Source organism: Capricornis sumatraensis, chromosome 9 (assembly GCF_032405125.1).
Source record: "Capricornis sumatraensis isolate serow.1 chromosome 9, serow.2, whole genome shotgun sequence".
In the NCBI taxonomy this organism is placed as follows: Eukaryota; Metazoa; Chordata; class Mammalia; order Artiodactyla; family Bovidae; genus Capricornis; species Capricornis sumatraensis.
Genome location: NC_091077.1, coordinates 9,217,680 through 9,361,858, shown reverse-complemented (window position 1 = coordinate 9,361,858; position 144,179 = coordinate 9,217,680). Strand labels below are relative to the sequence as shown.

Sequence of the window (144,179 nt, the reverse complement as noted above, 5' to 3'; positions counted from 1 at the left end):
AGAATGCACCGCCCAGTGGATCTACCTGGCCCTCTCTTGATCCTGTCCAGAATTGCTCTGAGGTGTGGTCTCAGGCAGACAGAAAACTTGAAGGATGGGACTCCTAGAGGAGCTGCTGAGCAGGAGAGTATGGGAAAAGCAGTCCTTAATTCCTCAATGAATGCCTTAATGCTTGTAGAACCAATGACATGCAATAGTCCTTGTTTGTAGAGCTCATACTTTGTAAATGGCCCCTACTTAAATCAACTCTTATGTAGCTCATTTGAGGTCTCTGCCAGAACCTGACTATTACATCGACCAAAGGGATAGGACACCTCAGCAAACCAGTCATGTGAGTGTCCATCTTTGTGTAGACATGGAAAATGTTGAAAAATTATACCTGACACCTGGAATGGGAGGGCAGAACAGGAGGAGTAATGATTCTGTTAAATGTCTACATTTAACCAGCTGTTCCCTTTTTTCAGATGAAGCCTGCAAACCATTTTTCATTATGATCAGTAATCTATGTAATTACAAATCATATTTTTAAAAGGAAAAATTCATAGCATTGTGCATAATACCATGTTGACTGCTTGCTTAGTGCTATGCCAACCAGGTGGAAGCAACTATACATGGGATCTGTAAAAACCAGAGAGAATTGAGATTGAGAACTAGAACTTCAGGTGCCAAATCAGGCCCCACTAAGTGAATCTGGACAGGTCTCTTTACCTTTCTGTGCCTCAACTTCTAACCCCAAAATTGAAGGTAATGACAAATAAAATCAAATGTGAAACTCAAATAAATTGGAATAAGTTAACTGTTAATAACAATACTTCCAGGCTCACAGTCATCACTAAGCCTGAATAATTGCCTTTATTACACTTATTTTATGACAGAAGGAGGACACGGACACCAGCCATGGGCCTTGATCTCCACTGGCATGGACATCAGCTCTCTTGGTGAATGTACACTGTACTTTACTCCCTTGAAAGGTACAAGCACTTGCTTTAGAACAGATGACTCATGGTCAATGCTAGGGTCAATCGTCCCTTTCTAGCTGGGTGACCTTGGGGAAGTGACTTGCCTTCTCTGTGCCTCATATTCCTCCTCAGCAAAATGGAAATAATAATAGGCTGTTGTGTTTGGAGGAGTAAGCTTATGTGTGTGTGTTAGTTTGCATTCTCTGGAAGTAGATCCTGATGAAAGGATTCAAGTGTAAATACTTTATTTTGAGGTAATGCTGAGGCAAGGCTTCTAATGCATGTTGATTCTTTGGGAAGTGATCCCAGGAAATGCCAGTAGGGCACTGTGGAAGAGAGACTGTGAAGGGAAGGCAGCAGGTAAAGAGTGCTTCAGCGAGAAAGCTCACATTGTGGGCTCCTGGGTCTCAGTCCATGGGGGACAGAAGAGAACATGCACCCACCAGTCCTTATTCAAGGTTGCTTTTAAGGGCATTATTTCTCCATAATGTCCTTCCAGTACTGTATGGCGGAGATCTGGGGACAGAAGTAGGGGCCTCCCACAGCTGTTGATGTGAGGAACATAATGTGGCGTGGACTGTTAGAGTGGTTCAGTGACTTCAAGGCACATACACTCACATCCTTACACACATATACATATGTACACAGTTATGTAAACAATCACATATGCATACATACTGTCTGCACATAGATACATACAGAGTGACATGTACCCACATGTGCTTGAATTTGCATACACACTCATACACGTGTGCACACATGTGCAATATTTGAAACTTATGTACAGATAACTCTTTGAAGGGGTTCGCTCCATGGTGGGGAAAAGAAACTCTGCATTAACTGGTAGGAAAGTGGGATGAAGCAAAGTTTTTTTTTTTTTTTTTAAAGATTGATGTAATAACAGCATTATTTGTATTCCACTGGGAATGATGCAATAGACTTCAGGATACATGGTTAATATAAAAAATTAATTTTATTTTTATATTCCTGAGGTTAGCAAACTATGATCTATGGACCACATCTGACCTGTGGCCTGTTTTTGTAAGATATATAAGCAAAAAATCATTTTATATTTTAAAAGAATTGTATACTCTTTTGCTGGATACAATTCTGTACACCTGTGGTGGACTCATGTTGATGTATGGCAAAACCAATACAGTATTGTAAAGTAAAATAAAGTAAAAAAAATGAAAAAAATATAAATATATATAAAAGAATTGTAAAATAAGGGGAGGAGGGGGAGGAGGAGTAACTGAATATGGCCTGCAAGCACTAAAATATTTACTATATGGGTCCCTACAGAAAAAATATGTCAACTGCGCTGTACACTAGCAAGAAACAATTGGAAAACATTTTCAAATGCCATTTTTTCAAGTATCATTAGCTGGAAAAAGTGGAATACTCAGGTATAAATCTGACAAAATATGTGCATGAATTCCAAGATGAAAACTTTAAGACACTGATAAAAGAAATCCAACAAGACCCAAATTAGTGAAGAGATATACAATGTTCATGGACTGGAAGACTCAATCTTGGTAAGATCTTAAGTCTCCTAAAAGTGATCTACAAATTCTGAGAAATCACAGTCTCAGGAGGAATTTTTGTAGAAATAAGATGATTATAAAATTTTCATGAAAATGCAAAGGACCTAGAATATCCAAAATTATTCGGAAAAAGAAAAATAAAGTTGAAGGATTTACAAGAGCCTGTTCAAGACATATTATAAAACAGCAGTAATCATGACTGGGTGATGATACTGGCCAAAGACTAGACACATAAATCAATTGAATGGAACAGAGAGTCCATAACTTAAAAAAAAAAAAAAGCAAGGCAAATCAAAGCACAAAACACAGTCTTTGCAATAAGTTGTACTGGAGAAACTGAACATTTATATGAAAAAAAGTCAACTTGTGTCATACCTTATGTAAAATTCAATTTAATATGAATCATGGAATTAAATAATGTAAAAATATAAAACTTTTAGAAGAAAAAACTAGAAGAGAATCTTTGTGGCCATAAGTTAAACAAAAAATTCTTATATATAACATCATCAGCATAAATTATAAAAATAAAGAAATGGTAAATTGCACTTTATAAACATTTAAAAATTTTGCTTTGTGAAAGAAATATAAGATAAAGACCAGGTACACACTTGGAAAAAAAGACATGCAAATTATATATCCGATTAAGGACTTACGTAAAATCCAATAATCAGAAGATAAACAATTCAAGGAAAATTAATGGGCAAAAGATTTGAAAAGATGCTTTACCACAGAAGGTATATGGACGGCAAATAGGCACATGAAAAAATGTTCAACCTCATTAGTTATTTTGTGTGTGTGTGTGTGTGTGTGTGTGCGCGCACTCAGTTGTGTCTGACTCTTTGTGACCCCATGGTCTATAGCTCGCCAGGTTCCTCTGTCCATGGAATTTTCCAGGCGAGAATACTGGAGTGAGTTGCTATTTTCTACTCCAGGGGATCCTCCAGACCCAGGGATCGATCCCATGTGTCTTGCATCTCCTGCATTGGCAGCCAGCTTCACTGTGATATATTGTTGCATACCCATAAGAATGACTGGGGAAAAACTGACACCTTGAGGTGAAGGTGCGAATGGGGAACAACCAGAACTCTCATATATTAATGATAAGAATTTTCAATGACATGGACACCTATGGAAAACAGTATGGAGGTTCCTCAAAAAATTAAAAATAAAGATACTGTGTGGTCCAGCAAAATTGAAATCAGGATTTCCTAGAGATATCTGCATTCTGATCTTCATTGCAGCATTACTCACAGTATCAGTGGAGGAATGGATAATAAACAATGGAATATAATTCAGCTAGGAGAAAGAAGGAAAATCTGTTTGTGATGACGTGGTTGGAACTTGGCAGCCTTATTGCTAAGTGAAATAAGTTAGAGAAAGACAAATATAGCTAGGCTTCCATATCTGGGGATTCTGCATCTGCAGATTCAGCCAATCCCAATCCAAAAAGATTCAGGGGGAGGAGGGGAAGTTCAAAAAGTTCTAAAAAGCAGAACTTGAATTTGCTGTGCACCAGCGAATATTTACATATTGTTTACATTGTGTTAGGCATCAAAAGGGCTTCCCTGGTGGCTCAGTGGTAAAGAACCAGCTTACTAATGCTGGAGACATGGATTCAATCCCTGGGTTGGGAAGGTCCCCTGGAGTAGGAAATGACAATCCACTCCAGTATTCTCACCTGGAGGATCCCATGGACAGAGGAGGCTGGTGGGCTACAGTCCATGGAGTTACAAAAGAGTTGGACATGGCTCAGCAACTTAACAACAACAACAAGGCATTATAAGTAATCTAGAGATAATTTCAAGTATACAGGAGGTTATGGGTAAGTTATATGCAAATACTACACCATTTTACATGAAGGGCTTGAGCATCGCCAGATTTGGGTATCCACAAGGAGTCTTGGAACCAATCCCTCCATTCCCCGCCCACCCCCACCCCCCTTCGCAAAGTACTGAGGGATAACTGTAGTATGATAATACCTATATGTATTATGAATCTAAAAAAAATCTAAAAAAGACAAGCTCAAAGAAACTACAAATGGAGTAGTGGTTACCAGGAGTTTGAGAAATGAAGAGATACTGATCAAAGGATACAACCTTTCAGTTATAAGTTAGCTTGTTTGAGTATATAATGTATAGTGTGGTGACTGCATGGTACTGTGGCACAAGCTTGATTGTCCCTGAGAGAGGGGATCTTAAATATTCTGGTCAGAAAAAAATAATATAAGTATGTGATGGCATGAGAGGTGGTAACTAACATCATGTGGTCATCACTTTAAAGTTATATATCTATTAAATCAATGTGTACACCTTAATGTGACAAAATGTTACATGTCAATTATATCATAATAAAGCTGGGAATGTTAATTAAAAATTTTATTTATTTACTTTAAAATATAAATTTATTTATTTTAATTGGAGGCTAATTACTTTACAATATAGTATTGGTTTTGCCACACATTGACATGAATCCACCATGGGTGTAATGTGTTCCCCATCCTGAAACCCCCCTCCCACCTCCCTCCCTATCCCATCCCTCTGAGTCATCCCAGTGCACCAGCCCTGAGCACCCTGTATCATGCATCAAACCTGGACTGGTGATTCATTTCACATATGATAATATATATGTTTCAATGCCATTCTCCCAAATCATCCTACCCTCTCCCTCTCCCACAGAGTCCAAAAGACTATTCTATACATCTGTCTCTTTTGCTGTCTCGCATATAGGGTTATCATTACCATCTTTCTAAATTCCATGTATATGTGTTAGTATACTGTATTGGAGTTTTTCTTTCTGGCTTACTTCACTCTGTATAATAGGCTCCAGTTTCATCCACCTCATTAGAACTGATTCAAATGTATTCTTTTTAATGGCCGAGTAATACTCCATTGTGTATATGTACCACAGCTTTCTTATCCATTCATCTGTTGATGGACATCTAGGTTGCTTCCATGTTCTGGCTGTTATAAACAGTGCTGCAATGAACACTGGGGTGCACGTGTTTCTTTCAATAGCTTCCTTGATGTGTATGCCCAGAAGTGGGATTGCTGGAGCATATGGCAGTTTTATTTCCAGTTTTTTAGGGAATATCCACACTGTTCTCCATAGTGGCTATACTAGTTTGCATTCCCACCAACAGAGTAAGAGGGTTCCGTTCTCTCCACACCCTCTCCAGCATTTATTGCTTGTAGACTTTTGGATAACAGCCATTCTGACTGCTGTGAAATGGCACCTCATTGTGGTTTTGATTTGCATTTCTCTAATAATGAGTGATGTTGAGCATCTTTTCATGTGTCTGTTAGCCATCTGTATGTCTTCTTGGGAGAAAAGTCTGTTTAGTTCTTTGGCCCATTTTTTGATTGGGTCCTTTATTTGTCTAGAGTTGAGCTGCAGGATTAGAGATACCAAGGGACCATTTCATGCAAAGATGGGCTCGATAAAGGATAGAAATGGTATGGACCTAACAGAAGCAGAAGATATTAACAAGAGGTGGCAGGAATACACAGAAGAACTGTACAAAGAAGAGCTTCATGACCAAGATAATCACGATGGTGTGATCACTCACCTAGAGCCAGACATCCTGCAATGTGAAGTCAAGTGGGCCTTAGGAAACATCACTACGAACAAAGCTAGTGGAGGTGTGAAATTTCAATTGAGCTATTTCAAATCCTGAAAGATGATGCTGTGAAAGTGCTGCACTCAATATGCCAGCAAATTTGGAAAACTCAGCAGTGGCCACAGGACTGGAAAAGGTCAGTTTTCATTCCAATCCCAAAGAAAGGCAATGCCAAAGAATGCTCAAACTACCACACAATTGCACTCATCTCACATGCTAGTAAGGGGAGCCTGGTAGGCTGCCATCTATGGGGTCGCACAGAGTCAGACACGACTGAAGCGACTTAGCAGCAGCAGCAGCAGCAGCAGCACATGCTAGTAAAGTAATGTTCAAAATTCTCCAAGCCAGGCTTCAGCAATATGTGAACCGTGAACTTCCAGATGTTCAAGCTGGTTTTAGAAAGGGCAGAGGAACCAGAGATCAAATTGCCAACATCTGCTGGATCATCAAAAAAGCAAGAGAGTTCCAGAAAAACATCTATTTCTGCTTTATTGACTATGCCAAAGTCTTTGACTGTGTGGATCACAATAAACTGTGGAAAATTCTGAAGGAGATGGGAATACCAGACCACCTGACCTGCCTCTTGAGAAACCTATATGCAGGTCAGGAAGCAACAGTGAGAACTGGACATGGAACAACAGACTGGTTCCAAATAGGAAAAGGAGTACGTCAAGGCTGTATATTGTCACCCTGCTTATTTAACTTATATGCAGAGTACATCATGAGAAACGCTGGGCTGGAAGAAGCACAAGCTGGAATCAAGACTGCTGGGAGAAATATCAATAACCTCAGATATGCAGATGACACCACCCTTATGGCAGAAAGTGAAGAGGAACTAAAAAGCCTCTTGATGAAAGTGAAAGAAGAGAGTGAAAAAGTTGGCTTAAAGCTCAACATTCAGAAAATGAAGGAAGGTCATGGCATCCAGTCCCATCACTTCATGGCATAGATGGGGAAACAGTGGAAACAGTGTCAGACTTTATTTTTGGGGCCTCCAAAATCACTGCAGATGGTGACTGCAGCCATGAAATTAAAAGACGCTTACTTCTTGGAAGGAAAATTATGACCAACCTAGATAGCATATTGAAAAGCAGAGACATTACTTTGCCAACAAAGGTCCATCTAGTCAAGGCTATGGTTTTTCCAGTGGTCATGTATCGGTGTGAGAGTTGGACTGTGAGGAAAGCTGAGCGCTGAAGAATTGATGGTTTTGAACTGTGGTGTTGGAGAAGACTCTTGAGAGTCCCTTGGACTGCAAGGAGATCCAACCAGTCCATTCTGAAGGAGATCAGTCCTGGGTGTTCTTTGGAAGGAATGATGCTAAAGCTGAAACTCCAGTACTTTGGCCACCTCATGCGAAGAGCTGACTCATTTGAAATGACTCTGATGCTGGGAGGGATTGGGGGCAGGAGGAGAAGGGGACGACTGAGGATGAGATGGCTGGATGGCATCACTGACTCGATGGACGTGAGTCTGAGTGAACTCCGGGAGATGGTGATGGACAGGGAGGCCTGGCGTGCTGCAGTTCATGGGGTCACAAAGAGTCGGACACGACTGAGTGACTGAACTGAAGTAAGCTGCAGGAGTTGCTTGTATATTTTTGAGATTAATTCTTTGTCAGTTGTTTCGTTTGCTATTATTTTCTCCCATTCTGAAGACTGTCTTTTCAGCTTACTTATAGTTTCCTTCGTTTTGCAGAAGCTTTTAATTTTAATGAGGTCCTATTTGTTTATTTTTGCTTTTATTTCCAATATTCTGGGAGGTGGGTCATAGAGGATCCTGCTGTGATTTATGTCAGAGAGTGTTTTGCCTACGTTCTCCTCTAGGAGTTTTATAGTTTCTGGTCTTATGTTTAGATCTTTAATCCATTTTGAGTTTATTTTTGTGTGCAGTGTTAGAAAGTGATCTAGTTTCATTCTTTTACAAGTGGTTGACCAGTTTTCCCAGCTCCACTTGCTAAAGAGATTGTCTTTTCGCCATTGTACATTCTTGCCTCCTTTGTCAAAGATAACGTCTCCATAGGTGCATGGATTTATTTCTGGGGTTTCTATTTTGTTCCAGTGATCTATATTTCTGTCTTTGTGCCAGCACCATACTGTCTTGATGACTGTGGCTTTGTAGTAGAGCCTGAAGTCAGGCAGGTCGATTTCTCCAGTTCCATTCTTCTCTCTCAAGATTGCTTTGGCTATTCGAGGTTTTTTGTATTTCCATACAAATGCTGAAAGTATTTGTTCTAGTTCTGTGAAAAATACCGTTGGTAGCTTGATAGGGATTGCATTGAATCTATAGATTGCTTTGGGTAGTATACTCATTTTCACTATATTTATTCTTCCAATCCATGAACACGGTATATTTCTCCATCTATTTGTGTCCTCTTTTATTTCTTTCATCAGTGTTTTATAGTTTTCTATATATAGGTTTTTTGTTTCTTTAGGTAGGTATATTCATAAGTATGTTATTCTTTTCGTTGCAATGGTGAATGGAATTGTTTCCTTAATTTCTCTTTCTGTTTTCTCATTGTTAGTGTATAGGAATGCAAGGGATTTTTCTGTGTTAATTTTATATCCTGCAAATTTACTATATTCATTGATTAGCTCTAGTAATTTTCTAGTGAAGTCTTTCGGGTTTTCTGTGTAGACAATCATGTCATCTGCAAACAGTGAGAGTTTTACTTCTTCTTTTCCAATTTGGATTCCTTTTATTTCTTTTTCTTCTCTGATTGCTGTGGCCAAAACTTCCAAAACTATGTTGAATAGTAGTGGTGAGAGTGGGCAACCCTGTCTTGTTCCTGACTTTAAGGGAAATGCTTTCAATTTTTCACCATTGAGGATAATGTTTGCTGAGTGTCCCTGGTGGCTCAGAGGTTTAAGCATCTGCCCGCAATGCAGGAGACCTGGGTTCAATCCCCAGGTCGGGAAGATCCCCTGGAGAAGGAAATGGCAACCCACTCCAGTATTCTTGCCTGGAGAATCCCATGGATGGAGGAGCCTGGAGGGCTACAGTCCACGGGGTCGCAAAGAGTTGGACATGACTGAGCGACTTCACTTTGTCATGTATAGTTTTTATTATGTTGAGGTATGTTCCTTCTATTCCTGCTTTCTGGAGTCTTTTTTTTTTTTTAAATCATAAGTGGATGTTGAATTTTGTCAAAGGCTTTCTCTGCATCTATTGAGATAATCATATGGTTTTCATCTTTCAATTTGTTAATGTGGTGTATTACATTGATTGATTTGCAGATATTAAACAGTCCTTGCATCCCTGGGATGAAGCTAACTTGGTCATGATATGATCTTTTAAATATGTTGTTGGATTCTGTTTGCTAAGATTTTGTTAAGGATTTTTGCATCTATGTTCATCAGTGATATTGGTCTGTAGTTTTCTTTCTTTGTGGCATCTTTGTCTGATTTTGGTGTTAGGGTGATGGTGGCCTCATAGAATGAGTTTGGAAGTTTACCTTCCTCTGCAATTTTCTGGAAGAGTTTGAAGATGATAGGTATTAGCTCTTCTCTAAATTTTTTTGGTAGAATTCAGCTGTGAAGCCATCTGGTCCTGGGCTTTTGTTTGCTGGAAGATTTTTGATTACAGTTTTGATTTCCGTGCTTGTGATGGATCTGTTGAGATTTTCTATTTCTTCCTGGTTCACTTTTGGAAAATTATTTTAAAAGGTGCACTTTGAAATATTGTTTGGCTGTTTCCTCTAATGTTAAACATACACATATAATATGACCCAGCCATCCCACTCCAAGACCAATGAACACTTATACACAAATATCCGCAGTAGCTTTATTTATAATAGGACAAAATTTAAAACTATCCATATGTTTTCCAACTGTGGAAGAAAGTGTGGCTCATCATACTATGCAATATTACTTAGCAATAAAATGCCAAAGTACGGAATAATGCAACATGAATGAATCATAAATGCATTGTTAGGTGAAAGATACTAGATGATAAGGGTGGAGAATAGGTCACTGTTTGGCAGGAGTTGGGATGAAAATGTTTTGATTATCAAGGGTGATTGTGGTAGTGGTGGTTACACCACTCTAGACACTTCAAAACTTAGAACTGTTCACCAAATAGAGCAATCTTTACTTTTTATAAATTTGATAAACTCGCATACTTGTTTAAGATGAGGCTGAGGGTATTAAGCACATATATTATCAGCATAAATATACTATGAAATGATATGCAAAAAGTTAGAGAGTGAAAGTTGCTCAGATGTGTCCAACTATTTGTGACGCCATGGACTATGCAATCCATGGAATTCTCCAGGCCACAATACTGGAGTGGGTAGCCTTTCCCTTCTCCATCGGATCTTCCCAATCCAGGGATTGAACTCAGGTCTCCTACATTGCAGGCAGATTCTTTACCAGCTGAGCCACAAGGGAAGCCTCGTACAAAAAGTAAAGCATTTACCTAAAGATGAAAGCTGAGCACTGAAGAATTGATGCTTTTGAACTGTGGTGTTGAAGAAGACTCTTGAGAGTCCCTTGGACTGCAAGGAGATCAGTCCTGGGTGTTCTTTGGAAGGAATGATGCTAAAGCTAAAACTCCAGTACTTTGGCCACCTCATGCAAAGAGGTGACTCATTGGAAAAGACTCTGATGCTGGGAGGGATTGGGGGCAGGAGGAGAAGGGGACGACCGAGGATGAGATGGCTGGATGGCATCACTAACTCGATGGACGTGAGTTTGAGTGAACTCTGGGAGTTGGTGATGGACAGGGAAGCCTGGTGTGCTGCAATTTATGGGGTGGCAAAGAGTTGGACACGACTGAGAGACTGAACTGAACTGAACTGAAAGATGGAAAAAAAAGGGGAAATGAAGTACATATGGAGAAGCAATGCTTTTCACTGAGCATCTTATTTTCTACATGAGTGAATGTATTCTCTGTAAAGAATATTACATTTAAAAAGTTAAGAATCAGTCTTCAAAGAGTCTCATCTACTAAAGCTTCAGGGGCTCTCCACTGATCTAATGCACTTGGGAATGAGCTACATCTTGAAAATTATTTCCCTGGGAGATGAGGCATGACCTTTGAAGCCAAGCTAACCAACCTTACTTCCACTCCACCACTCATCAACTCATCACTCCAATATGAAAGACTGAGGTGAGGATGAAATCAGGGTTTATCTGGAGGATCTGAAGTGTTCTCACCTTCTCCCTCCCAGTGATCTACTTCTGTTAATAGGACCAAAAGCATCAAGGTCTGTGGAGTCATCGTCTTATGTGTTGTATGAAAAGTGTTTAATACACCCACTTCTTATATGAATGCATGTAAGATGCTACTGCTATAGAAATAAAATTTCTACACCAAAGTTTATGTGATTAAGAGTAACTCAATAAGTAATTGATAATGATATCTCCAGTTGTCAAGGTACATAAAGAGATTATTTTTTGTAAAGTGAAGACAAACTAAATTGTTTTCTATCATAATATCATTTATGAAAACAAACAGTGTATTGAATACTTAACACTTAAAGATTTTAAAGATCTTCAAGATGATCATTGCACATTGTGGAGGGATGTCACGATTTTTCATTTAATGCAAAAATCTAGATTAATGATATATTTATTATTTAATGAAAAATATAGATTAACAAGAAAAATATAAAATATCATTTTTTTGTTGAGGTTAAAACCCCCATAAAATAAAATTTATTCAATTATAAGGCTTCCCTGATAGCTCAGTTGGCAAAGAATCTGCCTGCAATGCAGGAGATGCTGGTTTAATTCCTGGGTTGGGAAGATCCACTGGAGAAGCAATAGGCTACCCACTCCAGTATTATTGGGCTTCCTGTTGATAGTGCAGTTGGTAAAGAATCTGTACAGTCCATGGAATTGTATATTGTGGAGGGATGTTCATGATATATTGTTTAATGAAAAATCCAGATTAACAAGAAAAATGTAAGATAAAATAGCATTCTTTTTGTTGAGGTAAAAGTCACATAAAAGAAATTTATTCAATTATGGAATTTATAACATTAAAAAGTGTTCAATTTCATGCATCTAGTACATTCACAGTGTTGTGAAACCACCGCCTCTCCTTTATTGGCTCCAAGATATTTCCATCACCTGAAAAGGAGATCTGTACCCATTAGCAGTCACCCTCTGTTTTGTCCCCCAGCTCTTAGATCTATCTATATGGATTTGCCTATTCTGCACATTTCATATCTATTGAATCATACAATATGTGACCTTTTGTGTCCAGTTCCTTTCTTTTATCATAATGCTTTCAAAGTTCATTCATACTGAAGCATGTGTCAGTGTTTCATTCCTTTAAAAAAAATTTGGCCATGCAACATGGTATGTGGGATCTTAGTTCCCTAATGAGAGATTGAACCTGCACCTCTTGTATTGGAAGTGCAGAGTCTTAACCCCTGGCCTGCAGAGAACTCCCTATTTATTTTCTTTTCATGACCCAATAAAACGTTTTGTTCTGCTTCATTGACTATGCTAAAACCTTTGACTGTGTGGATCACAACAAACTGTGGAAACTTCTTAAAGAGATGGGAGTATCAGGTCACCTCACCTGACTCCTGAAAATTCTGTATGTGGGCTAAGAAGCAACAATTAGAACCGGACATGGAATAATGGACTGGTTCAAAATTGGGAAAGGATGTCACCCTGCTTATTTAACTCATATGCAAAGTACATCATGTGACATGCAAGGCTGAATGAATCACAAGCTGGAATCAAGATTGTCAGGAGAAATGTCAACAACCTGAGATATGTAGATGATATCACTAAAATAGCGGAAAGCAAAAAGCTTCTTGATGAGAGTGAAAGAGCAGAGTGAAAAAGCTGGCTTAAAACTCACCATTAGAAAACTTAAGATCATGACATCTGGTTTCATCACTTCTTGGCAAATAGAAGGGGGAAAAGTGGAAGCAGTGGCAGATTTTATTTTCTTGGGCTTAAAAATCACTGCGGTTGGTAACTACAGCCAGGAAATTAAAAGACACTTGCTCCTTGGGAAGAAAAGCTATGACAAACCTAGACAACACGTTAAAAAGCAGGGACATTGCTTTGCTGACAAGGGTCTGTACTGTCAAAGCTATGGTCTATTCAGTAGTCATGTGTGGCTGTGAGAGTTGGACTATAAAGAAGGCTGAGTGCTGAAGAATTGATGCTTTGTAATTGTGGTGCTGGAGAAGACCCTTGAGAATCTCCTGGACAGTAAGGAGATCAAACCAGTCAATCCTAAAGGAAATCAACCCTTAACATTCATTGAAAGGACTGATGCTGAAACTGAATTTCAAATACTCTGGCCATCCGGTGAGAAGAGCTGACTTATTGAAAAAGACCCTAATGCTGGGAAAGACTGAGGACAGGAGGAGAAGGGGGCAGCAGAGGATGAGATGTTTGGACGGCATCATTGATACAATGGACATGAATTTGAGCTAACTCCAGGAGACAGTGGAAGACAGAGGAGTCTGGCGTGCTGCAGTTCATGGGGTTACAAAGAGTCGGATATGAATTAGTAATTCAACAACAACATTTCTTGTTATGCATATAACTTATTTTCTTTATTCACTTATCTGTTAATGAATATTTGAATTGTTTCCCAAGTATTCAACTTTAGACAAATGTGGATGTGCCAATACTGAAGGGATGTATACAACTCTTTTTAAAAATTTAAATTATTTATTTTAATTGGAGGCTGATTACTTTACAATATTGTATTGGTTTTGCCATCTATCAACATGAATCCACCACAGGTGTACACATGTTCCCCATCCTGAACCCCCCTCAAACTTCTGTTTTCAATTCTTTTGAATACATGCCCAGGTATAGGATGGTATGGTCACAAAGCAATTTTAGGCTTAATTTATTGAGAAAACACCAAGCTGTTTCCATAGTGGCTGCACTCTTATATTCACAACAGCAATATATTGGGGTTCCAATTACCCCTGCATCCTCACCTACACTTGTGCTCTTCCATTTTTATGATTTTGTCATCCTAGTGGGTGTGAAGTGATATCACCTTGTGGCATTGACTTGCATTTCCCTAATGACTCATGATGTTCAGATATTTCCATGTGCTTTTAGCCAGTAAAATAAAAATTTTAAAGGGAGATTATATGTAAATGTAATATATTCAGAAGTAAAGTCAAATTTTTACTGTTAAGGATTATATAGAAATTTGAAGTTAAGAAGGCAGAGCAGAGTGGCGCAGCGGAAGCGTGCTGGGCCCATAACCCAGAGGTCGATGGATCGAAACCATCCTCTGCTAAAGATTTTGTAGACTCTTGAGTACATGTGGCCTCTGAGAAAGTGTATTTCATAGGCTTCTCTGGTGGCTCAGCCAGTAAAGAATCTGCCTGCAATGTGTGAGAGTCAGGTTTGATCCTTGGGTCAGGAAGATCCCCTGGAGAAGGGAATAGCTACCCACTCCAGTACTCTTGCTAGGAAAATTTCATGGGCAGAGGAGCCTGGCAGGCTGCAGTTCACAGAGCCGCAAAGAGCTGGGTGTGACTGATACTTTCACTTTAAAATTTGGCAGTATAATTGAGAGAATATGAAGTGATTACTTTGGCGTGTTTGGATTATAGATATGATTTTTATTTCTTACTTTTTCTTTGCTGTGGTTTTTTCTAAGACAAGGTATAATTTGGGGGAAAGGAAAAACAGTAATAAGTATTTACTTATTTATCTGCCTGTTCTGGGTCTTGGTCGCAGCATGGAGGATCTTTATTTACAGAATGCAAACTCTTAGTTGTGGCATGTGGAATATCACTCGTGGACCAGACATTGAACCTGGGCTCCCTGCATTGCGAACTCTGAGTCTAAGCTACTGGACCACTAGGGCAGTTCCTCCCACTTTTCTCTTTTGTTTTTAAAGAAAAACATTTAAATAAGAACTCTGAAGGCAAACAGAAACATATGCAATTTTCAGCTTAGAATACATGAAATATTTACTAATTTCATGTTATAGGATTTATTTCTTATTATTCAATCATTAAGTCTTCTGACCCCAGCTTGTAGAACCCCAAAAGGGTCTGATACTAAGACTATCCCAGGACCCCCTGCCACCTCAGTGGGGCTAGTCCTGGAGCAGCCGCTGTCCCAGGTGCTGAAGGAAGTGGCCCCACTCCTGCCTCCTCCACCTTCTCTCACTATTGGGAACTCTCTTCACCTCCACTTCCTAGAACATCCTGATGAAAATGAAGTCCTGGGTCATGCCTCTCTGAGGGAAAATAATTATTTTTGGTCCTTAGCTTCAGGTCTGTTTCACAGCAGAGCAGCTTGTAACTGTGTAACAGATCTAACTATGTAGATTTTGAATTTGCTGAATCTTCTAATGGCAATTTTCTTCAACAGCAGGTTTCCGCATGTCCCCAAACTTCAGTAAAACTTTTATGACTTTAAAGCATTTTAAATGTGAGAAAGTGATGCAAAAACATCACAAAGTGTGGAAATGAATGCACATTCTGTAGGGCTGCTTACCAGATACCGAGTCAGTCATTTTGCACAAGCTTTTTATAAATCTCCACAACAGCGCAATAAGGTGGCTATTATTATGTAATAAAGGCACTGAGGCTTAGAGAGAGATTTCCCCCAACCCAGCCAAATAGGTAAAAATGGCAAACGTTTGGAAGGAGGGAGTGGTGGATCCAGGGTCATTTGACCCTGACTGCATCTAGCTCTCTGCTTCACCTTCCTTAAAAAGTCATCTTGTCCTAATGATCCAAGATGGAGCTCCAGCTATTATAAAAAAATTTGCCTCTATTTCCCCACCCTCTCCCTCCCCCACTTCCCCCGCCAGGTTCACAGCCACACCCATCTGCCTGGATCTGTCCAGGCCCCAGGGGCCCTCTGCTGGCTCTCAATGAGGCTTGGGACAGACGTGAGCTCCCGGATCAGGATCCCGTCCCCTTGCAGTGGAAGCACAAAGTCTTAACCACTGCACCGCTAGCGAAGTCCCAGATTTATTCCTTGGAATCTGCAGTGAGGTGTCTATGGTCATGGCGGATCTCAGGCCAGAAGGTGGGTGTGTCATTGCTGCCCTGTGCTCAGCAGCTCCATCCGCAGCCAAAGTCCGCCCTCCGTGCGCAGGATCAGCTCTGGCTTCCGGCGAGGCTCCTCCTCATCTGGCAGGATGCGGAACCGCAGTAGCGTGAGCGCCAGGACCACCTTCATCTCGGTCATGGCGAATGTCTGCCCGATGCAGTTCCTGTGGGCAAGATCAGGGGCTCTGACTGCACCTGGAACCCTCATCTGGGCCCCAGAGCACCCGGCCCACAACTTACACGCACAGTGGTAGAGAAGGAAGCTAACCGTGCCAGGAACTCCCGCGTGGGCTTGCATATTCCCAGACCCTTGCCCACACTCCAGTCCTGAACTCAGACCAGAACACAGGGAAACCGGCCCCTCAGCACACTGTGGACCCCTTCTTGTGCCCCCCCCCCCACCATTCCCTAGGCCCTTGCCATTATGTCTGGGGGAGGGGAGGGAAACACAGTCTTAAATGTTCCCCCTTCCTGGCCCCTACAGTTAAGCCTGGAATCTTAGTCCCAGATCCCTGCCTCCCGCTACTCCATCGTCACCTCAAATGCCCAATGTCCTCACCTGGGACCCGCTGAGAAGGGGATAAAAGCCAGAGGTGACCTCCCCTTGATGTTTTCTGGCTCGAAGCGGAAGGGGTCATAGACCTGGGGGCAAGACAAGACAGGGTTACTGAGTGGTATCTCCCAGGACGTCCATCCTTAGAGAGGCAGATGTGTGTATAATGGGATGGAGGTGATGTCTGATTGGCCAATCAGAATTCTGTAGTTGCCCTTGGGTCCCCCAAAGGGATTGGACAGGGATGATAGAGGTATGGCGTGGCGGAGGCATCACCTCAGGGTCTGGCCATACAGATGGATTGTGGTGGGTCCCGAAAATGCTGATGAGGCAGATAACACCTGTGGAAGAGGAGGGACCAGTCAGAATTAGGTTCAACCTGCCTGATGGGCCCCGTTTCTAACCAGGAGCCTCATTCCACAGTCATTGTGAGCACCTTTGGGGATGACCCGGCCATCTGGAAGCATGATGTCCTGGGTACAGAGGCGGGAGATGGCCGTGACTGGGGGGTGCAACCGCAGACTCTCCTTGATGCACATGGTCAGGAAGGGCAACTGAGCCAGATCGTCCCTAAGGAAACCCCATGACAATCATCCAGGGAGCAAAAATAGACATGCCACCCTCCAGCACTCCTACTGCCCTATAAGATCCCTTCAGTTTATAACATAATCACAGATGGATCAAATAGTGCCAAACCCATGATGCTGTATACATCAAATATGTACAACTTTTTCTTTGTCCATCAAAGCTCGATAAGATGGTTCCTAAAAAGAAAGAAAAATCACAGAAGTACCAGACAAAATTTAGCCACATATTTTAAGAAGCTTTTCTAAGCAAAACATCAAAGAACCAACCAAAAAGAAACTTTACTAATTTGTTTAAAAGTGAAATATTTTTTATGGTAAGAGAAAAATCAAAAGGCAAATGAGAAAGAAATAAAAAGTCAGATTCAATGTTTACTCTTATTTATAACAGCACTAGGGATACTAGCTAATGAGCTTAGAAGGGGGAAAAAGAGAGAAATGCCATTTGAAACATGGGGGTAAATGTGTTATTTTTGGCAGATAGTGGTTTTATACTTAGAAAACAAGAGAGTTCACTGGAAAAAGTGAAAGTGAGAGTCGCATCCGACTCTTTGTGATACAGTCCACGGAATTCTCCAGGCCAGAATACTGGAGTGGGTAGCCTTTCCCTTCTCCAGCGGATCTTCCCAACCCAGGGATCAAACCCAGGTCTCCCACATTGTAGGGAGATTCTTTACCAGCTGAACCACAAGGGAAGCCCAAGAATACTGGAGTGGGTAGACTTTCCCTTCTCCAGCAAATCTTCCCAACACAGGAATCAAACTGGGGTCACCTGCATTGCAGGCAGATTCTTTACCAACTGAGCTATCAGGGAAGCAACTCACTGGAAATCTTGTACAAATATTGAAGATAAGACCCAGTAAGGGGACTGAATTCTTTTTCTTTATCCCCTTAATTTTGTGTGATTTAAATTCTCAATAGCTGATATAGTTAGCTAGTTCCAAATCGGAAAACCACAAAACACCACCCCATGCCTCAGTATCACTCATTTTCCTTCCTCACAGTTCGACTAGTGGTTATTTTTTTATGTATCCTTCCAGGAGTACTTTTTTGCATTAATAATTATGCAGTATCGTGCTGTATACCATACACATTGCTCTGCATCTTTTTCATGTAACAGTGTGTCAAACTTTTCTTGTACATCTCTTGGGACTTGTGTCCAAAATAAGGCCTTTCCTACTCTGGAGCTATAAAATAATTTCCCCTGGTTTCCTCTAGAGCCTTTAAGACTCCTTTATTTTATTATTTTCTGAAAAAATTATTTATTTGTTTGGTTTCAGCAGATCTTAGTTGCATCAGATCTTTGTTGTGTCAGGTGGGATCTTTCACTGGGCCCATGGACTCTGTTTAGCTGCATGTGGGCTTAGTTGCTACTGTGCACATGGGATCTTAGTTCCCTGACCAGGGATCAAACCTAAGTCTCCTGCATTTCAAGGTGAATTCTTAACCACTGGACCACTAGGGATGTCCCAAGGCTCTTTTATTTTTTATTTTAACTCTTTGATTACTGTATATATTATTTTCTGATAAGACATAAGATCATATTGAATTAACCTTTTTCCATGTAGCTCTCCAGTTGTTACAAGAGTTTTTATTATAAATGATCTTTCTTTGTCCTGTTGGTATAAGACCATATCTAGCACTTACTATGTTCACTAGGCAAGAAATTTATACCCATAAATTATTAGTTTTTCTTTAGAAATAATATAATAGATGAGAGAAAAATGGTGATGATATAAAATATCTGGAAGACATGTGAATGTCTATATTCCAAATGAACTTATAAATGTTTCTCAATCCAGATAGACTATATGATTCACCATAGGAACAAGAGGTACCTAAGGGTTTGTTTAGCAAAAGCTGCCTAAGATCTCCATGCTAAAATTTTAGACTCTATTAAAAGCCTAAAGATTATATGGATATCTAAAAATGGATATCCATTCCACACTCTGGAATAGCATGTTAATATTATTAAGTAATCTGTTTTCCACAAGCCTATTATATCAAACTCCAGCCTGGTCCATGCACACTGGGAGTGTCCTGACCTGGGACTATCTCTCATCAAGCTGGAAGATCCTGGAAGGCAAAAACTGGGACTGGTCCTTCCTGAGTTTCCAGAACACACAATGTGGTGGGGAGAATTGGAGATGGCATAGAACTGGGGAGAGGGAGGGAGTTTTGCAGTGTTTCCTAAATGGGGAATGGATGGAAGAAGATGCAGATATTCCTGGAAAGGAGTTGAATGACTTTAGTCCTCAGGTGTTCCTTTTAAATCCTGGACTAAATATGAGGAATTAAGATATGAGGAAATAGAATGAAGATTTTTGAAAACATGTGACTTCAGAGAGAAAAGTAAAGAAGTGGAGGGAAAGTTCATTTACTGAATAGGTGCTCACTGGTATCATCTGCCCTCACACATTGTTGCTAGTTAGTGCAGGACTTTCTGTCCTCCAAACCTGCAAACTTTTCCCAGACCCTGTTTCTGGGATCTTCTCACATTCCCACTACGAAATAAAGACAAAATCCACAAGAATATTTTCACTCTTCCAAAGCCAGGAAGCAGGGGATCAGAAAAAGGCCACAAAGACTTGCACTCACCATTCAATCTCGTTAGACTCACGGTCCTTCAGGAGCTCTTGCACCTCCTGCCGGCAGCGTTCCTGGTATTCTGGGTGTTTTGCAAGGTTGTACAGGACCCAGGAGAGGCCACTGGCTGTGGTGTCATGGCCTGAGGGGCATCCAGAGAGGCTTGGATCTCTGGCCTACTTCAGCACTAGAGTGTGGACAAAACCCTCACCTTAAGGCCCATGGGGGGATGGGGAGGGATGGCGTGATCCAGTGTCCACTTGCCAAGTTCCTGGGCTGGGGGAGAGACCTATCCCTCTGTGTAGTTACACACTGGGACCCTCACCTTCAAACATGAAGGTGTCAGCTTCAGCTCGGATGTCTTCATCTGATAATCCCTTCCCATCTTCATCCTGGAGAGAAAGCAAGATTCCCAGATTCACACAAGTTCTGAGGGTCCCCGAGCCTAAACTGAGACAATCTCTGAAGCTCCATTATCCATCTGGAAACCCAAGCTCAACCTGAAGTCCTAGACCTCCTTTGCTCCGTACCACCAGATGCCCCACCCACAGACCTCCTCCTTGAACTCTTTGCCTCCTGTGGCATCCATGGTAAAGGGAATCAATGATCCATAAATATTTTCATGTTTCTACATGATGTAACCTGGGTTACAGGATGACTGATGACAAGTTTACCTTAGAAGTAGAGATTAAAACCCATTCCTAATGCCTCCTGGAGATAAGGAATGGGTTGTACACCTGTAGAACATGCAGTCTTTGCCTTCTCAGTGAAGAGGTTCTTATTAAGCTCCAAAACAACTTCTTCTCATCTCTGCTCTGCTCTTGTCTATTCTTCTCTCCTCTCCACTATTTTCCCTTCCCCTCTACTCTCCTCCCTTCCCTTCCCTCCTCTCTCTTTTTCCTTCTCCCTTCCCTCCTCGAACACAGGAAAGAAGGAGAAGTCCTGTGTATGTTCCAAATTTCAAAAACTGGAAGTAAAACCACTACAATATTGTAAAGTAATTAGCCTCCAATTAAAATAAATAAGTTAGGGGGGGCAGTCCTAAGATGGTGGATGAATAGGACAGGGAGACCACTTTCTCCTCCACAAATTCATCAAAAGATCATTTGAATGCTGAGAAAATTCTAAAAAACAACTTCTGAATGCTGGTGGAGGACACCAGACACCCAGAAAAGCAGCCCATTCTCTTTGAAAGGAGGTAGGACACACACACAAAAAGACAAAAAGAGAGACAAAAGAGTTAGGGATGGAGACCCATCCTGAGGTGGGAGTCATGAAGGAGGAGAAGTTTCCAAACACCAGGAAACCCTCTCACTGGCAGGTCTGTGGGGAGTTTTGGAATCTCAGAGGGCAACATAACCAGGAGGAAAAAAGGAAAAACAACCTACAGAATACACACCTAACCACAACTCCCAGTGGAGAAGTAGCCCAGATGCTTGTGCCTGCCAGCAGCAAGGGGGGCTGAACAGGGAGGTGCGGGTTGCATGCTTAGGGTAAGGACTGGGCCTGAATGCCCTGGGGATAATCTGAGGGACCTAACTTGAGATAGAAAACCAAACTATGGGTTAACCAGAGAGAGAGACAAAAAATAAAACAGAGAGAGAGAGAGAAATTTCTCGTGAAAAGCTCTAACCTAAGGCACAGCCTGGTCCACTCACAGAACAAAGGATTGAGCGAATACCAGAGGAGAGCTAGCTGGTTGCAGAGCGGCCCCTCCCCTAGTTGCTAACAAAGTCTTCCTGGGATCCTGGACAGTTGACGTCTGCCAGGAGGGTCACAGCCTGAGATCAGCTCTGCAGAGGAGACACATGGCACACCTGAGGTGGTGCTCTCGCTGTGCACCCAGGAAATTGAGCGGCTAAGACTAGGGAGGTGATGAGACGCACCACACACCTGAGACAGTGCACTCGCCAAGCATCTGGTCACCTGAGCTGCTTGGACCTCGGAAGGACACAAAATGTAGGCCCAACCAAGTCTGTGCCTTGAGTACCTGAGAACCTGAACATGAGCAGCTTAGACCTGGGAAGTGCACGCAGCCCAGGGCCTTCTTTGGACAGTTCTGCTGCAGAACAACCTGGAGCCTGAGCAGTGTAGACCAGGAAAGCACACGTGCCGTGAGCGGGGGCAAACCCAGTGTGGCTCAGACACTGCGAGCACTCCCCACACATGCCAGTGATATTTGCTTGCAGTGTTCCTCTCTTCCCGCAGCACAACTGAACAAGTGAGTGTACATAAGTGAACACCTTAGCCCCCTTGTATTAGGGCGGAAATTAGACACTGAAGAGACTTGCAAACAGAGGAAGCCAAAAGAAACAAAGAAGAGGGAATCGCTTTGGAAGTGACAGGTGCAACAGATTAAAACCCTGTATTTAGCATTGACTATATTGGAAGGGGCCTATGGACCTTGAGAAGAAGTATAAGCTGGAACAAGGAACTATCTGAAACTGAACTGACCCCATACTGCCCTCAACAGCTCCAGAGAAATTCCTAGATATTTTTTATTATCATTTAAAAGTGTTTTTATTTTTAAGTTCTTTATTAGTCCTTTAATTTTCATTTTTATAACCTACTATTACCTTGCAAAAGACCCTATTTTTAAAGCAAATTTCATATATATATATATTTTATAATTTTTGTGATTTTTTAAAATATTATATTTTTGAGAGTCTAACTTCTACTTTAGATTTTTAATCTTTGCTTTTTGGTATTTGTTATCAATTTTGTACCTTTAAGAATCTAATCTTCAGTACCCATTTTTACTTAGAAGTGTGATTACTGGCTTGATTGCTCTCTCCCCTTTTGACTCTCCTTTCTCTCCCCCAGGTCACCTCTATCTCCTTCCTCCCCCTTCTCTTCTCTACCTGAATCTGTGAATCTCTTTGGGTGTTCTGGGCTGTGGAAAACACTTAGGGCACGATTACTGGCTACATTTATCTCTCTCCTTTTGACTCCCCCTCTTCTTTTGGTCACCTCCATCTCCTTCTTCCCTCTTCTCTTCTCTATGTAACTGTGAACCTCTCTGAGTGTTCTAGAATGTGGAGAACACATAGGGAATTGATTACTGGCTATAATGCTCTCGCCCCTTTTGATTCCCCCTCTTCTCCTCCTGGTCACCTCTATCTCCCTTCTTCCCCTTCTATTCTCCATGTAACTTTGTGAACCTCTCTGGATGTCCCTCACTGTGGAGAATCTTTTACCATTAATCTAGATGTTTCATCATTGGTGCTGTATGGATGGAGAAGTCTTGAGGCTACTGTAAGAATAAGACTGAAAGCCAGAGGCAGGAGGCTTAAGTCCAAAACTTGAGAACACCAGAAAACTCCTGATTCCAGGGAACATTAACCAACAAGAGCTCATCCCAAAGCCTCTATACCTACACTGAAACCAAACTCCACCCAAGAGCCAACAAGTTTCAGAGCAAGACATACCAAGCTAATTCTACAACAATGCAGGAACATAACTCTGAGCATTAAAATACAGGTGGCCAAAAGTCACACCAAACTCATATACATCTCAAAACTCACTACTGAACACTTCATTGCACTCCAGAGAGAAGAGATCCAGCTCCACCTACCAGAACCCGATGCAAGCTCCCCTAACCAGGAAACCTTGACAAGCCACTCGTCCAACCCCATCCACAGGGAGGAACCTCTACAACAAGGAGGAACCACAAACTTCCAGCATACAGAAAGGCCACCCCAAACACAGCAATCTAAACAAGATGAAAAGGCAGAGAAATATTCAGCAGGTTAAGGAACAGGATAAAAGCCCACCAAACCAAACAAAAGAGGAGGAGATAGGGAGTCTACCTGATAAAGAATTCAGAATAATGATAGTGAAAATGATCCAAAATCTTGAAAACAAAATGGAGTTACAGATAAATAGACTAGAGACAAGGACTGAGAAGATGCAAGAAAGGTCTAACAAGGACCAAGAAGAAACAAAAAAGAGTCAATCAATAATGAATAAGGCAATAAGTGAGATCAAAAGCACTCTGGAGGGAATCAACAGTAGAACAACTGAGGCAGAAGATAGGATAAGTGAGGTGGAAGATAGAATGGTGGAAATAAATGAAGCAGAGAAAAAAAAAAGAATTTAAAGAAATGAGGATAATCTCAGAGACCTCTGGGACAATGTTAAATGTCCCAACATTCGAATCATAGGAGCCCCAGAAGAAGACAAAAAGAAAGACCATGAGAAAATACTTGAGGAGATAATAGTTGGAAACTTCCCTAAAATGGGGAAGGAAATAGCCACCTAAATCCAAGAAACCCAGAGGGTCCCAAACAGGATAAACCCAAGGCAAAACACCCCAAGAAACATATTAATCAAATTAACAAAGCTCAAACACAAAGAACAAATATTAAAAGCAGCAAGGGAAAAGCAACAAAAAACACACAAGGGGAGTCCCATAAGGATAACAGCTGATCTTTCAATAGAAACTGTTCAGGACAGAAGGGAATGGCAGGGCATACTTAAAGTGATGAAAGAGGAAAAATCCACAACGCAGATTACTGTACCCAGCAAGGATCTCATTCAACTATGAAGGAGAAATCAAAAGCTTTACAGACAAGCAAAAGCTGAGAGAATTCAGCACACCAAACCAGCTCTCCAACAAATGCTAAAGGATCTTCTCTAGACAGGAAACACAGAAAGGGTGTATAAACTCTAATCCAAAACAATAAAGTATATGGCAGTGGAATGATACTTATCAATAATTACCTTAAATGTAAATGGGTTGAATGCCCCAACCAAAAGACAAAGACTGGCTGAATGGATAAAAAAACAAGACCCCATATATGCTGTCTGCAAGAGACCCACCTCAAAACAAGGGACACATACAGACTGAAAGTGAAAGGCTGGAAAAAGGTATTTCATGCAAATGGAGGCCAAAAGAAAGCAGGAGTAGCAATATGCATATCAAATAAAATAGACTTTGAAATCAAGGCTGTGAAAAGAGACAAAGAAGGCACTACATAGTGATCAAAGAATCAATCCAAGAAGAAGATATAACAATTCTAAATATATATGCACCCAACATAGGAGCACCACAATATGTAAGGCAAATGCTAACAAGTATGAAAGGGGAAATTAACAGTAACACAATAAAAGTGGGAGACTTTAATACCCCACTCACACCTATGGATAGATCAACTACACAGAAAATTAGCAAGGAAACACAAACTTTAATGATACAATGGACCAGTTAGACCTAAATGATATCTATAAGACATTTCACCCCCAAACAATGAGTTTCACCTTTTTCTCAAGTTCACACGGAACCTTCTCCAGGATAGATCACATCCTGGGCCATAAATGTAGCCTTGGTAAATTCAAAAAAATTGAAATCATTTCAAGCATCTTTTCTGATCACAATGTGGTAAGATTAGATGTCAACTACAGGGGAAAAAAGTATTAAAATGCAAACATATGGAGGCTAAACAACACACTTCTGAATAAACAACAAATCACAGAAGAAATAAAAAAGGAAATTAAAAAAAAAAAGCATAGAAACGAATGAAAATGAAAACACAACATCCCCAAACCTATGGGATTCAGTAAAAGCAGTGCTAAGGGGAAGGTTCATAGCAATACAAGCTTACCTCAAGAAACAACAGAAAAATCAAATAAATAACCTAACTACACCTAATGCAACTAGAAAAAGAAGAAATGAAGAACCCCAAGGTTAGCAGAAGGAAAGAAATCATAAAAATTAGGGCAGAAATAAATGAAAAAGAAACAAAGGAAACTATAGCAAAAATCAACAAAACGAAAAGCTGGTTCTTTGAGAAGATAAATAGAATAAACAAACCATTAGCTGGACTCATCAAGTAAAAAAGCGAGAAGAATCAAATAAAAAAAAATAGAAATGAAAACGGAGAAATCACAACAGATGACAGAAATACAAAGGATCATAACAGACTACTATCAGCAACTATATGCCAGTAATATGGACATTTTGGAAGAAATGGACAAATTCTTAGAAGAGTATAACTTTCCAAAACTGAACCAGGAAGAATAGAAAATCTTAACAGACCTATCTGGGGAAGGAAATGGCAACCCACTTCAGTATTTTGCCTAGAGAATCCTGTGGACAGAGGAGCCTGGTTGTCTGCTGTCCATAGGGTCGCATAGAGTCGGACATGACTGAAGTGACGTAGCATGCATGCATGTATTGGAGAAGGAAATGGCAACCCACTCCAGTATTCTTGCCTGGAGAATCCCATGGATAGAGGAGCCTGGTGGGCTGTCGTCTATGGGGTCACACAGAGTCAGACACAACTGAAGTGACTTAGCAGCAACAGAAGAAACAGACCTATCACAAGCACAGAAGTCAAAACTATAATCAGAAACCTTCCAACAAACAAAAGCCCAGGATGAGATGGCTTTACAGGTGAATTCTACCAAAAATTTAGAGAAAAGCTAACACCTATCCTACTCAAACTCTTGCAGAAAATTGCAGAGGAAGGTAAGCTTCCAAACTCATTCTATGAGGCCACCATCACCCTAATACCAAAATCAGAGAAAGATGCCACAAAAAAAGAAAACTACAGGCCAGTATCACTGATGAACATAGATGCAAAAATCCTCAACAAAATTCTAGCAAACAGAATCCAACAACATATTAAAAAGATCATACACTTGGGTCCTAAGAAGGTGGAGGAATAGGACGGGGAGACCACTTTCTCCCTGACAAATTCACAAAAAGAACATTTGAAAGCTGAGTAGATTCCACAAAACAACTTCTGAATGCTGGCAGAGGACATCAGGCACCCAGAAAAGCAGCTCATTGTCTTCAAAATATTATGTTTCCAACGGTAACTCTAAGAGGAGAAGCAGTGCAGATGCCCTCATCCACCACTAGCAAGAGGGGGCTGGGCAGGGAGGCATGGGCTGCATTGCTTAGAGTAAGGACCGGGCCTTAATGCCCTGAGGGCAATCTAAGGGAACTAACTTGAGATAGCAAACCAGACTGTGGGATAGCTATCCTGTGAAAAGCCCTAACCTAAGACACCACCCGGAGAAGGCAATGGCACCCCACTCCAGTACTCTTGCCTGGAAAATCCCATGGGCAGAGGAGCCTGGTAGGCTGTAGTCCATGGGGTCGCTAAGAGTCGGACATGACTGAGTGACTTCACTTTCACTCTTCACTTTCATGCATTGGAGAAGGAAATGGCAACCCACTCCAGTGTTCTTGCCTGGAGAATCCCAGGAACGGGGGAGCCTGATGGGCTGCCGTCTATGGGGTCGCACAGAGTCAGACACGACTGAAGTGACTTAGCAGCAGCAGCAGCAAGACACCACCAGGCCCGCTCACAGAACAAAGGACTGAGCAGAGCTAGCCGGCAGCGGACTGGCCCATCCCCCACTGGAGACAGGCAGGTGAGGGCAGCCAGAGCCAGAAGGGGGCAATCGTGGCCCCAGAGAGGGATTATCTACCAAACTGCAAGCAGGCTTCGTTGCTAACCAAGACTTCTTGGTATTCTGGATGGTCAACATCCACTGGGAAGGTCGCAGCCAGAAATCAGCTTCCCAGAAGAGACACACGGCGCACCTGAAAAGGTGCGCCAGTTGTACACCCAGAAAACCAAGCGGCAGGGGTGGGGGAGGCGATAAGTTGCAGCGACTGTGCTTGCCAAGCACCTGGTCACCTGAGCTGCTCGGATCTGGGAAGGGCACAAAACTCAGGCCCAAACGAGTCTGCACCTTTCTGGAGTACCTGAGTACCTGAACCTGAGAGGCTTAGACCTGGGAAGTGCATACACCCCAGGGCCAGCCTCAGACAGTTTCCAGCAGAGCAACCCAGAGCCTAAGCAGTGTAGACAGGGAAAGCACACATGCCGTGAGTGGGAGCAAACCCAGTGTGGCTGAGACATTGTGAGCACACGACACTGTTATTTGTTTGCAGTGTTCCTCCTTCCCCACAGCACGACTGAACAAGTGAGCCTAAAAAAGTGTCCACCACCGCCCCCTTGTGTCAGGGTGGAAATTAGACACTGAAGAGACCAGCAAACAGAAGCAGCTAAATCAAAGAGGGAACTGCCTTGGAAGTGACAGGTGCAATAGATTAAAACCCTGTAGTTAGCACCAACCACATAGGAAGGGGCCTATAGATCTTGAGAAGGATAAGCAGGATCAAGGAATTATCTGAAAATGAGTCAACCCCACACTGTCCACAACACCAGAGAAAGTCCTAGATATATTTTTACTATTATCATTCTTTAAATTAAAAATTTTTAAGTCCTCTATTACTCCTTTAATTTTTATTTTTATAACCTACTACTACTTTTCAAAAAAAAGAGACCCTATCTTTTAAAGCAAACTTCATATATAAATATTTTATAACTTTTTTGACTTTTTTTCTTTAATATTGTATTTTTGAGAATCTAACCTCTACTCTAGATTTTTAATCTTTGCTTATTGATATTTGTTATCAATTGTGTACCTTTAAGAACCCAATCTTCAGTACCCATTTTTCCTTGGGAGTGAGATTACTGGTTTGATTGTTCACTCCCTCTCTGGACTCTCCTTTTCTCCACCAGGTCTCCTCTATCTCCTCCCTCCCCCTTCTCTTCTGTACTCAACTTTGAATCTCTTTGTGTGTTCTGGGCTGTGGAAAACACTTAGGGAACTGATTACTGGCTGGATCTCTCTCTACTTTGATTCCAGCCTTTATCCTGCTGGCCACCTCTGTCTCCTTCCTCCCTCTACTCTTCTCTGTGTACCTCCGTGAACATCTCTGAGCGGTCCAGACTGTGGAGAGCACATAGGGAATTGATTACTGGCTAGCTTGCCCTCGCCCTATTTGATTTCCCCTCTTCTCCTCCTGGTCACTGCTATCTCCCTTCTCCCTCTACTCTTCTCCATGTAACTCTGTAAACCTCTCTGGGAGTCCCTCACTGTGGAGAAACTTTTCATCTTTAACTTAGATGTTTTATCATTGGTGCTGTGCAGATGGAGACGTCTTGAGGCTACTGTAAGAATAAGACTGAAAACAAGAGGCTTATGTCCAAATCCTGAGAACACCAGAGAACTCCTGACTCCAGGGAACATTAATTGGTAGGAGCTCATGAAAGGCCTTTATACGTACACTGAAACCAAGCACCACCCAAGGGCCAACAAGTTCCAGAGCAAGACATACCACACAAATTCTCCAGCAACACAGGAACATAGCCCTGAGCTTCAATATACAGGCTGCCCAAAGTCACACCAAACCCATTGACATCTCATAACTCATTACTGGACACTTCATTGCACTCCAGAGAGAATAAATCCAGCTCCACCCACCAGAACACCGACACAAGCTTCCCTAACCAGGAAACCATGACAAGCCACCTGTCCAACCCTACCCACAGCGAGGAACCTCCACAATAAAGAGGAACCACAAACTGCCAGAATACAGAAAGGCCACCCCAAACACAGAAATATAAACAAGATGAAGAGACAGAGGAATACCCAGCAGGTAAAGGAACAGGATAAATGCCCACCAAACCAAACCAAAGAGGAATCTACCTGATAAAGAATTCCAAATAATGATAGTGAAAATGATCCAATATCTTGAAAACAAAATGGAGTTACACATAAATAGCCTGGAGAAAAGGATTGAGAAGATGCAAGAACGGTTTAACAAGGACCTAGAAGAAAAAAAAAGAGTCGATATATGATGAAAATGCAATAAACGAGATAAAAAACACTCTGGAGGGAGCCAAAGTTGAATAACGGAGGCAGAAGGTAGGATAAGTGAGGTAGAAGATAGAATGGTGGAAATAAATGAAACAGAGAGGAAAAAATAAAAACGAATTTAAAGAAATGAGGACAACCCCAGAGACCTCTGCGACAATGTTAAATGCCCAAACATTCAAATCATAGGAGTCCTAGAAGAAGAAGACAAAAAGAAAGACCATGAGAAAATACTTGAGGAAATAATAGTTGAAAAATTCCTTAAAATGGGGAAGGAAATCACCCAAGTTCAAGAAACCCAGAGAGTCCCAAACAGGATAAACCCAAGGCAAAACACCCCAAGACACATATTAATCAAATTAACAAAGATCAAACACAAAGAACAATTATTAAAAGCAGCAAGGGAAAAGCAACAAATAACACACAAGGGGATTCCCATAAGGATAACAGCTGACCTTTCAATAGAAACTCTTCAGGCCAGGAGTGAATGGTAGGAAATACTTAAAGTGATGAAAGAAAATAACCTACAGCCCAGACTACTGTACCCAGGAAGGATCTCATTCAAGTATGAAGGAGAAATCAAAAGCTTTATAGACAAGCAAAAGCTGAGAGAATTCAGCACCACCAAACCAGCTCTCCAACAAATGCTAAAGGATCTTCTCTAGACAGGAAACACAGAAAGGGTGTGTAGACTACAACCCAAACAATAAAGTAAATGGCAACAGGATCATACTTATCAATAATTACCTTAAATGTAAATGGGTTGAATGCCCCAACCAAGAGACAAAGACTGACTGAATGGATACAAAAACAAGACCCTTATATATGTTGTCTAAAAGAGACCCACCTCGAAACAAGGGACACATACAGACTGAAAGGGAAGGGCTGGAAAAAGATATTCCATGCAAACAGAGACCAAAAGAAAGCAGGAGTGGCAATACTCATATTTGATAAAATAGACTTTAAAACAAAGGCTGTGAAAAGACAAAGAAGGACACTACCTAATGATCAAAGGATCAATTCAAGAAGATATAACAGTTATAAATATATATGCACCCAACATAGGAGCACCGCAATATGTAAGACAAATGCTCACAAGTATGAGAGGGGAAATTAACAATAACACAATTATAGTGGGAGACTTTAATACTGCACTCACACCTATGGATAGATCAACTAAACAGAAAATTAACAAGGAAACACAAACTTTAAATGATACAACAGCCCAATTAGACCTAACTGATCTCTATAGGACATTTCACCCCCAAACAATGAATTTCACCTTTTTCTCAAGTTCACACGGAACCTTCTCCAGGATAGATCACATCCTGGGCCATAAATCTAGCCTTGGTGAATTCCAAAAATCTGAAATCATTTCAAGCATCTTTTCTGACCACAATGCATTAAGATTAGATGTTAATTACAGGAGAAAAACTGTTAAAAGTCCCAACACATGGAGGCTGAACAACACGCTGGTGAATAAATAACAAATCCAGAACAAATCAAAAAGGAAATCAGAATATGCTAGAAATGAATGAAAATGAAAACACCACAACCCCAAACCTGTGAGACACTGTAAAAAGAGTGCTAAGGAGAAGGTTCATAGCAATACAGGCATACCTCAAGAAACAAGAAAAAAGTCAAATAAAAACCTAACTCTACACCTGAAGCAACTAGAAAAGGAAACAATGAAGAACTCTAGGGTTAGTAGAAGGAAAGAAATCTTAACAACCAGGGCAGAAATAAATGCAAAAGAAACCATAGCAAAAATCAACAAAGCAAAAGCTGGTTCTTTGAGAAGATAAATAAAATTGACAAACCATTAGCCAGACTCATTAAGACACAAAGGGAGAAAAATCAAATCAATAAATTAGAAATGAAAATGGAGAGATCACAACAGACAACACAGAAATACAAAGGATCATAAGAGACTACTATCAGCAACTATATGCCAATAAAATGGACAACTTGGAAGAAATGGACAAATTGTTAGAAAAGTACAACTTTCCAAAACTAAACCAGGAAGGAATAGAGACTCTTAACAGACCCATCATAAGGATGGAAATTGAAACTGTAATCAGAAATCTTCCAACAAACAAAAGCCCAGGACCAGATGGCTTCACAGCTGAATTCTACCAAAAATTTAGAGAAGAGCTAACACCTATCCTACTCAAACTCTTCCAGAAAATTGCAGAGGAAGGTAAACTTCCAAACTCATTCTATGAGGTCACCATCACCCTAATACCAAAACCTGACAAAGATGCCACAAAAAAAGAAAACTGCAGGCCAATATCACTGATGAACATAGATGCAAAAATCTTTAACCAAAGTCTAGCAAACAAAATCCAACAACACATTAAAAAGATCATACATCATGACCAAGTGGGATTTATCCCAGGTGTGCAAGGATTCTTCAATATCCACAAATCAATCAATGTAATACACCACATTAACAAATTGAAAAATAAAAGCCATATGATTATCTCAATAGATGCAGAGAAAGCCTTTGACAAAATTCAACATCCATTTATGCTAAAAACTCTCCAGAAAGCAGGAATAGAAGGAACATACCTCAACACAATAAAAGTTATAACAAACCCACAACAAACATTATCCTCAATGGTGAATAATTGAAAGCATTTCCCCTAAAGTCAGGAACAAGACAAGGGTGCCCACTCTCACCACTACTGTTCAACATAGTTTTGGAAGTTTTGGCCACAGCAATCAGAGCAGAAAAAGAAATAAAAGGAATCCAAATTGGAAAAGAAGAAGTAAAACTCTCACTGTTTGCAGATGACATGATCTTCTAATAGAAAACCCTAAAGACCCTAAAGACTCCACCAGAAAATTACTAGAGCTAATCAATGAATACAGTAAAGTTGCAGGATATAAAATTAACACAGAAATCCCTTGCATTCCTATACACTAACAATGAGAAAACAGAAAGAAATTAAGGAAACAATTCCATTCACCATTGCAACGAAAAGAATAACATACTTATGAATATACCTACCTAAAGAAACAAAAAACCTATATATAGAAAACTATAAAACACTGGTGAAAGAAATCAAAGAGAACACTAATAGATGGAGAAATATACCGTGTTCATGGATTGGAAGAATAAATATAGTGAAACTGAGTATACTACCCAAAGCAATCTATAGATTCAATGCAATCCCTATGAAGCTACCAACGGTATTTTTCACAGAGCTAGAATAAATAATTTCACCATTTGTATGGAAATACAAAAAACCTCTAGTAGCCAAAGCAATCTTGAGAAAGAAGAATGGAACTGGAGGAATCAACCTGCCTGACTTCAGGCTCTACTACAAAGCCACAGTCATCAAGACAGTATGGTGCTGGCACAAAGACAGAAATATAGATCAATGGAACAAAATAGAAACCCCAGAGATAAATCTACACACCTATGGACACCTTATCTTTAACAAAGTAGGCAAGAATATACAATGGAGAAAAGACAATCTCTTTAGCAAGTGGTGCTGGGAAAACTGATCAACCACTTGTAAAAGAATGAAACTAGAACACTTTCTAACACCGCACACAAAAATAAACTCAAAATGGATTAAAGATCTAAACATAAGACCAGAAACTATAAAACTCCTAGAGGAGAACGTAGGGAAAACACTCTCTGACATAAATCACAGCAGGATCCTCTATGACCCACCTCCCAGAATATCGGAAATAAAAGCAAAAATAAACAAACGGGACCTCATTAAAATTAAAAGTTTCTGCACAACGAAGGAAACTATAAGCAAGGTGAAAGTACAGCCTTCAGAATGGGAGAAAATAATAGCAAACAAAACAACTGACAAAGAATTAATCTCAATAATATACAAGCAACTCCTATAGCTCAATTCCAGAAAAATAAAAGACCCAATCAGAAAATGGGCCAAATATCTAAACAGACATTTCTCCAAAGGAGACATATAGATGGCTAACAAACACATGAAAAGATGTTCAACATCACTCATTATCAGAGAAATGCAAATCAAAACCACAATGAGGTACCATTTCACACCGGTCAGAATGGTTGCTATCCAAAAGTCTACAAACAGTAAATCCTGGAGAGGGTGCAGAGAAAAGGGGACCCTCTTACTCTGTTGGTGGGAATGCAAACTAATACAGCATCTATAGAGAACAGTGAAGAGATTCCTTAAAAAAAACAGAACTGCCATTCAGTTCAATTCAGTTCAGTCGCTCAGTAGTGTCCGACTCTTTGTGACCCCATGAATCACAGCACGACAGGCCTCCCTGTCCATCACCAACTCCTAGAGTTTACTCAACTCATGTCCATCGAGTTGGTGATGCCATCCAGCCATCTCATCCTCTGTCGTCCCCTTCTCCTCCTGCCCCCAATATCTCCCAGCATCAGGGTCTTTTCCAACGAGTCAACTTTTCACATGAGGTGGCCAAAGTATTGGAGTTTCTTTAGCATCAGTCCTTCTAATGAACACCTAGGACTGATCTCATTTAGAATGGACTGGTTGGATCTCCTTGCAATCCAAGGGACTCTCAAGAGTCTTCTCCAACACCACAGTTCAAAAGCATCAATTCTTCGGCGCTCAGCTTTCTTCACAGTCCAACTCTAACATCCATACATGCCCACTGGAAATACCATAGCCTTGACTAGACGGACCTTTGCTGGCAAAGTAGTGTCTCTGCTTGTTGATATGCTATCTAGGTTGGTCATAATTTTCCTTCCAAGGAGTAAGCATCTTTTAATTGCCATATGATCCAGCAATCCCACTGCCAGGCATACACGCTGAGGAATCCAGAAGTGAAAGTGACATGTGTACCCCATGTTCATCGCAGCACTGTTTACAATAGCTAGGAAATGGAAACAACCTAGATGTCCACTGGCAGACTAATGGATAAGAAAGCTGTGGTACATATACACAATGGAATATTATTCAGCTATTAAAAAGAATACATTTGAATCAGTTCTAATGAGGTGGATGAAACTGGAGCCTGTTATACAGAGTAAAGTAAGTCAGAAAGAAAAACACCAATACAGTATATTAACGCATATTTATGGAATTTAGAAAGATGGTAATGATGACCTTATATACGAGACAGCAAAAGAGACACAGATGTGAAGAACAGACTTTTGGACTCTATGGGAGAAGGTGAGGGTGGGATGATTTGAGAGAATAGCATTGAAACATATACATCACCATATGTGAAATAGATTGCCAGTCCAGGTTCGATGCATGAGACAGGGTGCTCAAGGCTGATGCACTGGGATGACCCAGAGGGATGGGATGGGGTGGGAGGTGGGAAGGGGATTCAGGATGGGGAACACATGTACACCCATGGCTGATTCATGTGAATGTATTGCAAAAACCACTACAATATTGTAAAGTAATTAGCCTCCAATTAAAATAAATAAATTAATAAAAAAAACTGAAGGTATTTGTTCTGTAATGTCAAGCATGGCTACATGGGCAGATAAAGGAATCATGGAGATCTCAGAGGCATTTGGGAATGGGGAGCAGAGATACCATTCTACTCTGGTTACTGTTACTGCTATAAGTAATAAATGGATTTTTATGATCCAGTATTCTGTATGTAACATGGATATATACAGTTTATTTCTGTAGTAGACTAACTTACTAATTGGGAAGGAGAGTAAAATCTCAAGCCTTCACAGTTTCAGACTTAGCAGTCCCCTGCCGGCTGCACCCCACATGTGCATGTGTGTTAGTTGCTCAGTCCTGTCTGACTCTTTGCAACCCCATGGACTGAAGCCCACCAGGCTCTTCTGTCCGTGGAATTCTCTAGGCAAAAATACTGGAGTGGGTTGCCATTTCCTACTCCAGGGGATATTCCTGACCTAGGGATTGAACTTGGGCCTCCTGCACTGGAGGTGGATTCTTGACTGTGTGAGCCACCAGGGAAGGCCTGTGTATTCCACATGGTCATCTCTAAAACGTACCCCTAACCCAGCCCTTCCTTCAACAAGAATCTCACATGGCTCCCCAGCACCCTTTGCATCCAGTTCAAGTTCTTTGATTAAATCAAGTTCCTAAGGCCTATACTGCTTCTTGAATTCAGATCCCAGAGGAGCCCACCTTGGTCAGCAGGAGTACATCAATAAAGTCCAAAGTCTTGGTCTTCTCCTTGGCCTTGAGGAAGTCACCAATATCTTCCTTGGGGAGGGTGCAGCGCCGCTCCTGGATGACAGCACCTGTGAAGTCGTGCACGAGGCGGCAGGCTCTGCGGAAGCGCCACCCATCAGGGGTGAGGTAGTACAGGAAGTCCATGTGCAGGAAGATCTGCTGATATCGTTTTGCCACAAGGGCACTGAGCTCCAAGATGGCAGTGATATAGTCACTGGGCTTCCTACAGGATGAGAGCATGAAAATCCAACAATTTAAAATATCTGATGTCTGAAATAAACTTTGAACAGAACCCTCTTCTCAAACACCTTCCATGGCTCTCTGGAAAGCTCAGGAGATAGTTCTTATCCTCTTTGGTTTCAAAATGTTCTTAAGATATAAAGATACCCATGCCTCCATCCTTATCTCCAAGATGTCTCCTCACTATTGCACATACCATGCTCCTCCTAGCCTCCTGGCCTTTATCAAACAGTTCTACTCACCTAAAAGGATGGCTTCTTCTCTTTCCCCTTCTTGTTCTTTGATGTCCAGATCTGACCCACCTCCTCCAAGAAGACCTTTCTGATTGTCCTGGTCAACCCTCCCTCACCCATCTACTCCTGTGGATCTGTGGCTCATGTTCCCCAGGCCCTTAGGTGAGACTCACTCCTGGCAATTGCTGTCGTAACTGAAGACACATTTCTGCAGACTGTCCAGGGTCATGAGGCTGATATGTTCAAACATGTCCAGATGGGTGTGGCCCTCTGTGATCAGACGCTGCCACTTAGCCTGGACAGAGAAGGGGACACAGCTGATGCTGAGAACTGCCTCTCTGGTGCCCCTTCCTAACCCCAGATACCAAGATGCACTCCCTGGAGTCTGTCTCCCGGTCCGAGGCACCCACCCCCAGGGAGGACCAGGCTCATGTAGGAGTGAAAACTGTTACTATTAGGACATGAAGTCTCCATTACTGGGAGTCAGAAGATCTGGGTTTTGTAATCCTGATTCTACCTACTATACTGTATGTGCATGAGTGTGTGCTCAGTTACTCAGTTGTGTCTGACGCTGTGTCTGATACTTTGGACTGTGGCCCCCCAGTCTCCTCTGTCCTTAGGATTTTTCAGGCAGGAATAGTATAGTGGGTTGCCATTTTCTCTGCTAGGGGATGTTCCCAACTCAGGGATCAAACCCTCATCTCCTGAGTCTCCAGCGTTGCAGGCGGATTCTTTACCTGTTGAGCCCATACTTTGTCCATCATTGGTCAACTTTTCATAAAGTTAAGTGCTAACAAATGTTGGTTTTCATCATTTTCATTGTTATAAGTTGATTAGGAAAATGATCCCTATGTTAATAGAGATAGTCCTCCATGAGCCCTGAGTACTCCTGCACTTTTTTATTTTTTTGGTTTTGCCAAAAAATTCTAAGACCCCTATGTTCTTTACCTGGGCCATTTCTCAGAGTTGTGTTTGTAGCAAACAACCTGCTTCTAACTGCTATAAATGCCACAGAGTTCCTAAATTTCCCTCCCCTGTGATATGAGTAGACATCCACAGAAGCTCACCTGTGTTATTTGTATGAGATTTGGTGACTTGGAAGAAGAATGCAAACCAACAAGAAGCACATGCTGTTTGCTGTGCCAAGAGTAATAAACTGTCCTTTGTCTGTGACTTAGGAGTCTCATGTATTCTGGCAGAATCCAAGAAACAGTGACAAGCTCCCTTATCAGCTTGCAAGTATGAAAAAAATCACAGGCACTTCACAAAAGTCTGTGCTCCAGTTCTTTACTTTCCTATGTATATATCAAAACCCTTTCAATGTAATTTTTCAGTAACTCTACTTGGAGGTGGAGACTCTTTCACCATCCTTTGATTCTGAGCTGGCCTTGGACTTTCTTTGGTCAACAGACTGCAGTGAAAATGATGAGGTGATCGTTCCAAACCTAGACCCCAAGGGGCACTGCAGCTTCCTCTCAGTCTTTTCATACCCTGCCTCTACCATGTGGACCAGCCTGAGATGCCTTTTGAAGGGAGAGAATCACATGAAAGCAAGTCTATTTACCCTACCCGAGGTCATGCTAGATCAGCTTACAGCCAACCAAGCTTCAAACCTGTGAGAGGACTGACCCCAGACCAGCAATACTTCCTATCTGTATTGTTCTCTGTACATCCCATGCTTGACCAGTTCCTGCTTCACCTACACCTTATTCACATTTCCTCTTACTCATGGAGCCTAATCAGTAAATGCTGACATACTTGCTCTCAGCCACAGATACACATGATGGGATATCACTCCTGGACTTTGCTTCAGACACATAAGATCCCTTTATCCATTAAACCACTGATGTATGTCTGTGTTATTGACTCCAGCTCTTTCTTCAGTCTTGAGTCTTGCAGTGCTGCAGGGGACAGTCCAACACGACCAGACCCTCAGCTGATCACTGGTACATGAGTGGCCCCATCCACAACCAGAGAAACCACCCAACTGATTCACAGTCTTGCTGTAAGTACTAAACCCTTATTGTTTTCAAGTGATTCATTACTCAGAAATAACTACTCCCTGATACTCATATTCATTATTATCATCAAATATGTCTCAAGATTCTAAGGCCTTCTGTGAAGGTAAAACAGAAGCTAACACCTTCTGAGCATCTACTATGTGCCAGGGACGTGGCTCCATTATATCTTGAAAGTGAAAGTCATTCAGTTATGTACGACTCTTTGTGACCCCATGGACTGTAGCCTGCCAGACTCCCCTGCCCATGGAATTCTCCAGGCAAGAACATTGGAGAATGGCAACACTTGGTTGCCATTTCCTTCTCCAAGGGATCTTCCTGACCCAGGGGTTGAACCCAGGTCTCCTGCATTGCAGGCTGATTCTTTACCATCTGAGCCACCAGGCAAGCTCAGCTTGCAGGATATCTTGACCACCCTGCAAAGCAGGGATCATATTACACTCTTTATATAGCCAAGGACACTGAGGCCAAAAAAGGAAAAACAATGGACTCGAGGCAATCAGAAGGAGAAATCCAGACAAGACGTCTGAGTCCCCATTGTCCCCAAGACTCCAGCTGGGACCCTGGGTTCAAGAGACTCACATGCATGATGTCTGCACTCTTGGTGAAAATCTTCATATAGGGCTTCAGGATGTTGAAGTGGAAGGCAGGTGTCAGCATGCGACGGTGCCTGCTCCACTTGTCACCAGCACTCAGCAGGAGCCCATCCCCTAGAAGAGATAATCACGGGGAATGAGCAAAGAAAGAACCTTCTCCTGGGTCTCCAAGGTCATCCCCAACCCCCTTCACTCACAGTTACTCACCCAGCCAAGGCTTCAGAAAGTTGTAGAAGATCACATTCTTGGGTGCGATGGCAGCTGATATGAATGAGGACCATCAGGGACCAAGGAGAGGGGGAGAGGAGGGTCTTTTGGTGGGGAGTGGAGGCTCCCAGCCAGGAATCTGCATTCCCCCTCCACGCCCAACATAGCAGAACACCGAGAGCACAGGAAGCTGGGAGGGGAGAGGAGACCAGACCAGGCCGCAGTACAGAACAAAGCAAAGGCAGAGCCCATAGACACAATGTGCTTAGACACACCCCAACCTGACACATGACTGGACATTGCATCTTCTAACTCCCAACCATAGTCCATCACTTTACAAAACACCTTTATGGGGACCTAGGACACCACATCTGCCCTAGCACTGACCCCTTCTGAGACATCTGACATGGTCCCATGTCTTAACAAGTCCTAATAAGGCCACACCATGAATGACACAATATGACATGACAGAATGCTTTGCCATGGGCCTGAAGACAATCTAACATGACCTCAGTGTGCCCCAGGTGGACTCCAGACAGGACTTGAATACACTGATGACACAGACCTGAACCAGGCAAAACTCAAACATATCCTAAACATCAGACAAGATTCACATAAAGTCTCAGGCATTTCTCAGAGTGATCCTGGAGTTCCAGACCTCAGACAAACATCCAGAAGTGACCAACTGGAGAACCAGGCAATCTCTAACAGTATCTCAGACAAGAACCAGAGAGGCTCCAAGATGCCTCAAATGTCCTTGGCCACAGATGAGCTCTAGACATGACTGAGAACATCTCTGAACTCAGATTTAAACATATACCAGGTATCACTAGGTATAACATACACTAACTGTAACCAGAATCCATGTAGAAACATACATCTGATCAGACGTGGCCATTCAGCAGACATTGCACAGACATGACTGGAGAGCATGCAGCTGGGATTCTGCAGTGGGAGACAGTGGCATCTTTGCCATGCCCCCTTCTGCCTGCATCCTGGTCACTTGTATAACTAGAGGCAACACAGAGACCATGGCGATGGGCAAGCTATGGCCAGGGGGGCATCTACCTGGAGCAAAGAGCACAGGCTTGATGCAGGTGGGGTGGAAGATGCGGATGCTCGCGTGCCAGGGCCCCACCCACCAGCAGCACGCATCTCCATAGGTGCTGGCCAGGCCCTGTGTGTACAGGAGACCTTCCTCTGAGCTCTGAATCTGGAGAGGAACAAGTAGGACCTAATTTGCACTCTTCTAGGCTGCCAGAGGGAAGGAACTGCAGGGCAGTGATCCAGAGCTGGGATGATGAATCACCTCCAGCAGCTGCTCCTCTGTCCTCAGCCTCCTGCCACCCTCTGTCCCCTTATCCTCCATATGCGATAATTGGGGTCCCTTGAGTTTAGGGATAAGAAGGGTCTTTCCCTGTTTGGATCCCAAACACCGTGTTCCCCTGACTTCTCTTCCATCACGATATTCCGGATAAGGACACTGAGGCTCTGAACGATGGAGTCTGTTGCCCACATTCTCTCAGACAAGAAACCTGAGACATGTGCCAACATCTGTCTGAACCCAGGGTCTGTGTTCTTAACCATCAAATCACTCTGAGCCTCAAAACAACAGCTTAGAGGACCCTTAAACCACTTCCAAAACTGGGTACTCAGAGTTTCAGGGACACAGGAATGGGTCCTATGACACAGGCTAGGGAAATTAAAGGAAATCCTGTGTCTTCCTGAAAATGTTGTCAGTGAGCTCACTTTTCCATGGGGGTTGAGCTTGTTGGATTCAGTTTTACCAAGATGATAGGAAAGCCACCACAGAGGAACAGAGAACTAAACAATGAAAACAGATTTCTTACATTATATAGACATGGATAGATCTGGGTCTGAAGATACCCCTCCTTGGATTTCATATAGTCACTTGATTCCTTTTCTTTCCATCCATCATACACCATGGCATTTCTGCCACTAACAGCTGGAGGAGACTTCAGCAGCCAGAGAGAGCCAGGGCCCTTCTCGTGTTCACTCTGCATTCTTGGGTCTGAACCCAGGTTTGTGTTACACGCTGCCTGTTCCCCTGCTTGCCTGGTCATCTGTCTGTGGATGGGAAGGTCAGGGGACAAGGGAAGAGAACCAGGTTGGGGTGGAGTCTCCTCAGGGAGATTCCTGGCAACTGAGAAGGAGGGCACTGATCTAGAAGTGGACCAGCTCCAAGATAGGGTAGAAGAAAGTGACCCACCCACCAGAGAGGTGGATGTCATGGGAATAGCAACTTATACGTACACCAGCCATAAGCCGTCATTGCTTAGCACCTGGGGATAGGTGAGGGCTGAGAGCAGGTCTGGCGGGGGACCTGGGATGTTATGGATGCCCATACATCACTCCATACTCTGTTTTAAAAACTTTCTGCTCATTGTTCCGGACCGAGTTTTAACTCCTCCTCCAGGAAGCCTTCCAGCATCCCCCAGAAGAGAACCTTGCTTCTTCTCTGGGTTTGCAGAGCTCATTTCCCTCTGGCAAATTCCTGACCACACCAGGTCACAGATCTCCCTGCCTGAATCTGAATCTTCATGTCCTGTCTTTTACCCAGGACACCAGGGTGGGGTGTAAATGGCAGTGAGAGGAAGGAGGAGGCTATGAGATGGCGGTGATCAATACATGAAGGAAAGAGGAAGATGGCAGAGAGAGGAGGGGGAGGGGGTTGGGGTCCTGTAGGGGCCACGCGGAAGCTTGGCAGGGGTGGGGCTGGAAGCCCTGAGGTGTGTCATGGCACCCACCACCACCAGCTCTGCCTGGGTACCTGAGGCACTGGCAAAAGTCCGGATCAAGTCAGGGTGGCAGAAAATGACCAGGGGGATGATGGGGCCCATCCACATCAAGTAACCCTGAGGGTAGTTGGTCACCAGCTGAGTTACTTTGCTCAAGCCCTGCTCCGTCGGGGGGACCTGTAAGCAAGGTAAGGGCCATCACTTCACAGGAGAGTCCATTGAGGTGGACAGAGTGTGGGATCCTATACAGATGGAGGGAATCTCTGCTTCCTCCTTCCCTCTGGGGGAAGGAGGGACCTGGAGGCTGTCCAAGTCCCAAGGGTCTATCCCAAGGCACAGGGAGAAGACAGGCTCTCTGCCCACAGGGAGGCAGATCTTGGCTTGAGAAGACACATTTTTCCTGTCCTGGGAGACAAAAAAGGAGATCCTCAGTGGGTAGCAGGGTGGGTAGCAGGGTGACTGGGCTTTGGTCCAACACTCTCCCATGTTTTTCCTGCTCCACTCGGCTTCTGATTTCTTGCATGGCAAGGGCTCTGCAGACCTCTGACCTTATAGCCCTGGCCATCCCCCAGGGACAACATGAACTCTGCCTGTTAACCAAAGGAGGAACATGGTCTTCACTGCTCAGGCTCCGTGCAGAGTGCATCCTGTCTGTTTCTCTGTGAGTTATGGGCATGCCTTTCAATTGTGCCATTTTCAAAAGCAGAAACTGATGCCATATCCCCTCAAAGGGGAAGAAGTGCACGTTGCCTCCTAGTAAAGCACCCTCTCCCTCATGATGCTCCATTCAAACCTGACAAATACCCTCAGGTACTCTAGGCAGGTGGCATAAAACGCTTTCACCTTTGTGACTTTCTCCCCTCTCCCAAGGCCCTAAGGTGAGGATTCAAAGCACTAGATGAGACTGGCCCAGAGAAGGAGCGTGGCTCAGCTGAAGTCACACAGAAGAGTGACTGAAACAGTTCCCACGGCCACGCCCTTGGAGGCAGAGAAGGCAGAACTGGAGAAGTTTGTAACATTCCTGCTGCTTCCAGGGCTCGCTGAGACCATTTGAAGATCTGGAACCTCAGCAAATCTTCGCAGTGAGCTTTGGACACCCTCCGCTGTGAACTTTGCCTTAATGAATAGCAATTGCAAAAAGTCCTCCCCCAAGTTGTAGTTCTCATCCCAGGCATGAAAGGAAAAGTTGTCTGGGAGATTGGAGGAGCTGAATATAATCCCTTTGACCTTGACTGAGGGAGATGATGGCAAGTTGATCACCTCAGTCATCAAGCATTTATTTTGAGCACTTACATGGCTCCAGTCCTGGACTGGGCACTGTAGTGTCTGCGCCCCCAAACTATCATCAAATTGGGAAGTGGTTACTAAGTAATTGGACGATTACCCATTTCATTAATCATGAGTGGGGTCAAGTCATAAGTATCAGTCTGGGGTACAAGCTAGGAAGGTGTGGAGGTCGGGTAGGTCTAAGAAGGGTTCTGAAAGAGGAAGTGAGTAGCTGGCTTTATCTACATTGGGCAACAGGCCCATTGGGACATCTTCGGGGGAGGGATGAGAGTTAAATTAGAGGAAGGGGTCCTGGAAAGGGGAGGAGGTGGGCAGCTGTGCTCCTGTAGGTGGGAATGGGGCGGTGGTAGTTATTTCCCTTAGGAAAGCTGTGGCTGAGAACAAGACACAAGGGTATGGGCCCCGTGCAGAGCAGACGCTGGATGGTGAATCTTATCAGGTGCATAATGTATGGAAGTCAGGCAGGGAATGGACTCCAAAGCAGGCTAGGACTGGAAGGACAGGATGTGGAGAACGTCTCGATGGCAGAGTAAAGGAATGAATGAGTGAGGGAAGAGGGGGTTCCTTGGCTTCCCTGTCTTCTCTGCTGTCCTAGACCCCAGCCCAAACCTGAGCCCCATTCCTGACCTCCCAGGAAGTCCATCTACCTTGACTTCCCCGACTCAATCTGCTGCCCACACTCACCAGGCCCAGGTGACCCAAGAACCAGTTGCGTTTTGGGGGCTGCGGGAAACATCGGAGGCGGCGAGAGTTGTTGTAGAAGGTGTAGGTCCAGGCCAGGACACGGGCCAGGAGCCAGGAGGCCCCAACCAGCAGCAGCAGCAGCCACGGGGAGGCTGCCACAGGCCCGAGCCCCAGCCAGGACAGGCTCAGCTCTAGCATCCTGTGGTCAGATGGGGTGCAGGGTGGTGAGTCCTGAGGATGAAGGAAGAGACAGTGATGGTGAGCTGTGAGGCAGAGACGGAAAGAGGGAAAGGGGCAAGGGAGTGAGGGGCAGGGATAGGGAGGGCTGGGGACGGGCAAGAAGGACTCAGAGACAGACAGACAGGGACTGGGAGAGGGGAGGGAGAAACAGAAATTTAGAGGAAGAGGGAGAGACAGAGACAGAGACAGACAGACAGACAGACAGACAGACAGACAGACAGACACACACACACACACACACACACTGGTATCCACTCATCTCCCAGGTCATCTCATTCCCTGGAGCCACCCTGCCTTGGGCATCTGCCTTCCCCACCTTGGGCCAGAACCCTCAGCTTCTTACCTTCTGTGTGGGCTGGCTTGTGGCACACAACTTCTTCTACCCTCCACCTGGGATGGCTGGGTCTGACCCCAGATCTAGAGGAAGCTGCCAGGGGCCGGGCTAAATCAGCCAATCCCCACAGCTTCCTTACTTCCTCCCCACCTGGCAGCTGTCTGGATACAGGGTGGGGGGAGGGGGAGCTGCCTGTGAATCAGCTCAGGATCTGCCCTCCTGTGTGGACACTGGCTCCTCTGGACTCAGTACCTCCCATGTGAGCAAGTTGTGGTGCAGACAAAGGTGACTCTGGGCCTCCAGGTTCACAGCCACCCCTGCACTTCCAAGGCCAGTGTGTGGCAGGCAAAAGCATGCACAGGAAGGCAGGGCAAAGCTCTCTGCAGCTCCTCTCCGCACATGGGCCAGGAAGCCTTCACACACCATTTCCAGGCCTGGAATCAGGAAGCTCAGAACTGTTAAAATTCTGGCTTTTGGGGTCACACACAGCCTGGCAGGAGTTCAGGTTGTGTCTCCAAGCAGCCCAGGGTCTGGGGTGAGACGTGACTGCTGCAGAACAGGAATAGAGAAACCTACTTGACTGGGGATTACCTGCATCAGACTCAGAAGATAAAGGGCCCATTTGGAAGAGGGTTCCTGGAGGCTGTGAGGAGCTTAGAGAGAGCAGGGTCCACACGGGGGAGGGCAGAGCTGGGAGTGTTCTGCCCTGCCCTTGCTCTGATTGTGGGCTCTGTGTACCCTCTATGGGCTCAGTCTTCCCATCTGGGAAATGGGATGTTGGATAAGACCCTGAGAGGGGGACCAAGAAGGGTTCTACAGGAAGATGGTAAGGATCAAGAGTGCCCAAAAAGATGGAATGAAGGAAAAGGGCTAGCTACTACTACTTGTGCCAGTGTATGTTGTGGAGCCCTATGCCAAGGTCACAGGACAAAAAGCTCTGCAAATGACCAAGTCCCATAGCAACTGCTGCCATGAACCTCTGGACCTAAACTGGCCTGTTTCCTGACACCATGTTAGGTGAAATACCCGCCCTATAACAACCCACTCCAGCATTCTTGCCCAAGAAATCCATGGACAAGAGAAACCTGGCGGGCTACATTCCATGGGGTTACAAAGAGTCAGATGCAACTGAATACACACATAGCATCCTAACTGATCACCTAATACCACCCTTGCAGTAGGAATTTTCTCTGTCTTCAGTTCAGTTCAGTTCAGTTCAGTCGCTCAATCGTGTCCGACTCTTTGTGACCCCATGAATCACAGCACGCCAGGCCTCCCTGTTCATCACCATCTCCCAGAGTTCACTCAGACCCACATCCATCGAGTCCATGATGCCATCAGCCATCTCATCCTCGGTCATCCCCTTCTCCTTCTGCCCCCAATCCCTCCCAGCATCAGAGTTTTTGCCAATGAGTCAACTCTTTGCATGAGGTGGCCAAAGTACTGGAGTTTCAGCTTTAGCATCATTCCTTCCAAAGAAATCCCAGGGTTGATCTTCAGAGTGGACTGGTTGGATCTCCTTGCAGTCCAAGGGACTCTCAAGAGTCTTCTCCAACACTACAGTTCAAAAGCATCAATTCTTTGGCACTCAGCCTTCTTCACAGTCCAACTCTCACATCCATACACGACCACAGGAAAAACCATAGCCTTGACTAGACGGACCTTAGTCGGCAAAGCAATGTCTCTGCTTTTGAATATGCTATCTAGGTTGGTCATAACTTTTCTTCCAAGGAGTAAGCGTCTTTTAATTTCATGGCTGCAATCACCATCTGCAGTCTTGAGGCTATAAAAATTGGCTACTAGCCTGTGAAAGGGTTCAGCTCTCCCTTGAGCCTGCCCACTGTTCTAAAAACATCTCCTACTCTAATAAAATAGTCTCCTCTCATTCTGCCTCATGTCTGGAAATTCTTTTCCAACCCATACACAGACCACGACATGTGCCAGTAGCCCACATATAGTAAGCCTACTCTGTGCAGACAACTGTATGTAAAGATTGCCTACTCTGTGCTGGGTACCTCAAAAACCATGCCTACAGGGGTCAGAAATTCTACATAAAGCATGCCTACTGTGTGTCAGATGCTCTACGTAAAGCGCATCTACTGTGCCATGTACTCTGTATAAATCTTGTCTAGTGTATGCCAGGTGTTGTACACAAAGCATGCCCGCTGTGAGTTTGGTCATCTTCATAAGGCACATCCACTGTGTGCAGGTTGCTCTATGTAAATATGCCTACTGTGCGCCACATGCCTGACATAAAGCATACCTGCTGTGTGTCAACTGCTCTAAATAAAATAAACCTCTTCTGTGCAAAGTACTTACATAAAGCATATTGACTATGTGGCCTTCCCAGGTGGGCCTGGTGGTAAAGAACTCACCTGCCAATGCAGGAGACTTACGATACATGAGTTCAGCCCCCGGATCAGGAAGATTCCCTGGAGGAGGGCATGGCAACCCACTCCAGTATTCTTGCCCGGAGAATCCTAAGGACCCGTGAGCCTGGTGGGCTATGGTCCAAAGGGTCGCAAAGAGTCAGACACGACTGAAGCGACTTAGCACAGACACATGCATATTGACTATATGCTAGATAATCTACAAAAAGTGTACTTACTATATTCTGGGTTATTGTTTAGTTGCTAAGTCATGTTCGACTCTTTTGCAACCCCATGGACTGTAGCCCACCAGGGATTTCAGTCCATGGGATTTCTCAGGCAAGAATACTGGAATGGGTTACCATTTCCTTCTCCAGGGAATCTTCCTGACCCAAGGATTGAACCAGCATCTCCTGTGTTGGTAGGTAGATTCTTTACCACTGAGTCACCTGGGAAGCACACTACACACTGGGTACTCTAAACAAATCCTATCTATCATATCCAGTGTATTCTACATAAAGTATGCCTGTTGAATGCTTGACATAATACACAAAGAACATCTACTGTGTGCTAGGTCCTCTAAAAGAATCATACCTACTATGTGCCAGGTACTGTATATAAAATATTCGTGCTATGAGTCAGGTGCTCTACACAAAGTACATCCGCTATGTGCCAGAAGTTCTGTCAGCAAGATAATACATCATCCTTCCCTCAGTGCTCTGGGCCAGCACCCTGGGATCAGGCAGAGACCCAAGTGATGACAAGTGGGGAGATACTTATGAACAGAAGAGCAAACTGAGGCTCAAAGAGGGCAAGCCTCTAGCCTAAGTTGCAGAACTGGAAGGAACCCATGTCTGTCATATCACCAGGCCTGTCTTTCCCATCTGCCATGCTGCTCCACCCTCATTCACAAGGGACAATGCCCTGTTAATCCAGGGATACTTATAAAGATGTACTCTCAGGCAAACTGGTGACCCCAAGGGGGAGATACCTTGAGGTCTTTGTATCATCACATGGATCACACAGCCATATTCAGGGTGCACCACCCAAAGGTTCTTCAGTGAATGCACCATCTCTTCCTGGCCCTGTGGGGTGGGCTCTGATGAGAGAAAACTTGAAGGATGGGGCTCCTGGCAGAGCTACTGATCAGGAAAGTAGTGTGGGGAGGAAGGAGTCCTGACACTGGTAGGATGCTGGGGAGACCCTAAACCTCCTCCCCCAACACTGGCCAGGGGAATTAAGTGGAAGATCCTAAAAATGTCAGTGGGGTGGGGTGCATCCTGCCCCCAGAATTTCCTTCCTCTCTGTAGATTTCACCTCCTGACAGTTCCATTTACATCAGGGTTAGGCAGGCAAAGCCAGAATATGATAAACCAAGCAGCGTCCTGGGACATGCAGGAGAAAGAGTCCCCAGTGCTCAGAGGAGTCAGCTCACTGTGGACCTACTGTGTACTGGGAATAGGCAGGCAGCCTAGAGTAGTAACTGTAACCACCACACCAACATTTACCAACATAAGCCACTGAAGCTGTTTTAAGCCCCTTCCCTGGGTAGGGAAGACCCCTGGAGAAGGGATTGGCTGCCCACTCCAGTATTTTTGCCTTGAGACTTCCATGGACAGAGGATCCTGGCGGCCTACAGTCCATAGTGTTGTAAAGAGTTGGACACAACTGAGAGACTAACACACACACAAGTATATTAACTTTTTTCATTTTATACAGTTGAGGAAACTGAGAGTTGAAAATCATGTGAGTGGCTCACATAAAGCCATACAGCTGGGGGAACCACGCTCTGCCCCAGGCTTCACAGTGGGTACTCTGAACCACTAAGCTCTGCCTCTTCCATATCTGTAAATGGGCATTTCATTAGCACCACTTTCCAAGATGGTGGAAATCACTGAAAGAGATAACACATGTAAAACACATAGGATGGAGGAAGGGCTCAATAAAGGAAGTCATTATTGCTGTTGTCATTGCTTTTGTTGTAATCATCCGACAGCCCTGCAAGATCAAATTCACTACCTGTTTTTACAGAAGAGGAGCTGGAGATTTCAGAGAGGTGAAGCAACTTGCTCCAACTCACCAGCAATTTAGGTAAATGTGACAGGACGGGTGACAGCAAAGCCTGGCACATAGTACCTACTCACTGAATATCTGGGGAAGAAATATTTTTGAACTATGGTTGGTTGAATCAGTGAATGCACAATCCACAGATACAGAAGGCTTCCTGTATTTGTCTTTCTCTAACATTTAATTTAGCAAATGCCCTCACGTTGTTCCATCCATGTTGTCACAAAGGAACAAGCTTTCATCTTTCTCACGACTGAATAGTATTCTAATGTATACCATATTTTCTTCATCCATTGATGGAGAGTTAGGCTGTTTCCATATCTTGTCTGTTGTGAATAATGCTGCCGTGAGGATGGAAGTACAGATATATCTAATAGATACTAATTTCAATTTTACTGTCTCATATGGTAATTTTATTTTTAAGTCTTTAAAGAATCTCCATACTGTTTTTCATAGGTGTACAATGTAACTGACAATATCTGTCATTTAAGTATAAGATTTCCAGTTTCTCCCCACACTCTGTTATGCCCAAGTCACGAAATCTCCCAATGACCACCAGGGAGCCGATATCCAATGCAAAAGCAAGAGAGTTTTTATTACCAAGCTTGAGCTGGGGCTCCCACCGATACCAACGCAGCAGCTATAGGGAGGAGCCCTGAGCTCTGGGTTACATTGCTTATATAGGGTATTATCGGGCGAAAAATTCAAAAAACGGGAGTCTCCGGGTCTGATTGGTCACCTTCTGGTGAAGGGTTAGGTGTTGAGTTCTGATTGGTTCTCCTCTCCCAGGCTTGACTTGAATTTCCCGGGTTGGCCAAGGGTTCTGATTGGTTCGCAGGTGGTGGGGTGAGGTCAGGGGATTTCCAAAGGCTCTTTTCCCGGAACCTTACAAAATGGAGTAGCTTTGATTCTTCAACTCATTGGCACCTGGTACTGTCACTCAGTTCTTCCCCCAGCCATTATTACAAGTATGCATTGCTACATTCCTGTGATCTTTGCATTTCCTAATGACTAATGATGTTGAACAGCTTTTCATGTGCCTATTGGTCATCCATATATCTTCTGTGGTAAAGTGCCTATTCAAATCTTTTGCCCATTTTTAGTTTTAAAAATTCTTAATTAAATTTTTTATTGGAGTATAATTGATTTACAATGTCGTATTTAGTTACAAATGCACACCAAAATGAATCAGTTGTACATATAGCCACTCTTTTGTAGATTCTTTGCCCAGATAAGCCATTACAGGGTATTGAGTAGAATTCCCTAGGCTTGCTCATTAATTTTGGGTCTTCTGATTATTGTATTTTGCATAAAGATCCTTCATGAGATATGTAATTTGTAGATGTTTTTTCCTAGTGTATAGCTTGTCTTGACATTATCTTAAGTTTCTTTCACAGAGAAACATTCAGAAATTTTATAATGTCCATTTTTTTCTTTGTATGATTATACTTGTGCTGTGCTGTGCTTAGTCACTCAGTCATGTCCAACTGTTTGCAACCCAATAGACTGTAGCCTGCCATCCATGGGATTGTCCAGGCAAGAATACTGGAGTGGGTTATATGCCCGCCTCCAGATATGATTATTCTTATGGTACTAAATATAAGAACTCTTTGTCTAACCTGAGGCCACAAAGATACCCTTACATATTTTCTTCTAAAAGTTAGTTATACAATTTTATGTTCTTACGTTTTTAGTTCTGTTACGTTTTATATAAGGTGTGAGGTATGTGTTGATGTTTCTATTTTACATGTGGATGTCCAATTTTTCTAGCACTATTTATTGAAAAGACTATCATTTGCACATTGACTTGCCCTGCATGGTTTTTTTTAAATTTCTGGACTCAGTTTTTTTAAATTTCTGGATTCAGTTGCTTTCATTTATGTATCTAGTCTTTGATCAATATTACACTGTTATGATTGCTGTTGTTTTATTGTACATCTTGAAAGGGGTCTTATAAATCCTTCAACTATTATACATTGCTCTTTTCCAGAAATATATTGGCTATTCTAAGTCCCTTGCATTTTATGTAGATTTTGTGATCAGTTTATCTATTTCTACAAAAAGTCCTTCTAGGATTGGGATTACTTAGAATTTGTAGATCAACTTGAGGAGACTTAACATCTTAATGGGGCTTCCTTGATGGTTCAGTAGGTAAAGAATCTGCCTGCAGGAGATGTGGGTTCCATCCCGGGGTCGGGAAGATCCCCTGGAGAAGGAAATGGCAACCCACGCCAGTATTCTTGTCTGGCAAATCCCATGGACAAAGGAGCCCGGTGGGCTACAGTCCATGGGGTCACAAAGAGTCGGATACCACTTAGCCACTGCGAGGGTAACAGGGAGGAAGGCCAGGGGTCTCCAAACGGAGGAAATAGGCTGCAAGTGTCAGACATTTTTATCTCTCTTAAGCAGCAGGAGGAAACAAACTAGCAATATTTTTTTTCCTTCTCTATACAAATTTAAAAGGAGGTTAAAATACTGTGTTGCCATAATGACACCTGATTTTACCTGAAGGTAACTACTCTCAAACCTTGAGTTAACCAATGCATTTTTCTTATGGAAATGTTTGTCTTAAGCTATGTTAATGTATTATGCATTTACCCCAAACTCTGTCTTCAAGTCAGTTCCACCGAATGGCTCAGAACTGACTTGACAAACCAGTATGTTATACGCAGATATTGTTCCCCTAATCTATGTAAATGAAACTATTTGTATGGTAATCTGCCCTTCTACAAGATTCAAGTCAATTGTGTTATGGCCCATCTGGTGCCAAGATTATCCCAAAATAAATCTTACGGGTGAGGGGCCTGGTGCCATTCTGAGTTTTAAGACATTCCTTTCTTTCATTAACAGACTGCTAGTAACTATATAACATCCAGCTGAAGACTAGCAGGGGGATACTCTTTCTGCCCCCTTCTGATGCCTATGTCAGAAGCTTTCCCTATCCCCTTTATACTTTAATAAAACTTTATTACACAAAAGCTCTGAGTGATCAAGCCTTGTCTCTGGCCCCGGATTGAATTCTTCTCCTCTGGAGGCCAAGAATCCTGGCGTCTTTTCGTTCAGCAACAACCTTTCGCCACTAAACCACCACCACTCAACATCTTAATGATATGGAGTCTTCTGCTCTATGAAGGTTTTTAATCTTTTTTACTCACTTGGGTATTTATAGATTTCTTTCGTCTGTGGCTTGAAGTTTTCATCCTGGAATTCATGAACACATTTTGTTAGATTTACACCTGAATATCTCACTTCTTCCAGTGAATGATTCTTGAAAAATGGAGTGTGAAAACTTTTCCCAGTTGTTTGCTGCTAGTGCATATAAAGTGAAAGTGAACGTGAAAGTGAAGTCGCGCAGTCGTGTCTGACTCTTTGCGACCCCCGTGGACTGTAGCCCACCAGGCTCCTCCACCCATGGAATTCCTCAGGCAAGGATACTGGACTGGGTTGCCATTTCCTTCTCCAACGATCTTCCGGACCCAGGGATTGAACCCGGCTCTCCCACTTTGCAGGCAGATGTTTTACCTTCTGAGCCACCAGGGAAGCCCCTAGTGTATAGAAGGATGATTCTTTTATATTTTTCAAGGATTATAAAAGAGGGGGAGGAAGAGAAGGAGGCCTTCCTGAACATGACTTGTCATGTTCAGGAACGCCTCCTTCTCAGTGGGTTGGCTAATCTTTTTTATAAACATCCATATAGTAAATATTTTAGTGCTCGCAAGTCATGTTCAGGAACTCCTCCTTCTCTTCCTCCCCCTCTTTTATAATCCTTGAAAAATATAGAAGAATTACTTTCTTGCATATCTTTCTAAGATAGGCCATAAGCCAGGATTAGTCCATAGACCACAGTTTGATAACTCCTGGAATACAGAAATTGAATTAATTTTTGTATATTGAACATGTATCCTGAAGTCTATTGGATCGTTCCTAATGGAATACAAATGATGTTTTTACCTCAGTCTTAAAAAAAAAAAAAAAAGCAAAACACTTTCAATTGACCCTGTAAGAAATAAAAAGTTTCAAGTGGTCCATTTTTAAGAATAGCTAGCTTTGAGTGACAGCTTGCTGATGTAACAGCTGATAGCCACAAGGCTTACAAAACTGGAAAGTCTGGGCAAACAAAGGGAAGGCGGGATGCCTAGAATTTTCAAAGGGTTCATTCTGTTGGTGAATTCAAAACACAAGAACGGGAATACGTGCGTAGGAAAGGAGGAAACAAGATGTTAGGGAGGGGCCAGCCCATAAAGAGGAAGGGAACAAACCTAGGAGACATCTGGGAAGATTGTTCACCCCATAATACTCAGCCAGTGAGGAACTGGGGGAGGGATTTGCGTGCTAGGATTACTTGCTCTGTGCAATGACTCTGGGTGTACCTGCCCACCAGACACCCGATCTTGCAAGACCATCATCCAAGCCTTGCTTCCCGCTGCATCTTATGTCTCCAAGTCCATTCTTTTGAGTTTGGGCTGGTGAGCGTCTTCCTCACAACCCCATTTTCCCATTGTTAATACACTATGTTTTCCCCCACTGTGGAGCTAACCCCTTCAAAGAGTTATGTATACTTGGGTGTCAAATGTCTCCCCTTTCGCTAGACAAAGGCTTTGACTTGCCACTAAAGACTGTGATGGTGAATGAATGAGACAGAGGGAGGAGGAGAGGTGTGGTCCCTGTGGGGCCCCAGATGGTGCTGCACCTGTGGGTTTAATTCTCAGTACACACCCAGCCCTGGTCCTGTCACTGGCTGCTATGAGGGTGTCCATTCCTCTCCTGAGTGTTTTGGAGGCTCCTTCTGCTGGAAGATTTGGAAACAACAAGCTCTAAGACATTTGGTCTCCAAGTCACATTTTCTTAAAATTAAACCTTTAAAATTTTGTATTAACAATGTTGTGATAGTTTCCGGTGAACAGCAAAGGGACTCAGCCATACATATTTGTTGTTGTTCAGTTGTCAAGTCATGTCCTACTCTTTGTGATCCCGTGGGCTGCACCACCCCAGGCTCCTCTCTCCTCCACTACATGTATCCACTCTCCCCCAAACCTCCCTCCCATCCAGCTTGCCACATAATATTGAGCAGGGTTTCTTGTTGGTTATCTATTTAAAATATAGCAATGTGTTCATGTCCATTCCCAAATTCCGTAACTATCCCTTCCCCCAATCCTTCCCCATGCAACCGTAAGTTCTATTATTTTGTTCTCTAAATCTGTGAGTCTATTTCTGCTTTGTAAGTAAGTTAATTTGTATCATTTCTTTTTAGATTCCACTTATAAGGGATGTCATATGCTATTTCTCCTTCTCTGTCTAAAGTCACGTTTTCTGGTCCTAACAGTTCTTCTCTTAATTATCCGCCTGCTGTATAGCGAGGAGTATGAGCTTGGAATCAGTAACATTGTTGTAGCCCGTTTTATCATCCTGGGTCAGTGTCAGGTCCACATGCCCTTGCAGACAGGAGTTTACTCACCCGCTGTATACCTGGCCAGTGCCTTTGCCCATTAACTAAGCAGACACCTGAATTACGATAAAAATTCTGTCTCTCTCCCTGCAGGCTCCCTCCTCTCCTTTTGAGTGATGGAGAAGGGAATGGCAACCCACTCCAGTATTCTTGCCTGGAGAATTCTATGGACAAAAGAGCTTCATGGGCTACAGTCCATGGGGTTACAAAGAGTCGGATATGACTGAGCAACTAACACTACTCTTGCAGCTTACCCACGTTCATTTTTTTTGGGGGGGGCGGTGAGAAACACCATTCCTCCTCCACAGGGATATACTCTATTAATCCTCTCTCTTATCCTACTTTTGGGTGGTGGGAGTGGTCAGGCTACTTTTCAGAACTGGTATCAGCAAAAAATCCCATCCATGGCAAACTGAAGCTGACTCTCATGTCTTCAGGACTTTCCTGAAATGTTCCTTGTGTATTTTTTTTTTTTAAACCAGCTTATTTGTTCTCCTGGTACCTCTGCCAAGAATTTGGCAATATCAGCTAACAGATCTGCCCTGACTCAGTGTGCCTTCAGAGTCTGGTTAAATTTCCTAATCTTTATTATGGTAAGTGAAATATTGCTTCCTGCTTGAGTGTCTGGCCAGACTCACCATCAGTGTGAGTCTCCAGTATGATTAGTTCTTAGTTCTCCCTTGGTTAGACATGGAGGGAAATTGCCTCACTTTCTCCATTTATCTCAGCACATCTGAGGAAGGAAGCAAGAATGACACTTTTTAAGTCCATCTGAATGCTCCATCTTGTGCTGGGTCCTTTCAGGGCTGGCCAGACTTGGGGGAATGTGTGTGGAGTTGATCTTTATTCACTACCCACTTCTCCATGTCATTCAGGTTTTGCTCAAAGGTCCTAACAGAAAAGAACAAACCTGATTCTATTTTGTATCTATTCCTTTACCTTTAATCTCTGTGCTCCGTTGTCTGTGCTTAGTCTGAAATACACGGTGGTAGCCCATTCTCAAGGCTCTGTCTTCCAGGCTTGACATTTAAAGGTATAAAACTTTTTATTCATATAGAGATAAAAAGTTGTGGCATGAAGAATAACATTTGTGTTACTGGAGGCTTACAGGAACATTGTAACCGGACCTTTGTGGATAACTGCAGGAACAAAGTGTTCTAGCATCAAGAAGCTTGCAACAACCAGTTACACCCCCAACCCTCCTTTGAGAATAAAAGAAGCTTGAATTCTAACTTCAGTAAGATGGTTCTCAGCTTAATTAATGACTCAGTGGGTAAAGAATATGCCTGCAATGCAGGAAACACAGGAGACTTGAATTCAGTCCCTGGGTAGGGAAGATACCCTGGAGGAGGAAATGGCAACCCACTCCAGTATTTTTGCCTGCAAAATCCCATGGACAGAGGAGCCTCCTGAGCTACAGTCTAGTCACAAAGAGTCAGACGTGACTGAGCGCAAGCACAAGATGGTCCTCTGTGACATCAGTCTACCATCTCCTTGGTCTTCTAGCTTTCCGAATAAAGTCATCATACCTTGCTTCAAACCTCTGCTCTCGATTTAATAGCCTGCCTGGCAGTGAGGCCGGCTATTAAAGCTTGGACTCTGTAACAGGGCTACCTCCTCAGGGAGGCTCTCTTTGATTGCTCCATTCAGAAAAGCCCCCTCGGACACTTTCTAGCAGGCCACACTATTACTTTTCATCATCATTACCACCTTCTTACTTGGTCTTATTTCCTATTTGCTTCCCCCATGAGACATGAGCACACAATCCAGAGACCTTGTCTGTCTTGTTCATTCTGTGTTTGGGCCCCAGCACTGTGCATGGTACAGAGTGAGTGGTCAGGTACAGTTGTTGAGGAGTGAACTACCTGGGAGGTATAAACCCACCTCTCTATTTACAGAAGAGGACATGAAGATTAGAGAGGGCAATAGGCGGGCCCAAGGTCACACAGCCAGCAAGTGGTAGAGCTTGGATTTGAACTCAATTCTGCTGAATCTAGTGCTTATTTCTTCCCTGCAGCCAAGGAAAGGAGAGATGAAATGCCAGCCAGTAGGCATTCTGCATGCTTGCTCTAGAGAGACCCCTGACTGATTCCTGGGAAGTGTGTCTTTATGGTGACACAAAATAAGAACTGCTCAGCTGTTTGGGCTCCAAAATCACTGCAGACAGTGACTGCAACCATGGAAATTAAAAATACACTTGCTTCTTGGAAGAAAATCTATGACAAAACCTAGACAGTGTATTAATAAGCAGAGATATCACTTTGTGGACAAAGGTCCATATAGTCAAGGCTATGGTTTTTCCAGTAGTCATGTACAGATGTGAGAGTTGGACCATAAGGAAGTCTTGAGCTAAGAAAAACTGATGCTATTGAATGGTGCTGGAGAAGACTCTTGCGAGTCCCTTGGGCAGCAAGATCAAACCAGTCAACCCTAAAGGAAATCAACTCTGAATATTAATTGGAAAAACTGATGCCAAAGCTCCAACACTTTGGCTACTTGATGCAAAGAGCCAACTCATTGGAAAATATCCTGATGCTGGGAAAGATTGAGGGCAGGAGAAGAAGGGGACGACAGAGGATGAGATGGTTGGATAACATCACTGACTCAATGGACATGAATTTGAGCAAACTCCAGGAGACAGTGAAGGGACAGGGAAGCCTGGTGTGTTGCAGTCCATGGGATTGCAAAGAGTTGGACAAGACTTGGCAGTTGAATAACAACAACAACTGTACCCCTCACTGTGCCAAATACTTATTTGTTTTTAGGATTGTGTTTTAGTGGTAGAAGTTCTAGCAGCTCAATGTGGCTGAAAAATGCACTAGAGACTCCAATTCTACTTCCTCCAATTCCACCATGATGTGCAGATTCTTCTGGATCTTTTCAATGCATATACAAACATGTCCCCCCACCCCCCAACACACACATTCACAAGTTTTATTTATAGATAGAACCTTTATTCATATACCATTTTGAAACATACTTTCCCCTGCTGTTTCTGCCTGTGTCTAATGGGATGCTTGCAACTCTCTGTGAGGTATTATCAGGTTCATTTTAGATGTGAAGAGTGAGGTTCAAATGGCTGATGTGCTGTGCCCAAGCTGGTGACTCACAGTGACTGCCCCCACATGTTTGATACAGGTTTGCCCTCTGCCTGACTCTGGGTTGGGGTGGAAGGACCATGAAGATGGGACAGGAGGCAAGTGGGTCCTCTCTTTCCAGCACTGGCTGAGGAATATTCCATAAGCCAAGCTTGTGTGATTTGGCAGCTGAGATGCTCCTTGTTTGATGAAAGTCCTTTGACAATGACCCAGAACTTTCCTATCGATGAACAGAATGTCCCCACTTGTGGCTTCCTGCCTCCTGTTCTGGTTCCTTTCCCCTTGTACTGAAATCACACACTTCATCTCAGGACTTATTGAAGCTCAGTTTCTTTGATCTTGGTGCAGAAGAATTCTGTGAGAGGCAAAGTAACAGACAAAGAGTGAATTTATTAGCTTTGGGTGCTTGTGACAGATACAAGTGGGCAGGCAGAAGAGCTTTTCCCTTAGAAGTGAGTAGGCTTTAGTTTCATAAATGAAAGAAAAGTGGCGAAGATCCCCTTCTTACTCATTTTTGAGTAAATGTCAAGTTTTCATCATTAATTCCTCCTACAAGTCTTGTGGGGGAGTTTTTGACCTTATATGGCCCAACTGGGAGTGTCATGGTGCTATGTAAAAGAGCAGAAGGCTGGCAACATACACACATTCACGGTGAATCATCTTAGGTTTCAGCATGATGTCACCTTCCCCTAGTTTCTCTCACCTTTCCCCCATATTCCTATGGGAGCTGTGTACAAGAAAGCAGTTTTTCAGAGTCCATTATCTCATAGACATCACCAGGCCAAATGCAGATCTTATATCCATTGTTCTGTGGTATGCCTTATTCCTGATCATATAGACTAGTGGTCTAAGTAAGTCTGTTTAGTTTTAAATTATCCTGATTGTTGTTTAGCTGTCAGATGTTCTGGGCATCTCCTGTTTGGTGTCTAGCTTTTGGTGATCTCCATGAGTCCCTCTCTATCTTCCCCAAGTGTGTTTTCTAAACTAGCTGTGCAACTATCCTCTTCTGTCCCTTTCATTACCACCTGATCTAGGAAATCAGAGGAGCCAGGTGATAGATGGGGAAGTTGGACACTCATTTATTGCTTCCATAAGGGGCCAGAATTTGCTGCCCATGTTGGCCTTCCCAAGTGTCAATTACATGATGTCAAATGTTAGACCCAGTGTCAAAAGAATAAAACCCACCTGCTTTTTTGTGCAGTCTGAGATTTCCACCTTGTTCTGTTCTTGGAGGCTCTCTTTCTTCATTCAGGTCTCTGCTCACCCTGGCTCCTGGACTATGGTAGGACCCCTCCTCAGGCACATCACTTATCACTGTCTGACACATCTTTGGTTATTTGTTCCATCAAAGCCCATCTCCCCACAAGATGTGAGCCTTTTGACAGCAGGAATGACATCTGCAGTGCTCACTGCTTCAAGTGACCAAAATAGTGTCTAGCTCATAATGTTGTTGCTGTTGTTGTTTAGTCACTCGGTAATGACCGACTCTTTTGTGATCCCATGGACTGTAGCCCCACCAGCCTCCTCTGTCCATGGGATTTCCCAGGCAAGAATATTGGAGTGTGCCGGGAGCCAGCATGAGGAACTCTGCCCATGGCAAAGGTCATGAGGAAGGAGGCTTCGGCATACGCAAAGGTGGGATCGAGCCTCAGGAGACCTCCTGTTCCAGAGCATCTACCCCCAAAACCAGAGTGCCTACTTCACTGTTTTATGCTTTCACCTATACCTCTGACTTTACAGGGAGCTGACCCCCCACCACCTCTCTCAGAGAAGGAGTTAACCTGCAGCTCCAGTTAATAAAAATTCCTGGGCATGACAAGAGTGTTTCAACTTACAAACTCCTCTGAAGGTTCTCTAGCCTGCCTGAGCAGGTTTGTCCAGCCACATGTGATTGTTTACAGCCTCCCAACCATGAGAGGCATGAGATGCTTTAAACTTTCTATATACAGATTCTTTTGAGAAGTTACAAAATTATTAGTATAGTATTAGTGGGTTGATTAGAAATTATATTGGTGAAGGGTTTTTCATTTGTTGAGCCAATATTTGCTGCTAAATCTCCACATTCCCTGCCCTTATAATGAATATAACTAGCATATAGGAGAAATAAGTATTAACCTTTAAGATTAATCATGTTAAACCTTAGGCTAAGAAAATTCCTTTTCTTGATTGTAACCCGCTACACCCTCACCCTATAGGAGTGCAAGTTTATTTGGAGGGTGGCGCCTGGTTTAAGAAAAAAATCACCCCTGGAAAAAATAAGTTTTCTGGTTGACTGACCGTTATCTGAGACGGCCATAAAATGTCAGCAAGCCTCATAGCCAGAAGATGATGTAAAACCCCTAAGACCTTTGTATAATTTTATATGAAGCACCTGATTTTGACAAGGGTCAGGTCTGCTGACCCCGCGTGACTCTGTATTCATCCCTATGTATAACAAAAACTATATAAGCAAACCTGAAAGTAAAGAAAACGGATCAGTTTATGAAAAGACTAATTCCCTTGTGTCGCTTCTTTCTTGTTCTCCATTTTTCTGGCTGAATTCCCTTCTGGAGCGTGGGTACTCACCAAGCCTGCTAATTTTGCCTTGGCTTCTAAGATCGGACCGGGGAGGCCTCAGTGCCTCCTCTCCTTCGGGAAAACGGAAAGACGCCTGTGGCCTACGTAGGTGGTGCAAGCTTCTTGTCTCTAAGCTTTATTGGTATTCCACGTAAACCAAGTTATTCAGCCTCTTTTTCTCCACTAATATTTCTTACTACACTATTCTTTTCTAATTTCTCTTTATATCTGTAATTAAATAAGTTTTTTCCTAGGATGCCGATTCCGTCTCCCCTTCGAATAACCCTGGATCCACTGGGGCTGGACCCGGCAGGAGTGGGTAGCCATTTCCTCCTCCAGGGAATCTTCCTGACTCATGGATTGAACCTGTGTCTCCTGCATTGCAGGCGGACTCTTTATCTCTGAGCCACCGGGGAAGCCCAGCTCATAATACGTGGTGCATAATCATATGGTTATAGCCCCAGGAGATATAGATTTTTCTCTTTATTTTATAACTGAAAACAACTCTGAGAACCAGAAGAGTGGAGATATTGGCTTCCTGCATCCCTTGCAGAATCCAGACTCCAGGGAGTCTTAAAGCAACACTTTCTAATACTTGAAGAAGTGTACACAGTTCCCCAGCAGATCTAGTTAGATGCAGTTCTGTGTTTCCACGTGGGGGTGTAAGATTCTGAATTTACTGCAAACTCTCAGGTGATACTGATGATAGGAGGGGGGTGGTTCAAGGGTCAGAGTTTCAGCAGCTGAACTTTCGAATTCACTCTTTGAAACTTTTCTATTTTCCCCAGATATTTAATGAACATGTACTGCATGCCAGGCCTTTCAGTCATTTCTAACGTCATATTTACCTAATTTTCTGGGAGGCTGGAGAAAGTTGTTTCACCTGTTTGGATCCCCTCTTCTGTAAAAACAAGCTCATGGATTTTATCTTGCAGGTCAATTGGATGATTGCATGAAGAACAACCGCAATGACAACAACAGCAAGACAATGACTTGCATTTATTGGGCCCTTCCTCTGCTCTTTGTGTTTTACACTCATGGTCTCCCTTAATGATTTCCACCATCTGTGGAGGTGGTGCTAATGAAATGTCGATTTATAGATATGGAAGGAGCAGAGCTTAGTGGTTCAGGGTACCCAGGGTGAAGCCTGAGCACAGCCTGGTCTGACAGCTGTGTGGCTTTGGGCAAGCCACTCACATAGTTTTTGTCTCAGTTTCCTCATTTATAAAATGAAAAAAAAAAAAAAAGGTTAATATACTTAGAGAACTTAAAACAGCTTCCGTGGCTTATGTGGAAAAATGCTGGTGTGATGGCTGTGGTCCTGCCGTAGGATGCCTGCCTATTCCCGGCACACAGTAGGTCTGCGGTGAGCTGAGCCCCTCTGGGCACTGGTCTCTTGTGTGTCCCAGGACTCTGCGTGGTTTATCATATTCTGGCTTTGCCTGCCTGGCCCTGGTGTGAATGGGACTGTCAGGTGGTGAAATCTCCTGCAGAGGGGAAGGAGATTATGCAGGGCTTGGGGTGGGGGTGGGGGGTGGGGGGAGCGGGTGCACACCACACCACTGAGAGTTTTAGGATCCTGCTCTTGAATCCCCTCACCAGGGTTGGGGGAAGGAGGTTTGGGGCTCCTGATCCTTCCCGTTTTTCCATGAAATCCTCTTTGGTGCCCCTCTCAAGGCACTCATCCAACAATCCCATTTGCCAGATGGGAAGACTGAGCCCAGGGAAGGTCGGCACAGCCCATAGTCATGGTGAGGCTGCCTACTCAGGGTATTCCAGCTCTTCCCTCCCCTGTGTGGACCCTATTCCCTATGAGCCCCTTGCAGCCTTACCCTCATGCCTCTAGATGTCCTCTTCCAACTGGGCCCTTTACCCTCTGAATCTGATGCAGGTAATCCACAGTCAGGCTGGATTCTATTCTGTTCCCAAAAGTCATGTCTCACCCCAGGCCCTGGGTTGCTTGGAAATAGGACTTGAACTCCTGCCAGGCTGTGTGCCCTGGAGACCAGAGGCTTCATAGTTCTGAGCTTCCTGATTTTGTGCCTAGTGTGTCAGTTGCTCAGTCATGTCTGACTCTTTGTGACCCTGTGAACTGTAGCCCACCAGGCTCTTCTGTCCATGGAATTCTCCAAGCAGGAATACTGGAGTGGGTTGCCATTCCCTTTTCCAGGAGATTGTCCCGACCCAGGGATTGAACCCAGGTCTCCCTCATTATGGGCAGATTCTTTACCATCTCAGCCACCAGGGAAGCCCATCTGTGCATCATGTCCTTCTGGCCCACAAAGAGTCCAGGAGATGTTTCCCCTGCTCACCTGGCACCTGAACCTTTATGCTTTTGCCTGCTTCACCCTGAGCTTGGAAGGGCAGGGGCGGCTGTAAACTTGAGATTCAGAGTCACCCTTTCCCGCCCCCCAACTTGTTATCATGGGAGGTACTGAGTCCTGCAGATCCAATTTTCACACTATGGCACTCTGAGCTGATTTGCAGACCTCTCTCAGTATAGTCCTTCTTCCTCCAAAGTCTATCTGGGCAGCTGCCAGGAGTGGGGTGGGGGTGGTAAAGAGGCTGTGGGGATTGGCTGACTGGGCCACCAAGCCCAGCCTCCGCTAGATCAGAGGTCAAGCCAGGGAGAGAGGCCTTCTGGGGCGGGGGGGTGGGGGGGGTTGGACAGGAATCCGTGTGGCAGCAAGCCACTCCTGACACAAAGTGCTAGGTTGGGAGAAAAGAGGCAGGTGGTGAGGAGGTGGGGGGGTGCGGGGAGCATAACCAGGGATGGGGAAGACTGCCCTAGGCAGTGGCTCCAGGCAATAAACTGGCCTGGGAAGTGAATACACACACACTGTGTGCATGTCTTTCTGTCTCTCTCTCTTTGCCTCTCTGTCTTTCCTCTGAATTTCTGGTTCTCCCTCCCCTCTCCCAGCCCGTCTGCCTGTCTCTGACCCCTTCTTGCCCGTCCCCATCACTCTCCATCCCTGCCCCTCACTCCCTCGCTCCTCTCCCTCTTTCCATCTCTGCCTCACAGCTCACCACCACTGTCTCTTCCTTCATCCTCAGGACTCACCCTGCACCCCATCTGACCACAGGATGCTGGAGCTGAGCCTGTCCTGGCTGGGGCTTGGGCCAGTGGCAGCCTCCCCGTGGCTGCTGCTGCTGCTGCTCGGGGCCTCCTGGCTCCTGGCCCGCGTCCTGGCCTGGATCTATGCCTTCTATGACAACTCTCGCCGCCTCCGATGTTTCCCGCAGCCCCCAAAACGCAACTGGTTCTTGGGTCACATGGGCCAGGTGAGTGTGAGCAGCAGGACAGATCCGGGGGATCAGGTTGGATGGACTTCATGAATAGGCCTCAGGGTTTGGGCTAGGGTCTAGGACATCAGAGAAGCCAGGGAGGCCAGGGAGCCCCCTCTTCCCTCCCTCCCTCATTCCTCTGCTCTGCCGTCGAGACCTTCCCCACATCCTGCCTTTCCAGCCCTAGCCTGCTTTGGGATCCATTTCCTGCCTGCCTTGCACACATTAGTGCACCTCTGAGTCCAGGCTGCATAGAACCTGGTCCCTTGGCCTCTCTAGTCTGCATGGTGGCCTTGAGACCTCCTCAAGGGTGTTGTCCAGGGTCTGCTCTGCATGTGGCCACTTTCCTGTGTCTTTTCATTCTGGGTTACAGCTTCCTTCCAGGAAACAGCTATCACCTCCCCATCCCCACCTATGGCGTAGAGCTACTCACCCCCTCCCCTTTCAGGTATCCCTCCCTCTTCTCTTACTCCCCGCCAACTAAGAGGTCCCACTGGTCTCCTTGCCCCATCTGGATAAAGTTGGTCAACCATTTCCTCTTTCAGAAGCCTTTTTAGACCTTCCTCTCCTCCACACCTGCCCACCTTGTACCCCAGACCTTGAACTTTCATTGGCCTTTCTCATGATAATTGAACAGTGAATTGTCCAGTTACTTATTAACCACCTCCCAATTTGATGATAGTTCTGGTGAGCAGACACTACATTGCCAAGTGCAGGGCTGGCATGCAAAATAAATGCTTGAGGACCTAGGTAATGAACTTTCCATCACCTCGCTCGGTCAAAGTCAAATGAATGGGTATCCAGCACCTTCTGCCTAGCAGCCCAGCTAAGAGATGAATGCAATTTTTCTTTCCTTCCTGGGATGAGAACTACAATTTGGGGGAGGACTTACTGCAAATTTGCTGTTTATTATGGCAACATTCAGAAGGGACATAGATTCTAAAGCCTGCAGGGAAGATTTCCCGAGATTCTGGGTCTTGAAATGGTCTCGGCCAAGTCTGGGGGAAGTAGGAATGTTACAGTTCTGCCGTCCCCTCTAACAGCTTGGCAGTGGGGTCTGGTCTTGGTCAGTCTTCCTTTCTCTAGCCTCTCTTTCTGTGTGACCTCAGATAAGTGACTCTTCCTCTCTAGACCAGTCTCAAGTGCTTTGAGTGCTCAGCTGGCCTTTGGTCAGAGGAAAGCAAGTCACAGAGGTGAAAGTGACTTATGTTCACTTGCCAGGAGCATCTGGGGGTGTTTGTCAGACTTGAATGGGGCATCCAGACGGGGAGGATTCTGAGGGTTTCACCAGAAGACAACCCTCTCTTCTACCCCCTTTGGGGAATATGGCCTCTGTTTCTTCTGTGTAAATGGTATGCCCATAAGTTAGACAGGATGCAGAGCCCAGCCAGCAGAGATTAGAGCTGCTCTCCTGATGGATAAACAGAGTTCACATCTGTCCCTTGCAGTATATCAGGACTGGAAGGTCCTAGATCTGCAGACCCTTCAGCATGCCAGGAACTGGAGGCTATGTAGATGGAACAGAATATGAAATAAAGTGAGAACAAACCCAGGGAGGAGTCCTGAGGCCACCCTGCTATCCACAAACCTCCCCAGTGGGCATCCCTTCTCCCCAATGAGCATCTCCTTCTATGGCCACCCCTTGGGGCTGAAATCACTCCCAGGTCAAGAAAAACTTGCCTTCTCAAGCCAAGGTCAGCCTCCCTGTGGGCAGAGAGCCTGTCTTTTCCTGTGCTCTGGGGTATATCCTTGGGACTTGGAAATGCTCCAGGACCCTCTCTCTCCCAGAGGGAAGGAGGAAGCAGAAGTTCCCTCCATCTGTGCAGAATCCCACACACTGTCCGCTGCAGTGGCTTCTTTAAAAGAGTGATGGCTGTTACCTTGCTTGCAGTACCCACCCACGGAGAAGGGCATGCGGGACTTCACCCAGCTGGTAGCCAAGTACCCCCAGGGATTTAGGATCTGCCTTGGCCCTGCCATTCCCATCATCATTTTCTGCCACCCTGACATGATCCGGACTGTCGCCAACGCCTCAGGTACCCATGCAGAGCTTGTGGTGGTGGGCTTCCAGCTCCTTCCTGCCAAGCTTCTATGGGGCCCCTACCAACCCCACTCCACTTCCCCTCGTCTCTCTCAGCCATCTTTCTCTTTCCTTCAAATATTCACCAATACCGTTCTCACTGCCTCTTCCCTCCTTCCAAAGCTGTCTCTACCCTACCCTGGTGTTCTGGGTGAAGGACACCCTTAGTCTTGAGGTCACATATCTGGTGTGGTAGGTCAGGACCTGGCCAGAGGAAGATGTTGGTCTGTGACAATGCAGAGAAGAAGCAAGGCTCTCTGCTGGGGCATGCTGGAAGGCTTCCTGGAGGTGGAGTTTCTGGAACTGGGTCTGGAGTGATGAGCAGAAATTTTTTCAAGCAGAGAGTAGAGGGATGTCATAGGCAACCATGGCCTCCCAGACCCCTTTCCAGGTCTGTCCTCATCCCACCCATCCCCTGTCCGAGAGCAACAAAGGCTTCTAGCTGGTGCAGGATCCGGGTTGCTATTTCCATGACATCTACCTCTCTGAAGGGTCAGTTTCTTTGACCCAATCCTGGGGCTTGACCACTTCCAGTTCAGTGCCCTCCTTCTCCAGTCCCCAGGAATCTTCCTGAGGAGACTCTACCACACCCTGGCTCCCTTCCTTTGTCCTCTGCCCCTCCCACCCTTCGACAGTCCAAGCAAGCTTGGCTCTGACACCAGAATGATGGGTGAGCCTTGGAAGCACCCTGGCTGCCTCTGGCTGCTGAAGTTATTTTTCATTGTTAGTAGTGGGGAAAAAAACCACCCTACTATGAACTTTGCCACAAAATCAATTGACTTTGAAGTCACTCTCCTTGAGGGTATATTCAGGCCTAGCTGGGCTCCAGATACTAAATAATGTCATCAGACATCTGTCTTCATCATTTAGTCCCGAGTTCATCTGTGATGGCTTCCTTCTCATCCTGGTTAAGATGAAGCCCAGAAGCTCAGTCCCCACAGAAAAGTCAGCTCATTCACAACATTTCTAGGAAAATGATAAGATTTCCTTTTATTTCCCTTGCCAGATTCATAGGACCAGTTCCTGCATCCGCAAGCCTCTGAGTGCCTGGTCTTGGAGGCACAGGGTCCTCTGAGCTATTGTTTTGGGATTCAGAGCAGTTTAATGGCTAAGAACTCAAGCTCTGTGTTTGGACAGACTTGGACTTCCACCTCAGGATTACTGTCTATGAGAATGTCGGCAAATTATTATGTAGAGCCAGAGTTTCTCCACCTGGAATATGGGGATGGAAGAGAAGTTGGATGAAAATGGTGTTTGGGGTCCAAACAGGGAAGTCCCCTTTCTAGCATGTATCCTTGCATGCATGCTGAGTCGCTTCAGTCATGTCCAACTCTGTGTGACCCCATGGACTGTAGCCCACCGGGCTTCTCTGTCTGTGGGATTCTCCAGGCAAGAATACTGGTGTGGGGGTGCCATGCCCTCCTCCAGGGGATCTTCCTGACCCAGGGATTGAACCCCTATCTCTTACATCTCCTGCATTGGCAGGTAGGTTCTTTACCACTAGCACCACTTGGAAGCCCATTCTGTACCCAACAGACCCCAGTTCATACAAAGTGCGGGAGGGACCCTGGGAAGAGACTGAGAACAGAGGAGCAGCTGCTAGAGGTGACCCACAGGTGCAGGTGTCAATCACTGCCTTGCCAGTCCTTGCCTCTGGCAGCCTAGAAGATTGTGAATTGGGTCCTTTTTGTTCCTCTCCAGATTTGGAACTAAGAGGAAGGTCTCCTGTACACACAGGGCCTGACCAGCACCTATGGGGATGTGTACTGCTAGTAGGTCGGCTCCTGGAATGTGATCATCCGCATCTTCCACGCCACCTGCATCAAGCCTGTGCTCTTTGCTCCAGGTAGATGCCTCCCTGGCCACAGCTTGCTTGTTGCCGTAGACAAAGTGTTACTTTCAGGTGTGTGAGTGACCAGGGTGCAAGCAGAGGGGGCCGCGGCAGAGATACCAACGTGTCTCTCTCACCTGGACCCCTCATCTGCCTGACCTCCAGACATGTCTACTCATGCCTAGGGCATGTCTGTGTGATGTGGGATGCATGGCCATGTCTGGTCAGGTTTATGTTTCTCCCTGAACTCTGGTTACAGCTATGAAACCTGATATGTGTTCACACCTGAGCTCAGAGATTCATATCTGAGGCTCAGCTGTGGCCAAAGATATCTGAGGCATGTTAGGGCCTGACTGGTTCTTCTCTGAGATTGTCTGATTCTCCTGCTGGTCATGTTTGGTCCACATTTGGGGTCTGTCTGAGGTCTGGGATTCAGGGTCACTCTGAGAAATGCCTGAGACCTTATGTGAGCCTCATCTGATGCAGGTTTTACGGTATGCTTGGGGCACCTGGTTCAGGTATGGTTCAGGTCATCAGTATATTCAAGTCCTGTCTGGAGCCTGCCTGGGGCACAATGAGGTCAGGTCAGATGGTCTTCAGGTCCATGGCAGAGTTGTTGGGTCATATCAGGTTGTGTCATTCATGTTGGGGCCATGTCAGGACACGTTAACACATATGGCCATGTCAGATGTCTCAGGAGAGGTCAGTACTGGGGCAGATGAGGTGTCCTTGGTCCCCATAATGATGTTTTGTAGAGTGCTGGGTTATGCCTGTGTCTTCATAACCTGTTGGACCATGTAGGAGCCATGTCAGGGAATGTTGGGGCATGTTGTGTCATGTTGGGGTGTGTCTAAGCACACAGAGTTGTGTCTATGGACTCTGCTTTGCTCTTTTCTGGTTTTCAGCCTGGTCTGGTCCCTGCCTTCTGTCATCTCTCTACCTGGCTTCTGGCTTCCTATGCTCTTGATCCCATTCCTGCTATGGAGGGCTCAGAAAGGGCAGATTCCTGGCTGGGATCCTCTATTCCACACAAAAAATCCTCCCCTCCCCCTCTCCCTGGCCCCTGATGGTCCTCTTTCATGTCAGCTGCTGCTGCACCCAAGGATGTGATCTTCTATGACTTTCTGAAGCCATGGCTGGGTGAGTAACTGTTTGTAAAGGGGGTTGGGGATGACCCTGGGGACCCAGGAGAAGGTCTTCCTTTGCCCACTCCCCATGGCTATCTCTGCTAGGGGATGGGCTCCTGCTGAGTGCTGGTGACAAGTGGAGCAGGCACCGTCGCATGCTGACACCTGCCTTCCACTTCAACATCCTGAAGCCCTATATGAAGATTTTCACCAAGAGCGCAGACATCATGCATGTGAGTCTCTTGAACCCAGGGTTCCAGCTGGAGTCTTGGGGACGATGGGGACTCAGAGATATTGTTTTGGAATTCTGCCTCTTCTGGGAAGCTTGAGTCCATTGTTCTTTCTTTCTGAGCCTCAGTTTCTTCAGCTCTACACTGTGATCCCTGCTTTGCAGGGGGTCGAGACATATGAAGCCATGTCTCTGGCACATAGTAGGTTTTAGTTTCTCTATTTCCACTAGGGAAGCCTTGAAATCTGGGAACACATTTGGTGATAATGATGCACACTGTGTAGTGGTTATTCCTGAGTAACAGCTTTGAAACAATAAGAGTTTAGTATTGACAGCAGGACTGTGAGTCAGTTGGCCAGTCCTTGTGGAGGTGGATGGGGCTGCCCGTGTATCTGTGATCAGCTGTGGGTCAGATAGGAAGCTTTGCTGAGCTGAAGTTCTGTGCTCTGTCACATTAAGAGCTCGGCTGACTGCAATTTGATCTAGGACGATCTCCCCTGGGGCAAATGGACTTCCTTTCATGACTGTCTTCCTTTAGAAGGTATCTGAGGCTTGTTCACATCACAGAAGCAGGGTTCCATCAGATTGAGAGGAACTGCAATGTCCCTTGGGATCTAGGTTTGGGATGAGCATCTCATCATTTTCAGCATGGTCTACTGGCCAAAACAAGTCCAGAAGCAGGTCATAAATGAAAGATGGTGAAATAGGCTCCATCTCATAATAGAAGCTTCTGAAAAATTACATTGAAAAGGCTTGGGATATATACATAGGGAAATGAAGGACTAGAAGGCAGGTTTCTGTGAAGTGTTTGGGATTTTTTCCTACATACAAGCTTCAAGTGAGCTTGCCACTGTTTCATGGATTCTGCCAGAATACATGAGATCCTGGGTCAGAGACAAAGGACAGTTTCTTACTTTTGGCACAGCAAACAGCATGTGCTTCTAGTTGATTGCATTCTTCCTCCATGTCACCAAATCCCATGTAGATGCCACAAGTGGACTTTGATTGCTGCCTGTTCATGTAGCATGCTGTATTACTGGGGGTAGGAGTATAGGTTTAGGGACTCTGAATTTTATAGAATTAGGAGGAAGCTTGATATTTGTCCATGGGGAGACATAACCTCACCTCTCAAGGTTGTTGCCTATAAATATAACTCTGCAAAATGGTTAAGTTAAAGAATGTAGAGGTCTTGCAATTTTTTTTTTTTTTTTTGCATACCCAACATTAAAGGGCAGGGTTACTCAGGGTTCATGTAAGACTACTTCTTTCAACATAGGGGACATTTTCTTAATCAATTTATCAAAATAAGCAGGAAGAAAGTTAACATTTGCTCTGTACCCACTTTATGCATTGTTACCACAGGATACAAAGATGTTGGAAGCAGAGCCAGGATTTAAAAAACCCAGATCTCCTGACTCCTAGCCATGGAGACTTAATGTCCTAACAGTAACAACTTTCACTCCCACCCAAGCCTGGTTCTTCCTGGAAAGGGGAGTCCAGGCCCAGGATGCAGGATCTGGGGGAGTCCATCCAAGTGGTTCAGACTGAGGAGAGGCTCAGAGAAACCAGCTTTCAGCCCTAACACTGTTCCCTTCTCTGTCCAGGCCAAGTGGCAGCGTCTGATCACAGAAGGCCACACCCATCTGGACATGTTTGAACACATCAGTCTCATGACCCTGGACAGTTTGCAGAAATGCGTCTTCAGTTATGACAGCAATTGCCAAGAGTGAGTCTTGGCCAAGGGCCTGGGACCATGAGACATAGACCCAAAGGAATAGATGAGGGAGGGGAGACTGACTAGGACAATCAGAAGGGACTTCCTGGAGGAGGTGGGTCAGATCTGGAAATTGAACAACAGCAAGGGAAAGGAGGAGATATCCTTTTTTACCTCTTTTTTAAAATATAAATTTATTTATTTTAGTTGGAGGCTAATTACTTTACAATATTGTATTGGTTTTGCAATACATTGACATGAATCCACCATGGGTGTACATATGTTCCTTATTCTGAACACCCTCCCACCTCCCTCCCCATCCCATCCCTCTGGGTCATCACAGTGTACCAGGCCCAAGCATCCTGTATCATGCATCAAACCTGGACTAGCGATTCGTTTCACATATGATAATATACATGTTTCAATGCCATTCTCCCATTTCATCCCACTCTTGCCCTCTCCCACAGAGTCCAAAAGACTGTTCTATACATCTTTGTCTCTTTTGCTGTCTCACATACAGGGTTATTGTTACCATCTTTCTAAATAACGTGTATTTGCGTTATTGTACTGTATTGGTGTTTCTCTTTCTGGCTTACTTCACTCTGTACAATAGGCTCCAGTTTCATCCACCTCATTAGAACTGATTCAAATGCATTCTTTTTAACGTCTGAGTAATATTCCATTGTGTATATGTACCACAGCTTTCTTATCCATTTGTCTGCTGATGGACATTCTAGGTTGCTTCAATGTCCTGGCTGTTATACACAGTGCTGTGATGAACATTGGGGTACACATGTCTCTTTCAGTTCTGGTTTCCTCAGTGTGTATGCCCAGCAGCGGGATTGCTGTGGGTTTCTATTTCCAGGTTTTTAAGGAATTTCCACACTGTTCTCCATAGTGGCTGTACTAGTTTGCATTCTCACCAACAGAGTAAGAGGGTTCCCTTTTCTCCACACCCTCTCCAGCATTTATTGCTTGTAGACTTTTGGATCGCAGCCATTCTGACTGGCGTGAAATGGTACCTCATTGGGGTTTTGATTTGCATTTCTCTGATAATGAGTGATGTTGAGCGTCTTTTCATGTCTGTTACCCATCTGTATGTCTTCTTTGGAGAAATGTCTGTTTAGTTCTTTGACCCATTTTTTGATTGGGTTGTTTATTTTTCTGGAATTGAGCTATAGGAGTTGCTTGTATATTTTTGAGATTAATTCTTTGTCAGTTGCTTCATTTGCTATTATTTTCTCCCATTCTGAAGGCTGTATTTTCACCTTGCTTATAGTTTCCTTTGTTGTGCAGAAGTTTTTAACTTTAATGAGGTCCCATTTGTTTATTTTTGCTTTTATCTCCAATATTCTGGGAGGTGGGTCATAAAGGATCCTGCTGTGATTTATGTGGGAGAGTGTTTTGCTTTGTTCTCCCCTAGGAGTTTTATAGTTTCTGGTCTTATGTTTAGATCTTTAATCCATTTTGAGTTTATTTTTGTGTATCGTGTTAGAAAGTGATCTAGTTTGATTCTTTTACAAGGGGTTGACCAGTTTTTCCAGCACCACTTGTTAAAGAGATTGTCTTTTCTCCATTGTATATTCTTGTCTCCTTTGTCAAAGATAACGTCTCCATAGGTATGTTGACTTATCTCTGGGCTTTCTATTTTGTTCCAATGATCTATATTTCTGTCTTTGTGCCAGCACCATACTGTCTTGATGACTGTGGCTTTGTAGTAGAGCCTGAAGTCCGGCAGGTTGATTCCTCCAGTTCCATTCTTCTTTCTCAAGATTGCTTTGGCTACTCGAGGTTTTTTGTATTTCCATACAAATGGTGAAATTATTTGTTCTAGCTCTGTGAAAAATACCGTTGGTAGCTTGATAGGGATTGCATTGAATCTATAGATTGCTTTGGGTAGTATACTCAGTTTCACTATATTGATTCTTCCAATCCATGAACACGGTATATTTTCCCATCTATTTGTGTCCTTTTTGATTTCTTTCATCAGTGTTTTATAGTTTTCTATATATAGATCTTTTGTTTATTTAGGTAGATATATACCTAAGTATTTTATTCTTTTCATTGCAATGGTGAATGGAATTGTTTCCTTAATTTCTCTTTCTTTTTTCTCATTATTAGTGTATAGAAATGCAAGGGATTTCTGTGTGTTGATTTTATATCCTGCAACTTTACTATATTCATTGATTAGCTCTAGTAATTTTCTGGCAGAGTGTTTTGGGTTTTCCCTGTAGAGGATCATGTCATCTGCAAACAGTGAGAGTTTTACTTCTTTTCCAATATGGATTCCTTTTATTCCCTTTTCTACTCTGATTGCTGTGGCCAAAACTTCCAAAACTATGTTGAATAGTAGTGGTGAGAGTGGGCACCCTTGTCTTGTTCCTGACTTTAGGGGACATGCTTTCAATTTTTCACCATTGAGGATAATGTTTGCTGAGTGTTTGTCATATATAGCTTTTATTATGTTGAGGTGTGTTCCTTCTATTCCTACTTTCTGGAGGGTTTTTATCATAAATGGATGGTGAATTTTGAAAAGGTTTTCTCTGCATCTATTGAGATAATCATATGGTTTTCATCTTTCAATTTGTTAATCTGGTATATTACATTGATTAATTTGAGGATATTGAAGAATCCTTGCATCCCTGGGATAAAGCCACTTGGTCATGATGAATATGATTTTTTTTTTTTTTTGCTAGTGGTTCTCTGTTTATTTATAGTATTTTGCTCCAGCCAATCCCACAAACTACATATTTGATAATAAATGAATATGGAGATCTTTTTAATATGTTATTGGATTCTGTTTGCTAGAATTTTGATAAGGATCTTTGCATCTATGTTCATCAGTGATATTGGCCTGTAGTTTTCTTTTTTTGTGACATCTTTGTCTGATTTTGGTATTAGGGTGATGGTGGCCTCATAGAATGAGTTTGGAAGTTTACCTTCCTCTGCAATTTTCTGGAAGAGTTTGAGTAGGATAGGTGTTAGCTCTTCCTTAATTTTTGGTAGAATTCAGCTGTGAAGCCGTCTGGTCCTGGGCTTTTGTTTCCTGGAAGATTTCTGATTATAGTTTCAATTTCTGTGCTTGTGATGGGTCTGTTAAAATTTTCTATTTCTTCCTGGTTCAGTTTTCTAAGATTTTTTCCATTTCTTCCAAGTTGTCCGTTTTATTGGCATCTGGTTGCTGATAGTAATCTCTTATGATCCTTTGTATTTCTGTGTTGTCTGTTGTGATCTCTCCATTTTAATTTCTAATTTTATTGATTTGATTTTTCTCCCTTTGTGTCTTGATGAGTCTGGCTAATGGTTTGTCAATTTTATTTATCTTCTCAAAGAACAAGCTTTTGGGTTTGTTGATTTTTGCTATGGTCTCTTTTGTTTCTTTTGCATTTATTTCTGTCCTAATTTTTAAAAATATAAATTTATTTATTTTATTTGGAGGTTAATTACTTTACAATATTCTATTGGTTTTGCCATACATCAACATGAATCAGCCACAGGTATACACGTGTTCCCCATCCTGAACGCCCCTCCCTCCAATCCTGGCGTTCTTCATTTCTTCCTTTTGTAGTTGCTTTAGGTGTAGAGTTAGGTTATTTATTTGACTTTTTTCTTGTTTCTTGAGGTATGCCTGTATTGCTATAAACCTTCCCCTTAGCACTGCTTTTACAGTGTCCCACAGGTTTTGGGTTGTTGTGTTTTCATTTTCATTCATTTCTATGCATATTTTGATTTCTTTTTTGATTTCTTCTGTTATTTGTTGGTTATTAGCAGGGTGTTGTTCAGCTTCCATATGTTGGAATTTTTAATAGTTTTTCTCCTGTTATTGACATCTAATCTTAATGCATTGTGGTCAGAAAAGATGCTTGAAATGATTTCAGTTTTTTGGAATTCACCGAGGCTAGATTTATGGCCCAGGATGTGATCTATCCTGGAGAAGGTTTCGTGTGAACTTGAGAAAAAGGTGAAATTCACTGTTTGGGGGTGAAATGTCCTATAGATATCAATTAGGTCTAACTGGTCTAATGTATTATTTAAAGTTTGTGTTTCCTTGTTAATTCTCTGTTTAGTTGATCTATCCCTGGGTGTGGGTGGGGTATTAAAGTCTCCCACTATTATTGTGTTATTGTTAATTTCCCCTTTCATACTTGTTACCATTTGTCTTACATATTGCGGTGCTCCTATGTTGGGTGCACATATATTTATAATTGTATATCACTTCTTGGATTGATCCTCTGATCATTAGGTAGTGTCCTTTTTTGTCTTTTCACAGATTTTGTTTTAAAGTCTATTTTATCTGATAAGAGTATTGCTACTCCTGCTTTCTTTTGGTCTCTATTTGCATGGGATATCTTTTTCCAGCCCTTCCCTTTCAGTCTGTATGTGTCCCTTGTTTTGAGCTGGGTCTCTTGTAGACAACATATACAAGGGTCTTGTTTTTGTATCCATTCAGCCAGTCTTTGTCTCTTGGTTGGGGCATTCAACCCATTTACATTTAAGGTAATTATTGATAAGTATGATCCCGTTGCCATTTACTTTATTGTTTTGGGTTTGAGTATATACACCCTTTCTGTATTTCCTGTCTAGAGAAGATCCTTTAGCATTTGTTGGAGAGCTGGTTTGGTGGTGCTGAATTCCCTCAGTTTTTGCTTGTCTGTAAAGCTTTTGATTTCTCCTTCATATTTGAATGAGATCCTTGCTGGGTACAGTAATCTGGGCTGTAGGTTATTTTCTTTCATCACTTTAAGTGTGTCCTGCCATTCCCTCCTGGCCTGAAGCGTTTCTATTGAAAGATCAGCTGTTATCCTTATGGGAATCCCCTTGTGTGTTATTTGTTGTTTTTCCCCTGCTGCTTTTAATATTTGTTCTTTGTGTTTGATCTTTGTTAATTTGATTAATATGTGCCCTGGGGTGTTTTACCTTGGGTTTATCCTGTTTGGGACTCTCTGGGTTTCTTGGATTTAGGTGGCTATTTCCTTCCCCATTTTAGGGAATTTTTCAACTATTATCTCCTCAAGTATTTTCTCATGGTCTTTCTTTTTGTCTTCTTCCTCTGGGACTCCTTTGATTTGGATGTTTGAGCATTTAACATCTAGAGGTCTCTGAGACTGTCCTCATTTCTTTTAATTCATTTTTCTTTTTTCCTCTCTGTTTCATTTATTTCCACCATTCTATCTTCTACCTCACTTATCCTATCTTCTGCTTCCATTATTCTACTGTTGTTTCCCTCCAGATTGTTTTTGATCTCATTTATTGCATTATTCATTATATATTGACTCTTTTTTATTTCTTCTATGTCCTTGTTAAACCTTTCTTGCATCTTTTCAATCCTTTCCTCTGCTCTATTTATCTGTAACTCCATTTTGTTTTCAATATATTGGATCATTTTCACTATCATTATTCTTAATTCTTTATCAGGTAGATTCCCTATCTCTTTCTCTTTTGTTTGGTTTTGTAGGCATTTATACTGTTCCTTTACCTGCTGGTATTTCTCTGCCTTTTCATCTTGTTTATATTTCTGTTTTAGGGTGGCCTTTCCATATTCTGGCAGTTTCTGGAGTTCTGTTTATAGTAGAGTTTCCTTACTGTGGGTGGGGTTGGACCAGTGGCTTGTCATGGTTTCCTGGTTAGGGAAGCTTGTGTCGGTGTTCTGGTGGTTGGAGCTGGATTTCTTCTCTCTGGAGTGCAATGAAATGTCCAGTAATGAGTTATGAGATGTCAATGGGTTTGGTGTGACTTTGGGCAGCCTGTATATTGAGGCTCAGGGCTATGTTCCTGTGTTGCTGGAGAATTTGCGTGGTATGTCTTGCTCTGGAACTTGTTGGCCCTTGGGTGGTGCTTGGTTTCAGTGTTGGTATGGAGGCATGTGATGAGCTCCTATTGAGTAATGTTCCCTGGAGTCAGGAGTTCTCTGGTGTTTTCAGGATTCAGACTTAAGCCTCCTGCCTCTGGTTTTCAGTCTTATTCTTACAGTAGCCTCAAGACTTCTCCATCTATACAGCACCAATGATCAAACATCTAAGTTAAAGATGAAAAGTTTCTCCACAGTGAGGGACACCCAGAGAGGTTCACAGAGTTACATGAGGAAGAGAAGAGGGAGGAGAGAGATAGAGGTGACCAGGAGGAGAAGAGGGGGAATCAAATAGGACGAGAGTGAGCTAGCCAGTAATCAGTGAGCTAGCCAGTTCCCTATGTGCTCTCCACAGTGTGGATCCCTCAGAGATGTTCACGGAGTTACACAGAGAAGAGAAGAGAAGAGAAGAGGGAGGAAGGAGACAGAGGTGGCCAGGAGATAAAAGGGGGAATCAAAAGGTGAGAGATAGATCCAGCCAATAATCAGTTCCCTAAGTGTTCTCCACAGCCCAGAACACACCAAGAGATTCAAAGTTGAGTAGAGAAGAGAAGGGGGAGGGAGGAGGTAGAGGCGACCTGGTGGAGAAAAAGGAAAGTCCAAAGGGGGAGAGAGCAGTCAAGCCAGTAATCTCGCTCCCAAGTCAAAATGGGTACTGAAGATTGGGTTCTTAAAGGTACAAAATTGATTAGAAATACCAAAAAGCAAAGATTAAAAATCTAGAGTAGAGGTTGTATTCTCAAAAATACAATATTAAAGAAAAAAACAAAGCCATAAAAAATATAAAATATATATGTATGAAGTTTGCTTTTAAAAATAGAGTTTTTTGTGCAAAGTAACAGTAGGTTATAAAAATGAAAATTAAAAGAGTAATAGAGGACTTAAAAATAAAAAAATTTTAACTTAAAGAATGATAATAGTATAGATATATCTAGGACTTTCTCTGGTGTTGTTGTGGACAGTGTGGGGTCAGTTCATTTTCAGATAGTTCCTTGATCCAGCTTATACTTCTCAGGATCTATAGGCCCCTTCCTATGTAGTTGGTGCTAACTACAGGGTTTTAATCTACTGGACCTTCCACTTTCAAGGCAGTTCCCTCTGTTTGATTTAGCTTCTTCTGTTTGATGGTCTCGTCAGTGCCTAATTTCCACCCTGACACAAGGGGGTGGTGGTGGACACTTTTTAAGGCTCACTTGTTCAGTCGTGCTGTGGGGAGGGAGGAACACTGCAAACAAATAACACTGGCATGTGCTCACAGTGTCCTGGCCACACTGGGTTTGCCCCCACTCACAGCGTGTGTGCTTTCCCTGTCTACACTGCTGAGGCTCTAGGTTGCTCTGCCAGGAACTGTCTGAGGCTGGCCCTGGGTTGTATGCACTTCCCCGGTCTAAGCTGCTCAGGTTCAGGTAATCGGGTGCTCCACAAAGGCATGGACTTGTTTGGGCCTGCGTTTTGTGCCCTTCCCAGGTCCGAGCAGGTCAGGTGACCAGGTGCTTGGCAAGCATGGTTGCTGTGACTTATCGCCTCCCCCATCCCTGCTGCTCAGTTTTCTTGGTGTACAATGGGCACACCTTCTCAGGTGTGCTGTGTGTCTCTTCTGGGGAGCTGATCTCTGGCTGTGACCCTCCCGGCAGATGTCAACCATCCAGAATCCCAAGAAGTCTTGGTTATCAATGAAGCCTGCTTGCAGTTGGGTAGATGACGCCTCTCTGGGGCCACAATTGCCCCCTTCTGGCTCCGGCTGCCCTTGCCTGTCTGTCTCCAGCGGGGGATGGCCCGGTCTGCAGCCAGCTAGCTCTGCTCAGTCCTTTGTTCTGTGAGTGGGCCTGGCGGTGTCTTAGGTTAGGGCTTTTCGTGAGATAGCTATCCCACAGTCTCGTTTGCTATCTCAAGTTAGTTCCCTCAGATTGCCCTTGGGGCATTCAGGCCCAGTCTTTACCCTAAGCAATGCAGCCCATGCCTTCCTGCCCAGCCCCTGCTTGCTAGAGGTGGATGCGGGCGTCTGCGCTGCTTCTTTGCTGGGAGTTACCATTGGGCATGTATCTGTGGGTTTTGATTATTTATTTATTTATTTTTCCCCCCAGTTATGTTGCCCTCTGAGGTTCCAAGGCTCACCACAGACTTGCCAGTGAGAGCGTTTTCTGGTGTTTGGAAACTTCTCTCTTTTTAAAGATTCCTTTCCCGGGATGGATCTCCTCTGTCCCTACCTCTTCTGTCTCTCTTTTTATCTTTTATATACTTTTTCCTGCCTCCTTTCGAAGACAATGGGCTGCTTTTCTGGGTGCCTGATGTCCTCTGCCAGGATTCAGAAGTTGTTTTGTGGAATTTACTCAGCATTCAAATATTCTTTTGATGAATTTGTGGGGGAGAAAGTGGTCTCCCCATCCTATTCCTCCGCCATCTTAGGATCCTCCTCCCACTTCCAGAGATATCCTTTTAGGTAGGTAGAATTGCTTGGAAAGTGAGGTCGCTCAGCCGTCTCTGACTCTTTACGACCCCGTGGACTGTAGCCCACCAGGCTCTTCCATCCATGGGATTCTCCAGGCAAGAATAATGGAGTGGGTTGCCATATCCTTCTCCAGGGGATCTTCCCGACCCAGGGATTGAACCTAGGTCTCCTGCATTGCAGGCAAACGCTTTAACCTCTGAGCCACCAGGGAAGCCCTTGATAAAAACTAGCAGGCTAAAATGAGCAAAGTTTGTGCAATAGTGAGGAGACACCTTGGAAATAAGTTTGGAGGAATGGGCTGGGTTATATCTTAAAACCTTCTGAAACCAAACAAAAAGGATAGGAACTTTATTCTGAGGTTTTCAGAGAGCCAAGGAAGATATTTGAGCACAAGAAGGTCACGGTCAAAGTTGAGCTTGGAAGATGTCCAAGAGATCATTTGTCAGACGACTCAAGGCCAACTGTGATAGGCACAACACCATTCAACTGTGTTGACACTGGAAGTAAGGAGCGTAGGGAAGCTGTTATCCCCATTGATCAGCTGGGCAAGGTTGAGGGTCTGAACTGAGTGGACAGTGTGGGGAAGGAGAGGGGAACAGAAACAGGGTGAGAAAGGAGAGAAGCCTGATGTCTAAGCTGTGCTCTAGGTGCCTGGGACATGGAGGCAGCTCACGGAGATGGGATGTGGGTTGAGAGGAGTTTGAAGAGTCACATCTCCTGGCTCATCCCTACACTGTATCTGTGAACCATCTGTTTCTGGAGCTGCAGCTTCCTGAAGGGAGGTAGCCCGCAGCTTCTGGGCTTCCTGTATTTTAAGTGGTGGCTTCCCTTCATGCTCTCATCCTTCAGGAAGCCCAGTGAATATATTGCCACCGTCTTGGAGCTCAGTGCACTTGTGGCAAAGCGGAACCAGCAGATCTTCTTGCACATGGACTCTCTGTACTTCCTCACCCCAGACTGGTGGCGCTTCCGCAGGGCCTGCCGCCTGGTACACGACTTCACAGATGCAGTCATTCAGGAGCGGCGCCACACCCTTCCCAGTGAGGGTACTGATGATTTCCTCAAGGCCAAGGCGAAGACCAAGACTTTGGACTTCATCGATGTGCTTCTGTTGACCAAGGTGGGTTCCTCTGGGATCTGAGTTTAGGAAGTAAAATGGACTTTGATCTGATCAGAGAACCTAAATAAGATACAGAGGGTACTGGGGAGTCATAGAAGGTGCTTGAGGAAGGGAAGTATGGGTCAGATAAAAGTTTTACAGATGATTGTGTGGAATACTGTCTGCAGGGACTGCTAAAACTGTCAAGGGCCTGAGATTTTAGTCTATTTCAAAGTTGATAAGTTAATCTCTCTCTCTGTGTATTGTATGTATGCAGAACCTTGGATCAGAGCAAAGCATTAATTTCAGTAGTCAGAGTAGAACTTAGCTCTGGTTCTCCATTTGCAAATTCCTTTGAGGGCACCATGATGCTTTTATCTGTACGTGCAGCCATGCTGGCATCACAGCAGAATTACCTCCAGATTTTGAAATTTGGAACCCATACAGGACAGCTAATACTTCTGCCCCTTCTTCCCTATAGTGGGTAGGGAAAGGTATATGGATAGGCATAAGAAGACAGAGAAAGAGAGGGAGAGAGGAGAGAAGAAAAGAGAGAGATTGTTTGGAGCTTAAATAAATCATCTTTGGTGAGAAAGCAGTCTATGATTTTATAGGTTTAATACCCATTCCCTATCTCTAGGATAAAAAGATCTTTGGATTTAATCACCGAGCCTGTGAGCAGATGTCTTTGGGGACAATGCTCAATCTCTAGCTTACAAAACAAGTTGCTAGTTGATGATCCTGCAACCCAGGTGGACATTAACTTTTTTTCTCCAAAATCCCTTATCATGTCAAAACATAAAAATACTAATGGATCATTGATTCCTATCACCAGGCACAACATAGGAGGCAAAGAAATAGAGACATCTGGAGTGGGCATAAGAGGTCTAGGAGTTCAGAGTGGGCTTGGGTTTCTGGATATATGATGGAGATTCAGAGGTTGTTGCAGTTTAGGCTCAGGGACTATGAGCTAGTGTGATTCTGGGGATTTTGCTTTCTCTCCAGGATGAAGATGGGAAGGGATTATCAGACGAAGATATCCGGGCTGAAGCTGACACCTTCATGTTTGAGGGTGAGAGTCCCAGTATGGGACTACTTAGAAGGCTGGGTCTCTCTACTCCAGGATGTTGCCAAGGGGACCTTGGACCACTCAACCCCTCCCCATCCTCCCTATGGGAGGGTATTGTCCACTCTCTGGTGCTGAAGTAGCCCAGAGATCCAAACCTTTCTGGATATTCCTCAGGCCATGACACCACAGCTAGTGGTCTCTCCTGGGTCCTATACAACCTTGCAAAGCACCCAGAATACCAGGAGCGCTGCCGACAAGAAGTGCAAGACCTTCTGAGGGACCGTGAGTCTAAAGAGATTGAGTGGTGAGTGCAAGTCCTCATGGTGTGCTCCTGAACCCCTCGCATTGACTCTGTTTCCTGGCTGAGGATAAGGGAAATTTTGTGTGGATCTTGTCGTTGTTACTTAGTGGGAATAGTAGGAAAGCTCAGAAGCTGGATCTGTTACTCAGCATGGATAGCAGGGCAAAGTTTTCTGGCTTTGGGGACAGAAACTTGGATTTCTGAGATAACTGGTGACAATGTGGGAGGGCAGATGTTGCTACTTAGCACATATTCAGTATGTGAACTTCCCCTCTACTCTGTTACCTTTCTCTCTAAAAATCACATGTTTTCACACATCTTCACTCCATGAGTGTTTGCTGACCTCCTGCCCCTTTTATCCTCATATTATTTAGTCCAGGATTCACATAGAACCCTTAGGGACTAAAGTCATTCACCACTTGTCCAGGGATACCCGCATCTTCCTCCATCCAGTCCCCATTCAACAAACACTGGTACACTGCCTCCCTCTTCTCAGTTCTATGATATCTCCAATTCTTCTAAGTCCCATTCTGTGTCTTGGAGACTCAGGAAGGACCAGACCCAGTCTTGCCTTCCAGGACCTCTCAGCCTGGTGAGGAATAGTCCCAGGTCAGAACACTTCCAGTGTAGATGGCCAGGGAGGGGTTTTGATTTAGAGAGGAAAATCAAAGTTGGAAAAAATGTCCTCAACTTAGATCTTCCAAGATGAGCAGTAGATATTTTGAGGTGCATTTGAGGTGCTCTATGGTCAAGAAATAGCCTGGCCAAAATGAAGAGATGGAGAGTAAGAGGGTGTAGGGGAGAAGGGAAGTGAGAGGCAGGAGGGAGGGAGGGGTTTGATTTGTACATGTGACTGACTGTGTAAGGTAGATTAATTAATAATATCAACACACACTACTCCAGAGTGTGGAGTGGATAACCAATTTTGGATATTAAAATAATATAGTTTAACTATAGTCTGAGATTTTAGCATGGAGACCATATGCACATTTTGTTAAATTAACCTTTGAATACTCTCGTTGCTATGGTGAGTCATATATTCTACCTGGATGGAGAAACATCTATATGTTCATGTGGCATACAGACACTACCATTTCTTGCTACATTTAAACCAGGTATTTGATATCATCACCATCTTTTCTATTATTTCTCATAGGAAAGTTAATAATGTATGGATATAAATTTCTTGCCCAGTGAGCATGGTAACACTACATATAGAGTGTCATATCAATAGGAAAAATAAAGCCTGTTTCATAAAAGCTCTTGTAACAACTGGAGCGCTAGATGGAAAAAATGAATCCAACCTCTTTCTCGTCTTATATGAACGTAACATCGACATGAATCAAAGACATAAAATATAAAATAAATGAATCTTAAAGGCTCCAGAGGGCTTCCCAGGTGGCACAGTGGTGAAGAATCCACCTGCCAATGCAAGAGATGCAGGAGACATGGGTTCTGTCTCTGGGTGGAGAAGATCCCCTGGAGCAGAAAATGGTGACCCACTCTAGTATTCCTGCCTGGAGAATCCCATGGACAGAGGAACCTGGCGGGCTACTGTTCATGAGGTCGCAAAGAGTAGGACACGACTGAGTGACTGAGCATGCACAGGCACAAAGGCTCTAGAGGAAGCCATGGGAAATTATTTGTAGTTCTGCAGAAGAGAAGGCCCTATTCTTGATGCAAGTCCAGGAGCTGTACAAGAAGACACTGATATACCGTTACATGAAAAAGATACAGACCAGGGTGTACATTATACAGCATGCTATGAACACTATATAACTTTTAAAATGCAATACACTCTCCCTGGAAGGATACATAAAACAAAGTTACTTAGGGAAACAGTGAGGAGGGGAAATGAGTGTTGGGCTATAAGAGTGTGTAGTTTTCTAATTTTGAACTAGTTAACTGTACCATTTATTAAGAATTTAAATCACTACACAAAATGAAGAGGATTAGGGAAAAAACTCAGTCCCCCTTACTGGATCTTGTCTTCAAAGTGTATAGAAGTTTTCTAGTGAATTCTCTTATTTTCTAAATATAAAATCGCTATCTACCAAAAATGACACATTTACCCCCACATTCAAATGATATTTCTCTCCTCCCTGCCCCCATCTAGTTGCATTAACTAATGTCTGTAGTGCAGTAATAAATAAGAGTAAAAATTGAATCTGTTTCTTTTGCTTCTTACTTATCTACCTTTTGATTTTGTTCTTGATGTAAAGAATAATATATTTTTATACAAGTTTTTGAATATTTTTATGGCTGGATTTTGGGTATGTTGCTCAGAAAAGATTCTGAAAACATCAGACTCAATTTTGTCTGGTTCTTCTGTGATACTGCTTTTCTTTCTATCTTTATAACATTTAATTGAGGGACAAGGGACAAAGAAAAAGCTGTATCATTTATGTATATGACTTAATGAGTTTGGAGATATTGGATCCATCTGTGATTTTGTTCTGGGCAGAGAGGATCTTATGGGGCACCAGGAGGGCTGGTGGTGTGTCTCTTTTTGCTCCCTGGATAATTGTCTGGGGGTTACTTAGGGACGACCTGGCCCAGTTGCCCTTCCTGACCATGTGCATCAAGGAGAGTCTGCGATTGCACCCCCCAGTCACGGCCATCTCTCGCCGCTATACCCAGGACACTTTGCTTCCAGATGGCCGGGTCATCCCCAAAGGTACTCACAATGACTAGGGGAGGAGCTTCCTGGTGAGAAAGAGGGGCCAATGAGGCAGTGAGGACCTAGTTCTGCTGCCCTCTCTTGTTCCACAGGTGTTATCTGCCTCATCAATATTGTTGGGACCCACCACAACCCATCTGTGTGGCCAGACCCTGAGGTGATGCCTCCCCCACGCCATACCTCCATCATCCCTGTCCATTCCCATTGAGAGGCCCGGGGGAGACTACAGAATTCTGGTTGGCAAATCAGACATCACCTCCCTCCCATTATACACACATCTGCTTCTCCAAGGAAGCAGATCCTTGGGAGATCCCACCCAATAGCCTTGTCTTGTCTTGCCCCCAGGTCTATGACCCCTTCCGCTTCGAGCCAGAAAACATCAAGGGGAGGTCACCTCTGGCTTTTATTCCCTTCTCAGTGGGACCCAGGTGAGGGTAGTGGGCATCTGAGGTAGGGATGGGATGGCGTGTTGGGGGTTCTGGGACTGAGATTCCAGACATGACTCTCTGGCAGGGGAGTGGGAAAAATGAAGATGGTCAGAGTTTTGGCTCTCCTTCCCTCCCCTCCCCTGGAAGTTATAGGAAAGTGTTTGGGGAATGATAGTGGGTCCAAGGAGGGGGTCTACATTGTGCTGGGAGTCCTGTTTCCCTGCCTGCTGGTCTGTGTCCCTGACTGGGTTTTCAGTCAGGCTCAGATAGTCAAGCCTATGTAGGGGTCTCAGGCAACGTTCGTATTCTCTATCACCGTGGGTGGGGGTGGGAGTTGTGAGCTAGATTCTAGGAGCGATGGGGCCTGGATAAAGGTTCCCAGCACAGTCAGAGACCTCACTCTGGCCCGCAGGAACTGCATCGGGCAGACGTTTGCCATGACGGAGATGAAGGTGATCCTGGCGCTCACGCTACTGCGCTTCCGCGTCCTGCCGGGTGAGGAGCCTCGCCGGAAGCCAGAGCTGATCCTGCGTGCGGAGGGCGGACTTTGGCTGCGGGTGGAGCCTCTGAGCGCAGGCCAGCAATGACACAGCAGCCCCTTCTCTCCTGGAATCCTCCCCCAGTCTAGCCACCTCCCTGAAAATTCCCAGGAATAAAAATTATGTGGTCACTCTCATCAAGAGCCAGCAGGGGCGCTTGGTACTTTCTAGGTTCAACAGGACCGGCGTGGCTGTGAACTTGGGAGATAGGAGGAATGTGTGTGGGAGGGAACACTGATGTGGTAGCTGGAGCTCCAGCCTGAGTCATGAGGGTAAGACTACTCGTTAGGGAAGGTTGACCACAGAGCTTGATGCAGCCAGGGTCAGATTCACTCCCTGCTATTGTACTACCAAGGTCACCATCCCAGTCTGCCATTTACTAGCTGTTTTGTTTGGGGGAAATCGTTTCTCTCTCAAAGCCTCATTTTATATTACATAATAGAAGCCACGTCATTGCACTGTTGTGGAGACTGAATAAACAAGCATGTGCAAAGTGACTGACTCAATATCTTGTAAGCATCAGTACTCAATAAAAGTTCATTTCCTCCTTTGTTTATGCATCAGTTTCTCAAATTAAAATGGTTCAAAGTCATACAAGTCATATTTAAGTTTTGAGACAGGTGGAAAACTATCAGTAGAAGAGTCAGAAAGTAAAAAAAGAATCCCCATAGTTACATCTATTACACAGTTGCCAGGGGCTTTAATGTGAAGCTGACGTGAAGTTAGATACTGAAAAAACAACTTTTTTCCTTCACAGAGACATGACCCAGGATTTCATTTTTGTCTTGCTGTTCTAGGAAGTGGAGATCAAGCAGGTTCACATTAGTCAGAGAAGCTGGATGTGGCAGGAGTGGGACCACTTCCTTCAACACCTGGGACAGTAGCTGTCCCAGGACTAGGCACCCCCTGCCCCACGACTCAGGCTGCAGGGAATCCTGGGGCAGAGTCCTAGTCTCAGACCCTTTCAGGAGTCTACAAGTTGGGGACAGAAGACTTAATGGCTAACTAATAAGAAAGAAACCCTGTAACATAAAAAGAGCAAGTATTTAATATATTCTGAGCTGAAAATCACATTTGTTTTTCTTTGCCTTCAGAAAGCTTATTTAAAATGTTTATCTTGTACCCTAAATGATACCTTATCATAGAAGAAAATGTGAATAAAAAATAAGAAGTAAACATCATGTCCATAGCCCAAGCATATCAAAGTAATCACTGTTCATATCCTCTCACACATATTGCCACATTTTAAATGTATATGTAATCCTTATACCAGTAAAAATTTGGCTTTACATCTGAATGTATTACAATTACATCATGTAATCCCCTTTAAAAATGCTGTTTTACTGACTACCAAGCACACGAAAGGATGTTCAACATGATTAGAGGTTCAGTTCAGCTCAGCTCAGTTCAGTCACTCAATCGTGTCCGACTCTTTGCGACCCTATGAATCGCAGCACGCCAGGTCTCCCTGTCCATCACCAACTCCGGGAGTTCACTCAGATTCATGTCCATCGAGTCAATGATGCCATCCAGCCATCTCATCTTCTGTCGTTCCCTTCTCCTGCCCCCAATCCCTCCCAGCATCAAAGTCATTTCCAATGAGTCAACTCTTCGCATGAGGTGGCCAAAGTACTGGAGTTTCAGCTTTAGCATCATTCCTTCCAGAGAAATCCCAGGGCTGATCTCCTTTAGAATGGAGTGGTTGGATCTCCTTGCAGTCCCAGGGACTCTCAAGAGTCTTCTCCAACACCACAGTTCAAAAGCATCAATTCTTCAGCGCTCAGCCTTCTTCACAGTCCAACTCTCACATCCATACATGACTACTGGAAAAACCATAGCCTTGACTAGATGGACCTTAGTCGGCAAAGTAATGTCTCTGCTTTTGAATATGCTATCTAGGTTGATCATAACTTTTCTTCCAAGGAGTAAGCGTCTTTTAATTTCATGGCTGTAGTCACCATCTGCAGTGATTTTGGAGCCTCCCAAAAATAAAGTCTGACACTGTTTCCACTGTTTCTCCATCTATTTCCCATGAAGTGAGGGGACCAGATGCCATGATCTTCATTTTCTGAATGTTGAGCTTTAAGCCAACTTTTTCACTCTCCTCTTTCACTTTCATCAGGAGGCTTTTTAGTTCTTCTTCACTTTCTGTCATAAGGGTGGCGTCATCTGCATATCTGAGGTTATTGATATTTCTCCTGGCAATCTTGATTCCAGCTTGTGTTTCTTCCAGTCCAGCGTTTCTCATGATGTCTTCTGCATATTTTAGTTAAATAAGCCGGGTGACAATATACAGCCTTGACGTAGAGATTATTGAAATGCAAATCAATGTCTGAATGTGATACTGAGAGGGTAACAGGCAGGAAGGCCAGGGGTCTCCAAACGGAGGAAATAGGCTGCAAGTGTCAGACATTTTTATCTCTCTTAAGCGGCAGGAGGAAACAAACTAGCGATATTTTTTTCTTCTCTATACAAATTTAAAAGGAGGTTTCTTCTAAAATACTGTGTTGCCATAATGACACCTGGTTTCATCTGAAGGTAACTATTCTCAAACCTTGAGTTAACCAATGCACTTTTCTTATGGAAATGTTTGTCTTAAGCTATGCTAATGTATTATGCATTTACCCCAAACTCTGTCTTCAAGTCAGTTCCACCTAATGGCTCAGAACCTACTTGACAAACCAGTATGTTATACTCAGATATTGTTCCCCTAATTTATGTAAACGAACTATTTGTATGGTAATCTGCCTTTCTATAAGATTCAAGTCAATCGTTTTATGGCCCATCTGGTGCCAAGATTATCCCAAAATAAATCTTACGGGTGAGGGGCTTGGTGCCATTCTGAGTTTTAAGACATTCTTTCCTTTCATTAACAGACTGCTAGTGACTATATAACATCCAGCTGAAGACTAGCAGGGGGGTACTCTTTCTGCCCCATTCTGATACCTATGTCAGAAAATTTCTCTATCTCCTTTATACTTTAATAAAACTTTGTCACACAAAACCTCTGAGTGATCAAGCCTCATTTCTGGCCCCAGATTGAATTCTTCTCTTCCGGATGCCAAGAATCCCGGCATCTTTTCGTTCACCAACAACCTTTCAATACCATTTCACACCCACTAGGATTACACGAATATGAAACAATGGAAAATAAAAAGTTTTGGTGAAGATGTGAGATAATTGAAATCCTTATACAGTGTGTTGGAAATGTAAAATGGTGCAGCCACTGTGGAAAATAGTCAATAAATTAAACCTCAAATTATTATATGATCCAGCCATCTCATGCTTAGATATGTACCCAAAAGAATTGAAAACAGATACTTGTACATGATTCTTTGTAGTGACACTGTCCATAATTGCCAGAAGTTGAATATTTGGGAAACAATCCAAATATCTATTAACAGATGAATGGGTAAATAAAATGAGGTATCATAATAAGGAATATTATTGGGTCATAAAAACGAATGAAGCACTGATATATACTCCAACATGAACCAACTTTGAAAACATGCTAAATGAAGGGAGCCAGACACAAAACATCCATACTATATATTTTCATTTATATGAAATGTGCAGAATAGGTAAATCCATAGAGAGAGATTCACGAGATGGAGGGTGGAGTGGGAAACAGAGAGTGACTGCTATTGGGTACTTTACTCCTTTCAGATGATGAAAATATCTTGAAACCAGACAGAGGAGATGTGGTGACTATACAGTATTGTGAATGTACTAGATGCATGGAATTGAACCTTTTATAATGGTCAAAATAGTGAATTTTATCTTATGTGAATTTTGCATCAAGAAAAAAATGCTATTTTATCCTAATTTTTTTCTTGCTAATCTGGGTTTTCATATAACAATATATTGTGAACATCCTCCCACAGCATACAATCATCATCTGGTGGTCTTTAAAAATCTTTAAGTGTTAAGTATTCAAGTCACTCTTTATTTTTGTAAATGGCATTATGTTAGGAAAAAGCTTTGTCTTGTTGTGCCCAAGTCGCGAAATCTCCCAATGACCACCAGGGAGCCGATGACCGATGCAAAAGCAAGAGAGTTTTTATTACCAAGCTCGAGCTGGGGCTCCCACAGATACTGACGCAGCGGCTATAGGGAGGAGCCCCGAGTTCTGGGTTATATTGTTTATATAGGGTATTCTCGCATGAGAAATTTGAAAAACAGGAGTTTCTGGGTTGGGAGATGTCTAATTGGTTACCTTCTGTGGAAGGGTTAGGTGTTGGTTTCTGATTGGTTTTTATTTTCCCCGACTGGCCCCGGGTTCTGATTGGTTCCCATTTCTTGGGCTGGCCACGGGTTCTGATTGGTTCCCATTACCTAGGTAGACCACGAGTTCCTGAACATTAAGTCAGGAGATTTTGGTCTGGGGTCCGATTGGCTTGAGGGTGGTGGGGTTAGGTCAGGGGATTTCCAAAGGCTCTTGGATTTTCAAAGGCTCTTTTCCTGGAACCTTACAAAATGGAGTTTTTCTGTTAACAAAATGGAGTAGCTAAGGTCCTTCAGTCTCACTGTGTAAGGATTCTCTTTAGGCACTTTGATGGCTTGATATATCACAAGTTACAAATTGAGTTACTCTTAATCACATACCTTTGGTGTAGAAATTTCATTTATATGTAATAGATGCACATACATGAAACACTTTTCATACAGCATGTAATACCTGGTGACTCCAGACACTGTTCACTTGGTCCTAGTAACAGAGGTAACTAAGACTCATGTAGGTTCACTCCTCCAGTCCCCAAGGGCCTGTGTTTATTACCTATTTTACTGAGAAGGAATGTGAAGTTCAGAGAGGGCACATCAGCTGGAGAATGGCAAAGATCAGCTTTGACCATGAGCCTTCTGACCCAAAGCCCAGTCCTCATTCTGTTATGAAATCAGGAAACAATGGCAGTTATTCATGCTTGGTGCTGACTCTGAGCCTGGGAGTGTTGTTATAACCACTTAACTCATTTAAATTCATTTGAGAAGAGCATGCCCAAATTTAGTCTGCTGGTCCTGATTTGAATCCTGGAACCTGAAGTCCTTTTTTTTTTTTTTTTAAACCAGGATGCATCTGGCTTTTCATAGTTTGTATATGTTGTATTTTGCTGCGTGGCAGGCAGGGCACTAAGCATGCGATAAGCATATTACTACCATAAAACTAAGCATTTTTCTTTTAAATTTTTAAAATTTTGAAAATTAAAAATTTTATAACTTTCAAATTATATTTTATAATTTGTAATCACATAGATTAGCAATTACAATGAAAAACATTTTGCAAGATTCATCTAAGGAAAGGAAACAATTGGTTACATGTAGACTACTTGTAGTCAAAGGCCAAAGCCTTTCGCTGTGTGGATTACAACAAACTGTGGAAAATTCTTAAAGAGATGGGAATATCAGACCACCTTACCTGCCTTCTGAGAAATCTGTGTATGCAGGTCCGGAAGGAACAGTTAGAACTGGACATGAAACAACAGACTGGTTCCGAATCGGGAAAGGAGTATGTCAAGGCTGTATATTGTCACCCTGCTTATTTAACTTATATGCAGAGTACCTCATGAGAAACACTGGGCTGGATGAAGCACAGGCTAGAATAAAGATTGCCAGGAGAAATATCAATAACCTCAGATATGCAGATAACAACACCCTTATGGCAGAAAGCGAAGAACTAAAGAGCCTCTTGATGAAAGTGAAAGAGGAGAGTGAATAAGTTGGCTTAAAACCCAACATTCAGAAAACTAAGATCATGGAATCAGGTCCCATCACTTCACGACAAATAGATGGGGAAGCAATGGAAACAGTGAGAGACTTTATTTTGGGGGGCTCCAAAACCATGGCAGATGGTGACTGCAGCCATGAAATTAAAAGATGCTTGCTCCTTGGAAGAAAAGTTATGACCAACTTAGACAGCATATTAAAAAGCAGAGACATTACTTTGCCAAAAAAGGTCCATCTAGACAAAGCTATGGTTTTTCCAGCAGTCATGTATGGGTGTGAGAGTTTGACTATAAAGAAAGCTGAGCACTGAAGAATTGATGCTTTTGTACTGTGATGTTGGAGAAGACTCTTGAGAGTCCCTTGGACAGCAAGGAGATCAAACCAGTCCATCCTAAAGGAAATCAGTCCTAAATATTCATTGGAAGGACTGATGCTGAAACTGAAACTCCAATATTTTGGCCACCTGATGCAAAGAACTGACTCATTTGAAAAGACCCTGATGCTGGGAAAGATTGAAGGTGGGAGGAGAAGGGGATGACAGATGGTTGGATGGCATCACCAACGCAATGGACATGAATTTGTGTAGGCTTTGGGAGTTGGTCATGGACAGGGAAGCCTGGCATGCTGCAGTCCATGGGGTCTCAAACAGTTGGACACAACTGAACAACTGAACTGAACTGAACTGAGACACTTAACAGAACCATTGTTCCTTCTACTTTGCTCTCCCACTCCAGGTGTTGGGTGTAATATTGCAATTTTTCTGTGCCTACACAATCAAGGACACGGTCATGACTGGATTGCTGAGGTGTCCCATCTCTTTGGGGAATGTAATAGTTGGGTTCTGATGGGGACCTCAGGTGGGCTACTTTGTCGGGTTTAGGTAGGGACCATTTACAAAATATGAGCTGTGTAAGCAAGAAATACTTCTCTCTATCTGGCTCTATAAGGATCAAATCATTAGCCACTGCAGTCACTATTCAGCACAGAGGACAGGATGGGGTACTCTGTACATTGGGAAAAGAGGCAAAAAATGCCTTTAGATATTTATACATATATATATATCAGGAAAAAATTTTTATGAGCCTGAATTTTGCATCTTGCCATACTTAGAAAAGTACTTCAATGTTTAACTGAGAAATCTGTTCCCTGTAAGGTGTATATGGGATTGTCTGTACCCCTTAGCCAAAATCACATGTATGCAGACCTCCCCTCTTACCTCTTTGGAGTAGTTTCTCAGAGCTATGTGAGAGGCTGTATCCTGGGCTATAGTCCTCAGTAGGGTCTCTGAATTAAACTGAAACTCACTGCTCTTACATTGTGTGTTTTTCATTTCAGTTGACAACAGGACCAAGGGGAACCATCAAGTGTAGCACTCTGGGAGCTAGCATCAGTTGAGAGCTGACACCACCCCCAGGACAGGGAGTAGCTGGTCCTGGAACACAGAGAGATGAGCTGAAACTGCAAGCAGGTGGCCATTGGAAAGGATAGATGTCAATCCTCTAACCCCGTCTGATTGCCTGAAGATGCCTCCCACTGACCAAATGTCATCTCCTTTCTCTACCCAGAGAGGCTGTAGGTAGATGGCTAAAAACTCCTGTTGTAACAGGGAAGAACCAATGTGACTTTACATCAGATCTATTCCTTTATCTCTAACCTTTGTGCTGTGTTGCCAGTGCTTAGGCATGCTGACGCTGCACCTTTGTGAAAGAACATTGCCTATAGCCTGAAATATACATGATAGCCCTTTCTCAAGACTTTGCCTCCCAGGATTGACCTTTACAGCCATAACACTTTTCATTCACTGTTGTTGTTCAATCCCTAAGTCACTTCCAACTCTTTGCAACCCCATGGACTGCAGCACACCAGGCTCCTCTGTCCTCCACTATCTCCCAGAGTTTGCTTAAATTCAGGTCCATTGAGTTGGTGATGCTATTTAACCATCTCACCCTCTGCCTCTCCCTTCTTTTCTCGCCTTCAGTCTTTCCCAGCATCAGGGTCTTTTTCAGTGAGTGGGTTCTTTGCATCGGTGGCCAAAGTATTGGAGCTTCAGCTTCAGCAACAGTCCTTCCAATGAATATTTAGGGTTGAATCTTTAACTGATTTCTTTTAGGATTAACTCTTTGCATCCCAAGGGACTCTCAAGAGTCTTCTCCAGCACCACAATTCAAAAGCATCAATTCCTTGGAGCTCAGCCTTCTTTAAGGTCCATCTCTCACATCTACACATGACTATTGGGAAAACCATAGTTTTGACTATGTGGACCTTTGCTGGCAAAGTGGTGTCTCTGCTTTTTAATACACTGTCTACATTTGTCATAGCTTTACTTCCAAGGGGCAAGTATCTTTTACTTTCATGGCTACAAGCATCCTTCGCAGTGATTTCAGAACCTAAGAAAAGAAAATATGTCACTGATTCCACTTTTCTCTCTTCTATTTGCCGTGAAGTGATGGGACTGGATGCCATGATCTCATTTTTCTTTTAAATGTTGTGTTTTAAGGCAGCCTTTTCACTCTTCTCTTTTACCCTTTTCATTCATACACAGATAAAATGCTGCAAAACAGAAAATGCTTGTCTTCTTGCAGGTTTACATAAATATCTTGACAACAGCTGCATAGAAAGCTTCAAGAACAAGGGATTATCTCCAGTGTCTGGCTGGACCCAAGAAGTCTACAACAACCAACCACATTACTTCCATTTCTAGTGTAAAAGAAGCCTACAGGGAAGACCTTCCCTAGGACCCTTCTCTATACACGTGCACATCTTTTTGCCCAAATGGATACCAGTGCAGAGGCCTGGGGGAGGTTCAACAATACCTATTATGGGGTGGCAACCCCTCCCTTATTGACTCTGTGCATGTGCAGTGGGGGAGACTTCCTTGACCTCAGGAGCGATAAATGTGCTCATCTTATCTCTTTGTTCTAGCAGAGCTAGTTCCTGCCATTAACTTTGTCCTTGGAGTGTTAGGGAAAACAGAGTTGCAATTTACTCTGCTTAACAAAGTCCAGCTGCTTTGCCCAGGGCCCATATATCTCCTGCCTCAGCTCTAGAGAGATGTCAGGCTTTACCTCTATGAACTTCAGTTTACTCGTTTGTTAAATAGGTATCTTCCCCTCTGCCATCACTTGGGCCCCTCTGCCTGACCTCAGGGTGCTGGCCCAGAGCCCTGAGGGGAAGGTGATGTATTATCTTGCTGTAAGAACATCCCGCATACAGTGGGATCACTATATGTAGAGCACTGGACATACAGTAGGCATTCTATACAGAGTACTCAGCACACAATAGCTGTGTTTTACAAAGTTTATCAAACACACAGTAGGTTTTCTTTACATACCACACCTAACACATAGTAGGTGTGCCTTGTGTAGGGACTCAGCACTTAGTAGGCATGCCTTGTGGAGAATCTTCAGTACACCGTAGGCACGTAGAACACCCGGCATACAGTAGACAGGATTTATGCAGAGTCCTTGGCACACAGTAGGTGCTCTTTCAGTAGCTCATCCAGAACATAACAGACACGCTTTATGTAGAGCTCCTGACACACTGTAGGCATGCTTTTTGAAGGACCCAGCACACAGTACACACTCCTCATATACAGTTGTCGCACAGAGTTGTTTCCTTTATGCAAGCCTTATCTCTGGGTCTCATCCAACATCCCATTTCCCAGATAGGAAGGTTGAGATCAGAGAGGGTCTTCAAAGCCCACAGTATGAATGAGGGTGGGTCAGAACTCCACTCCGAGCTCTGCCTCTTCTGTGTGCATACTGGTCTCTCTAGGTCCCTTGCAGCCTTACCCTTCATGTCTCAAGATGCTGTCTTCCGACTGAGTCCTTTATCCCCTTGTAATTCTCAGCTGGGTGTGTTTCTCTGCTCCTGCTCCCAGCTGTCATGTCTCAACCTGGGCCCTGGGGTGCTGAGAGGCAGGACTTAAATTCTTGCCAGGCTGTATCACCAGGAGGTCAGAGAGTTCATGTCTCCGAGCTCCCTGTTTCTGTCCCAGGAAGTGTTATGTGACACCCTCCTGGCCCAGGCGTGGAAAGGAGCCCTGGAAATGACTTCAGACAAGGCTGAGCTAGGCCCTGCTTGTGTGATACCTGAATGTTCATGCTTTTATCTGCTATACTGTGCTTAGAGCCGCAGGTGTGGCTGCACACCTGGGACCCCAGAGTCATCTTTACCTGCCCCACAGTTTTCCCATTTGGGATGTGATGAGTCCTGAGCATCTAGTGTACAAACTATGACACTGAACTTGCTCACAGGCCTCACCCTTTATTTGGACAGCCTCCAGGTAAGGAGGAGGTAAGCAGGCAGCAAGGATTGGCTGGCTCAGTGTGGACACTGGCAGGTTTTTTCCTGGGTCAAGGTCAGAACAAGCTTTCCCAGGAGGAGCAGGGGAATTGTGCAGGACAAGCTGCTCTTGGCAGAAGGTGACAGGCTGGGGGTAATGGGGCTGGGCGGCCTGGCCTGGGGTGGGAAAGGCCACTGTTCTAGGCAGGGTGGCTCCAGGGAACAAGCTGGTCTGGGAGATGAGTGGATGTCAGTAGGTAACTAACACGCAAACATTCTGTGTCATACAGAATGTCCTTCTGTCTCTCTCTGTCTATGATTCCCTCTTAGAGCCCATGTCTGCCCATTTCTGAGCCTGTCTTGCCCCGTCCCCGGCGCTCACCCTGCCCTTCACTCCATTGCTCCTCTCACTCTATTTATCTCTGCCTCACAGCTCACCATCACTGCCTCTTCTTTCACCCTCAGGGGCTCACCCTTCACCCTGTTTACCCCATAGGATGCTGGAGCTGAGCCTATCCAGGCTGGGACTCGGGCCTGTGGCAGCCTCCCCGTGGCTGCTGCTGCTGTTGGTTGGGGCCTCCTGGATCCTGGCCCGCGTCCTGGCCTGGACCTACACCTTCTACAACAACTCTCGCCGCCTCCGATGTTTCCTGCAGCCCCCAAAAAGCAACTGGTTCTTGGGTCACATGGACCTGGTGAGCGTGGGCAGTAGGATGGGTCTGGGGGATCAGGGTGGATGGACTTCCTGAGGTCAGGAATGGGGCTCAGGTTGGGGGTCGGGTCTAGGACAGCAGAGAAGCAAGGGAAGCCAGGGAGCCCCATCTTCCTCACTCACTTATTCCTCTGCTCTGCCATCGAGACCTTCCCCACATCCAGTCCTTCCAGCCGTAGTCTGTTTTGAGGTCCATTTCCTGCCTGACTTCCACACATTAGTGCATCTCTGAGGTCAGGCTTCACAGAGCCTGGTCTCCTGACCTCTCTAGTCTCCATGGTGACCTTGAGGTCTCCTCAAGGGTGCTGTCCAGAGTCTGGTCTGGTTGTGATCCATTTCCTGTGTCTTTTCATTCTGGGTTACAGCTGTCCCACAAGAATTGGCTATCAACTCCCCACCCCGACCTACAGGACCACAGCTTCCCATACCCTCTCTCTCACAGGATCCCTTCTTCTAATCTTACCTTCTCTCCTCCCAAGATATCCCAATGGGCTCATTGCCCAACCGGGATAAAGTTCACTTCTTCTTTAAGAAGCCCTCTTAGACCTCCCCATCCTCTGTGCTTGCCAACTTTGTGCCCCAGACTTTGATCTTTGAATTGGTTCTGCTTATGACTGATTAAACCGTCAACTGTCCAATTATATATTAATCACCTTCCAGTTTGATACTAGTTCTAGGGAGCAGACACTAGAGTGCATACTCCAGGGCTGGCATACTGTAACCATGCAAAATAAATGTTTGGTTATCTAGGTGACAAACTTGCCATTACCCTCTTCTGTCAAGGTCAAAGGAATGAGTACCCAGCTATCCCCATCTAACAGCCCGGCTGAGAGATGAGAACATTTTTTCCTTCCTGTCTGGGATGAGAACTACAACTTGAGGGAGGACTTGACTGCAGTTTTCCTGTTTATGATGGCAAAGTTCAGAAGCCCAGAACAGGGGGCATTCCAAAGCTTGCTGTGTAGATTTCCTGAGAGTCTGGGTCTAGAAATGGTCTCTGCAAGCCCTGGAGGTAACAGGAATGTTATAAAATTATTGCAGTTCTGCTCTTCCCTCCAAGGGCTTGGCTGTGTGGTCTGGTCTTAATCACTTTTCTTTCCTGTGGCCCCTCTTGCTGTGTGACCCTGGCTGAGTCACTCTCTCTCTCTGGACCAGTTCTCACCAAGTGCACTGAACCCTCACCTGAGGTCCTTGGGGAGAGGGGAACAAAGCCCCAAAGTAAAAGTGACTTATGTTCACCTGCCTAGAGCACCCGGAGCACCTTTGTCAAGCTTGAATGGAGCATCCTGATGGAGGTGATGCTTCTCTAGGAGCATCATCTTCTTCCCGTTGGGTTGCATATGGTGCTGGTTTCTTCATCTATAAGTGGCACAACTGAAAGTCGTATCCCGAGGTTGCAGAGGAATAGACAGACAGGAGGCACTCTGCATAGAGCCTAGCCAATAGAGAAGGTTTGTAGGTCTGAGTTGCTTTCTTGATTAATGTCTGTCCCTTGGGATCTGCCAGGGCTGGAAGGTCCCAGGTCTGGAAGGTCCCAGGACCCTTTACCATGTAAGGAACTGGAGGTCACTTGGACCATCCAGATTATGAAAGGATGTGGGACCCAAACCTAGGGAGAAGTCCTGAGGCCACCCTGCATCCACAAACCTCCCCCATAGGGATCTCCTCCTGTAGGCACTCCTGGAACTGGGACCACTCCCAGGACATGAAAAATCTGACTTCTCAAGTCAAGGTCAACCTCGCTATGGGTAGAGAGCCTGTCTTTTGCCTGTGTCCTGTGGTACATCCTTGGGACTTGGAAATGCTCCATGTCCCTTCTGCTCCCAGAGAAGGAGGAAGCAGAGGTTCTCTCCATCTGTACAGAATCTGACACACTGTCCACTGCGTGGCTCCATCTGGGAAGTGATTGCTGTTCCCTTGCTTGCAGGTGCCCCCCACGGAGCAGGGCCTGATCTACTTCACTCAGATGGCGGCCAACTACCCCCGTGGATATTTGATCTGGTTTGGCCCCATTGTCCCACTGGTCATCTTCTGCCACCCTGACATGCTCCGGAGCATCACCAACGCCTCAGGTACCCAGGCAGAGCTTGTGGTGGTGGATGCTATGACACATTTGAGGGATTCCAACCCCTCCTTGCCTACATTTGATGTGGCCCCTACAGGATCATGGCCCCTCCTCCCCTCTCTGGCTCAGCCATTTCCTCCTTTCTTTCATATGTTCATCAGCCCCCATTTCACTGTCTCCTTCCTCACTCTGTTAACTATACCCTACTCTGGTCCCCTGCTGAAAGATGTCCCCAATCTCAGGACTCACATCTGGAACAGGATATCCCTGACCTGGTGTAGTTGGTCAGGAATTGGCTGGAGGGAGATGGGCTGTGGCAACCCAAGAAGAAGCAAGGTCCTCTGTTAGGGCATGCTGGAAGGCTTTCTGGAAGAGGAGGTGCTGGAACTGGGTCTGGAACAATGAACAGATATATTTGAAAGCAGAGGGTAGAGTGATGCAGTGGGCTTCCATAGCATCCCAGGCTCCCTGGCATGTCTGCTCTCAGTCTCACTCATCCCCAGATCCCCAGCAATGAAAGTTTATGTCTGGTGCATGATCTGGGCTGTATTTTTGTGACATCCACCTCTCCAATGGGTTGGTTTCTTGACCATATCCTGTGGCTCAGCCACTTCTAATTCAGGGCCTTCCTTCTCCAGTGCCCAGGAATCTCCCTGAGGAGACTCTACCTCATCCCACCCTGGCTCCCTAACTTTGTCCCCTGCCCCTCCCATCCACAGACAGACCACGCAAGCAGGGGAATGGGCAGCTTCTGACAGAGATCTGGTTTCTGACACCAGAACTCTGAGTGACTCTGGGCAGGGCCCTAGCTCTCTCTGGCTGCTGCAGTTTCTTTCAGCTGTAGTGGTGGAAACTCAACCGTGTATGATCTATACAAAGAAAGAGTATCAGTTGACTGTAAACTCCAAGGAAGATGTCTTCAGGACAGCTGGATCTGGGTCTTAAAATGTCATCAAAAATCTGTTTTCATTGTTTAGTTCTGTGTTCATCTGTGATGGCTTCCCTCTTATCCTGGTAAGATTGAAACCTCCAAGCTCAACCCCCATAGAAAAGTGAACTCATTAAAAACAGTTTTAGAAAAAGTTGAAGGTTCCCTTTAATTTGCGTGGCTTGGGTCATAGGACAAATTCTCATGTTCCTGAGAGTCTGATTGCATTGTCTTGGCAGGCACAGGGTTACCTGAGCTGCTGTTTTAGGGCTTAGAGCAGTTCAGTGGTTAAGAACTCAGACCCTGGATTCAGGCACACCTGGCTTCATGTGTCAGGCATAATATCTGTGCGACTGTGGGCAAGTCATTTCAATATTCAGAGCCTCAGTTTCCTTATCTGGAATATGGGGGTGGAAGAGAAGTGAGTTGAACATGGTGTTTGGGATCCACACAGGGAAAGACCCTTCCCTGCACCTGAAGGGGCATCCAACTGTCCTTTACGGAGGGTGTGGGGAAGGAGCCTGAGAAAGCATGAGGACAGAGGAGCAGCTGCTGAAATCGATGCATAGCTTCAGGTGTGGCTCTCTGCCCTGCAGATCCTTCCCTCTGGCAGCCTAGAATAGCTTGAATTAGGTCCTATTTGTTTCTCTCCAGATTCAGAGCTGGGAGGAAGGCCTCCTGTGCACACAGGGCCTGGCTGGCACCTATGGGGATGCAGCCTGCTGGTGGGTGGGGCCCTGGTGTGCAGTCATCTACATCTTCCAGCCCACCTGCGTCAAGCCTGTGCTCTTGGCTCCAGGTAGATCCTTGGCCACAGCTTGTCCCCGTCATGGTCTGTGTTGCCTCTAATTGGGCGGCTGACCGTGATGCAGACAGTGGGGTGTGTGGCCAGGGTACCACTGTCTCTCACTGCAGACTCCCACCTGCCTGACCTCCAGTCATGTCTGTGCAGTGTCTGCTGCATGGCCACATCTAGTCACATTTATGTATCCACATGGATTCTGGTTACAACTGGTGTGTTATACTTGGTGCCACCTAGTATATTTTATGCCTGAGCTCAAAGATGTTCTCAGTCATGTCTGGAGCTCACCTGTGGCCAAGGACATTTGAGGCATCTAGGAGTCTCTCCGGTTCTTATCTGAAATGTCATTAGAGATTGTCTGGTTCTCCTGTTGATCACTCCTGGGCCACATGTGGGGTTTGCCTCAGGTCTGGGGCTCAGGGTCACTTTGAGAAATGCCTGAGACCTTGTGTGAATCCTGCCTGTTTGGGGTCTTAAGGTATGCCTGGCTTACACTTGATTCATGTCTGTGAGATCACTGTATTCAAGTCCTGTCTGGAGCCTGCCTGGGGCACCCTGGGAACAGGTCAGGTGGTCTTCAGGTCCATGGCAGAGCTGTGCATCATTTCAGGTTGTGTCATGCATGTTGGGGCCACGTCAGGGCATGGTAACACATGGGGCCACGTCAGATGTCTCAGGAGAGGTCCTCGTGCTGGGGCAGGTGTGGTGTCCTTGGTCCCTGTAAAGGTGTTTTGTAGAGGGCTGGGTTTTGCTTCCATGTCAGAATGTGTTGGACTCTGTAGGCTATGTCAAGGAATGCTGGGCATGTTGTGTCATTCTGGGGTATGTCTAAGCACACTGAGTTGTGTCTATGGGCTCTGCCTTTGCTCTTCTCTGTGCCGCTGCCTGGTCTGGTCCCTTCTCCCCTCCCAGCTTCCTGTGCTCTTAGTCTCATTCTGCTATGTTGGGCTTGGAGAGGGAATGCAGATTCCTGGCTGGAAGCCTCCACCCCTCATCAGAAGTCCTTCTCCTCTCCATCTACCTGGCCCCTGATTGTGTTTATTCATTTCAGCTGCCATTGCACCCAAGGACGTGCTGTTCTATGGCACTCTAAAACCCTGGCTGGGTGAGTAACTGTGAGTGAAGGGGATTGCGGATGACTTTGGGGACCCAGGGGAAGGTCTTCCTTTGCTCACTCCCTGTGGCTGTCTCTGCTAGGGGATGGGCTCCTGCTGAGTGCTGGTGACAAGTGGAGCAGCCACCGTCGCATGCTGACACCCGCCTTCCACTTCAACATCCTGAAGCCCTATATGAAGATTTTCACGAAGAGCGCAGAGATCATGCACGTGAGTCTCTTGAACCCAGCGTTCCAGCTGGAATCTTGAGGATAACGGGGACTCAGGAACATCTTGTCTGGAATTCTGGATCTTCCAGTTGACTTTGAGGCCATTGTTCTCCCTTCTGAACCTTAGTTTCCTTGGCTGATAAATAAGTATAACATGAGCCTTGTTTTGCAAAGTGGTCAACATAATGTAATGGAGCCATGTTCCTGGCACACAGTAAGTGCTCAGAATGTGTTAGTTTCTCTTTTTCTTCACAGAAGCCTTGGAATCTTGAGACATATTTTAGGGAAATAATGAATGTTGTTTAGTAGTCATTCTGGAGCAACAAATCACTTACAAACAATAACACGAAGGTGAAAGTCACTCAGTTGTGTCTGACTCTTTGTGACTCCAGTCCATGGAGTTCTCCAGGCTCGAATACTGGAGTAGGTAGCCTTTCCCTTCTCCAGGGGATCTTCCCAACCCAGGGATTGAACCCAGGTCTCCCACATTGCAGGCGTATTCTTTACCAGCTGAGCCACCAGGGAAGCCCAAGAATACTGGAGTGGGTAGCCTATCCCTTCTTAGCTGATCTTGGATCATTTCACCCAGGTCAAATGGATTTCCTTTTATGTGATTCTCTCCCTTGAAGACATTTCAGGTTTGTTCACTGGCAGAAGCAATGTTCCAACAGACTGAGAAGAGACTGCAATGCCCTTTTATTTTTATTTTAGTTTTTAATTGGAGTTTAATTGCCTTACACAGTTGTGTCAGTTTCTGCCATAAAGCAATGCTAATCAGTCATATATAGCACCTTCCCCCTAGCTATCTATTTTACACATAATAGTAATATATACATCAACGCTACTTTCTCAATTTGTTCCACCCCCTCTTCTCCCTGCTGTGTTCCAGAGTCTGTTCTCTATATCTGAATCTTCATTCCTGCCCTGCAATTAGGTTCATCAGTGCCATTTTTCTAGATCCCATGAAAAGTGAAAGTGTTAGTCTCTCAGTTGTGTCCAATTCTTTATGACCCCATGGACTGTAGCCCACAGGCTCCTCTGTCCATGGAACTCTCCAGGCAAGAACACTGGAGTGGGTTGCCATTCCCTTCTCCAGGGGTCTCCCTGATCCAGAGATTGAACCTGGGTCTCCTTGCATTGCAAGCAGATTCTTTAATGTTTGAGCCACCAGGGAAGCAAATTTTATTTATATATATATATATATATATATATATATATATATATAGCAAAATAATTGTTTTTCTCTTGGCCAATATAAGATTTACTTCACTTGGTGTAACAGGCTCTAGACTTATCCACCTCAGTACAAGTGATTCACATTTGTTCCTTTTGATGACTAAGTGCATTGTACCTATGTACCACAACTTCTTTATCCATTCATCTGTCAGTGGGCATCTACGTTGTTTCCATATCCTGGCTATTGTAAATAGTGCAGCAATGAACAGTATATGTGACTTTTTGAACTATGATTTTCTCAAGATATTTGCTTAGTATTCCTGGTTTTCCTTTTGATGACTAAGTGCGTTGTACCTATGCACCACAACTTCTTTATCCATTCATCTGTCAGTGGGCATCTAGGTTGTTTCCATATCCTGGCTATTGTAAATAGTGCAGCAATGAACATTAGGGTATATGTGACTTTTTGAACTATGATTTTCTCAAGATATTTGCTTAGTAGTCCTGGTTTTTAAAGAAATCTCTATACTGCTCTCCACAGTGGCTTGTATCAATTTATAGTCACACCAATAGCGCAAGAGGGTTTCCTTTTCTCCATATCCTCTCCAGCATTTATTGCTTGAGAATTTTTGATGATGGAAGTTCTAACTAGGGTGAGGTGATACCTCATTTTAGTTTTGATTTCCCTAACAATGAGCAAGACTGATCACCTTCTTCGTGTGTTGATTGGCCACCTGTATGTCTTTGGAGAAATTTCTCTTGAGGGCCTCTGCCCATTTTATGATTGTGTTGTTTGTTTTTCTGATATTGAGCTGCATGGGCTGCTTGTATATTTTGGAGATTAATCCTCTGTCAGTTTCTTTATTTGCAATTATTTTCTGCCATTCTGAGGGTTGTGTTTTCACATTATACCAGATGGACCTAATTGATATCTACAGGAAAACCCTTCCAAAAGCAACAGAATACATTTTTTTTTTCCCTGAAGTGCACATGTGACCCAGGATAGATCACATCTTGGGTCACAAATCAAGCCTTGGTAAATTTAAGAAAATTAAAATTCTATCAAGCGTTTTTTCTGACCTTTATGCTATGTGGTTAGATATCAATTATAGGAAAAAACCATAAAAAACACAAACACACACACAAAAAAAACACCTAGAAACCAATGACACTGAAAACACACCTCTAAATCTATGGGATGCAGGAAAAACAGTTCTAAGAACTGCTTTTCAAGCCTACCTCAAGAAACAAGAAAAATGTCAAACAAACAACCTAACATCACATCTAAAGCAAAGAGAAAGGAAGAACAACAAGCCCCCCAAGTTAGTGGAAGGAAAGAAGTCAGAGAGATTGGAGCTGAAATAAAAAATACATGAAGAAAAAAGTACCAAAGAGCAACAAAACTAAAGGTGTTTCTTTGAGAAGATAAATAAAATTGCTAAACCATTAGCAAGACTTCTCAGGAAAGAAGAGGGAAGACTCAAATTGATAAAATTAGACTCGAAAAAGAAGTTACAACAAACAATGCAGAAATGCAATGCCTTTTGGGGTCTTGGTTTGGGGTACCCTGAAAGTGAAAGTCACTCAGTTGTGCCCAACTCTTTGTGACCACATGGACTATACCGTCCGTGGAATTCTCTAGGCCAGAATACTGGAGTAGGTAGCCTTTTCCTTCTCCAGGGGATCTTCCTAGCCCAGGTCTCCCACACTGCAGGCAGATTCTTTACCAGCTGAGCCACAAGGGAAGCCCAAGAATACAGGAGTTGGTAGCCTATCCCTTCTCCAGTTGATTTTCCTGACCCAGGAATCGAACCAGGGCCTCCTGCATTGCAGGTGGATTCTTTACCAAGTGAACTATCAGGGAAGCCTATGAGGCACCCTAGTCATCATTTTTCTCACGTTACTGGCCAAAGCAGGTCCAAGGCCAACTCAGAATCAAAGGATGGTGAAATAAGCCCCATGCCCTATTATAATATACTTAAAAATCACATTGCAAAGGGCATATATATATATATATATATATATATATATATATATATATATATATATATGGAATTGAAGAACTAAAGGAAGGAATTTTGTGAAGTGCTTGGGACTTTTCTATACTTGCAAATGGACAAGTAAGCTTGTTACTGTTTCATGGATTCTGCCATTAGACACAAGAGTCCTGAGTCACAGACAAAGGATAATTTATTACTCTTGGCTCAGTAAATGCCATGTGCTTCCTGTTGGTTTGTATTCTTCCTCCAAGTAAACAAATTCCATGAGGATGACACAGGTGGGCTTCAGCTGGTGCCTGCTCATGTAGTATGTTGTATTACAGTGGGGAGAACTAATAGGTTTAGGGACTCTATGACTTTTAGAACTAGAAGCAAGCCTGATATTTTTCCAGGAGGACACATTACCTCACTTCTCAAGGTTTTTTTTACTACAAACACAACTCTGAGAAATGGCCCAGGTAAAGAACATCAGGGTCTTCCAATTTTTTTAGTATACCAAGCAAGAATATGCTTGGTATACTAAAGGGATACTTGGGATACTTGGGATACTCAAGGCCCATGGAAGAACTTGGCCTTTCTCAACATAAGGGACAGTTTCCTAATCAGCTTTTAACAATGAAGATGATGAAAGCAAGATTTATTGAGCATTGGATTCATGTCATAAATTGATCAAGAATATATAGAGAGCAGGAGGCTGAGTGAGGATTTAAATTCAGGTCTCTTGACTTCCAGCAATGAGAACTTCACGTTCTGTAAGTAACAGCTTGCACTTCCACTCAAGCCTGATGCTCCCTGGGGATGGTCCTGGAACCAAGAGGCAGGGTCTTAGGGTAGTCCACCCAGGTGGTTGTGAAGGGGCCCCAGCTCTGTCTCCTTCTCTGACTAGGCCAAGTGGGAGCGCCTGGTCACAGAGGGCCACACCCATCTGGACATGTTTGAACACATCAGCCTTCTGACCTTGGACAGTCTGCAGAAATGTGTCTTCAGTTTTGATAGCAATTGCCAAGAGTGAGTTTCATTGCTGGGCCTGGGAATATGAGTCATAGACTCAAGGTAGTAGATGGGGAGGGAGGACTGACCAGGGCAATTGGAAGGGCCTTCCTGGAGGAGGTGGCTCAGAGCTGGACAACCCAGGACAGGAAATGGAAAGAGAAGGAGCTCTCCTTCCAGGTAGGTAGAACCCTTTGATAAAGGGCAGGAGGGTAGGATGAGAAAAGTATGTGCAACAGTGAGGAGACACCATGAAAAAAAAAACAGGTTGGAGGAATGAGAAGGTAATATCTTAAGGGAATTCTGAAGTCAGTCTAAGAAGATATGAACTTTATCTGAGGTTTCCTGGGAGCTATGGAAGGTGTTTGAGCACATGAAGGTCTTGGTTAAAGCTGAGCTTAGACATCTGACTCAAGAGAATCCAATAGTCATGTAGACCCTGGATGGTATTGACACTGGATGTAAGGAGACTAAGGAAGGGGCTGGGCCATTGACCAGCTGGGAAAGGATAAGGGCTGAGACAAGTGGACAGTATGGGGAAGGAGAAGGGGCAGATACTGAGACAGAGAGAAAGGAGAGAAGCATGGTATCTAAGCTGTGCTCTGGGTGCCTGGGGCATGGAGGCAGCTCACTGAGATAGGATGTGGGTTGAGAAGAGTCTGAAGAGTCACATCTTCTGGCTCATCCCCGCACTGTATCTGTGAGCCATTTGTTCTTGGAGCCTCAGTTCCTGAAGGGAGGTAGCCCCTGGCTTCTGGGCTTCAGGTGTTTTAAGTTGTTTCCTCCCTTCAGGCTCTCATCCAGTAGGAAGCCCAGTAAATATATCACCGCCATCTTGGAGCTCAGCGAGCTTGTGGCAAAGCGGAACAGGCGGATCTTCCTGCACACGGACTTCCTATACTTCCTCACCTCAGACGGGCGGCGCTTCCGCAGGGCCTGCCGCCTGGTGCATGACTTCACCGATGCCATCATCCAGGAGCGGCGCCGCACTCTCCCCAAGGAGACTGTTGATGACTTCCTCAAGGCCAAGGCAAAGACCAAGACTTTGGACTTCATTGATGTGCTTCTGCTGACCAAGGTGGGTTCCTCTGGGATCTGAGTTCAAGAGGTAGAAGGGACTTTGACCTGATCAAAGAATTTGAATGGGATGCAGAGGGTCCTGGGAAGCCCTGGAAGGTGCTTGTAGAAGGGAGGGATGGGTCAGGGATGTTTTAGAGATGATCATGCGCAGTATAGCCTGTAGGGGACTGCTAAGTCTGAAATTGTGAAGGGCCTGTGATTTGACTCTAATGCAGACTGATAAGTCAGTCTACCACTGAGGTAGGCTCTACGTGTATGTACAGAATCTACATATATATACGGAAGCCTGGAGCAAAGCAGCACATTTATTTCTCATGGCCATACTAGTAGCTTGAGTAGAATTGTAGCTCTGGCTCCCCATTCCCAAATGCTTATGAGGGCACCATGCTTGGATCACAGTACAAGTACCTCTAGATTTTGACATTTGGAACTTATACAGGGCAATTGATACATCAGCCCCTTTATCCCTATGGAGAGAGGGAGAGGGACTGGAAGAAAGATTATTCTGGAGCTTAAACAAATACTCTGGTGAGAAGGCAAATTCTACAGGTTCTATAGTTTTATAACCCAGGTTGTAACCCAGGTTGCCAGAAACTTTTTGCAGAAATCCCCTGTCATGTATAAACATGAAAATATTTTCAGATTACTGATTCCTCTCACCAGGGACAACACAGTAGAGAAAGATGTTAAGGAGGAGGCCTATGGAATATAGCCTCTAGTTACAGGCTGAGCAAAGGATTTCTAGGGCTTCAGGTTGGGATTGGGTTCCTATATACAGTTTTAGAGACTGTTTCACATTAGACTCAGGGGTCCTCAGAACTAATGGGATTCTGGGAATCTTGCTTTCTCTCTAGGACGAAGATGGGAAGGGATTGTCAGATGAAGATATCCGGGCTGAAGCTGACACCTTCATGTTTGAGGGTGAGGGTCCCAGTTTGGGGCTAGAGAAAGGAAGGGAACTTGCTGAATTGACCCTGGACTACCCCATCCCTCCCCATCCTCCCCATGGGCCTTAGTGCAAGAGAGCTGTCTACCGGGGTCCAGCCCCGGTTGGATCCAGGGTATCTGAAGCGTGGACGGCTAGGAGAGGGAGATATATAGATTTAGAGAGAGATAAGGAAAGAATTTGCAGTTAAGAGAATAGAGGAGAGAAAGAGGCTTATATTCCTTGGTTTACACAGAAAGTCAATAAAAGTCTTGAGACAAGAGACTTGTACCGTTTACGTAGGCCGCAGGTGCCCTCTCAGTCTCCCGAGGGGGTGAAGATGCAGGGCGCTTTCCCGTTCAGGTCTTAGAAGCCCAGGCAAATAAGTAAACACGGCTGACCTCTGTGGTCCAGATGGGAATCAGCCTGAAAAGGAGAGTAAGAAAGAAAAGATGACACGGGGAAACCAGGCTTTTGTGGAACTGGTCCTGGTTTGTCTCTTTATTTTTCAGGGAAGCTTTTATACTTTAAGTTGTACATAGAGATAAATGTAAGAAGCAGAGTCATGCAGGGTCAGCTGCTCTGACCCTTATCTAAAGACAGAGTGTTCTTTGCATATCTTTGTTCTTTGTCTTACGTTTGTTTACTATATCTTCTGGTCTGGAGATCGATTAACATTTTATGGCCCCATCTTTCTTTCTATTGATAAAGGTTAATCAATCAGAAAACTTGTATTCCCTTAAGATCTAGTTAGTCTTAAGATAGTGATAAAGTTACATTCTTACATAGCAAGGATACAATGATTTATAACAAAGAAAGGGAAGTATAGTGATTTATAACAAAGAGAAAATTCATTAACTCAAAAGTCTAGTATTGTTAACATCAAAACTACTATATTTCTTTTTCTACATTCCAATTACATTGATTAACATACTCCCAGGTGCCTAAGGATATGGAGGCCTGGTGGCAATCATTAACTCAGCAATGAAACCCTTAACCAACATGATTTTTATCTTTAGAAAAACCCTATGCTAACTAAGACTTTCAAAATACTCCAAACTCTCTGTGCTGTTTATGGCTGAGAGGTTGTAAACAATCATGTGCATAGTAGCAGGAGTGTGGATAAACCTGTCACACAAGCTAGACTGCCAGCAGAGAGGTTTGAGCTGAGACACTTCTTTTATATGCAGGAGACTATTAACTGGAGCTCTAAGTTAATTTTCCAGAGAAAGGTGGTCGGGGATAGCCCCTGTTAATGTCAGAAGAGTGTAGTACAACAGACAGATTTTGGTTTCAGGGGTAGATGCTCAAGCAGATCTAGGGGACCCCTTGAGTCTTGATCTGCCTTGCCCATCAGGCCTCTTCCACATAACCTTGTCGTGGGTGGGGTCGGGGAGTCCCTCGATTCCTGACCTGCCTTTGCCCATCAGGCCTCTTCCTCATGACCTTTGCCATGGGTGGGATCTCCTGTGCTGGCTCCCAGCAGCTGTCCATGCTCTAGTACTGAAGTAACCCAGAGACCCAAGAGGTTCTGGATGCCCCTCAGGCCATGATGCCACAGCCAGTGGCCTCTCCTGAGTCCTCCACAACCTTGCAAAACACTCAGAATACAAGGAAAGGGCAGAATCTCTCTATCCCAGGGACTTGGTGTGTGGACCCTGGGCTACCTCATCCCTACCAATTTCCCCATGGTCCTTACTGTGAGGGTGCTGTTCACTTTTGGTGCTGAAGTATCCCAGAGGTGAAGTCTTTCTGGATGCTACTCAGGCCATGACACCACAGCCAGTGGTCTCTCCTGGATCCTGTACAACCTTGCAAAGCACCCAGAATACCAGGAGCGCTGCCGGCAAGAAGTGCAAGACCTTCTGAGGGACCGTGAGTCTAAAGAGATTGAATGGTGAGTTCAAGACCTCATGGCCTTTTTTTGAACCCCTCTCCTTGGCTCTGCTCCCTGGTTGGGGCAGAGAGAAAATCTTTTTGTTGATTCTTTCACTTAGTGGGAATAGGAACAGAGCCCAGAGGCAAGATCTAGTACTCAGCATGTATAGCAGGGCAAACTGGCTCTTGGGACAAAAATTTGGATTCTGAGATAATTTGCAACAATGTGTGAGGACAGATGATGACACTTGGCACAAATTCAGTAAGTGAACTTCCCCTCCACTCCCTTAATTTTCTCTCTGAAATCACATGTTTTCAAGCATCTTTACTCTGTGTTTCCTCATCTCCTTCCCCCTCTAGCTCCTCATATTATTTAGTCCATGATTCAGACAGATCATCGAGGGAATAAAGTATTAAACTCTTGTCCAGGGACACCTGCATCTTTCTCCACCCAGTCCCCATTTAGTAAACACTGCCACCCTGTTTCCCTATCCCCAGTTCTATGCCATCTCCAGTTCTTTCCAGCTTCTTTGTTGTCCTGGAGATTCAGGAAGGTCCCAGACGCCCCCCAGTCTTTGCCTTCCAGGAGCTCCTAGCCTGGTGAAGACAAGTTTCAAGCAGGCCTGGAGTTTAGACTAAGAGGGACAAAATCGAGGGTGGAAAAAGTGCCTCAGCTGAGACCCTGAATATTGGTGAGTAGATATTTGGGTGCATTTGAGATATGATTAGGTCAGGAAGACAGCAGGGAGTAAATTAAGAACTAGGAGGAAGGGAGAAGAGAGAGAGAAAGGAAGGATGGAGAGAGGTGGTTGTTGTGAATATATAATTGACCTGTCGGAAGCATAATATTAATACACAGTATCCCAGAGCATGAAGCGGATATCCATTTTTGGAAATCCAAGTAATCTCCAGGCTTTTAATGGAGCCTACAATTTTAGCATAAAGATAATACTCACATGTTGTTAAATTAACCCTTAGATACCCTTGTTGTTATGGTAAACCATATGCCTATCTGGATTGAAAAATATTTATAAGTTTATTTGGATAGAACACGTTCACATTTCTTGATAAGTTGAATTCAGATGCTTTATATCACGGAGATGGGAATGGCAACCCACTTCAATATTCTTGCCCGAGAATTCCGTGGACAGAGGAAGCTGGCAAACTGCAGTCCATGGAGTCTCACAGTCGGACACAACTGAGATACCAACACACACACACTTTGTATCATCATCATCTTTTCTTTTATTATCTCTTCTGACTCCTATTTCTAATAGAAAAACTAATAATTTATGGATAAAGCTTTCTTGTCCATAGCAAACAACAGCAAATGCTAAATATTTAGTCTCTTATCATTAGGAAAAATAAAGGTTGTTTAATAAAACCTCTGGGTCAACTAGGGATGTATATGGAGAAAAGTTAATTCATCCTGCTTCTTGGGCCTTATAAGAAAATAACATCCACAAGAATCAAAGATTTAAATGAAAAATAAAGAAGTCTTAGAGTCTGTAGGATAAACCATGAAAAATTATTTTCTAGCTCCAGAGTGTGGAAGGCCCTGTTTTTGACACAAATTCCAAGAGATGTATAAGACATTGGTTTACGTTACTTGAAATGAACAGTAGTGTGTATGGTATTCAGTATGCTACTATATAATTTATTTTTTAATGCAAAAAGTTACCTCTGAAAGGATACATAAAAAATGATCACTAGGAAAACTGTGGAGGGAAGTGAGTGCTGTTGGACCATATGGAGTTTGTCTTGAAGTTTTCCAGTTTTGAGCTAGTTAACTGTATCAGCTATGAAGAATTCAAATAACCACACAGAAAGGGGGAGATTTTTAAAAAAAGAATTCAGCCCCCACTTACTGGATCTTGTCTTCAATGTTTATAAAAGTTTTCCAGTGAATTCACTTGTTTTCTAAATATAAAATCACTATCTGCAAAAAATGACACATTTACCCCACATTTCAAATGACATTACTCTCCTCTCCCACCTCATAAGTGTATTAGCTAGAATCTCTAGTCCTGTAGTTACATAAGAGTAAACATTGAATCTTTTTCTTACTCATTTGTCTTCTGACTTTGTGGTCTTGCCGTAAAAATGTTTTATATTTACAAAAATGTAAAAGTTTTTATGATTGTCTTTTAGGTGAATTGTTCAGAAAATCTAAAAATATCTGGCTAAGTTTCTTCTAGTACTTTTTTGATCCTGCATTTCTTCCTTCCTTCCTTCTTTCTTTCTTAAAACTTATACTGAGTCATGATGGTCAAAGAAAGAGCTGTCTATATTTATGTATATGACTTAATCAATTTGGAGATAGATTATCCACCTGTGATTTTGTTTTAGGAAGAAGGATCTTAAGGAACAGTCAAAGGGCTGAGGAGTGTCTCTGTTTTTGTTCCCTGGATAATTGTCATGAGGTTTCCATAGGGACGACCTGGCCCAGTTGCCCTTCCTGACCATGTGCATCAAGGAGAGTCTGCGGTTGCACCCCCCGGTTACCAGCATCTCCCGCCGCTGTACCCAGGACATTGTGCTCCCAGATGGCCGGGTCGTCCCCAAAGGTGCCCACAATGACTAGGGGAGGAGGTTCCTGGTCAGAAAGGGGGCCAGTAAGGCAGGGAGGAACTAGTCCTGACTGGTCCCTCCTGTTCCACAGGTGTTGTCTGCCTCATTGATATTTTTGGGACCCACCACAACCCATCTGTGTGGCCAGACCCTGAGGTGATGCCTCCCCCACACCCTACCTCCATCATCTTTGTCCATTCCCCTTTGGAGACCCAAGGAGGGCACAGGGTTCTGGCAAATCAGACATCACTCCCTCCCCATTATAAACACATCTGCCTTTCCAAGGATGGACGTCCTGGGAGATACCACCCAGCAACCCTGTCTTGTCTTGTCCCCAGGTCTATGACCCCTTCCGCTTTGACCCAGAAAACATCAAAGGGAGGTCACCTCTGGCTTTTATTCCCTTCTCAGCAGGTCCCAGGTGAGGACATTGGGCATTTGAGGTGGGAATGCGGTGGTGGGGGTGGCAGCATCTGGGACTGAGATTCCAGGCATGACTGTCAGGCAGTGGGGTGGGAAAAATGAAGATAGTCAGAGTTCTGGCTTTCCTTCCCTCCCCTGCCCAGGAGGTGACAGATAAACGTTTGGGGAATGGAGGTGGGCCCAAGGAGGGGCCTGAAGTGTGCTGAGAGCCCTTTCCTTCCTGCGTCTGCGTTCAGAACTGGAATCTGGACAAGGCCCAGGGGATATGCAAACCCATGTCAGGGGTCCCAGGCATTGTTCGACTTCTCTGTCTCTACAGATGGGGATGGGGGTTGTGGGCCAGATTTCCGGCTTGATGAGGCTGGGATGAAGGTCCAGGGAGTAGTCAGAGCCACCACTCCTGCCTGCAGGAACTGCATTGGGCAGACCTTCGCCATGACTGAGATGAAAGTGATCTTGGCGCTCACCTTACTGCGCTTCCGCGTTCTGCCGGATAAGGAGCCGTGCCGGAAGCCAGAGCTTATCCTGCGTACTGAGGGCGGACTCTGGCTGCGGGTGGAGCCGCTGAGCGCAGGCCAGCAATGACCCAGCACCTTCTCTCCTGGGATCCTCCCTGACGCTAGACACCTCAAGTGGCAGATTGGAAATCAAAATTCGTGGTCACCTCTGCCCTAGTCTCATCAAGAAGACAGCAAGTAGCACATAGGGTCTGCTAGGTTCCAGGCAGGTGGGGGTTGCTGTAAACCTGTTGGCCTTTAGCAGGGCGGCTCAGAGGGGAACCTGGATCCCAAGTATAAGACTACTCATTAAGGAAGTCCAATTGCTTGATGCAGAGAGGGTCAGATGACCTTGGACTTGCTCCCTGCCATAGTAATGTAAAGGTCACCATCCCAGTCTGCCATTTACTAGTTGTTTGGCTTAAGAAAATTGTTTACCTCTCAGTTCCTTTATTACATAATTGTAGCCACTTTACTGGGCTGTTGGGGAGACTGAATAAACAAGCATATGCAAAATGACTGACTCAGTATGTAGTAAGCATTAGTAATCAATAAGGGCTCATTTCCTCACTTCTTTCTGCATCGCTTTCGTAAATTTGAAACACGTATCAGTTCAGTTCAGTTCAGTTGCTCAGTTGTGTCCGACTCTTTGCGACCTCATGAATTGCAGCACGCCAGGCCTCCCTGTCCATCACCATCTCCCGGAGTTCACTGAGACTCATGTTCATCGAGTCCATGATGCCATCCAGCCATCTCATCCTCTGTTGTCCCCTTCTCCTCCTGCCCCCAATCACTCCCAGCATCAGAGTCTTTTCCAATGAGTCAACTCTTCGCATGAGGTGGCCAAAGAACTGGAGTTTCAGCTTTAGCATCATTCCTTCCAAAGAAATCCCAGGGCTGATCTCCTTCAGAATGGACTGGTTGGATCTCCTTGCAGTCCAAGGGACTCTCAAGAGTCTTCTCCAATACCACAGTTCAAACGCATCAATTCTTCGGCGCTCAGCCTTCTTCACAGTCTAACTCTCACATCCATATACATGACCACAGGGAAAACCATAGTATACTATCATGTAAGAAACGAATTGCCAGACTAGATTCGATACAGGATACAGGATGCTTGGGGCTGGTGCACTGAGATGACCAAGAGAGATGATATGGGGAAGGAGGTGGGAGGGGGGTTCAGGATTGGGAACTCATGTACACCCATGGTGGATTCATGTCAATGTATAGCAAAACCAATACAGTATTATAAAGTAAAATTTAAAACAATTTAATTAAAAAAAAGCCTTAAAAAATAAAATATTTTAAAGTCATCATAGGTATACTTAAATTTAGGGACATGTGGAAACCTGCTGCTTCAGAAGACTATCATTAGAAGGTTCAGCAACTTCAAAATTCCCATAGTTACATCTATTGCAATTTCAAAGGGCCTTGGTGTGACATTGACCTGAATTTGGGAACTGAAAAAAATTTTTTTTCCTATCATAGAGTCATGACCCAGGACTTCATTTTTATCTGGATGTTTTAGGGAGTGGAGGCCAAGTGGGTGAAGTGGATGGGGCAGGAGTGGGGCCACTTCCTTCAGCACTCAGAAGAGTAGCTGCCCCAGGACTAACCCCACTCAGGTTGCAGGGATAGAGTCTCAGTCTCAGGCTCTTTCAGGAGCCAGAGGACTTAATGGTTTCAAAATAAGAAAGAAACCCTATATTGCAAAATGAGAAAATGTTTAACATATTCTAAGCTGGAATTAAGATTGCCAGGAGAAATATCAATAACCTCATATATGCAGATGACACCACCCTTATGGCAGAAAGCGAAGAACTAAAGAGCCTCTTGATGAAAGTGAAAGAGGAGAGTAAAAAAGTTGGCTTAAAGCTCAACATTCAGAAAACTAAGATCGTGGCATCGGTCCCATCACTTCATGACAAATAGATGGGGAAACAGTGGAAACATTGGCTGACTTTATTTTTTGGGGGGCTCCAAAATCCCTGCAGATGGTGACTGCAGCCATGAAATTAAAAGACACTTACTCCTCGGAAGGAAAGTTATGACCAACTTAGACAGCATATTAAAAGGCAGAGACATTAATTTACCAACAAAGGTCCATCTCGTCAAGGCAATGGTTTTTCCAGTAGTCATGTATGGATGTGAGAGTTGGACTATAAAGAAAGCTGAGTGCAGAAGAATTGATGCTTTTGAACTGTGGTGTTGGAGAAGACCCTTGAGAGTCCCTTGGACTGCAGGGAGATCCAATCAGTCCATCCTAAAGGAGATCAGTCCTGAATGTTCATTGGAAGGACTCATGTTGAAGCTGAAATGTCAGTATTTTCACCACCTGATGCAAAGGACTGACTCATTTGCAAAGACTCTGATGCTGGGAAAGATTGAAGGCAGGAGGAGAAGGGGACAACAGAGGATGAGATAGTTGGATGGCATCACTGACTCAATGGAGATGAGTTTGAGTAGACTCTGGGAGTTGATGATGGACAGAGAGGCCTGGTGTGCTGCAGTCCATGGGGTTGCAAAGAGTTGGACACGACTGAGCAACTGAACCAAAGCTGAAAATCACAGTTGTTTTTCTTTCCCTTCAGAGTTGTTATTGAACATGTCTTATCTTTTACCCTAAATGATACCTTGTCATAGAAGAAAATACAAATAAGAATAAAAGAAATAAAAGTAATATCATTAATCCAAACATGTTAAAGTAATCACCATTCATATTCTCTCACACATACTGCCAAGTTTTCATTATACTGATATTTGAAATTATACCAGTAAAAATTTGACTTTCCATGTGAATGTATTACATTTACATTATGTAATCTCTTTTTTAAAAAGTGTTGTTTCACTGACTACCAAGCATATTGAAGTTGAAACTCCAATACTTTGGCCACCTGATGCAAAGAATGACTCATTTGAAAAGACCCTGATGCTGGGAAAGATTGAAGAGGGGAGGAGAAGGGGACAACAGAGGATGAGATGATTGGATAACATCACCAACTCAATGGACATGAGTTTGAGTAAACTCCAGGAGTTGGTGATGGACAGGGAGGCCTGTCGTGCTGCAGTTCATGGGGTTGCAAACAGTCCGACACGACTGAGCGACTGAACTGAACTGAACCAAACACGTGGAAAGATGCTCTACGCCATTAGTCATTAGGGAAATACAAGTCAATGCCACCATGTGATACGACTTCACACTCACCAGGATGGCAAGAATATAAAACAGCGGAAAATAGCAAGTGTTGGTGAAGATGCAGGATAGTTGGAATAATTGTTGTATAATCCTATTGTATAATAGTTGTATAATCCTCAAACATTGCTGTTGGGAATATAAAATAGTGCAACCATTGTAGAAAATAATCTGATATTTTTCAGTAAAAAACCCTAGAATTATTATATGATCCAGCCATTCCATGCCTAGGTATCTACCCCCAAAGAATTGGAACCAGGTACTTGTATGTAACTCTTTGTAGAGGCACTATCCACAATTGCCAAAAGTTAGATATTTGGGAGACAATCCAGGTATCCTTTAATAGATGAATGGATAAATAAAATGAGATATATCCATAATAAAGAATATTATTGGGTCATAAAAAGGAATGAAGCACTGATACATGCTGCAACATGAATGAACTTTGAAAGCATCACACTAAGTGAAAGGAGCAAGACAAAAAAAGGTCATATATTGTATGATTTCATTTATATGAAATGTCCAAAATAGGCAAATCCATAAAGATAGATCCAGTGGATGGGTGGAGGGTGGAGGAGGAAATAGACAGTGACTGCTAGTGGTACAGATCTTCTTTCAAGTGATGAAAATATCTTGAAACCAGAGGAGAGGTGGTGGTTTCACAAAATTGTGAATGTACTAGATGCATGAAGTTGAATGTGAACACTTCATAATGGTCAAATGGTGAATTTTATCTTATATGAATTTTGCCTCAAGAAAAAAATTCTTTTATCATACATGTTTTCCTTGTTCATCTGAGTTTTTCATATAATAATATATGTTGTGAACATCCTTCCACAGCATACAATCAACATCTTAGGGATCTTTAAAATCTTTTGTGTCAAGTATTCAAGTCACTTTATTTTTGTGAGTGGCATTATGCTAGGAAATAATTTAGTTTGTCTCACTTTGTAAGAATTCTCTTTATGCACTTTGATAGCTTGAGATATCACAACCAATTTCAAACTGAGTTACTCTTAATCACATTCTCTGGGTGTAGAAAATTCATTTCTGTAGCAGTAGATACCTTCCCCTTGGTATATCTTAAACTCTTAGAGATGGGAGTACCAGACCATATTACCTGTCTCCCAAGAAACCTGTATGCCAATGAAGAAGCAACATAACCGTTGCTTCTAATGAATCTTTTATGGAACAACTGACTGGTTCAGGATTGAGAAAAGAGTATGACAAGGATGTTTATTGTCACCTTGTTTATTTAACTTATATGTAGAGCACATCATGAGAAATGCTGTGCTATATGAGTTACAAGCTGGAATCAATATTGCCAGGAGAAATATCAACGGCCTCAGATATGAGGATGATACCACTCTAATGGCAGAAAGCAAAGAGGAACTAAACAACCTCTTGATGAAGGTGAAAGAGGAGAGTGAAAAATCTGACTTAAAACTAAATATTAAAAAAGCTAAGATCATGGTACCCAGCCCCATCACTTCCTGGTAAATAGATGGGGAAAATGTGGGAGCAGTGACAGATTTCCTCTTCTTGGGTTCTTAAATCCCTGTGGATGGTGACTGCAGGCATGATATTGCAGCATGACTGCTTCTTGGCAGGAAAGATATGACAAACCTAGACAGCATGTTGAGTTGAAAAGCAAAGACATTACTCTGCTGACAAAGGTATGTATAGTCAAGGATATGGTCTTTCTAGTAGTCATATACAGTTGTGAGAATTGGACGATAACGAAGGCAAAGTGCTGAAGAATTGATGCTTTCCAACTGTGCTGCTGGAGAAAACTCTTGAGAGTCTCTCATATAGCAAGGAGATCAAACTAGTCAATCCTAAAGGAAATAACCCTAAATACTCATTGAAAGGACTCATGCTGAAGCTGAAGCTCCAATACTTTGACTACCTGAGGCAAAGAACTGATTCATTGGAAAAGACACCGATGCTGGGGAAGATTGAATGAGAAAAGGGCAACAGAGAATGAGATGACTGGATGGCATCGCTGATGCAATGGATATGAACTTTGGCAAACTCAGGGAGATGATGAGGGACAGGGAATTCTGGCATGCTTGTAGTCCATGGGGTTGCAAAGAATTGGACACAGCTTGCGACTAAACAACAGTAAACAATAGATACACATGCATTCATGTAAGATGTGGGTGTAGTTAGATGTTTTTTATACAGCACATAAGGCTTGGTGACTCCACAGACACTGATGCTTTTGGTCCTATTAACAGAGGTAGACCACTGGAAGCAAGAAGATGATGACACTTCAGCTCCCCAAGGTAAAGACCAATTTCATCCTCACACCGGTTCTTATGGACTGGGAAGATTAACTCCCTTGCTCAAGGTCACTCAGTTGATGAGTGGTTGGAGTGGGGGTAAATTTGGTCAGCTTGTCTTCAAAAGTCATGCTGTGTCTTCCAAGGGAGTGATTTTTCAAGGTCTGTCTCAGCCCCAGCTGAGATCACCTGGAGAATCCTTGCAGGCTTACTAGTTGAGAATCTTTGATGAGTGATGCCTAAATCTTTAAATGTAATATTTTGACATGAAATACATCCACTCATGTAAAAAAAAATGTACAGGGAAAAAATTGGTTCTCCGTATGTCCTTGGTTTTCCTAGTTTTTTCATCTTTTAAAATATTTTTTATTTATCACTTCATAGTATATTTATGCAAATAATATATATGCTGAGGTACCCTCTGCTTCATCTTAAAATGGCATGTACACTTATAAAATACAAATAGCAAAGTTTTCTGTACTTGGTGTATAGCCTTGAGTTTTGACAAATGCTTAGAGTAGTGTAACAATCACTGTTGTTGGTAAACAAAAGCCTTTCACCTCACCCCCTGAGAAACACTGATCTATTCTCTATCCCTAGAGTCTGGCTTCTTTCACTTAGCAATGTATTTATGATTTACCCATGTGCCTGGAAATTCCCATGGACGGAGGACCCTGGTAGGCTGCAGTCCATGGGGTCGCTAGGAGTCGGACAGGACTTCACTTTCACTTTTCACTTTCATGCATTGGAGAAGGAAATGGCAACCCACTCCAGTGTTCTTGCCAGGAGAATCCCAGGGACAGGGGAGCCTGGTGGGCTGCCGTCTATGGGGTCGCACAGAGTCGGAAACGACTGAAGCGACTTAGCAGCAGCAGCAGCAGCAGCATGTGGCATGTATCAATGCTTTGTTTCTTTTTATTGCAAGGTAACGTTCCATAGTAAGGATGGGCCATGTTTTCTTCACCAGTTGGAGGACATGTACATTGTTTTCAGCTTTCTGCTGTTATGAATAAAGCTATTATGAGCATTTTCATACAAGTGTTCATTGGACTTGGAGTGGGATACTAGGTCTTAACATATGTGCATGTGTAACATTAGAAGAAACAATGAAACTATTTCCAAAGTGTGCCATTTACAATTTTTAGATAAATAAAAAGTTCTCAGGACTTCCCTGGTTAAGTCCTGTGGTTAACTGGTTAAGACTTCATGTTCTAATGCAGGAGATGTGGGTTCGATCCCAGGTTGGGTAGATAAGACCCCACATGCCTTGCAGCCAAAAAACCAAAACATTAAAAGTAAAAAGAAAATTGTAAGAAATTCAATAAAGGCTTTAAAGATAAATAAGATCCCCAGCTTTATTGAGATATGATTAACACATAATACCACATCAGTTTGAGGTGTACAACATAGTTGACTTGATACACTCATAACTTAGGAAACCATGACCACTATAGTATTAGGTTACCACCTCCATCTCATCTCATAGTTGCCATTTCTTTTTCTATGGTGAGAACATTCAAGATCTACTCTCTAGGCAGCATTCAAGTGTGTGATACAGTATTGTTAGCTCTAATCACCATACTGTATATTAGATCCTCAACTTGTTAATTTTATAACTACCATTTGACCAACATCTCCCATTTCTCCCACTGTTATATCTCATGATAACCACCACTCTGTTACTTTTCTTTTGAGTTTGTCATTTTTTGGATTCCACATATAAGTGATATCATACAGTAGAGTTTTCATCAATGTCTCCGTAAGGCATTGGTTCTAGGACTCCCTACAGACACCAAAATCTTGAGATGCTCAAATCCCTCATTGAAGATGGTGTCCTATTTGCATGTAATCTATTCATCTTCTCCTGTTTGCTTTAAATCATCTCTAGGTTACTATAAAGCAGTATAATGTAAATGCTACATAAATAGTTGCTGGTGAGCAGCAAATTTAAGATTTGTTTCTTCGATTTTTCCATTGTGAATATTTTTTATTACGATTGATTGAATTTGAGGATACAGAACCTGGAAACAGGGCGACCTATATATTTCTTTCTCTAACTTATTTCACTTAGCATAATGCCTTCAAGGTCCATTCTCCTTGTCACAAATGGGCAGGTTTTTCTTCTGAATAATGCTCCATTGTATATATACACACATCTTCTTTATCTACTGGTGGACAGTTAGATTGGTTCCATATCTTAGCAATTGCAAATAATGCTACAGTGAACATGAGAGTGTAGATCAGATTTTAATTTTGCTGGAGTGTATGTCAGTTTTAGGGTTTCCTGAGTGGTTCAGGGGTAAAGATTCTGCCTGCAATGCAGGAGACCTGGGTTTAATGCCTGGGTCAGGAAGATCCCCTAGAGGAAGGCATGGCAACGGAGTCCAGTACTAGACTGAAGAATTCCATGGACAGAAGAGCCTGGAAGTTTGCAGCCAATAGGGTTACACAGAATTGGACACTACTGACACAACTAAGCAGCAGCAGCAGCATGTTAGTTTTAAAATTTTGAGAACTTTCCATACTGTTTTCCATAGATGTCCATATCATTTAAAATTTCTGTCTTTGATGGGGGGAGCAGTCCTAAGATGGCAGAGGAATAGGATAGGGAGACCACTTTCTCCCCCACAAATTCATTGAAAGAACATTTGAGCGCTGAGCAAATTCTACAAAACAACTTCTGAATGCTGGCAGAGGATATCAGGCACCCAGAAAGGCAGCCCATTGTCTTCGAAAGGAGATGGAGAAGTCTTGAGGCTAAGGTAAGAATAAGACTAAAAACCAGAGGCAGGAGGCTTAAGTCCAGAAACCTAAGAAGACCAGAGAACTCCTGACTCCAGGGAACATTAATCAATAAGAGATCATCAAAAGCCTCCATACCTACACTGAAACCAAGCACCACCCAAGAGCCAAGAAGTTCCAAAGCAAGACATACCATGCAAATTCTCCAGCAACAGAGGAAAAAGGCCCTGAGCTTCAATATACAGGCGCCCCAAGTCACACCAGACCCACTGACATCTCAAAACTTACTACTGGACACTTCATTGCACTCCAGAGAGAAGCAATCCAGCTCCACCCACCAGAACACCAACACAAGCTTCCCTAATGAGGAAATCTTGACAAGCCATCCGTCCAACCCTACCCACCCACAGCGAGGAACCTCCACAACAAAGAGGAACCAACAACTGCCAGAATACAGAAAGGCCACCCCAAACAGAGCAATCTAAACAAGATGAAAAGGCAGAGAAATACTCAGCAGGTAAAGGAACAGGATAAATGCCCACCAAACCAAACAAAAGAGGAAAAGATAGGGAATCTATCTGGTAAAGAATTCAGAATAATGATAGTGAAAATGATTCAAAATCTTGAAAATAAAACGGACTTACAAATAAATAGCCTGGAGAAAAGGATTGAAGAGATGCAAGAAATGTTTAACAAGGATCTAGGAGAAAAAAAAAAGGTCAATATATAATGAATAATGCAATAAATGAGATTAAAAAAAACACTCTGGAGGAAACCAACAGTAAAATAATGGAGCCAAAAGGTAGGATAAGTGAGGTAGAAGATAGAACGGTAGAAATAAATGAAGCAGAGAGGAAAAAACAATTTAAAGAAATGAGGACAACCTCAGAGACCTCTGGGACAATGTTAAAAGCCCCAACATTCGAATCATAGGAGCCCCAGAAGAGGAAGACAAAAAGAAAGACCATGAGAAAATACTTGAGGAGATAATAGTTGAAAACTTCCTTTAAGTGGGGAAGGAAATAGTTACCCAAGTCCAAGAAACCCAGAGAGTCCCAAACAGGATAAACCCAAGGCAAAACACCCAAAGAAACATATTAATCAAATTAACAAAGATCAAACACAAAGAACAAATATTAAAAGCAGCAAGGGAAAAGCAACAAATAACACACAATGGGATTCCCATAAGGATAGCAGCTGATCTTTCAATAGAAACTCTTCAGGACAGAAGGGAATGGCAGGGCATACTTAAAGTGACAAAAGAGAAAGACCTACAACCCAGATTACTGTACCCAGCAAGGATCTCATTCAAATATGAAGGAGAAATCAGAAGCTTTACAGACAAGCAAAAGCTGAGAGAATTCAGCACCACCAAACCAGCTCCCCAACAAATGCTAAAGGATCTTCTCTAGACAGGAAACACAAAAAGGGTGTATAAACTCGAACCCAAAACAACAAAGTAAATGGCAACGGGATCATACTTATCAATAATTACCTTAAACGTAAATGGGTTGAATGCCCCAACCAAAAGACAAAGACTGGCTGAATGGATACGAAAACAAGACCCCTATATATGTTGTCTACAAGAGACCCACCTCAGAACAAGGGACACATGCAGATTGAAAGAGAAGGGCTGGAAAGATATCCCACGCAAATAAAGACCAAAAGAAAGCAGGAGTAGCAATATTCATATCAGATAAAAAAGACTTTTTTTATCCTCAATGGTGAAAAATTGAAAGCATTTCCACTAAAGTCAGGAACAAAACAAGGGTGCCCACTCTCATCACTACTATTCAACATAGTTTTGGAAGTTTTGGCCACAGCAATCAGAGCAGAAAAAGAAATGAAAGGAATCCAGATTGGAAAAAAACTAAAACTCTCACTGTTTGTAGATAACATGATCCTTTTCATAGAAAACCCTATAGACTCCACCAGAAAATTACTAGAGCTAATCAATGAATAGTAAAGTTGTAGGATATAAAATTAACACAGAGAAATCCCTTGCATTCTTATACACTAACAATGAGAAAACAGAAAGAGAAATTAAGGAAACAATTCCATTCACCATTGCAATGAAAAGAATAAAATACTTGAAATAAATCTACCTAAACCTATGGTTTTCCTGTGGTCATGTATGGATGTGAGCGTTGGACTGTGAAGAAGGCTGAGCGCTGAAGAATTGATGCTTTTGAACTGTGGTGTTGGAGAAGACTCTTTTGAGAGTCCCATGGACTGCAAGGAGATCCAATGAGTCCATTCTGAAGGAGATCAGCCCTGGGATTTCTTTGGAAGGAATGATGCTAAAGCTGAAACTCCAGTACTTTGGCCACCTCATGCGAAGAGTTGACTCATTGGAAAAGACTCTGATGCTGGGAGGGATTGGGGACAGGAGGAGAAGGGGACGACAGAGGATGAGATGGCTGGATGGCATCACTGACTCGATGGATTTGAGTCTGAGTGAACTCCAGGAGTTGGTGATGAATAGGGAGGCCTGGCTTGCTGCGATTCATGGGGTCACAAAGAGTCGGACACGACTGAGTGACTGAACTGAACTGAACTGAAAGAAACAAAAGACCTATATATAGAAAACTATATAACACTGATGAAAGAAATCAAAGATGACACAAGTAGATGGAGAAACAAAGCATGTTCATGGATTGGAAGAATCAATATAGTAAAACTGAGTATACTACTCAAAGCAATCTATAGATTCAATGCAATCCCTATCAAGCTATCAACGATATTTTTCACAGAACTAGAACAAATAATTTCACCATTTGTATGGAAATACAAAAAACCTCGAATAGCCAAAGAAATATTGAGAAAGAAGAATGGAACTAGAGGAATCAACCTTCCTGACTTCAGGCTCTACTACAAAGCCACAGTCATCAAGACAGTATGGCACTGGCACAAAGACAGAAATATAGATCAATGGAACAAAATAGAAAGCCCAGAGATAAATCCACACACCTATGGACACCTTATCTTCAACAAAGGGGGCAAGAATATACAATGGAGAAAAGACAATCTCTTTAACAAGTGGTGCTGGGAAAACTGGTCAACCCCTTGTAAAAGAATGAAACTAGAACACTTTCTAACACCATACACAAAAATAAACTCAAAATGGATTAAAGATCTAAACATAAGACCAGAAACTATAAAACTTCTTTAGGAAAACATAAGCAAAACACTCTCCGACATAAACCACAGCAGGACCTTCTATGACTCACCTCCCAGAGTATTGGAAATAAAAGCAGAAATAAACAAATGGAACCTAACGAAACTTAAAAGCTTTTGCACAATAAAAGAGACTATAAGTCACGTGAAAAGACAGCCTTCAGAATGGGAGAAAATAATAGCAAATGAAGCAACTGACAAAGAATTAATCTCAAAAATATACAAACAACTCCTACAGCTCAATTCCAGAAAAATAAACGACCCAATCAAAAAATGGGTCAAAGAACTAAACAGACATTTCTCCAAAGAAGACATACAGATGGCTAACAAACACATGAAAAGATGTTCAACATCACTCATTATCAGAGAAATGCAAATCAAAACCCCAGTGAGATACCATTTCACACCAGTCAGAATGGCCGCTATTAATAGTCTACAAGCAATAAATGCTGGAGAGGGTGCGGAGGAAATGGAACCCTCTTACACTGTTGGTGGGAATGCAAACTAGTACAGCCACAGTGTGGAGATTCCTTAAAAAACTGGAAATAGAACTGCCTTATGACCCAGCAATCTCACTGATGGACATGCACACTGAGGAAACTAGAATTGAAAGAGACACTTGTACCCCAATGTTCATCACAGCACTGTTTACGATAGCCAGGGCATGGAAGCAACCTAGATGTCCATCGGCAGATGAATGGATAAGAAAGCTGTGGTACATATATACAATGGAATATTACTCAGCCATTAAAAAGAATACATTTGAATCAGATCTAATGAGGTGGATGAAAATGGAGCCTATTATACAGAGTGAAGTAATCCAGAAAGAAAAACACCAATACAGTATACTAATGCATATATATAGAATTTAGAAAGATGGTAACGTGGAAAATTCTGAAAGATATGGGAATATCAGACCACCTGACCTGCCTCTTGAGAAATCTGTATGCAGGTCAGGAAGCAACAGTTAGAACTGGACATGGAACAACAGACTGGTTCCAAATAGGAAAAGGAGTACGTCAAGGCTGTATATTGCCATCCTGCTTATTTATCTTCTATGCAGAGTACATCATGAGAAACGCTGGACTGGAAGAAGCACAAACTGGAATTAAGATTGCCGGGAGAAATATCAATAACCTCAGATATGCAGATGACACCACCCTTATGGCAGAAAGTGAAGAGGAACTAAAAAGCCTCTTGATGAAAGTGAAAGAGGAGAGTGAAAGAGTTGGCTTAAAGCTCAACATTCAGAAAACGAAGATCATGGCATCCGGTCCCATCCCTTCATGGGAAATAGATGGCGAAACAGTAGAAACAGTGTCAGACTTTATTTTTTTGGGTTCCAAAATCCCTGCAGATGGTGACTGCAGCCATGAAATTAAAAGACGCTTACTCCTTGGAAGAAAAGTTATGACCAAGCTAGATAGCATATTCAAAAGCAGAGACATTACTTTGCCAACAAAGGTCCCTCTAGTCAAAGCTATGGTTTTTCCAGTAGTCATGTATAGATGTGAAAGTTGGACTGTTAAGAAAGCTGAGCACTGAAGAATTGATGCTTTTGAACTGTAGTGTTGGAGAAGACTCCTGAGAGTCCCTTGGACTGCAAGATTCAACCAGTCCATTCTAAAGTATATCAGCCCTTGGTGTTCTTTGGAAGGAATGAAGCTAAAGCTGAAACTCCAGTACAGTGGATCCTGGGTGATTCGAAGGTAGGGATGGAGTCGGCGTCCTTGGAAATAACTTATTTAATTATAGATAGAGAGGGATTAGAGAATTAGCAGAGAAAAAGAGGCTGAATAACTTGGTTTTCGTGGAATACCAATCACCACCTACGAAGGCCACAGGCATCCTTCCATTCTCCCAAAGGAGAGGAGGCACTAAGGCCTCCCTGGTCCGGTCTTAGAAGCCCAGGCAAAATTAGCAAGCTTGGTGGGTACCCACATTCCAGATGGGAATTCAGCCAGAAAAACGGGGAGCAAGAAAGAAACGACACGGGGGAATCAGTCTTTCCAGAAACTGATCCCATTTCTTTATTTTTTAGGTTTGCTTATATACCTTTTGTTACATATAGGGATGAATACAGAGTCACATGGGGGTCAGCAGTCCTGACCTTTATCAAAATCAGATGCTTTACATAAAAAAGTTCTTAGGGGTTTTACATCATCTTCTGGCCATGAGGCCTACTGACATTTATGACCCTTTCTTTCTGATAACCAAAAAACTTATTTTTTCCAAGGGTGTTTTTTCTTAAACCAGGCACCACCCTCCAAATAAAGTTGCATTCCTATAGGGTGAGGGTGTAGTGAGTTACAACCCAAGGTTAACATGATTAATCTTAAAGGTTAATACTTATTTCTCCTAATGCTAGTTATATTCATTATAAGGGCAGGGAATATGGAGATTTAGCAGCAAGCATCAGCCCAACAAAAGAAAACCCTTCACCAATGTTTCCCTTAAGATCTATTTAGTCTTAAGATAGTGATAAAGTTACATTTTTTACATAGCAAGGACACAGTGATTTATAACAAAGTACAGTGATCTATAACAAAAGAGAAAATTCATTAACTCAAAAAGTCTAGTATTGCTAACATCAAAAAGTACTATATTTCCCTTTCTATATTCCAAATACATTGATTAATATATTCCCAGGTGCCTAAGGATATGGAGGCCTGGTGGCAATCATTGACTCAACAATAAGAAAAGCCCTATGCTAATTAAGACTCTCAAAATACTCCAAACTCTCTGTGCTGTTTATGGTTGAGAGGTTGTCACACAAGCTAGTCTGTCAGCAGAGAGGTTTGACCTGAGACACCCTTGTCACACCCAGGGCAGGGAATTAGCAGCAATTATTGGCACAACAAATGAAAAAACCCTTCACCAATATAATTCCTAACCAACCCACTATACTATTAATTTCTAACTTCCCCAAAGAATTTGCCTTTAGTAAGTCTAAAACATCTCGTGCCTCTCATGGTTGGGAGGCTGTAAACAATCACATGTGGCCAGACGAACCTGTACAGGCAGGCTAGATAACCTTCAGAGGAGTTCGTAAGTTGAAACACTCTTGTCATGCCCAGGAATTTTTATTGCCTTGGAGCTGCACGTTTACTCCTTCTCCGAGAGAAATGGTGATGGGGGAGAATCCCCCGTAAAGTCAGAGGTGTAGGTGAGAGCATAAAACAGACTCTGGTTTTGGGGGTAGATGCTCGGGAACAGGGGGTTTCCTGAGGCTTGATCACGCCTTTGCGTATGCCAAGCCTCCTTCCTCATGACCTTTGCCATGGGCGCAGTTCCTCATGCTGGCTCCCAGCAGATGACAGAGGATGAGGTGGCTTGATGGCATCACTGACTCGATGGACATAAGTTTGAGTAAACTCCGGAAGTTGGTGATGGATAGGGAGGCCTGGCATGCTGTGATTCATGAGGTCGCAGAGTCGGACACGACTGAGTGACTAAACTGAACTGAGAACCCTACGCGAATGAGAACCCTATGTGCGAGACAGGGAAAGAGACACAGAGATACAGGACAGTCTTTTGGGCTCTGTGAGAGAGGGCGAGGGTGGGATGACTTGGGAGAATGGCATTGAAACGTGTATTATCATATGTGAAACGGATCACCCATCAGGTTTGATGAATGAGACAGAGTGCTTGGGGCTGGTACACTAGGATGACCCAGAGGGATGGGTTGGGAGGTGAGAGGGGGGTTCAGCATGGGGAACACATGTACACCCGTGGCAGATTCATGTCAATCTATGGCAAAACCACTACAATATTGTAAAGTAATTAGCTTCCAATTAAAATAAATAAATTTCTATTAAAAAATTCTGCCTTTGAAGTATAAGATATCTAATTGCTCCCATACTCATTAAAACCACTTGGCAATGTCAGTTTTTTGTAGTCATTCCAATGGGTGTGCAATGATAGATACCTGTGATTTTTGTTTGCATTTCCTAATGACTAATGATGTTGAACATTTTTTCATGTGCCTATTTTTCATTCATACGTCATCTTTTGTAAATCACCTGTTCAAATCTTTTGCCCATTAGTTTTCCTTGGATTATATACTTCCTGATTGTTGAATTTTTGCATATAAGTCATTTGTCCGATATGTGATTTGCAAGTCTTTTTCCCTAGTGTGTGTTTTGTCTTTATGTTATCCTAAATTTCTTTCACAGGGCAAAAAAAAAAAAAAAATTTAAGTCCAGTTTATCAATTTTTTCTTTTTATGATTATGCTTATGTTGTTATGTGTAAGAACTCTACCTAAACTAAGATCACAGAGATTCTCTTCTATTTTTTCTTCTAAAAGTTTCACAGTTTATATTTGTTCTATGATTCATATTGTTAAATCTTGTATAAGGTATGATATGGGTTGAACATATTTTTACACATGGATGTCCTGTTTTTCAAGTACCACTTTTCAAAAAGACTATCTTTTGTTTATTGACTTGCCTGGCATGTCTTTTTTTTTTTTTTTTTTTTTTTTTCAGTTCTGGACTCTATTCTGTCCCTTTGATTTATGTGTCTATTCTTTGGGCAATATCACACTGTTACGATTATCCTTGTTTTATTGTATATCATGAAAATGGTATTAGAAACCTTTCAACTATGTTTTTTTTCTTTCCAGAAAATTTTGACTCTGATAACTACTCTGCATTTTATGATTAGCTTATCTATTTCAACAAAAGTCCTCCTAGGTTTCTGATTGCTTAGAATTTGTAGACCAACTAGAAGAGGCTGAGCATTTTAACAATACTGGGCCTTCTACTCCATTAACATTCTTTATCTCTTCATTAATTTCACTCTTCTTTCATTTCTTCATCAATGTCTTGAAGCTTTCATCCTAGATATCATACACATACTTTATTAGATTTTTACCTGAGTATTTCACTTCTTCCCCTTCATGGATCATTGCCTGTCATGGCAGAGAGGCCTGCATAACTCAGTGAAGCTAGGAGCCATGCTGTGCAGGGCCACCCAAGATGGAGAGGTCATAGCAGAGAGTGCTGAGAAATTTTGATCCATTGGAGCAGGGAATGGCAAACCAACCCAGTAAATTGCTGTGAGAACATCATGAACTGTATAAAAAACACACAAAAAAAATGACACCAAAAGATGAGTACCCCAGGCCTGATGGTATTTAATATGCTACTGGGGAAGAGTGGAGGAAAATTACCAAGAGTCCTAAAATGAATGAAGTGGCTGGGCCAAAGGGGATACAATGCTCAGTTGTGGATGTGTCTGATGATCAAAGTAAAATCCAATGTGGCAAAAAATGGTATTGTATTGGAACCTGGCATGTTAGGTCCATGAATCAAGGAAAATTGAACATGGTCAAGCAGGAGATGGTAAGAATAAATATCGACATCCTAAGAATCAGCAAACTGAAATGGATTGGAATGGGTGAATTTAATTCAGATGACCATTATATCTACTACTGTGGGCAAGAATCCCATAGAAGCAATGGAGGAGCCCTCAAAATCAACAAAAGGGTCTGAAATACAGTACTTGGGTGCGACCTCAAAAATGACAGAATGATCTTGGTTCGTTTGTTTCCAAGGCAAGCCATTCAGTGTCACAGTAATCCAAGTCTATGCCACTACCACTGATGCTGAAGAAGCTGAAGTTGATAAGCTCTAAGAAAATCGAGGGGCGGTCCTAAGATGGCAGAGGAATAGGACGGGGAGACCACTTTCTCCCCAACAAATTCACCAAAAGATCATTTGAATGCTGAGCAACTTCCACAAAATAACTTCTGAACGCTGGCAGAGGACACCAGGCACCCAGAAAGGCAGCCCATTCTCTTCGAAAGGAGGTAGGACAAAATATAAGACAAAAAGAGAGGCAAAAGAATTTGGGACAGAGACCGGTCCCGGGGAGGGAGTCATGAAGGAGAAGAAGTTTCCAAACACCAGGAAACGCTCTCACCAGCAGGTCTGTGGGGAGTTTTGGAATCTCAGAGGGCAACATAACTGGGAGGGGAAAACAAAACAAAACCCCACAGAATACATGCCTTAACCACAACTCCCAGAGGAGAAATAGCCCAGATGCTCACATCTGCCAACAGCAAGCAGGGGAGGCAAGGGTTGCATGCTTAGGGTAAGGACCAGACCTGAATGCCCTGAGGACAATCTGAAGGAGTTAACGTGAGCTCGCAACCCAAACTGTGGGGTAGCCAGAGAGAGAGAAGAAAAAAAAAAAAAAAAGAGAGAGAGAGAGAGAACTTTCCCCCGAAAAGCTCTAACCTAAGGCATAGCCTGGCCGGCGGCTCACAAAACAAAGGACTGAGTGAACACCAGAGGAGAGCTAGCCAACTGTGTACCGGCCCATCTCCTGCTGGAGGCAGAGAAGCAGATGGGCGAGAGCCAGAGCCAGAAGCTGAGAGGCAATCTCAGCCCCAGAGATGGCATCCTCCACCAAACAGTGAGCAGGCTCCTGGTTGCTAACCAAGTCTTCCTGTGATCCTGGACAGTTGCCATCTGCCAGGAGGGCCACAGCCTGAGATCAGCCCCCCAGAGGAGACACACAGCACACCTGAGATGGCACTCTTGTGGCACACCTAGGATACCGAGTGGCTGGGACCAGGGAGGTGATAAGACGCACCGCACACCTGGGATAGTGCACTCGCCAAGCACCTGGTCGCCTGAGCTCCTCGGACCTGGGAAAGGCACAAAATGCAGGCCCAACAGAGTCTGTGTCTTTGTGGAGTACCCGAGAACCTGAACCTGAGCAGCTTAGATCTGAGAAATGCACTCAATCCAGGGCTCACTTTGGACAGTTCCCCTTCAGAGCAACCTGGACCCTGAGCAGTGTAGACCGGGAAAGCACAGGGGCTGTGAGCTGGGGCAAACCTAGTGTGGTCTATACACTGCAAGCACTCCCCACACACGCCAGTGATACTTGTTTGCAGTGTTCCTCCCTCCCCACAGCACAACAGATCAAGTGAGCTTAAATAGGTGACCACCTTCATCCCCTTGTGTCAAGGCAGAAATTAGATACTGAAGAGATTTGCAAACAGAGGAAGCCAAAAGAAACAAACAAGAGGGAGCCGATCTGGAAGTGATAGGTGCAACAGATTAAAACCCTGTAGTTAGCATTGACTAAGCATTGGAAGGGGCCTATAAACCTTGAGAATTATAAGCTGGAACAAGGAACTATCTGAAACTGAACTGGCCCCACACTGCCCTCAACAGCTCCAGAGAAATTCCTAGATATATTTTACTATTATCATTAAAAATTTTTTTAAGTTCTTTATTACTATTTTAATTTTCATTTGTATAACCTACTATTATCTTGCAAAAAACACCCTATTTTTAAAGCAAATTTCACATATATATTTTTTATAATTTTTGTGGTTGATTTCGTTTTGTATTTTTAATATTGTATTTTTGAGAGTCTAACCTCTACTCAAGACTTTTAATCTTTGCTTTTTGGTATTTGTTATCAATTTTTTACCTTTAAGAATCTAATCTTCAGCACCCACTTTTACTCAGGGGTGTGATTACTGGCTTGATTGCTCTCTCTCCTTTCGACTGTCCCTTTTCTCCCCCAGGTCACATATATCTCCTCCCTCCCTCTTTTCTTCTCTACTTAACTCTGTGAATCTCTCTGGGTGTTCCAGACTGTGGAAACACTTAAGGAACTGATTACTGGCCATATTGGTCTCTCCCCTTTTGATTGCCTCTCTTCTCCTCCTGGCCACTTCTATCTCCCTTCTCCCTCTTCTCTTCTCTATGTAATTCCATGAATCTCTCTGGGTGTCCCAGACTGTGGAGAGCACATGGGAAACTGATCACTGGCTAGATTGCTCTCTCCCCTTTTGGTTCCCCCTTCTTCTCCTCCTGGTCACCTCTTTCTCCCTCCTCCCTCTTCTCTTTCTATATAACTCTGTGAACCACTCTGGGTGTCCCTCATTGTGGAGAATCTTTTCTCCATTAACCTAGATGTTTTATCATTGGTGCTGTATGGATGGAGAAGACTTGAGGCTACTGTAAGAATAAAACTGAAAGCCAAAGGCAGGAGGCTTAAGTCCAGAACTTGAGAACACCAGAGAACTCCTGACTCCAGGGAACATTAATCAATAAGAGCTCATTCAAAAGACTCCATACCTGCCCTGAAACCAAGCTCCACACAAGAGCGAAAAAGTTCCAGAGCCAAACATACTACAGTAATTCTCCAGCAATGCAGGAACTTAGCCCTGAGCATTAAAATACAGGCTGCCCAAAGTCACACCAAGCCCAGAGACACCTCAAAACTCATTACTGGACACTTCATTGCAGCCAGAGAGGAGATCCAGATCCACCCACCAGAACACCGACATAAGCTCCCCTAACCAAGAAACCTTGACAAGCCACTAGTCGAACCCACAGAAATCTCCACAATAAAGAGGAACCACAAACTTCCAGCATACAGAAAGGCCACCCCAAACACAGCAATCTAAACAAAATGAAAGGGCAGAGAAATATTCAACAAGTAAAGGAACATGACAAATGCCCACCAAACCAAACCAAAGAGGAGGAGATATGGAGTCTACCTGAAAAAGAATTCAGAATAATGATAGTAAAAATGACCCCAAATCTTGAAAACAAAATGGAGTTACAGATAAATAGACCAGAGACAAGGATTGAGAAGATGCAAGAAATGTTTAACAAGGACCTAGAAGAAATTAAAAAGAGCCAATCAATAATGAATAATGCAATGCAATGCTGCTGCTAAGTCACTTCAGTCATGTCTGACTCTGTGCGACCCCATAGACGGCAGCCCAGCAGGCTCCACTGTCCCTGGGATTCTCCAGGCAAGAACACTGGAGTGGGTTGCCACTCCCTTCTCCAATGCATGAAAGTGAAAAGTGAAAGTGAAGTCGCTCAGTCGTGTCCGACTCGTCGAGACCCCGTGAACTGCAGCCTACCAGGCTCCTCTGCCCATGGGATTTTCCAGGCAAGTGTACTGGAGTGGGGTGCCATTGCCTTCTCCCAAATAATGCAATAACTGAGATCAAAAACACTCTGGAGGGAACCAACAGTACAATAACTGAGGCAGAAGACAGGATAAGTGAAGTGGAAGATAGTATGGTGGAAATAAATGAAACAGAGAAGAAAAAACAATTTAAAGAAATGAGGACAACCTCAGAGACCTCTGGGACAATGCCAAATGCCCCAACATTCAAATCATAGGAGTCCCAGAAGAAGAAGACAAAAAGAAAGGCCATGAAAAAGTACTTGAGGAGATAATAGTTGAAAACTTCCCTAAAATGGGGAAGGAAATAGTCACCCAAGTCCAAGAAACCCAGAGAGTCCCAAACAGAATAAACCCAAAGCAAAACACCCCAAGACACATATTAATCAAATTAACAAAGATCAAACAAAAAGAACAATTATTAAAAGCAGCAAGGGAAAAGCAACAAATAACACACAAGGGGATTCCCATAAGGATAACAGCTGATCTTTCAATAGAAACTCTTCAAGCCAGAAGGGAATGGCAGGGCATACTTAAAGTGACAAAAGAGAAAGACCTACAACCCAGATTACTGTACCCAGCAAGGATCTCATTCAAATATGAAGGAGAAATCAAAAGCTTTACAGGGCAAAAGCTGAGAGAATTCAGCACCACCAAACCAGCTCTCCAACAAATGCTAAAAGAGCTTCTCTAGACAGGAGACACAAAAAGGGTGTATAAACTCGAACCCAAAACAACGAAGTAAATGGCAACGGGATCATACTTATCAATAATTACCTTAAATGTAAATGGGTTGAATGCCCCAACCAAAAGACAAAGCCTGGCAGAATGAATACGAAAACAAGACCCCTATATATGTTGTCTACAAGAGACCCACCTCAAAACAAGGGACATATAAAGACTGAAAGGGAAGGGCTGGAAAAAGATGTTTCATGCAAATGGAGAACAAAAGAAAGCAGGAGTAGCAATACTCATTTCAGATAAAATAGACATTTAAATAAAGGCTGTGAAAAGAGACAAAGAAGGACACTACACAGTGATCAAAGGATCAATTCAAGAAGAAGAGATAACAATTATAAATATATATGCACCAAACATAAGAGCACTGCAATATGTAAGGTAAATGATAACAAGTATGAAAGGGGAAATTAACAGTAACACAATAATAGTGGGAGACTTTAATACTCATTCACACCTATGGATAGATCAACTAAACAGAAAATTAGCAAGGAAACACAAACTTTAAATGATACAATAGACCAGTTAGACCTAATTGATATTTAAGAGCATTTCACCCCAAAACAATGAATTTCACCTTTTTCTCAAGTGTACATGGAAAATTCTCTAGGATAGATCCCATTCTGACCTATAAAACTAGCCTTGGTAAATTCAAAAAATTGAAATCATTTCAAGCATCTTTTCTGATCACAATGTGGTAAGATTACATATCAACTACAGGGAAAAAAAAGCTATTAAAAATAAAAACATATGGAGGCTAAATATCACGCTTCTGGATAACCAACAAATCACAGAAGAAATAAAAAAGGAAATCAAAAGATGCATAGAAACGAATGAAAATGAAAACACAATGCCCCCAAACCTATGAGATTCAGTAAAAGCAGTGCTAAGGGGAAAGTTCATAGCAATACATGCTTACCTCAAGAAACATGAGAAAATCAAATATATAACCTAACTTTACATCTAAAGCAACTGGAAAAAGAAGAATGAAAACCCCAGGGTATATATAAGGAAAGAAATCATAAAAATTAGGGCAGAAATAAATGAAAAAGAGACAAAGGAGACTATAGCAAAAATCAACAAAACTAAAAGCTGGTTCTTTGAGAAGATAAATAAAATTGACAAACCATTAACCAGACTCATCAAGAAACAAAGGGAGAAGAATCAAATCAACAAAATTAGAAATGAAAATGGAGAAATCACAACAGATGACACAGAAATACAAAGGATAATAAGAGACTACTATCAGCAACTATATGCCAATAAAATGGACAACTTGGAAATTCTTAAAAAAGTATAACTTTCCAAACTGAACCAGGGAGAAATAGAAAATCTTAACAGACCCATCACAAGCATGGAAATCGAAACTGTAATCAGAAATCTTCCAACAAACGAAAGTCCAGGACCAGATGGCTTCACAGGTGAATTCTATCAAAAATTTAGAGAAAAGCTAACACCTACTCTACTCAAACTCTTCCAGAAAATTGCAGAGGAAGGTGGGCTGCCAAACTCCTTCTATGAGGCCATCATCACCCTAATACCAAAGGCAGATAAAGATGCCCCCTGAAAAAGAAATCTACAAGCCAATATCACTGGTGAACATAGATGCAAATATCCTTAACAAAATCCTAGCAAACAGAATCCAACAACATATTGGAAAAATTATACATCATGACCAAGTGGGCTTTATCCAAGGGATGCAAACATTCTTTAATACTCACAAATCAATCAGTGTAATACACCACATTAACAAATTGAGATAAAAACCACATGGTTATAGATGCAGAGAAAGTCTTCGACAAAATTCAACATCCATTTATGATAAAAACCCTCCAGAAAGCAGGCATAAAAGGAATATACCTCAATGTAATAAAAGCCATATATGATAAACCCACAGCAAACATTATCCTCAATGGTGAAAAATTGAAAGCATTTCCCCTAAAGTCAGGAACAAGACAAGGGTGCCCACTCTCACCAGTCCTATTCAACATAGTTTTGGAAGTTTTAGCCACGGCAATCAGGAAGGAAAAGAAATAAAAAGAATCCTGATTGGAAAAGAAGAAGTAAAACTCTCACTGTTTGCAGATAACATGATCCTCTTCATAGAAAACCCTAAAGACACCACCAGAAAATTGCTAGAGCTAATCAATGAATATAGTAAAGTTGCAAGATATAAAATTAGCACACAGAAATCCCTTGCATTCCTATACATTAACAAAGAGAAAACAAAAAGAAATTAAGGAAACAATTCCATTCACCACTGCAACAAAAAGAATAAAATGTCAGACTTTATTTTTTGGGGGCTCCAAAATTACTGCTGTTGGTGACTGCAGCCATGAAATTAAAAGACGCTTACTCCTTGGAAGAAAAGTTATGACCAACCTAGATAGTATAAAGCTGAAACTCCAGTTCTTTGGCCACCTCATGCGAAGAGTTGACTCATTGGAAAAGACTCTGATGCTGGGAGTGATTGGGGGCAGGAGGAGAAGGGGACGACCGAGGATGAGATGGCTGGATGGCATCACAGACTCGATGGACATGAGTCTGAGTGAACTCCGGGTGATGGTGATGGACAGGGAGGCCTGGTGTGCTGCAATTCATGGGGTTGCAAAGAGTCGGACACGACTGAGTGACTGAACTGAGCTGAACTTAGGAATAAATCTACCTAAAGAAATAAAAGACCTATATATAGAAAACTATAAAACACTGATGAAAGAAATCAAAAAGGACAAAAATAAATGGAGAAATATAATATGTTCATGGATAAGAAGAATCAATTTAGTGAAACTGAGTATACTACCCAAAGCAATCTATAGATTCAATGCAATCCCTATCAAGATACCAATGGTATTTTTCACAGAACTAGAACAAATAATTTCACCATTTGTATGGAAATACAAAAAACCTCGAATAGCCAAAGCAATCTTGAGAAAGAAGAATGGAACTGGAGGAATCAACCTGCCTGACATCAGGTTCTACTACAAAGCCACAGTTATCAAGACAGTATGGTACTGGCACAAAGACAGAAATATAGATCAATGGAACAAAATAGAAAGCCCAGAGATAAATCCACGCACCTATGGACACCTTGTCTTTGACAAAGGAGGCAAGAATTACAATGGAGAAAAGACAAACTCTAACAAGTGGTGCTGGAAAAACTGGTCAACCCCTTGTAAAAGAATGAAACTAGAACACTTTCTAACACCACATACAAAAATAAACTCAAAATGCATTAAATATCTAAATGTAAGACCAGAAACTATAAAACTTCTAGAGGAAAACATAGGCAAAATACTCTCCGACATAAATCGCAGCAGGATCCTCTATGACCCACCTCCCAGAGAAATGGAAATAAAAGCAAACAAAACAAAACAAAACAAATGAGACCTAATTAAACTTAAAAGCTTTTGCCCAATGAAAAAGGTTAAAAAAAGGTGAAAAGATAGCCTTCAGAATGGGAGAAAATATTAGCAAATGAAGCAACTGACAAAGAATTAATCTCAAAAATATACAAGCAACTCCTACAGCTCAATTCCAGAAACATAAACGAAAAATGGGCCAAAGAACTAAACAGACATTTCTCCAAAGAAGACATACAGATGGCTAACAGACACATGAAAAGATGCTCAACATCACTCATTATCAGAGAAATGAAAATTAAAACTGCAATGACATACCATCTCATGCCAGTCAGAATGGCTGCCATCAAAGAGTCTACAAACATTAAATGCTGGAGAGGGTGTGGAGAAAAGGGAACCCTCTTACACTGTTGGTGGGAATGCAAACTAGTACAGCCACTATGGAGACCAGCGTGGAGATTCCTTAAAAAAACTGGAAATAGAAAGGCCATAACCCAGCAATCCCACTGCTGGGCATACACACCGAGGAAACCAGAAATGAAAGAGACACGTGTACCCCAATGTTCATCGCAGCTGTTTACAATAGGTAGGACACAGAAGCAACCTAGATGTCCATTGGCAGATGAATGGATAAGAAAGCTGTGGTACATATACACAATGGAATATTACTCAGCTATTAAAAAGAATACATTTGAATCAGTTCTAATGAGGTGGATGAAACTGGAGCCTATTATACAGAGTGAAGTAAGTCAGAAAGAAAAACATAAATACAGTATATTAACGCGTATATATGGAATTTAGAAAGATGGTAATGATAACCCTATATGTGAGACAGCAAAAGAGACACAGATGTAAAGAACAGACTTTGGACTCTGTGGGAGCAGATGAGGATGGGATGGTTTGAGAGAATTGCATTAAAACATGTATATTACCATATGTGAAATAGATTGCCAGTCCAGATTCGATGCATGAGACAGGGTGCTCAAGGCTGGTGCACTGGGATGACCCTGAGGGATGGGATGGGGACGGAGGGGTGGAGGGGTTCAGGATGGGGGACACATGTACACCCATGTCTGATTCATGTCAATGTATGGTAAAAACTACTACAATATTGTAAAGTAATTCATTTCAGTTCAGCTGCTCAGTTATGTCTGACTCTTTGCAACCCCATGAAGTGCAGCACAGCAGGCCTCCCTGTCTGTCACCAACTGCCAGAGTTTACCCAAACCCATATCCATTGAGTCAGTGATGCCATCCAACCATCTCATCGTCTGTTGTCCCCTTTCCCTACTACCCTCAATCTTTCCCAGCATCAGGGTCTTTTCAAATGAGTCAGCTCTTCACAGCAGGTGGCCAAAGTATTGGAGTTTCAGCTTCAACATCAGTCCTTCCAATGAACATTCAGGACTGATTTCCTTTAGGATGGACTGATTGGATCTCCCTACAGTCCAAGGGACTCTCAGGAGTCTTCTCCAACACCACAGTTCAAAAGCATCAATTCTTCTGCACTCAGCTTTCTTTATAGTCCATCTCTTACATCCATACATGACTACTGGAAAAACCATAGCCTTGACGAGATGGACCTTTGTTGGTAAATTAATGTCTCTGCCTTTTAATATGCTGTCTAAGTTGGTCATAACTTTCCTTCCAAGGAGTAAGTATCTTTTAATTTCATGGCTGCAATCACCATCTGCAGTGATTTTGGAGCCCCCCAAAAATAAAAAGTCACCCATTGTTTCCCCATCTATTTGTCATAAAGTGATGGGACCAGATGCCATGATCTTCGTTTTCTGAATGTTGAGTTTTAAGCCAACTTTTTTCACTCTCCTCTTTCACTTTCGTCAGGAGGCTCTTTAGTTCTTCTTCACTTTCTGCCATAAGGGTGGTGTCATCTGCTATCTGAGGCTACTGATATTTCTCCCGGCAATCTTGATTCCAGCTTGTGCTTCATCCAGCCCAGCATTTCTCATGATGTCTTCTGCATATCAGTTAAATAAGCAGGGTGACAATATACAGCCTTGACATACTCCTTTCCCTATTTGGAACTAGTCTGTTGTTCCATGTCCAGTTCTATCTGTTACTTCCTTATCTGCATACAGGTTTCTCAAGAGGCAGGTCAGGTGGTCTAGTATTCCCATATCTTAAAGAATTTTTCACAGTTTATTGTGATCCACACAGTCAAAGGCTTTGGCATAGTCAATATAGTAGAAATAGATATTTTTCTGGAGCTCTCTTGCTTTTTTGACAATCCAACAGATGTCGGCAATTTGATCTCTGGTTCCTCTGCCTTAGCATCCAATTAAAATAAATTAATTAATTAAAAAAAAAAAGAAGACCTAGAAGACCTCCTAGTAGTAAGACCTAAAAAAGATGTTCTATTCACATTGGGGATTGTAATGCAAAAGCAGAAAGTCAAGATATACCTGTAGTAACAGGCAAGTTTGGCTTTGGAGAACAAAATGAAGCAGGGCAAAGATTAACTGAATTTTACAAGGAAAATCCATGTGTCATAGCAAATAACCCTTTTCAACAACACAAAAGATGATTTTACACATGGATATCACCAAAATTGTCAATATTGAAATTAAATTGATTGCTTTCTTTGCAGCTGAAGATGGAGAAGCTTTTTACAGTCAGTGAAAGCAAAACCTGGAGCTGACTGTGGCTAAGATCATCAGCTTCTCATGGCAAAATTCAAGTTTAAACTAAAGGAAATCAGGAAAAACACTAGGCCAGCCAAGTACGACTCAAATTAAATTCCATATGAATTTGTGGTAGAAGTAATGAATAGATTCAAGGGACTAGATCTAGCTAACAGTGTGCCTGAAGAATGATGGACAGAGGTTCATAATGTTGTATAAGAGGTGGCAAACAAAACCATCCCAAAGAAACAGCAAAGCAAGAAGGTAAAGCGGTCATTGAAGAAGGCTTTACAAATAGCAGAACGAAGAGAAGTGAAAAGCAAGGGATGAAAGGGTACGTCCAATAAAACGCAGAGTTTCAAAGAATAGCTAGGAGAGACAAGAAGGCCTTCTTCAATGAACCATGCTTAATAATAGAAGAGAAGAACAAAAGGAGAAAGACTAGAGATCTGGTCAGGAAAATTGGAAACATCAAGAGAGCATTCTGCCCAAAGATAAGCACAATAAAGGATAAAAATGGTAGCGACCTAGTAGACACTGAATAGATCAAGAAGAGATAGAAAGAATACATGGAAGAGCTGTATAAAAAGGATCTTAATGATCTGGATTACCACGACGGTGTGGTTAGTTACCCAGTGCCAGACATTCTGGAGTGTGAAGTCAAGTGGGTCTTGAGAAGCACTGCTGTTAATAAAGCTAATGGATGTGATGAAATTCCAGCAGAACTATTCAAATCCCTAAAGAATGATGACATCAGTGTTTTGCATTCAATATGTCAGCACATCTGGAAGACCTCACAGTGGCCACAGAACTGGAAAAGGTCAATTCTCATCACAGTTTCCAAGAAGGGTGGTTTCAAAGAATGTGCTAACCATTGGACAGCTTCACTCATCTCTCATGCTAGTAAGGTCATGCTTAAAATCTTGCATGCTAGGCTTCAAGAACCAAGAACTACCAGATGTCCAAGCTGGGTTTTGGAAAGGAAGAGGAACTACAGATAAAGTCGCCAACATCTGCTAGATTATAGAGAAAGCAAGGGAATTCAGAAAAACACCTATCTGTTTCATCGACTATGCTAAGCCTTTGACTGTGTGGATCATGACAAACTGTGGAAAGCTCTTAGAGAGATAGGAATACGAGAGCACCTTACCTGTCTCCTGAGAAACCTGTACGCAGGTCAAGAAGCAACAGTTCAAACTCTGAATGGACCAACTGATTGGTTCAAGATTGAGAAAGGAGTGCAACGGGGCTGTCTGCTGTCACCCTGTTTGTTTAACCTATATACCGAGCACATCATAAGAAATGCTGGGTTGGATGAGTTACAAGCTGGAATCAAGATAGGCAGGAGAAAAATCAACAACCTCAGATATGCAGATGATACCACTCTAACGACAGAAATTGAAGAGGAACTAAAGAGCCTCTTGATGAGGGTGAATGAGGAGAGTGAAAAAGCAGGCTTAGAATTGATGCCTTCAAACTGTGCTGCTGGAAAAGACTTCTGAAAGTCCCTTGGACAGCAAGGAGATCAAACCAATCAATCCTAAAGGAAATCAACACTGAATAATCACTGGAAGGACTGATGCTGAAACTGAAGCTCCAGTATTTTGGTCATCTGATGCGAACAGATGTTTCATGAGAAAACTTCCTGAGGCTGGGAAAGATTGAGGGCAGAAGGAGAAGAGAACATCAGAGGCTACGATGACTGGAAGGCATCATTGATGCAATGAACATGAACTTGGGCAAACTTTGGGAGATGGTAAGGGACAGGGAGGCCTGGCGTGCTGCAGTCCATGGGGTCACAAAGAGTTGGACACTACTGGGTGACTGAACAACAACAAATTTCACTTTTTATGATGCATGATAGTTGAAAATGGCATTTGAAGACATTTTCCAATTGTTTATTACTAGTGTACAGCAGGGTTGGCATACCTTTTCTATAAAGACTCATGTAGTAAATATTTCAGGCTTTAATACAGTCCATATTTAAAAATTTCTCCTCTTCCCCTCCACTCCTATACAATCCTTTTAAAATATAAAACAATTTTTTTGCATATTTATCTTAGAAAGATAGGCCATAGCACAGATTTGGTCCATAGACTATGGTTTGCTGACATGTAGAATATAGAAATAGTGAAAGTGAAAAAGTCACTCAGTCATGTCCGACTCTTTGTGATTCCATGGGCTGTACAGTCCATGGAATTCTCCAGGCCAGAATACTGGAGTGGGTAGCCTTTCCCTTCTCCAGGGGATCTTTCCAACCCAGGGATTGAACCCAGGTCTCCCACATTACAGGCAGATTGTTTACTAGCTGAGCCACAAGGGAAGCCCAAGAATATTGGAGTAGGTAGCCTATCCCTTCTTCAGCGAATCTTTCCGACCCAGTAATCTAACCAGGGTCTCCTGCATTGCAGGCAGATTCTTTACCAGCTGAGCTATCAGGGAAGCCTAAGAAATAGACTTAATTTTTTTGGTGCGCTGACTATGAATCATTCCAAGGATTTTCCAGGTATATTGACAATGGCTCATTCCTGTTGGAATACAGATAATGTTGCTATTACCTCAACTTTAAAGAAAAAGTCCCTTTCTTTGATGCAGTTTTCCCACCAGTTAATGCATTATTTCTTTTCACCACCATGGAGCTAACCCCTTCAAAGAGTAATCTATATTTGAGGTGTCAAATGTTTCCTTCCCACTTAAAAGCTCTTTTCACTAAGGGCTGTGATATGAATGAATGAGAGGAGGAGGAGAGAGGCCTGGAGGCCACAGAGTTGCAGATGGTGCTGCACCTGTGAGTTTAATTGTTCGTACACATCCAGCCCTGGTCCAGCCACTGGCTGCTGTGGGAGTGGGGGAAGGAGCCTTTCTTCTTCTGAGTGTGTTGGAGGCTCCCTCTGCTGGTGGATATGGAAATAACACATTCTAAGATGGTCTCCATTCATTGAACGTTGTGAGTGGCTGTGTGACTCTATGTGACTGTGAGTAAGTGTATGTGTGGCTCTGCGCACACACGTGTTATGGTATGTGTATATGAGTGTATGCATTTAATTGTCTGCATGGGTAGATGCATGTGTATGTGTACATATGAACATGTGTGTTGTTGTACGTAGCTTTTTGGTGTGCCTAAGACTGTGTATGCAACTGTAAGGGCACGTGGGTGTATGTAGCCCTGGTATTGTGTGTCTTTGTGCACACAATGTGTATGCATATGTGACTGTGTATGCAATTGTGTTGCAAGTGTGGGTGTACATGTGTGTAAAGGTGTGAATGTATGTATCTTGAAGTAACTGAACTATGTGTAACTATGTGTGCACCAACCAGGCTGTATTCCTGACAACAACTGCTGTGGGCGGCCTCTTCCTCTGTCCCTCAGCTATGCGGTCTATGTCCCGCATAGACCTCAGCTATGCGGTGTATGCAGGATATCTGGAAAAATAATGCTTTTGAAGGAAGGAGCCCTGTCTAAGAACTGGTGGGTGCATGTTCTCTGCTGTCCTCCAGAGGAACTGAGCCCCATGTGCCCAGAGTGTGAGCTTCTTGATGAAGCAGCCTTTTCCTTCTGCCTTCCGTTCCCAGGCTCACTTCTACAGTGCCTTACTGGCCTTTCCTGGCATCACTTTTCAAAGAAACAACTCACATTAACCCTTCCCTAGGGTCATTAGCAAATAAAGTAGTTGCATTTCAATCCTTGAATCAAGGTCTGCTTTCAAAGGTTGCAAACTAAGAAACACACAGACTTACTTCTCCAATTGCCAAGGCTCTGTTGAAAAGTGAAAGTATTAGTCACTCAGTCATGTCTGACTCTTTGAAACTCCATGGACTGTAGCCCACCAGGCTCTTCTGTCCATGGAATTCTCCAGGCAAGAATACTGGAATGGATAACTATTCCCTTCTCCAGGGAGTCTTCCAGACCCAAGGATTTAATCTGGGTATCCTGCACTGCAGGCAGATTCTTCACCTTCTGAGTCAACAGGGAAGCCCCAAGGGCTTGTTATTACTCCTTTTTTAATGAGGAGGAGCGTGAAGTTCAGAGGGTACAGCAGTTGCCCAAGGTCATATAGCTGGAAAATGGCAAACCTAGCTTTGATCTAGAGCCCTCTGACTCCAATTCCAGTGCTTGCTCTTCTCCTAGGAGCTTCTACCCTGCTAAGGTCAGAGGGAATGAATAGGGGATGTTCATAGTCTGCAAGATAGCTGATGTCTGTACAAGGGGGACTTATGGCTCACGGCTGGTGCCAAAATCCTCATTCTGTTGTGAAATCAGGAAACAATGGCAGTTTTTCAAGTTTGGTGCTGACTGGGAGTCTGGGAGTGTTGTTATAAGCACTTAACTCTTTTAAATTGATTTGATTTTCACAACTAACTTGAAAATAACCTGTTTTCAGACAAGAAAATTGAGACACAGAAAGGTAAAGAGAGCTACCCAGATTAACTTAGCTGGTCCTGATTTGAACCTTGGCACTTGGAGTCCTTCTTCTGAACTGGGTTACTTTCTGGCTTTTCACAATTTCTATATATTAAGTCCTGCTGCATGCCAGGCTTGGCACTAAGCATTTACTCAGTATGGTACTATGCATGATGTTAAGTTTTTCCTTTTAAAAACATAATTTTTGTAATTACATGGATTAATAATTGTGGTGAAAAGTGCTTTGCAGGTTTCATCTAAGGAAAGAAAACAGTTGGTTAAGTGTAGACATTTAACAGAACCAAGGAGATCAAACCAGTCAATCCTAAAGGAAATTAGTCCTGAATATTCACTGGAAGGACTGATGCTGAAGCTGAAGCTCCAATACTTTGGCCACCTGATGCAAAGAGCTGACTCATTAGAAAAGACCCTGATGCTGGGAAGGATTGAGGGCAGGAGAAGGGAATGACAGAGGGTGAGAGGGTTAGATGGCATCACGGACTCAATGGATATGAATTTGAGCAAGCTCTGGGAGATAGTGAAGGTAAGGGAAGTCTGGTGTGCCACAGTTCATAGGGTCACAGAGAGTCAGACACCACTTAGTGATTGAATGACAACAACAGAAATATTGTTCCTTCTACTTCACCCTCCCGTTCCAGGATGTGGGTATAATACTTCATTTTTTGTGTGTGTGCCTACACAAACAGGGACACTCATATTGTTATGCCCAAGGTCCCAATGCCCAGAACTGAGAGAACAAGACGTCCACAGCAATGCAAACGCAAAAAGGGAATTTTATTGCTAGCTCGAGCCAGGACCCAAG

The 144,179-nt window shown here is 43.3% G+C and overlaps 3 protein-coding genes and 1 non-coding gene across 5 annotated transcripts; 3 read left to right on the top strand and 1 right to left on the bottom strand.

The window, feature by feature from the left end:
* Positions 1-13,695: 13,695 nt before the first annotated feature.
* On the bottom strand, positions 13,696-44,399 carry LOC138085749 (prostaglandin E2 omega-hydroxylase CYP4F21-like). The gene is made up of 13 exons (XM_068980279.1): positions 44,283-44,399; positions 43,700-43,930; positions 41,761-41,905; positions 38,970-39,023; positions 38,749-38,876; positions 36,322-36,443; positions 35,628-35,898; positions 20,180-20,246; positions 19,867-19,996; positions 17,121-17,254; positions 16,961-17,025; positions 16,691-16,773; positions 13,696-16,295 (listed from the first exon to the last, which is right to left on the bottom strand). Exons 2-13 carry the CDS (start codon positions 43,895-43,897, stop codon positions 16,118-16,120), a joined length of 1,575 nt encoding a protein of 524 aa, XP_068836380.1. The 5' UTR covers positions 43,898-43,930; positions 44,283-44,399; the 3' UTR covers positions 13,696-16,117.
* TRNAM-CAU (transfer RNA methionine (anticodon CAU)) lies at positions 14,283-14,354 on the top strand. Its single transcript has one exon. It is a non-coding gene; the product is annotated as a tRNA-Met (tRNA).
* Positions 44,400-62,868: 18,469 nt separating the features above from the next.
* On the top strand, positions 62,869-84,999 carry LOC138086075 (cytochrome P450 4F2-like). The gene is made up of 12 exons (XM_068980855.1): positions 62,869-63,091; positions 64,986-65,130; positions 68,092-68,145; positions 68,238-68,365; positions 69,966-70,087; positions 79,222-79,492; positions 80,477-80,543; positions 80,715-80,844; positions 83,385-83,518; positions 83,614-83,678; positions 83,867-83,949; positions 84,362-84,999. The coding sequence occupies exons 1-12, from the start codon at positions 62,894-62,896 to the stop codon at positions 84,534-84,536; spliced, it is 1,572 nt and encodes a 523-aa protein (XP_068836956.1). The 5' UTR covers positions 62,869-62,893; the 3' UTR covers positions 84,537-84,999.
* Positions 85,000-94,588: 9,589 nt separating this feature from the next.
* Positions 94,589-112,361, top strand: LOC138085384 (prostaglandin E2 omega-hydroxylase CYP4F21-like). 2 transcript variants are annotated; one of them, XM_068979724.1, is made up of 13 exons: positions 94,589-94,633; positions 94,990-95,188; positions 97,133-97,277; positions 100,052-100,105; positions 100,198-100,325; positions 104,387-104,508; positions 105,283-105,568; positions 106,425-106,491; positions 108,263-108,392; positions 110,807-110,940; positions 111,036-111,100; positions 111,283-111,365; positions 111,778-112,361. In XM_068979724.1, exons 2-13 carry the CDS (start codon positions 94,991-94,993, stop codon positions 111,950-111,952), a joined length of 1,587 nt encoding a protein of 528 aa, XP_068835825.1. In that variant the 5' UTR covers positions 94,589-94,633; position 94,990; the 3' UTR covers positions 111,953-112,361. The 2 variants fall into 2 exon arrangements, with proteins under 2 accessions (XP_068835825.1, XP_068835826.1); XM_068979725.1 differs by lacking the exon at positions 94,589-94,633 and adding an exon at positions 94,654-94,750.
* The last annotated feature ends 31,818 nt before the right edge of the window (positions 112,362-144,179 follow it).

Coding starts and splice junctions, on each gene's coding strand:
- LOC138085749 (XM_068980279.1), bottom strand. CDS start 43,897: ATGCTAGAGCTGAGCCTGTCCTGGCTGGGGCTCGGGCCTGTGGCAGCC. Junction 39,024..41,760: donor GACTTTTGCCAGTGCCTCAG/GTACCCAGGCAG, acceptor CATTCATATCAG/CTGCCATCGCACCCAAGAAT. Junction 17,255..19,866: donor GAGTCTAACGAGATTGAATG/GTGAGTGCAAGT, acceptor GGGTTTCCTTAG/GGACGATCTGGCTCAGTTGC.
- LOC138086075 (XM_068980855.1), top strand. CDS start 62,894: ATGCTGGAGCTGAGCCTGTCCTGGCTGGGGCTTGGGCCAGTGGCAGCC. Junction 70,088..79,221: donor TATGACAGCAATTGCCAAGA/GTGAGTCTTGGC, acceptor CTCATCCTTCAG/GAAGCCCAGTGAATATATTG. Junction 83,519..83,613: donor TGGCCGGGTCATCCCCAAAG/GTACTCACAATG, acceptor CTTGTTCCACAG/GTGTTATCTGCCTCATCAAT.
- LOC138085384 (XM_068979724.1), top strand. CDS start 94,991: ATGCTGGAGCTGAGCCTATCCAGGCTGGGACTCGGGCCTGTGGCAGCC. Junction 95,189..97,132: donor TCTTGGGTCACATGGACCTG/GTGAGCGTGGGC, acceptor CCTTGCTTGCAG/GTGCCCCCCACGGAGCAGGG. Junction 111,101..111,282: donor CTGTGTGGCCAGACCCTGAG/GTGATGCCTCCC, acceptor TCTTGTCCCCAG/GTCTATGACCCCTTCCGCTT.